At 36.9% G+C, this 144,179-nt stretch overlaps 4 protein-coding genes and 1 long non-coding RNA gene across 6 annotated transcripts in view; 2 read left to right on the top strand and 3 right to left on the bottom strand.

Moving 5' to 3' along the window:
* Positions 1-5,099, top strand: part of LOC129283051 (excitatory amino acid transporter 2-like) — a 23,360-nt gene extending 18,261 nt beyond the window's left edge. Inside the window, exons 6-10 of the mRNA XM_064114705.1 lie at positions 14-244; positions 909-1,103; positions 2,250-2,384; positions 4,078-4,177; positions 4,868-5,099. Of these exons, the coding sequence (XP_063970775.1) occupies positions 14-244; positions 909-1,103; positions 2,250-2,384; positions 4,078-4,177; positions 4,868-4,999 (793 nt within the window). The 3' untranslated portion in view covers positions 5,000-5,099. The remainder of the gene's footprint in view (positions 1-13; positions 245-908; positions 1,104-2,249; positions 2,385-4,077; positions 4,178-4,867) is intronic.
* Positions 5,100-12,551: 7,452 nt separating this feature from the next.
* LOC129282822 (protein-glutamine gamma-glutamyltransferase K-like) lies at positions 12,552-31,291 on the bottom strand. The gene is made up of 14 exons (XM_064114778.1): positions 31,108-31,291; positions 30,226-30,385; positions 29,665-29,809; positions 28,636-28,833; positions 27,520-27,742; positions 26,163-26,305; positions 24,463-24,692; positions 23,800-23,932; positions 23,534-23,606; positions 21,392-21,582; positions 20,586-20,810; positions 20,149-20,303; positions 18,325-18,518; positions 12,552-16,852 (listed from the first exon to the last, which is right to left on the bottom strand). The coding sequence occupies exons 2-14, from the start codon at positions 30,376-30,378 to the stop codon at positions 16,717-16,719; spliced, it is 2,199 nt and encodes a 732-aa protein (XP_063970848.1). The 5' UTR covers positions 30,379-30,385; positions 31,108-31,291; the 3' UTR covers positions 12,552-16,716.
* A 29,798-nt stretch (positions 31,292-61,089) lies between these two features.
* Positions 61,090-89,108, top strand: LOC129282446 (protein-glutamine gamma-glutamyltransferase K-like). 2 transcript variants are annotated; one of them, XM_064114680.1, is made up of 14 exons: positions 61,090-61,409; positions 70,505-70,672; positions 72,166-72,310; positions 72,651-72,851; positions 74,132-74,360; positions 76,806-76,936; positions 77,307-77,533; positions 78,307-78,439; positions 78,974-79,046; positions 80,109-80,320; positions 81,418-81,642; positions 83,007-83,161; positions 83,578-83,771; positions 84,411-89,108. In XM_064114680.1, exons 2-14 carry the CDS (start codon positions 70,511-70,513, stop codon positions 84,547-84,549), a joined length of 2,226 nt encoding a protein of 741 aa, XP_063970750.1. In that variant the 5' UTR covers positions 61,090-61,409; positions 70,505-70,510; the 3' UTR covers positions 84,550-89,108. The 2 variants fall into 2 exon arrangements, with proteins under 2 accessions (XP_063970750.1, XP_063970751.1); XM_064114681.1 differs by lacking the exon at positions 61,090-61,409 and adding an exon at positions 69,777-69,865.
* A 6,849-nt stretch (positions 89,109-95,957) lies between these two features.
* Positions 95,958-105,667, bottom strand: LOC129282823 (potassium voltage-gated channel subfamily KQT member 2-like). Its single transcript, XM_054918684.2, has 7 exons — positions 105,577-105,667; positions 104,510-104,909; positions 103,337-103,481; positions 102,014-102,089; positions 100,889-101,024; positions 100,204-100,256; positions 95,958-99,752 (listed from the first exon to the last, which is right to left on the bottom strand). The coding sequence occupies exons 2-7, from the start codon at positions 104,784-104,786 to the stop codon at positions 99,564-99,566; spliced, it is 876 nt and encodes a 291-aa protein (XP_054774659.2). The 5' UTR covers positions 104,787-104,909; positions 105,577-105,667; the 3' UTR covers positions 95,958-99,563.
* A 13,152-nt stretch (positions 105,668-118,819) lies between these two features.
* Positions 118,820-124,114, bottom strand: LOC135157896 (uncharacterized). Its single transcript, XR_010296806.1, has 3 exons — positions 124,021-124,114; positions 121,939-122,079; positions 118,820-118,925 (listed from the first exon to the last, which is right to left on the bottom strand). It is a non-coding gene; the product is annotated as an uncharacterized LOC135157896 (long non-coding RNA).
* Between the last annotated feature and the right edge of the window lie 20,065 nt (positions 124,115-144,179).

The raw sequence follows: 144,179 nt of genomic DNA, 5'->3' as shown, positions 1-144,179 counted from the left end.
ACTCCCCTACCAGGTACTCACCGATTGGTATCATGAGCCTGATCTGTGCCAAGATCCTGGACATGGACAACCCTGCCGTGGTCTTCTCCAACCTTGGTCTGTACATGGTGACGGTCCTGCTCGGGCTGGTGGTCCATCTGGCATGCCTCATGACCATCTACTTCACCATCACCCGCAAAAACCCCTTCACCTTCTTCAGGGGTCTCTTACAGGCCTGGCTGACGGCCCTCGCGACTTCCTCAAGGTGAGAAATGCCAGTTGCCTGGTAGAGTGAAATCAATCACTCTTTTTAAGTATTAATTCCCTTTGTGATATTGTCAGTTAGCCATTCTTTCTCTCTCTCTCTCTGGCTCTTCCCTTTCTCTTTCTGAACCAATGAGTGGTATTAAAATAGCGCCACCGTGTGTTGGCGTCTTTGGCGACTGCGTATGTGGCACGGATGACCTGGGCTTTAGGCTGTTGGCCTGATCAATAAATGCTGACTTGAATTATCAGCCGAAATAAACCTGGCTGTCGTGTACTGCTTTCGTCACATCTTTGCTGTCTTTTGAGATGGCAAGAGCGACCATTCTGTATAATGAGGTAGCATGTTTCCCCCAAGTTTGCAGCTCTGCGACTCCCGACTCCTACAGTTGTACCAGTCATATTCAGACATCTTGAATAGAGGTGTCCAAAACAATAATTCTGTGAAATAATATCCTGTGCCTTGCCCGATTTTGCAGCACTGTGACTTCTCTGGTCACACCCTGTTGCCATGGGGAGAGATGTCCAGAACAACCATTCATATGTAAGATAATATAAGATATTAGATTTCTTTAAAACTTTATCGACCCCCGATTAGGAGTGTAAGAGTCTCAACAAAAACATATTTGCAATAATGTATTTGTGCTTTCCCTCAATTTTGACAGCTCTGCGACTCTCCCGGTCACATTCCGTTGCCTCGAGGAGAATCTTGGAATCGACAAGAGGGTTACCCGATTCGTCTTGCCTATCGGAGCAACGGTGAACATGGACGGCACCGCCCTCTACGAAGCAGTAGCAACCATCTTTATCGGTCAGCTCAATGGCTACACTTTGACCATCGGCAAAATCATAACAATTAGGTAAGGTCACCCCGAAAGGCGGGAGGCACCTTGTCCAAAGTCCTAGCCGCGTCTTTTTCCGCAAGAATCCAGCGGGAAGGATTTTCATTCCTCATGCTCGGATTTCTTCATGAAAGGACGAACGGAGAATGCATGAAAGCTGTGATGAAATGATGCATAGTGCTTTTAAAGTGGGGATTCTGCTAAACGATGCGGCAAAGACTTTTGACTAGTTTCGTGAAGTGAATGCCGTTGGGTACTGAAGCCCATTTCATGAAAATATATATAATTATATACAAAAAATGCAAAATATCTCAAACAAATTTGACATCAGCCAACTTGAAGGTAATTCCAAAAGTTCAAACATGAAGTGATGCACCCTGGAAAATTTTCTCTCCATGTCAAGGGAGTGGTGTTAGTGGAGAGGTGTTAGTGATTTTGATAGCTTTATTATTATTATTATTATTTGTTTGGCATCACCTGTGTTAAGTCACCTTTAAGTTAAGTCTCCAGTTCCATCATGAAATCCTTTGTTGAAATACTTATTACGATTGTTGCATGTTACTTTTGTATATATTGTTTGATTGATAATTAAAGGGAATGGATGAATTGAATTTGAACTTGAAATAGACGAAAATGCGTTTTGTTTTTAGAGAGCGCAATGAGTAAAATGATGTGCTGTAACCCAGTGCTGTTGCAGAGTGACATTGAGGTAATTAGAGTGATGAGTTTAAAGTTTTAATACATGTAAGTTCTTATCTTAAGATTAGATATGAAAGTGCATCTACAGATTAAATGAGTTGAGTATTTGAAATATTTCTAAGGAAGCAACAGAACTTGGATCCCGTTTTATAATATCATTGACAATATGCAACATTTATGCAGTGCTCAATACAATGTTTCTAAGAACTGCATACTATTACCCCGGCTTTAGCATGGCTACCCTCATCGGACGCTCGAGCATTCAAGGAATTTATTCCTACCGGGTACCCATTTACTACACCTGGGTGGTGAGTGGCAAATGTAGATGAATGCCTTGCCAAAGTGCTGCGATGTGATTCGATCCCCGGACCTTGTGGTTCAAACTATGGAGACTTCTCCCCTGAGCTACGACACCTCTACATTCACATCATATCATGAATATTCTTTTTTCTTTTCTTTTTTCAGCTTAACAGCAACCTTAGCGAGTGTTGGAGCTGCTAGCGTACCTAGCGCAGGTCTGATTACCATGCTTCTGGTGCTCACTGCGGCAGGATTCCCTGTGGAAGATGTCAGTTTGCTCTTCACCGTAGATTGGTTCTTGTAAGTCTTTAATCTTTTCATTTTAGGATCCGTGTCATTTGCTCCGGCGAAAATTGCTGACCTCTGAATTGCACACACTAGTCAAATGACCAACTTCAACCCTGAGTTTAACACTATACCCTACCCTAAACCTGACATAAAACCCTATTGCAACCCAACTCTAACCCTATATTTCAGACCCTGTTCCCATTACACTTTCTAACTAGTTTACTGAAAACCAGTTCAAGAAACCCATTTGATCAGCCGAAAGTGGTTTTCAAAATCACTTCACGTTAAGCGATCTTGTTGCTAATGGAACGCTCTCATTGGGGTGACACGTTTCGCGGAAATTCGAAACCGCATCGTAGGCATTCTACACAAAGTGTGTAGAGTAGTGCGCTTCCCGAAGAACGGTTATGTCCTCACTTATCCTAAAACCAGTTTAACGAGGCAAAGCTATCTTGAAAACTACATCGCGAGGTGGTTTTATGAACCGGTTTTGGAAGATCATTTAGACCGTTCTCAATACACGTTTAACTAGTTTCCACTAAACTATTTTTAGGAAGGTAGTGACAGGGTTCCCACAGTCATGAAAAATCCTGGAAAATCCTATAAAAATTTGTGGTCATGGATAGTCAGGGAATTTGGAAAATTTCTGAAATGTCATGGAATTCCATTTACCTTTTGGCTATGGCAGTTTTCCAGTTTGTCGTGTCTCGCAACTCTCATACTCTGTGATCATGCTCTGCTATTATAATTGGTGTTCATGATTTCCATTTTTCCCAGTTTTGTGACATCCCAAATTCTACATAACTCCCGGGACGTCACAGGAAGTCATGAAAAGCAGCAATTTAGTCAAATTTCTGTGGGAACCCTGAGTGAGAACGGTGTCTATGACAAAATCAAGCCCAGGAGAAAATGTCGTGTCACCTCATATTAAAACCTTTAGTCATCCCCCCTCCCCCAAATTGTGCGTGTCACTATTCAAATTCATTACTACATTATATCCACACTGCACCAGATGTTTTTAGGTGACAATTGCTGTATTCAGCCAACTTTGAACCCATAAGAATTTTTGAAGTAGTGGTCATCTTTAATTGCAACCGAAGAAGGAACATCATCATCATCTTCGGATAATGATAAATACCTGTGCCCTAAAACTGTTGCGGTGTGGAGGATATCATAAACTAATTTGATGTTTACTGAAGAATTTTACCAATTTTACATCAAATTAATTTGATCAGTGCCCCATCTTACAAAGAGTTACGATTAATACAATCGACCACAACTGTATGGAAATCCATCAATGTTGTAATTTTTTCTACAGGAAATTTGCGCAATGTCCTTTGTAAACAAAGCGAAACACACCAAATTTGCAAGAAAATGATGAATGTATGAATATACATCATTTTGAACAAACGTGTAGTTCAGATGTTGACTTTGCTGGCTTTCCATAGTTATGGTTGATCGGATCAATCCTAACTCTTTGTAAAACGGGACCCCGGTTTGTATAGAAAATGAGAGTAACAGAAATGACATTTGCATGAGGCGAAATGTCATGTCTTTAACGCTCCCAAGTGCATTTCCTCTCAAAAACTTGGGAAAAAAAGAATGAATTTATAAATGAAAAGAAAAATGGAAGAGAAAAAGCTCTGTGATATTAAAAATGTAAGAAAGAAGTACTTCAGTAAATATTTTTGTTTACTTTTGACAGGGATCGTTGTCGTACATCTATCAACGTGGTGGGCGACTCGTACGGAGCGGCCATCGTGCATCATCTTTCTAAGAAAGAATTAGATGCATTAGATCGAGAGGTAATTATATTTCATTTCAAGGGGACTAAGTCATAGTAAAAACATAACCAATATAGCCATTTCATAATTACAGTTTCCGCAAGAGCAGATGAAGGTCATTGCCGTTAATTGGTATATAGTGCGTTTTTATACGCCTGTCCTAGGACGGGACGGACATGGATTATGGTATCACGCTCGGTGTCTGTCTGTCCGTCCGTTAACTTTTCCTTGTAAACGCGGTAACTTCAGTTTGACTTAACCTAGGCTCATATAATTTGGTGTGTATGATACTAGCATGGATCCTAGGAAGCCTATTGATTTTGAGGTCAAAGGTCAAGGTCACAGTGACATATTTTCATCTTACCCTTCTGCAGTCCTTGTAAACGCTATAACTTCAGTTTAACTTAAGCTAGGCTCATATAATTTGGTAAATTTAAATAAATTTTCTCAAGATTTAATACACAAAACATTCCAACTTTGAATGGCATAACTTGAGGTATGCATTGAAATCCAAAAATCTTCTTGGTTATTTTTTTTTTGGTGAACTCTATATTAAAGTAACTATTATATGAAAATATTATTTGACTAATCTGAAAAAAGGTATACTGAGAATCTCATTTGTCTGAGTTACCTTGTCTTTTTTTTCTGGGACGCCTTGCAGAGGTCTCCACATTTGATACACAAACCTTTCCATCTCTAAATTGTTTACAGGAAGCCGAGTTAGAGCTGGAAGCTGGAAAGGAATCGGAATACACTGCCAACGGCAAGCCCGAGATGAGAGACGGCAACGTCGTCGCCGACGTCGAGAAGAAAGACGGCGACAACTGGGAGTCTGGGTTTTAGACTATACCCCCACAGGCCATTCATACCACTCTCGGTATAACGGCCGTTTTTTGTGTACATTTGTATTTTTCTGTTTTCATTTTTTTATATATATTATATATATCTATAGATATATATGTATATATATATATTTTGGCAAGTCTTTGAAGAATAAGGCACGATATTGTTTGTGGTAATGAGGTTGTTTTTGAACGCATCTGTTGCAAAAGCCGCCAGGTGTGAAGAGGAAGTGGCTATGATATTTAGGGTTGAAATGGTGATCATGTGACTATTGCTGAATTGCATTGTGGGTTAAGTGCGTAGGATGATGCTTAAATGCCAGGTTGGGATATGGGTAGTGAAGCATAAGTTGAAATTAAAGGAAGAGAAGATAAAGGAAGAGTGAAACGAGGATGGGGAGGAGAAAGGAAGATAAAGGAAAGGAGGGGAAGAGTGATCTAGATGAGAGGGAGAGAGTGAGAGAGAGGAATAGGGGAGGGAGGGGGAGAGTGGGAGATAGAGGGAAAAGGAAGAGGACAAGAGAGCGGGAAAGAGGCAGAGAGAGCGGAAAGGAGGCATGTGTGATTAAAGAGAGCAAGAGTGAGGCAAGAGTTTGAGGGAAAACTAATTTTTAAAAAGATGGAAAACATCCAGAAAGCTTATTTGACACCTTTTGTAAAAATATTTTCTCAAAAGCAATGCAAATGTCAGACCTAGGAAGGTTATTTTTCTATTTCAAACTTGCGAATAGCGTGATTTTTCTCTGAATGTTGATAACAGAATCAGACGTTTACATCAAGAGCCTCTGATACCAGGTAAAAAGTATTTGGTGTGGGATTTTCCGAAAATAAGCATTATAAGCCACATTGACAGAAAACATCAAAGTCGGTCAGTTTTTGGACACACATTATATTACTGTCCATTTTCCACTATGGAGTGGAAGTGGTCAAACTGATGATATTTTAATACATGTAGGTCTATTTTATAGGCCCCAAGAAAAGAAGAAAAGCTTTGGAAAGAGGTTTAATTTTTTTCTCAAGTTAAAGGAATCAATTGCTTTAAGGCCACCGCACACCTTACGACCCGGCTGGTCTGCGACTGAGTGAGAGGAGACGAATCGCAAGGTAGTTATAGGCCTCGAAACCGCACACCTTGTGATCCGACCACCCTGCTGTCTGCGACTCACGCATGTACACATCTGTATCCAATGTTACTCGATCTGCTGTCTGATTGGCTGGAAGTTGGAGTGAGCTTGCGATCCAGTTATAAGGATTCTACTGTACATGCCAAATCCATACGGTTGTCCTTGCGATTTGTCTCTGACCGGTCTGCGACTCCCAGGCTGACCAGAGCTGTGACGTCACATATCCCTTCACCCAGTCGCAGACCAGCTGTAGACTATTAGTCATAAGGTGTGCGCTGGCCTTCATTCATACCATTGCTCTGACTGACAAGTCTATGGATCTTTTGCTTGAAAAGCTGTCATCAGGTATCTTGACTCTATGAATGTCGAGATTGTTTCTTCGGGTGTCGTAAGTCTACTTACGTTGTATAATCGACTGAAGATCTTTCTCTGACACAAACATCAGTATTTTAGGAATGACCAATGCACAAATTGATCTGTACATTTCTATACCAGTGATTATATCCCCATGTATTAATTATTCCTAAAGAATAACAAGTACGTTTATTTTTCAAAGGAGTACATGTTGTCAATTCATTTGTAAATATTAGTGCCATCTGTAAGGTACTATATAGATGATCTCTCCGGGTTGAAACAATGCTTGTAGGTCATTTTTATGTGGAGCAGCAAACTGTTACGGATTTGACGCACAAGAGAGTATCTTGCATGCTGCAATCAAAATCTGTTTGGAAATTCTTTGTGCTTTATGCATTATGGCCCATACAGTATAAAATTGGTGGATATTTTTTACTAACAACCTCTATTGGGTGATATATAAAAAAAGTGGTAGATAGATTTGTAAAACACCTTCCCTCGTTAAGATAATCCTTTGCGAGACTCGTTAGGAAGTTAGAAAATATATTTAAATGCTAGCAGAAGAGAAACTTTTTTTTTAATGGGGGGGGGGTAATATTGCATGCTATTTTGAATAAGAATGTGTTAATTAATTTTGGCAGTTGATATCAGTTGAGGGACCACTGAACTATTTTATGGGGAAGAATCAGAATGCCAAGGTATTTTAATTAGTTTACAACTCAAAGTAAAAAGGGGAACTTGGATACGATACTAACTCTCCATTTTCTTTCAGATCCATCTCTCATAATATTACTCAAATTAATGTAAATAGTGATGATTGTAATAAGCATTATATCGTATCAGTTTTTCAACTCTGTTGTTACACGTACTTTGCAAAGTTTACATTTTGTCGTATCTTCTATAAATTAACTTTGTGTACATTGGATATCAGTATGAAATGTGATGGTTTTGTACATCTCGTGTTTTAGCCAATGATTAGTACAGGGTTTATTTTACGGACACCAGGGCTGTAAAAAAATTGTCCTTTTTCAAAAGACATGTATTAAAATGATTGTAATACATGCAGTGTATGACCTGTGTTCAATAAAAAAAAATAGATAGATCCATGTCCGTTAGTTGAGCAATACCTCCCATGTGTATCTGTCTTTAGTCTTAGAAATCACCTTTCTACCTCCAAAAAGGGAGGAGAAAAAAACAAAAAGTATGATTTTTTTGTAATTTTGTAAGAGTCAAGACTTTTTTTAGCATATTGTCGGTATAAGATTGCCCGAGTCATGTACCATTTATCGGTTCTTTTGTGAGATTGTTCTAATATTTTATGGACTCTGATTTCCCCCTTTAAAGGCAGAGAGGATTCCAATATTTTTTCATCTTTTTCTGTCTCTACCGTGGTTTGTTTTTCTGTCTCTACCGTGGTTTATTTAAAGAAAAATCAGTGAATCTGGGTCCCGTTGCATAAAAGTTACCGTTACGGTAACTTTGGCATCCAATGGTAACTTGCATGGAATGCTTGATTGTGATTGGCTGTTGATCATCATTACCATGGTAGTTTCCATTGGATGGCATAGTTACCATAGTAGTATTACTTTTATGCGATGGGGACCTGGATTTCATTTCATCAACATACACATGTAGACTGATATGTATCAACTTTCGGTCTCGAAAAGAATAAAATCGTGGTGGTGGGCGTGGATAGTCGTTCATTCAAAATGACACCTGTGTGTGAACTAATATCAATACTGTCAAATCATATAATGCTGTCATGATATGATTGTGTTCAGCACAAAACATGCATGGTGAAAAATTCATTGCTTAACCTGTTGACTGCCATTCACTCTGATTACCATTAGTTCTGTTCACGGATTGCTCAGTTAATGTAGGTAACATGTTTATTATAAAACTGTTATCCACTTCTATATACATGTAGCACCTACATAAGGAATTATGCTGCCATGGTTTGTCAAGATTTTGCCATTTCCAAAACAACCAAGCATAGAACACTGTCGCAATGGTTTCTATAAAATCTCATGCATGAGCTTGATTGGCCGTAATAATGAATTAGACAATAGAGTTTTCAAATTTACTTCATCAATTTCAGCTGTGAAGAGAATGCAATTAATGGAAACTTGTTGCTTCTTAGAATGCATTCATATTCGTAGAATGAATGCATTCATATTCGTAGAATGAATGCATTCATATTCGTAGAATGAATGCATTCATATACATAGAATGAATGCATTCATATTCGTAGAATGAATGCATTCATATTCGTAGAATGAATGCATTCATATTCGTAGAATGAATGCATTCATATTCATAGAATGAATGCGTTCATATTCGTAGAATGAATGCATTCTCCATATAAAGCCGTCAGAGAACAGGTCAGTTGCTCAGAAAATGTGATCATCATTCAAATATGCATTCAAGTCACTCGAAAGAATTCTTTTGATTTATTTCCAGACGAAATCCGCTGTACTTCATCACAAATTTCTTCCAAACTATATCCTTTCTATCAAAACAAGTTAGTATTAAAGTTAATCTTTGTATTTCAGCTAGTCTTTTCTCTGTTTTGAATAAACTTTCCAGAAGAGTATTTATCACTTTGCGTGATAAGATAGAGTGATTGTATAATCTGTACAGAATATAACCAGAATTTAAATGTTTGTATCCCTTCCATCTTAACGTGATATGTGTACAATGATATATTTGGTATACCGATTTGTATTTTTGCACTTGTAACTTTTGTGATACATTAACAAGATATATTATCAAAATCTAATGTGAAAAAGTGGAACAGCTTGGATGAATGTGTTGTTTTTGTGAAGATGTTTACAGTTATAAAGGTTCTTGTGTTTGGAAAAAACAATGGAAAGAGGACTATTCTGTGTTTGTCTACTATAGTGGGCTGTACATATTGTTAAAAGTTTAAATTTTTTGAATTCAGCATAATTTTTATGAATTTTGGCAAAAGTTGCAGTTTACTTTTTTCAGTGGATAATGCGAGATTTTCATCTCACCAAAAGATGATTTTACAAGTTTATAGATAGATAAGGGAAAATCATGAAATTTCATTAAACCAATTTTGAGGCTTTACTGTAGGCAGTGTCCTTTCAACGATGGATTTTCCAAAAAATATTGGAAAGATGGAATGATTGGTAAAAGTTTTAGTTTTTGAGACCAAAATAAGGGATCTCACAAGAAATCATCATGTTATTTTCATAATTATTTTCATATTAAGCGCATCGGCGCTTCTATTGTAAATGTCTTTATTCTGTGATGGTGATGATGACTTTGAAGTATTAGCAAGAGAAAAACCTGTATATTCTATGTATAAATATATTTACTCTTTAGAATACATATATAGGAACAATCTATTTACTCATATTTTTGTAAATATAAGTATGTATTGTGACTCATTGTGTTATTTTATACCACTGTTTCGTTTAATGGATAAGATAGTTTTGTGCTATTTTTATCCGAAATGAGAAAAAGAAATCCATCCAGTATATATGAAGTAGAACGTTGTTTACAATGTGTATTACGAGTCGTATTGATGAGGTTTTAGTAATTTTGGAAATAATTGTGAAAGCTGATCGTAATGTAAGTGTTAAAAGCGTACTTGACTTTAATATCTTTATTATTAGACCCCGTTTATTCTGTGTTGAACTCTTTTGAATGAGGAAGGGGAAAACTTACTCTTTCCATTAGTGTTTTGATAACAAAATTCAGGGTTACGGTTATGGACTCTCAGAAATGTTTTAAACCAACATGTAGGTTCGTTAAAATATTAACTTACCAACTATTGGTTGAAACAAATTGCATGCCAAATGAATTGTGATTAATTTTTAGCCAACAGTAAGTTAAATTTTGGGTTAGTTATTTAAAGAAAAATGATGTTGTTCCATTTTGGTCCAAGTTTGGATTTGCAGCTTTTGAAGACTGGTTGCTTTGATTTTTGACGAAGCTTTAAGGCCCGACTGCCCTCTCCCAACTAATAATCATCTTTTTTTAATAGATGAAGGCTGAATCATGTATTTCAAGGATCATTTATAGGCTGAAAAATTGATTTCCAGGATTGTTCCTCATATCTGTACTTAAAAAAGGGCTGAACTTGAGAATCTACACAATTATGGTTATATTTTTAAAGTGTAGGTTGAAAATATACTATATTGTAAGCCCTATATTCTTAATATTTAGTTGATTTTATTTGTATTATACTTTTCGCATTCATAATCTAATCGTGCATTGACCGGAATTTTATAGTACTTTTTTTTCTCCTGTTTTCAATGCATTAACAATTTATTTCCTAAAACGTATCTCAGAATATTTGAGAAGAAAATGAAATGAAGGCATTTGAAAATGAAAATGTCCCCCAAAATTGGATTTTAAAATGGCCTGGATTGGTTATTCCTCGTTTTCCTTCGTTAAAAATGAAAATAGAGAGAAAACTCAATTTAATGTATGTGGTATGATAGCATTCGTTGGATATTAATAATTGTACTGTATAATGTAATGGTCAATATTGTATTGGACAATTTTTTAATAGAAAAGTTATCATTTTGTACATCCCTTCATTATCCCATCAAAGAAAAGGGGGATTGACTCCCTTGATCAATGTGAACTGTATCCATACCCGTTCACACCCGAAAAGAAATCCAGTGCAACACCCACTTGTGTGTGGTACCCTCCGAATACGCGAGTACACGGTAAGCCAGCGCGCGAGTTGGTCGCCGAGCACGCGAGTAAATGGCCCGGACCGGGTAAGCATCAGTTCGTGCCAGACCGCCTCTTAAGCTAGGTTTTCTCGATTCGTTTTGGAGCGGGTTTAGTACGGCTACGGGTACAGCTCACTGAAAGGTAATCCCTCGTAGTGTGAAATGGACCTTGGTACTATATCGTTCCTTGTAATTCCAATTGGATATTCATATTCGACTGCATATTATACATAGACATACAGTGAAGGTATGGTGTAATTTGGTGGTTTGGTCTGTTTTCTCACTCACAAATAAATTGGGCATGTATTATGTATTTTCATTATAGCAATAAAGATAAAATGAGTTCCTATACACAATATCCTGTGTGAATACTAAACTATGTAAAGTGCATTTTTTTATGTTCTCCCATCATAAGCCCATGCACCCGTCTGTCTTTTGTCTTCTTCTCGGTCCCGTCTTACAAAGGGTTACGATTGATCCAAAATCAATCTCAAGTATATGGAAATCAATCAATGTTATAATTTTTTCTATAGGAAATTTGCTCAATGTCCTTTGAAAAGAAGAGAAGCATACTGAATTGTCGAGAAAACAGTGAAAGTATGAATATTCATCATTTCTAGAAAATATTTTAGAACATGTATTTTGGATGTTGACGTTGCTGGCATTCAACAGTTGCGATTGATCGGATCGGCCTTTGATGATGATCTTTTCCTTTCCCTTTCTGTCATTCTCTCTTTATCTCTGTCACCCCCCTCTCTTCTCTCACCCCTCCCCCTTGCTCTCTCATCCCCCTCTGTTCTCTCACACCTCCCCTCTGTTCTCTCATACCTCCCCCCTGTTCTCTCATACCTCCCCCCCCCCCCTCTCTTGAGTATCTGACAATGGGAGGATGGGGAGAAAAAGGAATGGGAAGGAGTGAGAGAAGGAGGGGAATAAATAGATGGTGGGGGAGGTGGAGATTGGGTGATAGGGAGGGGAAAGAGATGGTGAGGGTGGGGTAGAAAGAGATGGAGGAGATATGAGAGTGGGGAAGGAGTGAGGGTGTAAGAGAGAGATGAAATTTGGGGAGGGGCGAGGGAGAAAGAGTGGGGGAGATTGGGAGAGATGAAGATGGGGGGAGCGATCAAGGTGGGTCAGGGAGGGAGAGAGAGGGTGGGATAAGGGTAGGGGGAGAGAGGGTGGGATAAGGGTAGGGGGAGAGAGGGTGGGATAAGGGTAGGGGGAGAGAGGGTGGGATAAGGGTAGGGGGAGAGAGGGTGGGATAAGGGTAGGGGGAGAGAGGGTGGGATAAGGGTAGGGGGAGAGGGTGGGGTAGGGGGAGGGAGAGGGGTGATGAAACACAATTATACAACTCTAGATGTTTCCTAATCTATAACCCATCGTATGGGAAATCATTTATTTGAGTTCATGTTGTATTCTACATTGAACAAAAAACAAAATGAAATTAGTACATGTACATTTCCTATCCAAAGCTTACACAAAAGAACTTTTAATTTGAGTACCTCACGATACCCTGTACAAAAACAGAAACTTTGTTTCCAAAAAAAGTACTGTAAATTCAAGTAGACACTTAGTTAAAGCACAAAGATATCAAAATGCCCAGAAATAGTGGAATTAATTGGTAAATATTAGTACCAAGAGATACACTGAGTTAAAGCTGTATCTTAGGGGCAACCTGTGTATATTTGCAAGTTAATCTTCATAGATGTTGATACTGATAAATGTGGCAAGTAAAAGTGATTTGTGAGATTGTTGCGGGAATAAGCATCTTGAGAAGAAAAAATCCAATATGTGTATACAAAATTGTGTACTGTTCTTCAGCCATGGCATGTATCTCAATTTCTCATATTACTCAATTTACATTTTCATTTTCACCCAATGGATAGACAAATGACAATTGTCTAGTACAAGAAACCCGAAACTGATAAAATTGTGGTATTCATATCAAAATTGAGCTAATTTGTAACAAATTTTCGGCATTACTCCTATGTGTTTAAGATCGCATGCTCGATCTGTAATGAAAATCATAAGTCAGAAGAAAAAAAATTAAGCCAACAAGCAATTCATTTTTGTTCTGTCAAAGGCACACTGAATTGCACCAACATATCAAAAATATTGATGCAAAAATGAAATGAAACAATTAACACTGCCATGATTCCATATAAGCACATACATTTACAAACAAGGACACATGTACATGTATCTTTGGTAGCGATCTGTGCGTAGTAGAATGTGAGCCATTGACTACTAAAGGCAAATGAGAAATCAAATTAAAAATGATTTCATAAATGTGCAATATGTACACTGTTTCAACCAGAGAACGATAGATTTGGTCCACTGATTCTATTGTTCTCTAGCTGAAACAGGTAACAGTGAGTCAAAGAATTGTGACTGGTAGTGTACATGTACGCCCCAGTAGAACTTGCACCCCTTCATGAATAGGACTTTAACAAGGTCTCTATGGTATAAATGACAAGTAAGAACTGTATCAAATCAAATTCCCATAGAGTGCATTTTTTTAGATTTCAAGTATCAAACATAAAACATAGACTTGGAAACTGAAGCTTTAATACTAAAAGGTGGGAAATGTCTTTTTTCTCCTCAATAATAAAAATAACTAGTCTAATGAAAAAGAAACATTAAACAGGTCAATTTTTAAACCTACACTTTAATAATTAATGGACAGCCTCACGAATAAACACATTGAAAAATATTCACAATAAAATCTCGGCCAGGGTTGCTTTCATAAAGTGGTAGAATCTAAACACTAGTTTATACAAGGAAATGTTAAAATGAATTGTCTCAAAAGCTAGTGCTGCATCAGTTTGTCAAACACGCTTCTTTATTTTCTTTTTGTGAAACGGGCTCCTTGAATTTTGGACTGAGCTGCATCTTTTAACAAAAAACCCTATTTAACGCCTTTTCCTCACTGACCAACTTCCCCCATTTCAGATGATGCTGAGAAAGTTCAAAGGTCACTAGGTAGTACCATTTGAAAGGTCATGCACGGTATCAGATTCCTGCTGAAATACGCAGCACAGACTGTTGTAATCATAAGTTGCCTGAATAGTCGGGTGAATTCTTCAAGAAAATGAAAATTGCCTTTGCTTCTCAAAGCACTGTTGCTGTATCGTGAATGAATGAACTCATTTCATTCCATAGAAATTGAAAGAAGAATTATTTCAGAAACAGAAAAGGCACTCTGTACCTATATGTACTAGCACCTTTCAATATGTAGTGTATCCTATCAAAATTATTGAATAGAAACACCAAAGGCCACTAAAGACTATTTGTTTCCGTAAAAAAAACGTTACTCGTTCAAAAATACTACACAAAATAGAGGAATATGTAAACCCTACGACCCATTGAGTAGTCTCCATGTAGATTTCACACACTAACTCAAAGTACTGTACATTATAATATACACAGACATTACCACTAACCTCAACACCCTAAAACTATCCCAAATGCTAGAAAACAAATAGGTCATCTAAGGCACGATGAAATCTAATCTAAAAACAATTCATAAATCAAGTTCATGTCACAATGACATCGGATTTACTACATCCAGACTACATTGAATTTGAGATTACTAAAAAAACATGAATAGACAAGTATCGGCTTATGAAGATTTCACGGCAAACAAATATGACAAAAATAGGCTTATCATCAATAATCGTAAAGCAAGTTAATGTTACGATGACATTGAATTTACTACATCCAGACTACACTGAATTTGAGTTTACGCAGAAAAAAACATGAATAGACAAGTATCAGCTTAAGAAGAGTTCAAGGCAAACAAATATGATAACAAAAATAGGCTTATCATCAATGATCATCAATATTCATAACTCAAAATCAGCAGAAAAAATGAATTTCTAATCACAAAAGGATATTCTCCATCTGATCTTCTTGATTCAATTAAATGACTTGTTTTTTATTTTTGTTTGATTTAAACGCAACAGTTGAATACAAAATAACGGAGCACCTTCCTTCTGTATTAAAGTATCAATAATTGATATAATTCAATATGATAATTTAATAAAAAGAATGAAAATCTTTTAATACCTATCAAAGAGAAATTTCCTTCTGTATTTTCTTGATTCAATTTGATGTAATTATTTCTTGATTGAATGATTTTAGTTTCATGATCATAATCTTGAAAGGTAGAGAACACATTTCAGTAATATTCAAGGCAATGCAAAACATATATACATATATATATATATTCTAGGGGCAAAATATCACAAGTTTCCCTTCTAAACCCTGAAAAAGTCTTTGTGACCATAAATTTTCATGAAGTACAAAAGATAAGTATTAAATACTTGGCCTATTTCAATATTTAATGACAAAGTATAGAATTTCTGAAATTCCATGCACTTTAAAAGTGACTTTAAATAAGGACCTAGTGGTTAACCATTTTCTCTCTCTTAGGAAAATAAAAAAATATCAGAAAAATCTGTTTCAAGCTGGCAAAATAAAGCATTTAACATTAAGCACAAAAGTTTCACTTTTTATACTGATTACTTGGACATGATTCTATAATCTCGATACTGAAAAATAAATCTAACTAGTACTAAACACATACATGTATAATAAAAAGTACCTGTACTCAAAACCAACTTGGTTAGTCAAAAATCAATAAGTACATTTCATGAACATACAATACGATATCTGGTACGTAATCCTACGACTAGGATCAATACAAACTACACAGAAAAAAATCCAAACTAATCTATTAATCACTCTCAAGAAAGTACAAGCAAATGAAATGACTGAAAGTACATACAAACTGACAAAAAAAAATGTGAGTGAGAGTAATCTTTGGACTAATCATTCTACTTTGACAAAGTACTGTCACCACAGAATGAACAGAATGGGATTAGCGAGCAAGAATAATCATTTTTGAAAAGCTCTTTTGACAAGCTGCTTTTTGTTCTCTTAAAAGAAAGCCAATTTACCATGAACCTAGTCCTCAAGTCATGTTCAAGGTCCTTTCCAACATCCAACCCATTGGATCCAAGGTTTGTTTCATGCAGCTTTCCATAACATAACTTTACCACAACAGGAGTATGGAGAGCCAAATGTAAACCCCAAATAACTGCTGAAGCCTAAACAACTTGCGACCTTGTTTGTACGGACTTAAAATGAATTGTGAAGGAAATGTGGTGGTGTTTTTTTTAAACCTGAATATTTTGAGAGGATGCTTGTACTGTAAGGAAGAAACCAGAGGACCAAAGGTTTAACATCCTCTCCAAGGGACCTGGTAATGAGGGTAATTGCCTTCCTAAAGGGCACTAGCGCACCAAGTTGGAATCAAACCTGGGTCAACAGTATCAGAAATCCCTGCTCGACCAAACTTTGCATTTAAAAAACGTATTTAATTAAAAAAAAGTGACCCTACATTGCAAGTTGAGCTAATGTGGTTTGACGATATTGAGAACTGCGATCGAGTGGCTTGCCATAAAACTTGTTGTTCCTATAGTCGTTCATAACCTTACGTTCTTACATAAGAGTGTTGGAACCTAGACCTCCATGAAGATGTCGCCAATGACGTTCCCCATCTGCTTTGAGTCAAAGTCGACGACGAGGTGCTTCTTTCCCTTCTTCTGGTGCGGGAAGCTCATCCCGAATTTGTAGACCCCTTTTGGAGGGACATCACTGGAGGAGAGAGGAGAAGAGGAGAGAAAGGATAGTAGCATTTATTTAACAGATGACTAGACATTAATAGTAAATAATGAGGCTTTAATAGGAGGAAATTATAAACAAATTTTCCGCATTCTTCCTGTGTGTTTAAGATCGCATGCTCGATCTGTAATGAAAATCATAAGTCAGAAAAAATTGGAACCAGTGGGATTCGAACCTGCCATCTACTGCTTTCCGGGCAGCGACTTAATCGTCAGGCTATTCTGGTTCACTGCTAAGTCACGATGAACTGGAATTCAAATACCCTCAATCCTCTTCTTTCTGACTCATTAATGTGCAATTAATATGCAAAAAAATAAATAGAAAAAAAAAGATGACTAGACATATCGCTGAAGGTCATTAATCACCCCTGCCCACAGGAAGGTGCAACGTTTCTCTAAGAAATACCCAACAGTTATTTGGAACAAACTGTCATTAGAGCTAATTAAGTCCACCTAAACAATTAAAATTGGTTACAATTTCATTCAAATTCAGGGTATCAGTGATAATTCACACACCCACTTCTATTCATTCATTGCTGTTGCTTTTAAAAAGAAATTCATTGAATGCTCAACTGCCATATCAAGGTAGCTGTGCTAGAGCCAGTAAAATAATAACATAATCATGTTATACAGGGCCCGCTGTGAGAAGAGTTTTCAGAACTGAAGTGGCTACCCTGGGTAAACTATGATGTTATTATGAAACATCATTATTAATTACACGTTTCTTGTCAGATTTTTTTAATTTTGCAAAGCCATATCAGGGCCCTGTCTTACAAAGAGTGTCATAATTTCTGCTACAGGAAATTTGCACAATCTCCTTTGTAAACAAATAGAAGCACACTGCATGAAAAAAATAATAAATAACTGTATGAATTTATAGCATACAGTGTATCTAGAAAATACTTTGAGCAAACATCCACTTTTAGATGTTGATGTTGCTGGCTTTTTATAGTTGTGATAGATCGATCAGTCGCAACTCTTTGTCAGACGTGCCCCAGGCTTTTCCCAAAAGGTTCTCATGCTTCATTTAAAATCTATTCTAAAATGACCCATTCTTAATGCATTACTGCTTACATTTCGACATTTGTATATACACATACATTGTTTGTAATGACGAATATCTATTTGGTAAATGAAATAAACAATCAATCAATCTATTTTAAGCTTCCGAGAAAGGGTCACTAGTTGTTTGTAAAGTCGCTTGTAACTTACGAACGGCTTTATGAAGCACCCACCCGGTAACATAGGGAGTGATCTTTGCATTTCTTACCATTGATCATTATATAGAATCAAGCGTACAGGTCATCTTTACAATCAATTGCTAAGCTTTTTGCATCATGGACTCTTATAAAATATTCATTCAGAACAAGATATGCTTTTGTCAAAGTAAAGTATTAAATGAATTTATAGAGAAAAAAATTAATTAAAAAAATCAATCAATCTTACTTTTGTCCGAGTGTCATGGACCGGCCAATCAGCGGGCACTCGATGCGGATGGTACAATTGGTGAGTGTGATGGGAAGGGGATTGACAAACTCGGCCTCGATCTTCACCTCGTACCCATCCACCTTGGCTTCCGTCTTCATCTCCGGTGGCGTGAGGGATACCGTGTCCTGGCATACGATGAGTTGGGATGTTTCCTGGTCGAAGACGAATGAATGAAGAAAAAAAAATGAGCAAACACGGTTTGAAATGGGTATCTTATCTTTATTTCACTTGGGGTGAGGGTCTGGACTCCCAGCCTCGACGAACTTTGTGACTACGCAGACCCACAATTTTTTTTACCGCGTCGCTCACTGACTTTTTACTGTCAAGTCTGCATATCGTGCTCCACCCGGGTACACAATTGTGAAATCATGCAACATTTCGTAAATGCATGTCAGTCCCAAAATTGTTAAAAAACATGACACTTTGTGTACAAAGTTAATGCAAATTGTGTTTTCAACAAAAATCATTAATGTGTGATCATTTTTAATTTTGAATTAATTTGCTCTAATCAACTATCATGTGGCCCCAAAACTGCTAATTTTTATTCTCAGACTCTTTGTAGTATCCCGATCAAATGTACTTCAAATAAATTTATGAATGTTGGCTAAATACACAATTTGCATTGGATTTGTACATGAATTCATGTTTTGAGCAGTTTTTGGTCTGGCATGCACTTACATATTATGTTTTTTGTAACCGCGTAACCGGGCATCACAAATTTGGTCTCAAAAGTTGTGCGAGATATGAAAGGAAAAAAGTCAGCGAGCAGCGTGGTTGAAAAATTTCGCGCGGCAGACTTATCATTAAAAAATGTAGGGGGGAGGGCCGAATCTGCCCCCCCCCTGGCCTTTTAGGGTTAAGTATGACTTAAATGACTTAAGATTCATCTGATTCGTGTGTAGACTGGAAAAAACGTTCTTGTTTCTACAATCATGAAAGTACACCTGTTGTTTGGTAAGATTTCACCTCGCACGTAAATGCCTAGTTGTATACGGTATGAAAAGGCATGATCGCATTGGTCAGATCATGCCAAGAGGGCGCGCACTACTGCGTATTGATCAATAAGATTGCGCATTACACATCATGTACGCATTGACTTTCAGTCATACTTAAAGGACAAGTCCACCCCAACAAAAAGTTGATTGAATAAAAAGAGAAAAATCCAACAAGCATAACACTGAAAATTTCATCAAAATCGGATGTAAAATAAGAAAGTTATGACATTTTCAAGTTTCGCTTAATCTCACAAAACAGTTATGTGCACATCCTGGTGGTTATGCAAATGAGGAGACTGATGACGTCATCCACTCACTATTTCTTTTGTATTTTATTATATGAAATCGGGAATATTCTATTTTTCTCCTCATTGTCAAGTGAAACAACGATTAATTCCTCCCTGAACATGTGGAATGAGCATTGTTTAACATTATATGATTAAGTCAAGTTGGTCCTTTATTGTCAAATCTATAAAAAATGAAATATTGTATAATTCAAACAATAAAAAAACAAAAGAAATAGTGAGTGAGGGACATCATCGACTGTCTCATTTGAGTTGTGCATATCACTGTTTTGTGAAAAAAAAGCAAAACTTTAAAATGTCATAACTTTCTTATTTTATATCCGATTTTGATGAAATTTTCAGCGTTTTGCTAGTTTGATTTTTCTCTATTCATTAAAATCAACATTTTTCTGGGATGGACTTGACCTTAAAAAATCTTAGGCAGACGAGGATTAGACCATGTGGGATAAGACCAAGCGGCAATATGGTTCATATCGTCTCACCTGGACTTCTCCGAAGACACAGAACTTGATGCAAGGCTGGTCAACCAGGTAGCGGCAGTAGAGGTCTGGACCAAGCACATCAAGGGTTTGGACCGACTTGCCAGACGGAACGGTCACCTCTTTCTTCATGCTCTTCATGTTGGCTTTGCCCAAACCTTCAAAAACAAAAAAATACACAAAAAAATGCAGAAGTTTATTCATAACAGGCAGAATATTATTGTGTCAAAGATACTCTCATACGTTGTCTTTCACTTGACTTCACAACTTCAAATTTTGACAATATGAAGAAGAATCACTCTTTCAAGATAAGCTGATTTTCTAATTTTCCCTTTCTGGAGACTAAATTACTATATAGCTATTCTACAGAGAACCTTCCCTGGTGACTCGTAGAGTTGGGATGGCGGGTCACATATTGTATAACTTCCTGAAGAACTTACCTGTATAGAAACACATGTAGGCAACAACATCGAAGGAGACGGTGCGAGACACTGAGCTTTTATTGTTGACCGCCACCTTGAGTTCGATGTCGCTTCCAGTGGGTGTGTCTTCGGCCAGCAAGACCTCAACCTCGATGTCGTCCTCCTTCCTGTCGGGCCTATAGGTATTAGGTCTGGTGCCAAAAGAAACAGCTCGTTCCACGGCACTCCTCTCCTCCTCACTCCCTGGTAAAAGATAAACATAGGATTAATGTATTCAAGGTTTATTTATTTCATGGTCTAGTGATTAAAACTCTCGTCTTTCAATCTGAGGGATGTGGGGTCCATTCCAAGCCATTGTGTGTTTTCCTTCAGCAAACAAAATTTACCCACATTTTGCTGCACGCAACCCGGGTTAGGTGAATGGGTATCCGATAGGAAGAAATTTCTCGAATGTTCGAGTGCCCGATCAAGGTTGCCGTGCTTATAAAGCCGGGGTGATAATAACATTATCATGTTAAGGAGGGCCTGCTATATATATAGGAGAAAAGTTTTCAGAACTGAAATAGCTACCCTGGATCAAATATGACATTATTATCATTGTAAGTATTATCTTCATCATCATCATCATCATCATCATCACCATCATCATCATCATCATCATCACCATCACCATCATCACCATCATCACCATCATCATCACCATCACCATCATCATCACCATCACCATCATCACCATCATCACCATCATCACCATCATCACCATCACCATCATCACCATCATCATCACCATCATCATCATCACCATCATCACCATCATCATTTACCTGCTGCAAATTTGTATTGGGCGGTAACATCCTCCCTGATGTTGCCTATTTCTCTGCCGGGCTTCCTGGTACTGATCCTCACGCCGACAGCGTTGGTATCACACCAAAGCCTTTTAAGCTCCGGGGGGCCCATGTCTTTCTTAGTCGCCAGCCAGTAGATTCGGTCAGCATTGACCTCAGCAAAAGCAAACCTGTCGAGTGACAATGAAAACTACAGTATAGGTATTGAAATCCATGCAGGTTGATTTTTTTGCATTCAACCGGGCAGCAGAGCAATATCACATAATTGTGACCTGTCCACCCCCAAAACCAACAATAAGTCGTCCAAAATGAATATCAAGTTTTTTTATTGAGCTTGAAAATTCATTTCCTAAGCTTTACAATGATATATGATACGTTAAATTTGACCAATAATAACCATTGCAAGTACTTGATAAAAGGCCTTTCTCAAGGGCATAAGTGCCGTGCCGGGAATCGAATCCCCGATCCTCAGATTACCACTCGGCCACTATCTTTTACTTTGCATCAAATAAATGAAAATACTATATGCATGTGTTAAAAAATAAGTGATGTCATCATGCACGGAAATTGATGCACAGTATTCACGATGTACTCTGTACAAATTCAAATCTCTTGGAATCGATACTTTGGAGACTTCTCTTAAGACATCTTATTTGCTGATTTCCGCTTACCCATTCATGATTAGGCCCATCTATTACTCTGGTACAAAATGTGGTAAATTTAATTTGCCATATTCTATTATCTGTGAATATTGGCTATCTACTTGTAAATGTGGATTTTTCTTCCTATTCTTTGATGCATATTGCATATAAAATGCTAATTGATTTAGTTATATGAATGAATTTTTGAAATGGCAAATGAATAATAAATAAATGAATAAATAAGTAAATGAATAAATAAATAATCAAATAATAAATAAATAATTAGATAGATATAGATACATAAACAAATGAATGAATAAATAAATAATCAAATAAATAGATATAAATAAATGAATGAATGAATAATTGATAAAAAAATTATCAAATAAACAATTAAATAGGCAGCTATAAATGAATGAATGAATGAATGGATGAATGAATAAATTAACAAGTGGAATGCCTCTGGCCGTCTCACCTGCATCACGCGATTCAATATAGCAGCAGTGCTGATTTTGAAAACTACTATAACTCGCACAAGATGTTCAGTGATACTTGGTTACTCTTATTTCCACGTTTTATGAACTAGACCAATACACTTATAGAGATATGATGGCAATTCAACGAATACCCCCAACGTGGCCAAAGTTCTTTGACCTTACATGACCTTTGACCTTGATCATGTGACCTGAAACTCGCACAGGATGTTCAGTGATACTTGATTACTATTATGTCCAAGTTTTATGAACTAGACCAACACACTTTCAAATTTATGGCTGTAATTCAACAAATACCCCAATTTGGCCAAAGTTCATTGACCCTAAATGACCTTTGACCTTGATCATGTGACCTGAAACTTGCACAGGATGTTCAGTAATACTTGATTACTATTATGTCCAAGTTTCATGAATCGGATCCATAAACTTTCAAAGTTATGATGGTAATTCAACAGATACCCCCAATTCGGCCAAAGTTCATTGACCCTAAATGACCTTTGACCTTGGTCATGTGACGTGAAACTCATGCAGGATGTTCAGTGATACTTGATTAACCTTATGTATAAGTTTCATGAGCTAGGTCCATATATTTTCTAAGTTATGATGACATTTCAAAAACTTAACCTTAGGTTAAGATTTTGATGTTGATTCCCCCAACATGGTCTAAGTTCATTGACCCTAAATGACCTTTGACCTTGGTCATGTGACATGAAACTCAGGCAGGATGTTCAGTAATACTTGATTAACCTTATGGCCAAGTTTCATGAACTAGGTCCATATACTTTCTAAGTTATGCTGTCATTTCAAAAACTTAACCTCAGGTTAAGATTTGGTGTTGACGCCGCCGCCGCCGTCGCCGTCGGAAAAGCGGCGCCTATAGTCTCACTCTGCTATGCAGGTGAGACAAAAAAACATAAACAAATGAATAAGTGAATGAATAAATAAATAAACAAATGAATAAATAGATAAATAAGAAAAATACTTACTTGGTATCATAGTTCATGTATGTCAAGCCTTGCCTGATTGCAGCGATAGGAGCGGGACCCATTTGGAAAAAGCCTGAATGAAGTACAATGTAAAACAATGATTTTCAAACATACTGATGTGAACATTACTTTTTGAGGCAATTAAAAATCTAAGTTCTTTTACAATATCTCATGTATGCATCTGTAAATTTTAAGAAAGAAAGTAGGATTTCAAAAAGTAATCTCATCGAGGTAAATTGCGGGTCAAAAATAAAGTGGAAACTTACCTTTGCTACTCTCCTGTGGGGTGGCGTCGATGGCTTGCCAGCCTCCCATCAGTGGGGGGAGGTCTGGGCGGGTGAAAAATGCCTCGTTCCACACGTGGAAATTCCAAACTGAATCGTCGGACATATAATCGAGCTGTATACAAAAGGAAAAGGCAGAGTGCATTTTACAGAGAGTTCTCAAAAGAGATCAGTGTTTTTAAGTGAAAAATTAACAGTAAAATGCCACCTGTGCCCGTCTTACAAAGATTTACGATTGATATGATTAGTCTCAAATATAGCAATCCATAAGTGGCATAATTTTTCTTACAGGATACATGTATTTGCATATTGTCTCCTTTGAAACAAAGAGGGGCACATTGAATTATTACGACAATGACACATACATGATTACAAAGATGACATCTGTAAAAAAATCATGGTGAAATTGGGTGGTTGTTAATGCAACAATCGTTTTCACAGATAAATTTGCATATTTTATTCACAATAATAAAAAAAAAATATTGAATGATATTTTAAAACTGGCTTGTAATTTTGGCACGTTCGTGAGAATGGCAGCCAAGATTAGAATGGGGGATATCGTAGCATGTCCCCCTACCCCAGATCATCAATACATCTCACATACCCAGTTCCTTTCAGGATTAAGTACATGTAGCACTAACATACCGTTTCTTTGGTCTCAGAGTCTAAAATCACATCGATCGTCATGCTGGCGTCAGTATCGTGAGCCGAGGAAAAGTTGGTCACACTTCGGCAGGGTATGCCGAGACAGCGCATGGCGGTGCACAACACACCGCTGAATACCCAGCACTGGCCGTATTTCACGGGTTCACAATTCGATTTGGCGTACGCCTCGTAGATAGCTGTACTGCCTGTCCACGAGGATGGACTTTTTCCTGTAAGATTTACGTAGAATGAAAGTCAACACAAGAATAAGATCACAAGAAAACATGTTAAATGGGATATTAAATGATTGCTGGGGAAAATTTGATAGTGTAGATACAATTTTTGGCTTGCACCAGTTAAATAGGATCGAATATGCCATCTTATCTATTGGGTTCCATTTTTGTATCTTCAGTATTCCTAGCATTGTGCATAACAATAAAATGACTTTACGTCATGGATCTTTCATATTTACTGCAAAATTTGAATGCTCAAAACTCGCTTAATGGCTGTCTAAATAAAGGGTTAGTAATGTGAGTCAATGAAGAATACAATACTGCAAAAGCGTAGTAGTCACTGAATGCATTTTTTTATTTAAACCATTAGAATTAAAATATGGCATATTTCTGGCCATTGGGATTTGAATTTAACCCTAACTAGGCCGGGCTTTTTTGGCTGTTCTGTGGCCGGGGGGGGGGGGGGGGGGGGGAATCTCGGCCGCCGATCACGCGAGCGCCGCAAAAATTTGCACGCTGGTAGTGTGCAATGTAATCTACAAGGCTGTATTGTAAAATTTTCCAAAATAATGAGATTTTATTTTATATGAATTAATTATGCTAATTTATGCATAAATCATACTGTTTGCTCTAATTCACTAAATAAAGCTCCTAGAATGCTAATTTTTGGTAAAAATATTCTTTGTAGCATTCTTAACAATCGCAATTGAAAAAAACATTGGTTTGGAAATCAATTTCTTATGTATTTTATTGTTTTTATGAATTTCTTATGTATTTCTTTGTTTTTCAACCTTTTGTTTTTCTTTGTTTTTTTCACCAGATTTATTGCACAACCTCTTTGAAGCATAATTGTGCTAAAATCAATTGATTTCAGCTGTTTAAAGTAGAAATAATCATATCTTTATGAATAACATGAGAAAACTCAATTTGCATTGACTTTGTACACAAAATCACGTTTTGGAACAATTTTCGGTCTGACATGCACTTACGAAATGTTGCGTACTTTCGGAACCGCGTACCCGGGCGTCGTAAATTTGGTCTCAAAAGATGCGCGAGACTTAAAAGTATAAACTCTGCGAGTGGCGCGGTCAAAAGATTTCGTGCGGCGGAATGATCGCAGAAAATGTAGAGGGGGGGGGATTGATTCAACCCCTCCCCCGGCCTGTTTAGGGTTAAACCTCATAGGCCCTCTCTTGGTGATGTTCTTTTGTTTCTTTGACAAAGTTGTTTGAAATCTACTGACAAAGATAGTACGTATCCTGAGATTTGTCGGCCAGCGCTGAATAATCGCATGCATGCATTCACTTTAGTACTACATGTAGCACACGCAACAGATGTCAACTTTTTCCAATGAGGCCTTGCAAATTTCGGCCTGTCCACTGCAACCGATAGATGGTGCACCGTATTGTGAATCAACCGAATTGAGGGGATTGACCAAAACTAAGATATGTTTTAACATTCTCTTACCATCGTCATAGTCTCCACTCCAGTTTCCCACGAGCAGCCCCACCTTGGATGCCTTCTCTTCAGTAGGAAAGTAATTAATCAGATGAGTGAACGTTCTAGAAACTACGACGGGGTCAGCACGAGACTTTGCTTTTTCCACCCATCTAAGATTACGAAAATACAGATTTTATCAAAAGGAGAATAAGTTGTGAAAAAAAATTGAAGAAAAATAGACATGAAGATAAAGCTTGGAAGCTTCTTTTTGGTAGGTAAGTAATTGATAAGATGAGTGAACGTTCTAGAAACGACTATAAGGTCAGCACGAGACTTTGTCTTTTCCACCCAACTAAGATTGAAAGATACAGTTTTTATCAAAAGGAGAATTAGTTGTGAAAAGAAAAATGAAGAAAACAAATAGTCATAAAGACAGAGCTTAAACACTTCTTTTTGGTAGGTAGCTAATAAGATGTTAAAATGATATAAAAACAACTATAGGGTCAGTACAAGACTTTTCCTTTTCCATCCATCAAAGATTTTCATCAAAAGGAGATAAAGTTGTGAACAAATTTGAAGGAAAAAAAATAACCATAAGGTAAAGTGTGTTGGCTCAGTTGGTAGAGCATCTGACTCATTACCAGGAGGTCGGGAGTTCAAGCCACGGCCACGTCCCGACCAAAAAGATGTCAATAGATGATAAGATGGGAGTTGCTACTATCCTGTTTGGCGTTCCAACGATTTAAAGGATAGAGCAACATTGATTTGGAGCTGCACAGTGGCTGCCGGGCCCACGATCAATTGGCCAAAATGAATTTTTGGAGTATTTCTACTTCAGATTTGCATTTTGAAAATAAAAAATATGGATTTCATTAAAGATGCAGCAAGAATAATTACATGAGGAAGTCTTTAAAATCAATTGTTACCATATCGTGGAAGACATACTTTGGGGTTCCATCTTTTAGTTGTGACTGATCTAATCAACCTCAACAATATCCATCATCATCATAATTTTTCCAACAATAAATTTGAGCAAATGTCATTTGTAAATAAAGAGGAAGCACATTGAATTGTTGAGAAAAATGATGAATACGCATGTATGAGTACATTTTTCTATAACACATTTGGAACATACACGCATAGTAGATGTCGGCATTGCTGGCTTTCCATAGTTTGATCGTATCAATCACAACTCTTTGTAAGAAGGGGCCCTGGTTTGCTTACATAAACCCAATTCCATGGGCATTAAGTGTTGACATTAAAAAAAACAAAGAACATTAAAATTAGACAGGTTGGCAGGTATGGCTCGTACATTAAGAATTGTGGCACTGCTGGCTTACCATAGTTGAGATTGATTGGATCAAGCAGAAATATTCGTACTTACCTTTCAAGCAGGTCAAACACGACGTCCGTGGTAATATCCTCAAACTGGCCAAAGACCCACGATCGGGCGTACTGACGTCGAGTGGTTCCCGTAAAGACGCATCCCGTATCGTTGAGCACGTATTCGTCCTTCTGGGCGTCACCTTCCATGAAGACCGTGTCTTCACGACACCAGGCATTGAAGAGCACAAAGATGGGGTCCTTCTGCTTGAAGTACCTGGGTTCTAGGTCAAAACAAGACAAATTTGAGAATTCATCGTGATGTGTAATTCTCTAGGAGCTAAATAAGTTGAGGCAAGGCCATGCATGTAACAATCCAACAAGGATTTTTCATTGCTAATCCAACCATGGGTAAATGGGTAACCAGTAGGAAGGGATTCCTTGAACGCTCGGGTACCTTGTCAGGGTAGCTGTACCATAGCCAGGGTAATCATATGCATCGCTCATTGTTTGTAAATCTTCATATATGCATTAATTTTTTTTAACCAGTTTGCAGGGTCCCCCCAAAAAACTGTGCTTAGTCCACTGACGGGGTTACCCTGGGTAAAAAAAACAAATAAAAAAAAACAAGTAAATAAAAATAAATAAACGGCCTGGGTCGATGGGGGAGGGGTTGAATCAAATCCCCCCAACATTTTCTGCAACCATTCCAACACACAATTTTTTTTTACTTTGCCGCTTCCAGACTTTTTACTTTCAAGTATGGCGCATCTTATGAGACCGAATTTACAACACACAGAAATTGTACAATTACACTCCTACTTTTCAGGAGGCATGATTGCTCAGTCGGTAGAGCGGGGGATTCGTATTCCGGTGACACGGGTTCGATTCCCACTTGGTGCGCTAGTGCCCTTTGGTAAGGCATTAATCCTCAGTACCAACTCCTTCGGAGAGGACCTTAAGCCGTCGGTCCTCTGGTTGCTTGCTTACAAGCATTCATGCTTTCTTAGTAATCAAGTAAAAAATCACCACCACCATCACCAAATGTACTTGGCCTAAACAAAAACAAAATTTAAAAAAAGAATAAAATTCTGTACGTATCACTAGGTAGAAATCACTATGGTCAGTCGGGTTACAGCGCAAACATTTTTATAGCCTCATCCCTACACTGTCATACCTGCGTTTTCTGTATCCAATATAACGACGGCGACATTGTAGCGACTGACGATGGCATTAGGAGGGCAGCTAACCACGAGCTGGTACTCGGGACCTTTAGTACCGACGACACGGATTCCCCATTCGCCGAGGGTCTCTTCGCTCCGACTGAAGGGCATACGGATCACCGTGCCATTGTGGGCAGACGAAACTTTGGCACCTGTCAATTTCAAAGATGAAATTGAAATAAGGTTGTGAGAAAGAATTGCAGGGGAAAGTTGTCTATCAAAAGGGGACAAGGAAATGTTCATGAGTGTATCCATAACTATAAAGAATTCTGCTGTTGATTTTTAGAAGGAATGACAACAAAAACTATTCAACTTGCGGAAGGTTGCATGCATTCATCACCATCCCCGCAACAACCAATACCACCACCATTACTACCAGCCCTACTGATCTTAGTAATACTACCACCACCACTAGTGCCACTAGTTCTAATTTTACTGCTACTACTACTGCTGCTGCAGCTGCTACTACTACTATTACCACTACTACTACTGCTACTACTACTACCACCACCACCACAACTACCACCACTACCACCACCACAACTACGAAAACTACCACCCTGCTACTACTACTGCTGCTACTTCTACTACTACAACCATTACCAACTCTACTACTACTACTACTACTACCACCACCACCACCACTACTACTACCACCACCACCACCACCACCACCACCACAACTACCACCCTACATGTACTACTACTACCACCAAAACTACCACCCTGCTACTACTACTGCTGCTACTTCTACTACTACTACTACAACCATTACCAACTCTACTACTTCTACTTCTACTACTACTACTACTACTACTACCATTACTACAACTACTACTACTACTACTACCATTACTACTACTACTACTACTACTACTACTACTACTACTACCATTACTACTACTACTACTACTACTACTACTAACAACAACAGCAACAACAAGACTGCATCAACATTCTAAGCAGGGTTTGCTCATACTTACCACGAACAGTCAACTCCAGCCCAAACACCTCCGTCTTTGGTTCCCTGTTGAAAGTGACGGTGAGATCAAAACGCTGCCCTCGCCTGACGAACAGGTTATTTATCTCGTAATCAGAGGTGTGATGGAGTGAACGGTTTCTTTCCAACTATGTCAGGAGAGAGAGGGAGGGGGAGGGAATGAAAAATAACAATGTTCTGTTTCTTTGAAATAATGATTGAATATCCATAATTGCTTTGTGCATGGCTGTTTCTCATCAAAACAGAGTATAGAGTATGTCTGACAGCTAGCCTCTCTTCATTTTACAAAATTACCACCCCCGCCCTCACCTAGTCTGCTGACACAGACCTTTCATTTTTGCATTTTGCATAGTTTGCAATTTGCATACAGAGTCTGAAGTAGTGAGACTAGACTATGTACTCTGGCTGCATCTATTTAACACAGATAGAGAGTGTGGAGTCTAGTCTTTACTCCAGACATGGTATAATTGGTCAAGATGTCAAATTTGAGTCTGTGCTTGCAGACTAACCCTCACCTGGAATATAAAAATTAGTTTAAATTTACCTGGAAGTCCAATTCCTTAAGGCTCAGCTGATCAGGTCTGGAAGGTGCTTCGGGTTTATCCCGTCCATCACCGAGATACGCCCTCTCTGCCTCGGTTACGTTGACGAAGCGACCCGAATTTCGGCCAGCATGGGTAGCAGCTGCTGTTTCCATTGGGGTACTATGGGATGAGCAAAAAGAAATGACTTGGTAAAAATCCTGTCGTTTTTAACTTATCACGTGCAAGAAATTGTAACAGGTTTATTGTTTTCTTTACCGCAATATGTTTTTTTAAGTCTTCATCTCCAGAAGACCATACTGATAGTCCAAAAATATCCAAAGACAGGAAAGACATCTAATATTAAAGCAAAAATATGAGAACTTTAATGAAACAACCACCGGGTATTACAGCATATATATACAGTTTCCCATGAAAACCTTTGATTTTAATTAGCTCCGGAAGCCTATCAGCATGAAAAAAATTTATACCAGGAAGTTAATTACAGGAACTCGCAATTGAAAAGAGAACTTCCGGGTTCCGTTTCATAAAGACAAGTTATAAAAATGAAAAATTTAAATCCATATTCTATTATCCACAATTGAAATCTGAAATTAAAAATATTCTGAAAAAAGATCGAGGTACTACTGTATCTCTTAAATGTTGAATGCCAAACAGGGTAGCAGGCTAGCAGTAACTCCCATCTTTTAATGTCGTTGGTCTGACACGGCCGAGGTTTGAACTCCCGACCTCCCGGTTGTGCGACGGACACTCTACCAACAGAGCCAACACATCAATAATTATAATACAAATGCACAATTTCTATCACAACTTCACTTGTTCACTCTAAAGCAAATCAAATCAAATAATTTCATTAGATTAAAACCGTAAATTTGTTGTCATACCGAGTTCTATGAAAAGGAGGCCCGAGGTTTCGAAATCTTGGCACGATGGCCTTTTAACACGAATTCTGCTTATGACAGTTGTTGAGAAAAAGTGAAGAAAACATTCCGCCACCCCAGCAAGCCATGATTGATGACACAAACAAACGGGGGCATGACAAGCACATGATCACATGCACGTGACATTTCGCTCACGGTGATGAAAACAAAGAAAGGATAGATGCTGTCTCATATAGGACAATTTTAAACAGTTCCTGCCCAAGTTTTGCAAGGGCATTTTCACAAGTGAATCCTGAATCATCATTGTAATGATGATTGCTATTGTAATCGTGACTGTGATTAGCGTTCATGATTCTAATCATGTTCTATTTGGTTTCACACGTGCTACATATTTGTCATAACTCATTAGCCTTATTTTTCACTGGAATCATTCAAACTACTATTTTTTTTAGTGTGTGAAAGGGTGGTTAGTGATGCCTGGGGTGTTGTTGTTTTTTTCTCTACCTCAGAGAGATTATGTGAACCTATAGATTGAGAAAACATGTATAGACTAGAAATATGCACACAGGTGTATGTAAGTTCCGTTTCAAGGTTCATTGATTTTGAAAAGAATTTTTGGTAGGAGCAGCCTGTATGATCTTGGTACAAAAGAGACTTTGCCCTTGCATTCACATTGCTTCTTTAAACACGTAGACTCTTATAAAAAAATACTATTATATTGCTTTTTTGAGGTACATTGATCACAAAATGTGAAAGCAAAGTCACCCATGATTTCACATGAATGACCATTAGAATCCCAACACCATTCTTCAGTACAATACATAATAGTGAATTCATGATCATTCAACAATAAAAAGTCCTTGAACAAAAATAGAAATGAATTTCACAAAAGTACAGGTCTTTCCAATTTCTTTCATATTTTTTCTGTTCTGTTTTACCACAGGGACAGCATCATTAAGGGGGCAGGGGGTACTTGGGCTCCCCCCCCCATGATTTTCAAGTGAGTGGATAAAATAATGTAAAACATGCCCCTGGCTAATATTGTACATTGGGTCCTACATACCGTCGCTGAATCCACGAAGTGGCACAACGTCCCAAAATCACGTGAAAAGTCAATTTTTAGTATCTTTCAATTTTAGTATTCTCTAGTCATTGTCTATTATTTCACCGAAATTTAGAACCCAATTCTTTCTAATCAATGAGATAATTAAAGTGAAAAAGCGACAAGCCTTAAAATCCTTCGTAAAAAAATCCACGAAGTGGCACACAGGTGCGCGCCGTTTCTACGCACAAAACGACACTTGTGTTTAAGGCGGGACGTCAATATCCGGGAGGGGTGTGCAAACGCGTTTGCACGCCCTCATTACTTTTCATGCACGGGCTTGCACGCCACGAAGTTAATGAGGTTGAATTTGCATATCAATAGAGCACCCTTGCGATCATCGCGGAGTGACATAACGAGCCCGTGCAGTCGCGTTCTGGCACTTCTATTGTTCCCGGGCATTGGGCTGGCAAGCCTAGAGGAATTTATTGGCGCGTGTAGAGAAGTTCCTTACCTCAATTGTTTGCCGTGAAATGTTGTGAGGGTGCAACTACTAGTATAATGAATGACGATGTGTGCCGTAACTAACTGGTTGGAAGGCGTGACAAGTATTCAAAGGGACAAGAACCTGGACGCAAAAATTTTGCTCCGGCGAATCGCTTATTCATGCTTACACCTTCATCACATTTGCTATACGGCGGCCGTACGGCGAGTCAATAACAGCCGTTTTAACATTTTATGTACGAGCTACATAATGTGGTTTGTATAAAAATGAATAAAACGGCTGCATTCGACTCGCCGTACGGCCGCCCTAGAGCAAATGTGACCAAGGTATTAGTACCTGATGATGTGAGCTTCCAAAAATATGTATATAATTCCCGTAAATTCCTGACAAAGATGGAAAGGGAAATGAATTTTGTTTTGGCTACCAGCGGAAGTAAAATGCGATCCGTCAAAGCGTTCGATCAACCGCGGCGACTGCGCACAACGTCTACAGGCGCTGGACCCACTGAATCAGCTTGCAGAGCTCTGTTCGCTCCTGAAGATGTGACTACAACCGTGCCTATAATAATTCCAAAAGCGCTGACAAATACGGCCGCATTGTCACTGGTACGTGATTCCTCCGAATTAGTCCTCAGAAAAGTTTAGTCACGACTCAGTATCGTTCTTGCAGTATACCCGCACGCTTAAAATCAGTTTAATAGATACCATGTGCGCGCAAGCATACACAATACAAGGTACTTGAGGCGGAGCTTTGCCGCTATGAAACAAAATTCTCTTTACGCTACGTATAGCTCTAGCTTTTGCAGTAGCGTACGCATAATTTTTGAAAGGTAGAGTTCGAGTTCAATTAAAATTTGACAGAGGTTTTCACTCCCCCCCCCATTAGGTCTTTTCATAACAAAAAAATTACAAGCAAATTTTTTTTTATCTAAGTGGAGGGGGGGGGGTGAACTCCTGCAACATTCCCTGACCTTACCCCAGTCATTTTTGCTCTATGACGGCCGTGCGGCGAGTCAAAAACAACCGTTTTAACATTTTTTTTGTAATAGCTACAAACACGTGGTCTGAATAAAAATTGATAAAACAGGTGTTTCCGACTCACCGTACGGCCGCCGTAGAGCAAATATGACCGAGGCATTAGGAACGCAAAATCATGAGGATGGAAACTTGGATAAAGCAATGTTCATTATTCAATATTTGTTATGACTTCTCTTAATATCATGAAATGGCTGAGCAAATTACTTGTATATTTCTTAAAATAACTCAAAATGATGAAGAAACGAGTATTGATTTGAAATTATGAAATGATAAAGATTGACTTGCATTTTTACATTACAAATTTTTATTTTGCTTCTCAAATGGGGGGCATGGACCGACTGTGTCCCCCCCCCCCCCCTGCGTCCTCCAATGCTCATCATGGGTACTAGCATTCGTATTTATGCATCCATTCCCATTTCCCAGTCATGTTCAGTTCTTAATCTCCTTTGTTATTAGTTCTTTGAGTAGTTCGTAGTGGTCAAGAATTTGTTTAAATTATTCTCAAGACCCCAATGCACTTGAGTTACTTCGTTTTAGGAAAGATAACTCTTAAAGTCCCTTTGAAGTGAATGCCCCGGAGCGACTTGAATGGGTTCGATTAACTACACCGTCTCGCACGTGTTGCGAACAAAGAAGGTGTGAAAATTACAATTAACAACTAACAATAGGAAGAATCGTTTCAACTGAAGTTACGCAACGATCTCTGATAATCTCTAATTGTGCTTTCTTGACCCCAATGAATCCTCCCAAACCACATTGTCCAATGACGGAACTACTACAAGTAGTCAGCGTTTGTGAAAACGGAATGATGATCGAGGATGATATAATGGTGATGGTAATAATGATGTTGGTGATAATGAAGAAGGATAAGGAGGATGAGGATGAAAGCGGTGGTATGATGATGATGACGATAATAATTTTTTTTTGTTTTTTAATCTATAAACATAATGATGTGTGAATAAAAAAAGACATTATGATCGTGATGATGACATCGAAAAGAAAGGTAATGATGGCTGATTATGATAATGGTGATGATTATGATTGTAATCCCAACGAAATGGCAACGATGATGGCAATGACAAGAATGGTGATAATAATAATTATAATGTTGTTATAATGGTGATGGTAATAATGATCGTAATTGATCACGAGAATATTTATTACGACAAGATTGATGATTATGGTAGCAATATAGTGATGATCAGAGGATAATATTTTGCTGTGGGGGACAATAATGATGCACCCTATGAACAAAGGATATATCCTCTGCTCCGCCGCTCGCGGTGATGATTTATTAATGTTTTATGATGAATTTATTAATGTTTTATGATGATGACGGGGATAATGACAGTGATGAAGGTGCTGAGATTAATTATGATAATAATCCTAGTTTTGATGATTACAATGATTATGATTATGGCGATTGTGATGGCATGACAGTGGGGGAAGGGGCATGCTTGTCGAGATTGAATTTTATTTGAAAATTAAAGGTAGGTCCTAGACTGAACAGTTTCATGAGTGTTTCTCACCAAGGCGAACTTCTACTTGAAGCTAATTACGGAGCTGCAACTCTCTTTAGTTGGTTCGAGATTCGACCCATGAACCTCATATACAGAGAACGAATGATCAATAACCAGGTAACATAATGGTATACGATGTCAATTATGGACGAATTTTTCTCCTTATGTCTATTTATCGTATGGTTGACATCACAATGAGGCAAAATTTGATTGCATGGTGACTTCTTAAAAAAAATCCTAAGTTTGGGATTTTTAAGGGGAAGGTAACACTTATGCTGGATTTTCCCCAACAAATATGATTTTTTAATCTTGTAAGAATGATGGTTGAGTGAACAGGAATTGTAAATTTAGTGTAGCCTATTCATCTTGTAGACCTAAGCAGTGTGTTTTGTGAGTCGGAGTAATGTGATGGTACCTGTTACAAGCGAGAGGGCGAGATATGGTAAGACTTGGTTGAAATGGCATTCATCATCTTTTTGTCATTTTACAAATAAAATTCGTATGTATCTCCACCCCCCCCCCCTCAATTTCCCAGACCCCTCTCACTTCCTGGATGGAAGCCTATTCAAAACTTATTTGCCACTGAAGTGACCAGTGGCTGATAGTCATTTTTTTTTTCTTTTTATTGAATGATTACCAAGAAATTGACTTGATTATAATTTATGAAATACTTTATTGAAAAACTGAATGTTTGATTGATTACATTGCCCATTGAAATAGTTGATTTATTGATAAATTGTTGATTGATAGGAAAAGTTGATGCCCCAATTATCATTATAATTAAATTAACATTCTGCTCTGGACTTCACGCGTACATGACAATAAAAATCAGTCACTCAACAGAAGGGGAGGGCGATCGAGAGACAGGGAGGGGGGCTAAAATGTTCTGTTGACCCTTTTTCCATCAACCTACTTCTCCCACTTACGTCAAATCTCACCCCCTATTTTCCTGACTCCAATGAACACATTGCTGAGAGCCACATGATAATGTTGAAATGTTGCCCAAGATGTGTAATTTTGTGTAATTTATGTGTAATTTTAGTTTAATTTAATAATTCATGAAACTTGCTTAAAACATTCATAACTGGTTGATCAATAATTTATCACAACGCCCTTAACATTGCAAGTTCCAAAGCCAAATGATTTGCCCCTCAAAAACTGACAAAAAATGGAAGGCTAATTCCAGCCCAGCATAATTATCATACCGTTTGTTTCAGTAGGCAGTGTTCGCTCAATCGTGATAGTATTTCAACTTTTTGGTGTCATATGAAAGTTGATTTTAATGGCTTCCATAACATGTAAGTCTTTCCCCCCAAAGTGATATATTTTTTATTTGGCAGCCATTTCAAAAGTGTATAGTTTTTTTGTGGGGGCGCACTGTGGTAGTAGAAGGGAATAGTTATAATGCCCGTAAAAGAAAAAATTTATAAAATAACCAGAGAACCAAATAAACGAAAAATCCATACTCCACAACCCGAGCCTCAAAATAGAGGCTCTTCAAAAGTCCGGCAAATGCAGAACTTGCTCTTGTACAAGTGACTCGACCCTGGCCTGGTACTTCTCCAATACCCAGTAGAGTCGAAACGACGCGTCGCGACGGTTGGCCGTGGATCTACCGGTAGTCAACGGTGGTCAAAGCTTGTGCAGTCGGAGGCAGCCGGACTTGGTGCAAAACAATCCCACTCACAATTTTACGATTGGAAGCCAGCATTAAGAGAAATGTAACAAAGTCGGGTACAAATACATATTTCTAATACCGGTAGATATAAAACTTTAATGCATGACTGATTACGACCCTTTATGTGATAATCGCTTCTCTTCAAGTCGGATCTGACTTTTAGATAATAGGTAATCTACACATTTTCGTTTCACGAGTCTTATTATGGTATCGGCAAAGTGAAAATAAAAGATCAATACAGTCGAGCCATAAGAGAAAAATTACGAGGAAATTAATTGCGTGCAAGTCAAATATCTTAGAGTTCAGAAAATTTTGAATACAATTAGAGCCAGGAAAGGGGGGGGGGGGACTTACGAAATAAGGTATACGGGGATGTGCCGCTGAAATGGGTCGCTCTTTTGGAAGAAATCTCCGGGATGTCCACGTTTAATGTGGTGCATATACTTTCACAGTATTGACATTTCAGAAACTTTTTAACATTTGCTAAGATTTGATGTACACGAGATGACACTCAAAACTTCTTTTCTAAAATCTTGTACCATTATTTGAGAACTCGGTGTAAATACCAATAAATCATGTAATGGACCTCAGCACTCTTCATGTAGTCAGCATGTTCGATTGATACACGTTTGTAAAAAGTAAAACACACACATTAATTATATAATTGATTTATTTGTTTTCTCATGTCTTAAAGATAAAATAGACCTATGTTTTTATCATAAAGACCAGCCGCCATTAACAAATTTAATAAATATCATCCTGTGTCTTTTCTTTGATCATGTAATGTTTAGAAACATAGCTGCTGCATAATTAGTGTGATTCATTTTTGTTTTGTCCAAATTATCTCATCGGCGATTCCGTTAAAAATGCCCTATAATGGGACCTAGAGTTACATGTATAATTGTATTTTACGTGCATTAAAGACACCGACAAGCTATGAATCGGCTTGGAGAAGACATGCATGCAACTATAATAGAGTCTATAACCATGGACCTACTAGTACACAGTAGTAACATACAGACAATGAGGCATTCAGCATGTTCAGGGTTTCAAATTCAAACCGCTATACGCAATCATCTATAGCATAACTTCAATTGAAACGGATTTTTCCTATTGTTAGCTGCTTTGTGATTTTCACACCTTCATTAATTGTTCTCAAAACGTGCTAGACGGCGTAATTGACCCAATTCAGGTTCAAGGGGTCGTTATAGCTATATAGGATCGTTGACTTCAACCAAGGACCTATAGATGTACAGTGCAGGCACATTATGGCCCACTCTAGACCGTTGCATGAAATCACCCGAAATATCTTAAATATTCATGAATGCATAATGAGGGCGCGAAATCTGATGATATTATGGCCTAAAATGTGGACATTTCAAGCACCTTTGTAACTATAAATATGATGCATCAAGTTAATATATTTAACCATTAATGCGAACGCAAACCGTGAGCCAATTTTTTTGATAAACTGTCATGAAAAGGGGATTTCAAGTAGTTTGTTGTATAATCAATATTGAGACATACATAACTCGCCAATCAAAATGCAAGCGTGCAGCGCTAGCTGAGGCGCGATAGCTCAGTCGGTAGAGCGGGGGTTTCGGATTCCGGTGAACCGGGTTCGATTCCCAAGTGGTGCGCTAGTGCCCTTAATTGGTAATGCATTTATCCTCATTACCAGGTCCCTCGGAGAGGACCTTAAGCCGTTCGTCCCCTGGTTGCTTGCTCACAGGCATTCGTGCTTTCTTAGCAGTCAGGTAAAACAACCTCGGTATAACCTTGATACGATTTGACAATCAGACCCAAAAAGGGATATTTTGAAAATTTATGGAATGCACGAGAATAATAGGTACCAATCAAAATTCGCGAGTGCGCAGCACAAACAGAAAATATTAATATTCAGACCATAAAACTGACATGTTCACAGAGCACTTTTCAAAAATCAATTTGTAAATCACACAAAATAATGAAGTTGAATTTCCGAGGTGAAATGTGTTTTGTAAATTAACTTTCAAACTTGATATCTAAACTCATTGAACAAGATATGAAAATCAACAGGCAATGCGAGGGCGAAGCGCGAGCGAAAATTGTATAGAGTGACCTGAAAGATTTTTTTCCCCAAGTCTTTCCCTCATCTTATTCACTCGTCTTCCTCTTCTTTTTTCTCCTCTCTTTTCCCTCCTCTTTTCCCTTTTTTCTATCTTTTTTTGCTCGTCCAAGGGGGGGGGGGGGAGTCCCTCGCGCCCCGAACCGCCTATGCTTTACGGAAAACAAGGTATCATAACGAAATGCATATAGAATATATTTTAACCTGTTGACACCTTCAAACAATTTTAAAAGATGTCCTGATAGATCGCAAATATGAAAGGCTACCAACTGACTTCTATTTTGTCTTATTTACGTTTCCAACTTGTCGAGAAAATGCATCTTTAATATTTCTTAACGGAGAACAATTAAGGGATCATAACGAAAGGCATATCAAATCTATTTTGTCTTGTTGACCCCTAAAAACAATTTTTAAAACATGTCCTGATAGATCGCACACCCATCTGAGATGTTTGTGACTACTATTTTGTTTTATCTACGTTTCCAACATCGTCGAGAAAATACGTATTTAATATTTCTTTACGGAGAACAGGGGATCATAACGGAAGGTATATCAAATCTATTTTAACTTGTTGACCCCTAAAAACAGCTTTAAAACATGTTGTGATAGATCGCACACCCATCTGAGATGTTTGTGACTTCTATTCTGTTTTATTCACGTTTCTAACATCGTCGAGAAAAGACGTATTTAATATTTCTTAACAGAGAACAAGGGATCATAACGAAAGGTATATCATATCTATTTTAACTTGTTGACACCTAAAAACAATTTTAAAACATGTCTTGATAGATCGCACACCCATCTGAGATGTTTGTGACTTCTATTTTGTTTTATCTACGTTTCCAACATCGTCGAGAAAATGCATCTTTAATATTTCTTAACGGAGAACAAGGGATCATAACGAAAGGTATATCAAATCTATTTTAACTTGTTGACCCCTCGAAAATTGTTCAATCATGCCCTGATAGATCGCACACCCATCTGAGATGTTTGTGACTTATTTTTTTTTATTTACGTTTCCAACATCGTCGAGAAAAGACGTATTTAATATTTCTTAACGGAGAACAAGGGATCATAACGAAAGGTATATCAAATCTATTTTAACTTGTTGACACCTAAAAAAAACAATTTTAAAACATGTCCTGATAGATCACACACCCATCTGAGATGTTTGTGACTTCTATTTTGTTTTATCTACGTTTCCAACATCGTCGAGAAAATACGCATTTAATATCTCTTAACGGAGAACAAGGGATCACAACGAAAGGTATATCAAATATGATTTAACTTGTTGACACCTAAAAACAATTTTAAAACATGTCCTGATAGATCGCACACCCATCTGACATGTTTGTGACTTCTATTTTGTTTTATCTACGTTTCCAACATCGTCGAGAAAAGACGTATTTAATATTTCTTAACGGAGAACAAGGGATCACAACGAAAGGTATATCAAATATTATTTAACTTGTTGACACCTAAAAACAATTTTAAAACATGTCCTGATAGATCGCACACCCATCTGAGATGTTTGTGACTTCTATTCTGTTTTATTTACGTTTCCAACATCGTCGAGAAAAGACGTATTTAATATTTTTAACGGACAACAAGGGATCAAAACGAAAGGTATATCAAATATATTTTAACTTGTTGACCCCTCAAAAAATATGTATCACCAATAAATATGAGATGCTACCAACTTCTATTTTGTTTTATCGACGTTTCCAACTTTGTCGAGAAAATGCATCTTTAATATTTCTTAACGGATAACAGGGGATCATAACGAAAGGTATATCAAATCTATTTTAACTTGTTGACACCTAAAAACAATTTTAAAACATGTCCTGATAGATCGCACACCAATTTGAGATGTTTGTGACTTCTATTCTGTTTTATTTACGTTTCCAACATCGTCGAGAAAATGCGTCTTTAATATTTCTTTACGGAGAACAGGGGATCATAACGGAAGGTATATCAAATCTATTTTAACTTGTTGACCCCTAAAAACAGCTTTAAAACATGTTGTGATAGATCGCACACCCATCTGAGATGTTTGTGACTTCTATTCTGTTTTATTTACGTTTCCAACATCGTCGATGAAAGACGTATTTAATATTTCTTAACGGAGAACAAGGGATCACAACGAAAGGTATATCAAATATATTTTAACTTGTTGACACTTAAAATCAATTATAAAGCATGTCCTGATAGATTGCAAACTATTCTGAGATGTTTGTGACTTCTTTTCTGTTTTACTTTCCTTTCGTCAATTATATTTCGTCATGGAGAACGGGAGTTCATAACGAAAGGTATACAAAGTATATTTTCACTCGTTCGCCCCTCAAAACAATTTAAAAGCATGTCCTAATCCGCCACCGTTTTGCTTGCGCGACTCTCGTAAACACGGATTTTTTTTTTTTAATTGGTACTTTGTACAGGAAGCTAGCCCCAGGCAACCCCTATTCCCCCCTCTCGTAGATCCGCCCGCACCTCACGCGCTGCATTCGCTGCAAAGCTTCGCTGCAAATGTTGATCCGACGTGCACGCCTAACACTGACCTCATTTTATGTGAAGTGTACGCTGGCGCGCTGTGTGTGTGTGTGTGTATGTGAACCTGCACTATTCAGTGTATTCTCGTGCGACGCTCCGGCGGATTAGCCAATAGCGATCGAGATAATAATTGCCCCGTTCCCCAGCGTGTACGGATTATGCAAATTAGCTTTAATGTAGAATATAACGGTACTTCGTACTAATCTCTTGGAACTCCTTTGCACACTCTCATTATGGAACAATGGCTATGCACGCGTTGGAACACATTTGGGGTTTTGACGCCTCGCCTAAATCACTGCTACGTCAAGATTTCATGTTCATTCGATACATTTTTAACATGGAATGCAGCAGTAGATACCTGGCTCTTGGTATGTGCATTCTTCATTCTGTTAAACTTCGCAATCCTATAGCAACAGGCAGTTGAAAATGTGAAAATCTTTATTCGCGTTTATCTCGAATAGTGATTACGCGCATCAACTATCGCATGTGCCACTTCGTGGATTCTTTGACGTCGCTGAATGCACGAAGTGGCGCAACGTCCCAAAATCACGTGAAAAGTAAATTTTGAGTATCTTTCTGTTTTAGTATTCAATTTCAAGTATTTTTCAGCTTTAGTATGCCTTGGCTATGGTCTATTATTTCACCGAAATTTTAGAACCAAATTCTCTGTAATTAATGAGATAATTCAAGTGAAAAAAACTACACTAGCCTCAAAATCCGTTGTAAAATAATCCACAAAATGGCATGCACGTGCGCGCCGTTTCTACGCACGCTGAAGTTATATTTTCCACAAAACGACACTTGTAATGTCAAGATTTGATGTTCATTCGATAAAATTTTTACATGGGAAGCAGGTGTAAATACCTGGCTAGTGGTATGTGCATTCTTTATACTGTTAAACTTCACAATCCTATAGCAACTGGCAATTGAAAATGTAAAAATCTTCAATCGCGTTTATCTCGAAAAGTGATTTCGCGCATCAACGGGAGCGTGTGCCACTTCGTGGAATCGGCGACGATACACTGTACATTAACCCCAGGAAATTAGTGGGGCTATGGCATCCCCTTATCCCAACCTATTTCTCCGGGCTAAGAAAAATTGCTGTAGTGTCAAAAGCATATTCTTGTATTGTCATTCAAGTGGGTCTATATTACAAGACTACACAGTTCAGAATGTTGCATTAGGCTGGTCAGATGTGAATAGTTGAAGGCTCGAGGCGGCACTATTACGGCTGCCGGTTCGAGGCGGCACTATTACGGCTGCCGGTTCGTTTGTGCTTTTGATAATAAAGCATGCTCCTGGTCATGCCTGTGTAAACTAATACATACCGTGTTTACACTTAATCGGCATTTGGTTCTGAACCAAATGCCGATGCAGAATCGGCATTTGGATTGCGTTTACACGTTGTTACAGCTCGCGGTTCAGAACCGCGAGCCGATGCAAAAACCTGAAATGATACGCATACCAACAATATACGTCATAATAAAGACAACGCTGGATCAGTGCGCTTACAGTTACGTCACAATGGTAAAGTAATTGAAATGCACACAAATTGCCGGTGCAGAATCGGCTTTCTGTTTACACGTAGTAAAAAAGCCGATTCTGCATCGGCTCGCGGTTCAGAACCTACTACTTTGGTGGTGCAAATTGCCAGTTCTGAACCGCGAGCCGATTCAAGTTGCTCGCGTTTACACGCTATGAAAAAGCCGATTCAAATGCCGATTAAGTGTAAACACGGTAACAGTGTGACTCTACCCATCTCTTCTTCCCTTCCCATCCCCCCCCCTTCGGTAAATTGCCAATTCATCTACTGCCAACTCGTCCACTCACCACATGGTCTACATTCATTTTAATAGTCAAATGTCCATCAACATTTTGTCTCACAACCATTTGTTCCATTAACCATTTGGTCCAATCACTTCATCTCATCACCATTTCGTCTCATAAACCAGTTGGTCTATATCCATTTCATTTTCATTCATTTTGCACAAGTCCAATTAGACCAAATGGTATATGGACAACATGTAAATGGCCATTGGACCAACTGGTTATTAGACGAAATGTTGATGGACGGAATGGCATTAGACTAAATGAAAGTAGACCATGTGGATAGTGGACGAACTGGTGGTAGACCAAATGATGGTAGATGAGTTGGTAATAAGACAAATTGGCATTACACCATGTGGATATTGGACAAACTGATGGTAGACCAAATGATAGTAGATGAGTTGGTAATTAGACGAATTGGCCTTAGACCAATTGGAAGCAAACTAATACAGTGACTCTCCCATCTCCTCTTCCCATGCCCCTCCCTCTTCTGTCTCTCCCTCCCAGGTCTACTCTCCTCTCACTGATGTTTAAAACTCTCCTTTTGAAAATCAGTGAACCTCAAAACCAAAAGGTGCATGCAAACTGGTATCCCATGGAGCTTTGTACAAAAAACCTTTTGTATCCGAACGAAGAATAAAACAAGGAATACAAATTTTGTATGAAATGTCTACTTTCAAGGTCTTGCCATTGTCAATTGAGCATGATTTCAGTATTACATGTAGGTACCGAGTGGGAAAGAGTAGAGGGGGGGGGGGGCTTCAAGTATGCCTTTATAACATTGTACTGCCATAGCCCATAGCAATGCAGTCTGGCTAATTGCATAACAGAATGAAGGTGCTATTGTTCTTTAATATGAAATTTGAATTTCTTCTGCCAAGGTCTTGCCATTGTCAAATGAGCACAAATTCGGTATAACATATAAAGTGGAAAAGAATAGAGTAGGGGGGGGGGCCTTCAAGTATGCCTTTTAAAAGAACAATGTACTGACATAGCAACGCACATGGCTGATTGCATAACCGAAAGGTGCTAGTTTGTTGTTCTTTGGAAGCCCCCCCCCCCCTCCCAGTTATGGCAGTCCTTAAAGTTGCAGACCTCTAAAGTCTGAAGCCTTGATGACATTGGTCCCTGACAAATTCTTTGAATATAGATGAATTTAGCAGACAAGTGAAATCTCTACCATTGAAACCTACAGGGCATTTCACTGGTAGTCTGGATTAACCATGATTGAAATAAAAACAAGGGTCCAAAGTTGTAAATCCATTCCTACATGTACCTCTGCTCAAGTCCGAGGTCTCGTAATTGCCAAGTGATCACATACCACATGCTCCGAACAATGGGTTATTTACTAATTTCAGGGTATTCCCAGGTGTCTATTTCTTTGTGGGTGTACAGTAGTATTAAGTGGCGGGAACTTAGGCCCCCCCCCTCCCCTGTTTCATAAAGAGTTACAAAGTTCTGTTGTAACTTTGCCATTATGGCAACTACCATGGTAACCTTGATTTGATTATGATTGGCTGCTAAGCCCTATTGCCAGGGTAGTTGCCATAATGGCAAAGTTACAACACTTGCAACTCTTTATGAAACGGGGGCCCCCAGGTCTGAAGAATAACTATAGGCCTGTACATGAGAGAAGTGAATAATCTATTTGTTACATGTCACGGCTGCCAACTGTCACTAATTGACAGTGAGACTAGCATTTTTTTGCCCTTTCTCACTTTAATTTTTTTTTTCATTTGCATGCAATTCTATCGATTTCACTAATTTTGACCACTTAATAGACCAGTTCGGAGTTAGTTCATGGACAATTTTGGTCAAATGACCTTTCATTTCTTTCATTATGATAGGCAGATTTCAAAGCAAGATATTATGTATTAAAGCATGCCTTACATAGCAGGATGAAGAAATTGAATAGACCAGGTGACTAGAATAGCACATCAATTAACACTTTATGAAGGTATTTGTTGCATTCCTACTTTGAATGCATATCATAGCATGTTGCACAATGTACTTGGCAAGCAGTGAAATACCAGTCGTTGTGGACGCATTGTTGTTTTTTGTGGATGTAAATGAAAAACACAATTCAAAAGAGTATATGAATAATCAAGACATCAAAGTTGGTGCTTATCTCATTAGATTTTAAACCACCATGTCATTTTAGTACAAATGACCTTCCTCTGATCATGCTTAGAATCTTTTAATCATGCGCAGAAAGGAACTACGAACTGGCTTATTTCGTTTGCCGAGATGGGAGCCTCACTCTTAACTAGTTATCCAATGCTGGCAGCCCTAACATGTTCAGCTTGGAGAGTAATTATTACATGTACATATTAGACAACAGCGAATGGGACTTTACATGTAGTTATAATAATATAAAGCAGTAAAACATTACTTCCCAAACTGTACTTCAAGCAAAAAGTCTTAAGTAATTTTTAACTAAACAGTATATGCATAAAAATACTGAATTTCAATGGGGCATTTTTGACAGTATGGGTACCCCAAAAATCGACTTGTCTTAAGCTCCTGGTGTTTTCAGTTTCAAAACAATTGTATTTCAATAATCAAGTCCGATTTGTAAAACATTGCCTAAACGTGCGCAGTTTTTAAATCAGTTATTTAGTTATTCTGGCCCTAAAATGCCACAGTTTATTGTCAACTTTGAGTATTACATGTACTTTAAAACATGTACATTTGTACGTCAATTTATAATTTTTTTTTCTCTAAAGTTCCCTACTAAACAGTACCCAATCGCATTTTATATTTCTTTGAATTATGATGTGCAGAAGACATTTAATGCTGATTGATGTCATCCTTTAATATCTGTTTTATAAGGTCGCAGCGTGAGTACAAGCAAGAACAAAGCCTCTTATACTGAACCAGGGACGTCCCGACTACTATAAAAAAATATTTCAAATTCAATGGACTTCAAAACTGAAAGTACATCACATAGTATGATTCTATATCTACACAATGCTGTACTGTTTCCGTACAACAGGAAAACCCCAGATATTGTGCATGATATGAAGCTGGAGGAGGAACCAATTTTTAATTTTCCAGCTCTGTTCAAGGTCTTGATGAAAACATTTTCTGAACACTACAGCCAAGGTCAAAAGTTTAGGCATACAACTGGTAGCTAAAACAGTCACCCCCCCCCCCCCCCCCCCCCGAATCAAAGGGGAAGTTCACCCTGAAGAACAGCTTGTTGTAAAATACCGGAAAACATAATAAAGAAATATGGTGAAGATTGGAGGGAAATCCATCAAAGAAAAAAGAAAAGGTGATTTTCAGATATTTTCGAAAATTTCACCTGTCACACAGCTCATTTGTGATGTCATACAAGCACTAAAAATATTTTGAAATGCATAAATTTCAGTAATGGTTGATGACTATTTTTTTTTCTTTCAGGAGCGGGTGTGAAGAGTTTTTCTTTTTCATCTTTCTTGAGAAAACAATATTTCATTGAATATGACACAATACAATGGGGAAACTGCTCACACATGACTCTTTCCATCTTCTTTCATCAATCCTTCACCAATATTTCTTGATTAATCTGCTATTTTTACAATCACTTTTTGTCAGGGTATTATTAGCTTTCCCTTTTAAGTTCAAATACAACTGATAGCAAAAACAGGTTTCACCCACTTAAAACTATTTTATGAGCATTTTTTGATAGGTTTTTTTTTCACACACAGAGTACAGATGAAATCGGGTAATGTTGACTCTTATACTCCTTTCATAAACCCAATAAAACCTATCCTCCAATTAGCCGCCTAAGAGTAATGCGGATAATTCAATAAAAATTGCGTTCACAAACTCCGAAAATTATCTGCATTATTTTTACGAGCGCCCGTCCTGAAAAAGGCGGATAATCGTCATGACAACTGGACACGCCCCCTCCTATGCGGTTGTGTTGGAAAAGGGTGACCTTGTGACCGCACCATGGCAATTATCCGCATTATTTGGAAATACGTTCATAAACTCAAAATCTTGTCCCGATGCTGCTATTATGCGAATAGCAGCATCAGAATAATGCGGATAACTCTTGTCCTCCTCTGATTTTACGACCAAATTATGCTGCTATTAGCCGCATAATTGGGTTTTATTGGGTTTATGAAAGGGGTACATAATGGAAGAGCCATGTATTCTGTCAGTAGCAAATTTGTTTTTCTTCTTTCGACAAAGTTAACCCATCCCTTTAACCAATGTTATGAGAATACAGACAATCACGTTTAGAGAAAAGAAATGGGAGATGTATGGCAGACATATCATACAGCCAAAGCTTTAATAATCAGTTCGACATAGCCTTACAGGGGGCATGTAATTAGTACATATTGGCTTCCATACAGCCAAGCCACATGTAGTTAGTACCATTTAAAGCTAAAAGAATGTTGATGCAGAAAGTGATGATTTAGAGAAGTCCTGAAGTCAGAGAAAATCAAAATTTAACTTTGTCACCATATCATGGTTCTAGATTGTGTCCACTATACAATAAAGGGCCGCCTGCACCAGCCCAAGTTTTCAAATTAGCGCGCTATTTCTGAACAATCTCAAGATTATTTGTGATGTGTTTGTAGGATTAATCTCGAGATTGCAATCCCAAGTCAACTTGGGATTATTTGCAAAATAGCGCACTGTTTTACAAATTATCCCGCTAATTCGCAGGTGCAGACGCAATTGGGATTATTTATGTTCATGGCGTCAGACCATAATGCATCGATGCTTTGCTGGAGCAGGAATCGCTCTTCTTGCGATGGTGGAGACAGGATTTCTTGAATCTCAAGATTAATCGCGAAGAGGGCCGATCGGGCTAAAATCTCAAGATTGAGCAAACTCGGGCTGGTGCAGCACCGCCTATTGTGTTCTGTCACCAAACTCATCAAATCTCAGCTGAATAATGAGCAAGCCGAAGATCGCCGACATAGACAGCGTATTACTGTTGCATGGAAGAGACCCAGCATCTGGCTTGAATGCCGTGTTAATTTTGCTATTTAATCTCTCAGTAATCACACATTTTCTTCCAATTTCATTTAGCACATCATACATGAATGTAAAACACAAGGGTGGTGGTTCAACATTGAAGTCTCTTTAATAATAATAATAATAACGGTATATTTACCCAGGGTAGCCACTTCAGTTCCGAAACTGTTCTCCCAGCAGGCCCTGCTATTATTATTACCCCGGCTAAGCTAGGCTACCTATTCAGGTGCACACAGCTTTTTGAGGAATTACTTCCTGCCAGTACCCATTTTCACCTGGGTTTTGAGTGCAGTGGATGAATTCCTTGCTGAAGGAAATTACGCCATGGCTGGGATTTGAACCCATGACCCTCTGTTTCAAAGTCCGGAGACTAATCCACTGGGCCACGACGCTCCACATATATGTTTACATATGCATATCTCATTTAGAGAGTGTTACAGTACCACAACTGGCATTACAGTATCTTAAACGCACCAGATGAAAACATCCTAGTACGGTATATCAATTACCATCTATCATTTACCTATCTACATGTATCTATCAAGGCCTGTTGAGGCTAACAGTAGTTGGCAATTATATCAATGTATGGTCATACCCACTGGCATATTAAAGGGAGTTCTCTGCACTATCATACTACAAATCTCGGACTTTTATTTTTCAAGGTTGTGCCTTGAATAAAAAAACAAAACTTTGAAAAATCGTTCAATGCGAGACTCAAAAACTATGTCAATGATAATGATCTTGACTGCAGTAAACTCGCACAATAGCGCATTGTTTTGAGATCGCGCCACGCCAGTTGAAATGATCAAAGCATTGGAAATTATGCTATAATAGGCCTATTCTGTTACCATGAATATCCATGAAGCGTAGTCTGACTAAATAAACCCTATCGGGTACTGAGTCTGCCAAATCGACACCAATTTAACATTAAAGGGGAATCCAGCCTTGGCCATAAAATGTTGTGTTGGGAAGGAGAAAAATAAATTAAACAGAATGGTGAAAGTTTGAAAGAAATCGGGCAAGCAATAAGAAAGTTATAGCTGCTTTAAAATTGAGATCACTATACTATGTAGATTTCAAATTGGCAACTGGGTAAGTAAATTATGACAAGGGGCAAGGACAACTTTCCCATAGGCCATGTACTTTATTATCAGGGATTTGTGGTTTTCTCCTAAGTACCCATTCCCCTGGGGCAGTAATCTAAATATAACCCAGGTAGTATAATGTTTTATGTCCTCATGAAAGAAAAATATAATTTGAAATAAAACTTTTGGGGAAAATGACATTTTAGCCATAATATGTATTGGAGTACATGAAAGAATAGTCCTTGCCTTACATCACTATGACATCCCATATGTGGCAAATTTGAAGTCTCCATGGGTATAGTGATTACCAATATTTACAACTTTTGAAAATTCATAACTTTCTTGTTGTTTGTCCAATATTGTTCAAACTTCTTCCTATCAACTTGTCTGATTTTTCTTTTCCTTATAAAAACAAGTTTTTATTTGGGTTGGATTCCCCTTTAATGCATTGTGGCCTTTATTAGTCTCTATAGACTTTGAAACAGAGGGTCATGGGATCGGAAGCCCAGCCATGTCATTGTTAATACCTTGGTCACATTTGTTCTACGGCGGCCATACGGCGAGTCGAAAACAGCCCTTTTTTGACATTTTTTTGTAATAGCTAGCCTACATGGTTTGAATAAAAATGAATAAAACGGGTGTTTTCGACTCGCCGTACGGCCGCCATAGAGCAAATGTAACCGAGGTACAACTTATTTCCTTCAGCAAGAAATCGATCCACATTGTGCTCTGCAACTCAGCAGCCTGAGAGTTCAATTTCAACTTTCATGGGCTTTTATAGGAGCATACACAGTCATTTTGGATCCTTGATTAACAGTGTGCGATTAGGTGGTGTCGGGTACGAATAATCTCAAGCCGAAACAAGTGCATTGTCATTTGAATTGTATATATTTGTCTATTAATATACACGTATGTACAGTATATGGAAATTTGTTTCATATTGGCTTCACAAATCACGTCACACAGAAACAGAAAGATAACTTGCTAATGAAGATTACGATAAATTATATCAGTCTTGACATCTACAGCCTATACTTCAACTTTATATCAATGGCAACTTGACTGGCCTGATTAAATCAAATATCAGTCTCCAGTATGTTCACAAAAATGAAAATCCATATTTTATTATTCGAAATAGACATGAAATGAAATACTCAGAAAACTTGCTTTGCCCAATTGATCATGGGCCTGGCAGCCGCTGAACAGCACCAGATCGACGAGGCTCTATCCCTTTAATCGTTGAACGCCAAACAGGGTAGCAGCAACTGCCATCTTTTGGTCTGATGCGGCCGGGGTTTGAACCCCCGACCTCCCGGTTGTGAGATGGACGCTCTACCAACTGAGCCAACACACAATCAAAATAATGGATCAATTAACTGGATTCCTGTAATATTTGGTACAAATACATGAGCAAAAGACAAGTTTTTTGAAAATTTAAAAAGGGAAATCCAAAATGGATTCGGAAACATACTAGAGTCAAAACCTTGAATATCTCATTAAATAATTAATCAGATTTTTATACAGCCTTCAATTTTTTTGTTTGGTTCTGGTGCGCCAGACCAGAAATGCCAGGATAATTTCAAAAGTTGATCTGATGGTCTAGTGATCAAAAAGCATTCTCCTGGCCAGCTGCCAGACATTTCCTTCAGAAATTTTAATAGAGCACACAATGGCATTGCTGGTGGAACTGGAATTAATTAACCCATAGATTTACAGTCTCCTTTTATATAGGAGATACTTTGGCATTTTCCCATTATCCTAACATGTTAACAAATTACAAATGGAATATGGTTTCGTAAGAGAAGTACCATAAAAATGATACCATTCCCAGTACAGCATCTGGTATCCTCTGATAAAAAGTTCTTTAACTCAAGCTACATGTAGTCCTTACACTATAAATTGTCGAGGTGAAAGCAACAAAATTATTGTTTAAAAATTCACATTGGTAAATTTTTCAGTAAATTTATTGTTCAATCACTAAGTCTGACCAAAAAAACTTACTATTTTTTTATCTTTTTATTTATTATCACTTATTTATCATTTATTCATCAATTTTTTTCATCTTATTTTATTTTGTTTTTTTATTTATTTTCATTTTATTATTATTTATTACTATTATTATTTTTTTTTTGGGGGGGCTACTTTTCAAAACTAACTGCATAAATCTGCATCGTTGGATAATACGCTTTATGTTATGAATGGGGATTTCTACTAGGGCTCCTTTTTGGTAGTTTTCAGGTCTACTTTGATCATTTGGGGCTAAATTGCCTCCTTTTTTTTTTTTTTTTTGCAGGAGTTTCTGCATTTATTGTAAAGTCAATAATAAAATTTATAATACATAAACATAATCGTTGAAAATACATTGTAAAGTGACAAATTTATAGCAGTGTTATAACAAACTTTAGACATTAATACAATTTAAAGATAAGACAAAGTAGTGAAAAACAAATGCAGTGGCAAACTATATAAGCAAAATAAATGCTTGAGTAATAGCAGCCAAAGGGGGATCAGGGGCTACATGGAAACCAAATATTCTATAGGTCTAGGTCTGGAAGAAAATCTTACGTCACAAATCATCAGAAAAGGAGAAAGAAGAAAACGAGAAAGAAGAAATGAAGTGTGCGTGTGTGTGCAAGTGGGTGAATGTGCAGGTGTGATATTTAAGAATACTTCGATAAAAGATATTTCTTTAATGAAGCTTTAAAAGAAAAGATAGATGCAGTGAGTTTAATATCATTGGGCAAATCATTCCAGATGTCTGGGCCATGATGTCTGATCGTTTTGTGTGCTAATATTGTTATCGGGTTTGTGAGGTGGATGTTGGATGAGTGGCGTGTAGGATATGAATGAATGTTGCAAACTCACATTGTCCTGAATATTAGCAATTAAAATGGAATGTTGTTGGAAAGAGAAAAATGTACTCTTAAAAAAATGATACCATTCCCAGTACAGTACATGTATCTGGTGTTGGTCTTGAATAAAAACCGTTTAACTTGAGCTATAAATCATTGCTCATTCTTAATTGGCAATACGATGAAAACAAGAAAATCATGGTTTAAAAATGCAAATTGGCAACTTTTCAGTAAATTCTATAATGCTATTGAATTTTGATTGCTGTTTATGTCTTACTACATTTACAAAGTATGAATATAAATAGCAAATAAACAATTATTGTCAATTATTGGATTATTAAACATTAGTGTTTGCCCTTTTGAATGCTGAACAAAATTATGGATGAAACTTGAATTTTTTGTAGTTGGAGACTTAATAAAGTAGACTATGGTTGTCTACTTTTTAGACAGAAGATGGAAAAATATGCGAAATAAAATTAAATATAAAGTAAGGAAGGTATCAGAAGGAAGAGTGAAATAGAGTGACTGAAGATTTATCTTTTAAAAAAACAATTGTATATTTTCAATAGAAAGTCAGACAGCTATCAGAAGAGGAAAAGAGAGATGGAAGATGCAACTTAAGTCTGCAAGTCAAGTTTGAGGGGTGATTTTTTTTTTTTTTACTGAAACTACAAAGGTGAAACTGGTATGATTAGAATGCTTCATTATACCTCTTTACAACGATGTGCCATCTACTGTGATGATGTAATCATGGAATGTGCAGTTACCCTGAATATAGGGCAAAGTCAGAAGGGAAATCTTGCAAAATGCATTGTTTTCAAACCCATTTCTTATAGAATTTTGCCCATGATGCAGGCGACAGTGAATGTTGTGCAAAAATGTCTGTGGTGAATGGTGCTTCCTTTTTAAAGAATGAGATGTGTTCACCAACAATGAATTAACATTCCCATCTTTTTTTAATTCAACATCTTCAAACTATTTGAAATGCCACAGCTCAACATTATCTCAAACACATTCATACACAATTCTTATTTTGTAATTTGGCTCTAAGATAAGTTTTGAAATTAGAAATGAATTTCCATTATGATAAACTTCAATCAATCGAATGCCTTCACAATTAAGATTATAATAATGGCAATCTCATTCTTGTACTTTATGTACTTAATAATTATCTAAATCTTAAACAGCTCAATTCACAAACTGATCGATGCATTATTTAGTAGCTAATCGCAGTTATTGACAAATTTGCAATAGTTTCTCAACTTCTAATTCAAATCATTCCTACATGTAGTTAATATTATTTCATTATGGTCGCTATTTCACATTTTGTTCTATACATTCAATTAACTACTTTTCAAAATCAATGTTTATATTATATTTATCAATTAACCTCCAGTTTAATTCAGTTTCCATTCAATTTCTACTAGTTCACAATTATCCAATTGCAATTATTGATGCATCAACGATTATAGTTACTTTTGCAATTATTAATGAATTTGAATTTGCATTTTAATCATACTATTAGGTATTTCTATTCAACAATACTTGCACTTATTAATTATTATTCATTTCAATGATATGTATTCCATTTTTAATGTATTGATTTATTCTAATGTATATGTAAATGCATCACAATTCGGCTTTGCCGCCATGATGTATGAGTTTTATCAAATAAACCATTTATCTATCTATCTATTCACGCATAGACTCAGTGCATCTACATCATTCAGATTCAGTCCATCGTTTCTTCTCATGAAAAGGGGATCAAAAGGCTGTAGATTCTAGATTCTACTGGAAAATTAAGATTTTCCTTGTTGACCTGGAAAACTATTCACTTTACTGCTCAAATTCAGCCCCGGCCCCCCACTCCGGGGTCGGAAGGACTGCATGCGTGTTCCCAAAATGTCCGGTAAAGGGGTACTTTTTCGCAGACAAGTCCGGCCCGCGAATTGTAAAAAAGGGGGTGTTTTCGTATTTTCACCCGGAGATTTCTTTAAAAAGGGGGTGTTTTTTTACCTCTCTCTTTGGACTCCTGAGAAATTTTAAAAGGGGGTTATAATATATCTTGAATAACATAGAAAAATTGATCAAATTCCTGCTAGTTTTGAAGGCTCATTCAGGATTATTTCATTTTGAAAAAGTAAAGTACGGACCTTTTGTTGGAATGAGAGCTCACCTGAGATAGGGGGTACATTGAGCAGTGTTCTGGATTTAGGGGGGTCTCCAAGGCAGAAAAAGCCCTCGAAAGGGGGAAGGAGGGTTCAGAAATTTTGGCAGACCTTCGATAGGGGGTGCTTTCAAAGGGAGGGAACGAGCATACATGTAGGCCGGGAATTCAGCTCTAGAAAATTATGAAAATCTTTGAGCACTGAATTTATACTTGCACTGGGCCACTCACACGTATTGCGAGTTAGTATACTATAAGTACCGTATGGGTACTAGTATTCAACCCGGCATAATTCAAAGATTTTGACATATTCCCCAAAATATTTAGAAACAGGGAATTTATCTTAATTTCATACCTTTGTTATTTCCAGGGTAATCTGTTGTCGATATTTTCTTTGTCAATCTGTCGACTGTATGCGCGGAGGATCGAATTATGCGGCGATGGCCTTTTGCACTGAATGGTACTAGTATTCAACCTAGTGAGGATTGATAGCAAATCTCAAAAGGGTTTAGATTGCTAAATTAGATCTAGATCTATGTAAGTCTCTGGCTTTGATTAATTCCCTGTTTGGCCTCATCTCAAATGGTCTAGTCCATAGTCGGATGGGACAAGGGCAGATTGAGAGACAGGGCCATCTTTCATCGCTAGGTTGAATACTAGTACCGACGGGTTGAATACTAGTACCAAAATCCGTCGCTGTATAATTCAATCGCCCGCGCACAGTCAACTGGTTAAAGAAAAAAATAACGGAAAAAGAATAACCAGCATTTGCTCTTGGAAATAAGACGGGTCTGAAATTCAGGTAAATTCTATATTTCTATATATTTGAGGAAACTCTCCAAACGGGTTGAATACTAGTGCCCTTACGGTATACTAACCTCGCACCATAAACCGCGTTTGGCAGTGGATTTCTAACTACTGGGTCGCGCATGCTGCGATCCCATTTCTGGTGTCCACAACACACGACTTCTATGACTTGATTTTTCTGTGCGTGGCGGCATGTAATGAACCCTTGAGTGGCACTGGGCAAATGAAAATTGATACAATGATTGCTCTTTTTGTAAAAAAATGTGATAAATAATCTGTTTTTTCCAAAATGAACGTGGTTAAAGTGGATTTTCTAGGGAAATCTATCAATGTTTACCACATTCAAAACACAGGGGCCGATTGCACGAAAGGGTCTTTCCAAGGACCGTCTTTCGTGTCGCCCATCTTTTATGATACGCCATGTGAAACGCATTTCAAATAAATTATCTGCAAATATATTTTATTTGTCCGTTAAAATAAACAAAATATTTGTTTATAAAATGATATGATATCTCATGAAATTGTATAAAATTTGATTTAAAAGCAAGCTTACGAATTTTATTTGTTTATCATAAATTTCAGAAACACCCCGCTTATAGCGCATCATAAAAGATGGGCGACACGAAAGACGGTCCTTGGAAAGACCCTTTCGTGCAATCGGCCCCAGGTCTACATGTAGTATATAGCCCGTGTCTAGGCTCTTTGATGAAAAGACAAAGACAAATATGATGAAAATATCATCACAATGACAGTCCTCTACATTAGGCTTAGACAGCTGGCAGTCGTCTGTTTCGAGGAGTTTTTCAACATTTTTTAATTTTTTTAATTTCTCCTCATACACAGACGGCTCGCTAGCGTGTCGCCACCATTAGGGGAGGTACAATGCAAATTCCCCCCGACGGGGCTCATCGATTTTTGTCTTTATTTCATAAATATATATGAAAATAAATGGACAAATATGCGAATTAATATTCCCTCTTGGCATTAATTGCCAAAAACAAGGGAAAAAATAAAGTTAAAAGGAAAAAAAACAGCGACTTACCTCGGCTGTCGTGTAGCTCCTAGTTCACTCGTTCATCCGAAGTCGATATAACACACAAACATATGCCGTTGGAAGAACTTCCGGGTCAACTGCGTATCAAAACCATTGGCCAATCAGATCATCTCTTTTACGTCGGGTTTATGAATACTGAAATTCTAGATGTTTTTTTTCCCTTTTCCTTTATCTCTTTCTCTTTCGTTTTCTCTCTTTTTTGTTTTACTGTTCTTTTTTTATTTTTTATTTCCCCTTTTTTCTTTTGTTTCTTTAACTGCTCCTTTCTTTTCCCCTTCTGTAATTATAATGTGTGACGTAAAGGTCATGGGGCGGAGTCTGACTTTCGTCGTTACCAAGATGGCTGCCCACTAGTCCGAGTCGCAAGTGTCAACTTTCAGAGTTAATCCCCTGATTGCCAGTTTTAAAGCGGGAATTTAGGGTAAGAAACTGTCGTTACTTATACATTTTCAGCTATAGCTGCATATGTATGAACTTTTGGTGGAAAATATCGCGGTATCGAGGAGAAAAACAAGAAATTAGCGGTGGCCATTGAGCCCCTGTACAGACGACGGTTTAACTTCGGTCTATGTATTTGGTGAGTGGAGCCAACGTAGTTCAGCGGAACAACCAACATAACAGAGACCGAAGCTTTTGGTCTACATTAGGCTATATTGTAAGATAAACCCAGATTCCAATATTAAAAACAATGACATTCAATTCTAAAAAAGCCTGGATTTCAAGTGACACCATAGGCATACTAGCAGAAAGCGATTTTCGAGTTTGCCCCCTTTTTTAATCCCGTTTCATCGCAATCATTGGCTTTGGTTTGCGTAACATTATTTGCGCGAACAGCGCCACCATGCAACAAACGCTTTTTGGCTTTGCCATTATTTCAGGCATTGAAGTTTTGGCTTGCTAAAAAATGCGACAACTTTTTTACATGATTTAATTTTATTTTGTCTTTGATTCAAACTTGTTTTGATGTCATTTGTCTTGTCATTGATTGGTAAATCATACATTTGAAGTTGAAAATGAAATATTGCTAACGTTAGTTAGAATTATTAGATCTCTAATACAGTAACGCAATGTGCCATAGGCATAGAGATAGCTCTGAGAATTTAAAATTCGCGCCGCATATTCATGGCGCAGCGGGCTTGAGTTCGGAACGGTCAAAAATTGGGGCGCGAAAGCGTACACATGCCTGGTAGTGGTAGTGGTACACGCCACGCCTCACCAAATTCCCCCTGCTCCGACCCCCAACCAGGCGGGCTCGGGCACAGGGCGGCGGCAGCTTAGCCTGGCTAGGGCCTAGGAGTGTCGGAAAAAAAGTCAAACTACTGACTGACACTACAATCGTCAAAGGTTATACAAAGAGTTCAGCCTTCTACCAACTGACTAAAAACAACAAAGCTCACCTCATTATTCGTCAATTAGTTACCGGAGTAGACTTTTAACGTTAGATATTAACCTATTTCCTTTTCAGCTCTTGTGACTCCGTCTCTGACTAAATCCGCATACGACCAAAGTACGGTATTGCTGAAAAATCAAAATTCAAAAAGGAAAACTTTTTTTTTTCAAATAGAACAAAATAAAATATAAGTGTTGACTTTATTCAAAATGAAGGGTCAGAGAAGGATATTTTCCTGGGTAGAATTGGAGGACTTCACATCACTTGGTTTTCTTCAATACATCATTTAGGTTACGATTGCACCTAACAAAGATTATTTTTTGAAGGATCGTGCAATATTATTAGTATTCAGTTGGCGTGGGGTGTTTTTTTTTCTTACAAAGCCAAAGAGGGATGTGATAAGCTTCCGACAAAAATATAAGCTTAGACTCTACTTAAAAATTCAGGGAGTATTTCATGAAATCAATGAGAGCCACGATGGGCAGTCGATCAGGACAAGCGAAAGTAAAACAATAGGGCCAAACATGTCATGTATAACGGTGACGGGAATCCCGAAGGCTCCGTCGGTTTATGGCTATATATGAAATAGCCTAAATGCTTTGGCAGCACCAGGGGGAGGGGTGCAAAGGAGGCATTTCCCCCCAGTCAGAATTGCTGCCCCTCGATAATAATAATTAAAAAAACTGACAAAATGTATAGTATTGATTATTGAAGCGGCCATGTGCATCCTACTCAAGCTGTAAAAAATTCGAAAATTTTGCCATCAAGTCATGGTTAGCTCCTACAGGCCGGACTATGGCATTAATAGAAAATTTTCAGGTCATCGTATAAACTTCAAAATTTCGCATTCACACTTAGCTCTCTTGCCTGTTTTGTGAAACAGGCAAATAATTTGTGTCCGCCCCCCATGCAATCCTCAAAGGATTATGACATCATTTGACATCTGGACTAATTACAGATAGGCCCCATGTCCTACTTTGGGGAAAATCACAGTTTACATCAAGGTATAAAGAATTCCTACTTATTATCCAAACTTGAAAACATTCCACATAAATGTGGTATCAAATTATTTTGGAGAGGATACCTTTTCCGTCATATGTTATGATTATGTGTTCATGACATACTTTTTTCCCTTAAATTGAGGATTACTGAGGTGTCAAGTTTTCTTGTTTTTTTTACACGGTATGAAGCTGTGAATATTGACCGGCCGAATATTAGATAGATCTAAAACCTCGTGGATTTAACTAAAATAAATAAAGGCTAAAAGATTTAAATTTTAAATCGTTTGAGATTTCAATTTAAATCTTTTGAGATTTAAAAGTTAATCATAAGATTAAAGGGCAAGTCCACCCCAACAAAAGTTATTTGAATAAAAGGAGACAAAATAATATTAAAGTATAAAACTAAAAATTTCATAAAAATCTGATGTAATTTAAAGAAAGTTGTGATATTTCGATTTTTTTGGCAGAATTTCATAAAATAGTATTTACACATCTTTTTGAGGGGACCGATGACATCACCTACTCACTATAGCTAGTGTATTTTAGTAATTGAAATATGGAATATTCAAATTTTCACCTCATTGACATGTAAAAAAAGTTATATTCCTCACTCAACATAGGAAGTACCAACATTTTTTTGTTCCAATCAAAAGGGTTTTTATTATTCGAAAATCTGAAAAAATTTATGAAATATTGTATAATTCAAACAATGAAAAAACAAAAGTGATATGAGTGAGTGACATCATCGACCCTCTAATTTACATTATTACTGAGTTGTGCAAATAACTGCTCTGTGAAATAAGTGAAACTAAAAAAATGTCATAGTTTTCTCATAAACAGCTGATGTTAATGAAAGGTTCAGTGTTTAGAGACAGAAAACAATAAAATTTATGAAAAATGGACCTAACTCCTGACAAATGAGTTCTTCAGAAGAGTTTTGTTGCAAAAGGGGTTGGTTAGGTCCACTCCAAGAAAATATTTTTTTAAATTCTCCCATATTGCAATATTCTTATGCGAAACTGAATTTTCATGATACCCTTCCTTGAGAACATAAAATTGGGTATAAAAGAAATCTACCTGTCTTCATATTTTTTATATTCTTTTCCAAAAAAATTATGTGTGGACCTAACCCCTTTTGCAACTAAACTGAAATGGACCTAACCCCTTTTGAAAAGAAAGTGATTTTTTTTTGCCATTTTAGTTTACTTTTTAATAGGAATTTCAACTTTTCTTTGGTATCATCTTATAGAGCTACTAAAAATCTATACATTGAGACATAAAAATCAAATTTGATGAAAAATGGACCTAACTCCTTTTGCAAGTGAGCTCTTCAAATGCGTAGCATGTCCAATTTTAAGTGGGAATATTAAAAAAAGTTATCTCGCGCTAAGCGCTCGCATAAAATGTTTAGATGGATATGCATCCAGTATACCAAAAACGCTTATAGACCTTCCAAATTTTAGGTCACAGTATAAAAAAATTAGCACGCGTTTCGCGCTCGCATCAATAAATATTGTTCAGATATACATATATGTTCACGGTTACAAAAAGTGATTAGAATGTCCGATCGGGAAACATATATCTGAAAATACCCCCCCCCCCCATTGCCGAAAGCTGGATCCGCCCCTCATGGTAAAGAAGTTACAGCTCCCGGGCCGCTCACATAAATTTAGTAGGGCCTACTCTGACAAGAAATTAAACTAAATTAAAACCCCAAAGTGCTTGAAATTCTAGGAGCCTATGCCTTCTGGTCGCATTTATTCTTTTCAACAAGTGGTATTACAAAATATTCATGGATATATATTTTTCATGAATACATTAAAAAAATGTGATCTTCGATTGCTTTTTTAACGTGATTATGAACTAAGATAATTCAACATGCATTTTAGGCACCTATGTTTGCCTGGCGGGGGCGCCATTTTTCGAAAAGTTCGCAGAGCTGAGGCGCCAAAATTAGGTCGGGCCCCTCGGAGTGCAAAATCATGGAAACGCGCCTGTTTTCCGTCTGCTCCTCTCGGCTCCTCCACCGCTTTTTCCTCTTTATTCTCTTGTTTTATTACTTTATACTATGTGCCGATCAACGCGCAGGATGAAAAAGAAACTTAAATTGTTTGAAAGTCAACTTATATGAATAGATCAGCTCAGAGGGTCAAAATCTGGTTGATATTAAACAAAAAGAACTTTTGCAAGTACCAAATTGGGGGTATAAACTTGTGGTAGAATTTTGCCCACGAAATTATTACCCATTACATATTCATTAATTAATTCACAGTTTAAAAATTAATATTTATGGATCAGATTGACTCAGATAAACAAATGCCTACAACTTTCGTCTGATGAGGACGTGGCCGTGCTGGAATGAAAGTAATTGACAGTTAGCCTCTGCAGAGAAAGTAATTGATATTCAATGCAAGGGTGGCTCCAATAGTGCAATCATGCAGCTCCATGTTACGGCTGTTGGCAAACGTGGACTAATTCGATGACCCCATAGGCTGCCTCGATCTGCCGTACTGGTGGAATCGTCTGCCACTCGCGCGCCCCATTCATCTCGTGTCCTTGGCCGGCCTTGCATTGCAGATCGTCCCCAGAGTCTTCGAGGAGTGAATTCCGGCTGTACCTCGAGGTATTCTCTTGAAATCTGCAAGCCTTGTAACGGATTCGTAGGGAGCTCTCCTCTTGTTGTGGAGAATCCCCCTTGTTATTAATGTGAGTATGATTTTCATCAATTTTGGAAGGGAAAGATGATTTGCTTCCGAATTTTAGCGTACAGCTGCGCTACAAAAACACCGGTGTTGATTGAACACCAGCCTGGTATTTATCTATAGCATATATGTCGATCCACACCAGAGAAGTGTTAAACAACACCAGTTTGTTTTTTGGGGGCTTGGTCTAACACCAGATAGGCGTTATATACAACACCAATTACTAGTAATGGTTTGATTCCAAACTGGTACTGGTGTTGTTTCAATACTTCTCTGGCATGACTGGTGTCGGGCTGGTGTTAAATCAACACCGGTAGTTTTCAGTGTGTTTTCATTGTGTGTGTGTGTATGTCTTTTGTGCTAGGATTGCGTGTCAATGGTGTAGGCCTATTATAAAAAAAACTGTTCCTACTGAATCCTAGGGCAATTTCAAATTGGATTTGGACATAGTGGAATAGTATTGTCATATGTCATCTGTATCATACCTATAAATGGTTATGCATGAAATTAATTTATTTTCAGATAATCTTAATTGTGTAAATAAAAATATGATAATAATGATAATAATAAAATACATATGAGTTATAATACCCCGGTATAATACTATCTGAGACAATGTAGTAGGTACTATAGTTATTCACAGGTAGGGCCTATATTGGATTAGATTGATATATTTTTGGAGGAGTTTTTTAAAAAACATCTTCAGATTTTTTTTGTATTGGATATACCCGGATTTGATAGATTTACAAGGTCTTGTACCAGTAACATGAAATAACACACACTCCCATCCATTGGCGGCAGAAGCCAAAAATTTTAGGGGGGGACCACAAAAATTTTCTGACAAGCAAAAAAAAAAAAAAGAGAAAAAAAGGTAATCAACAAAATATTTAGGGGGGGTTCGTCCCCCCCACCTAAAATTTAGGGGGGGGGGACACGTCCCCCCGCTTCCGCTGCCTATGCTCCCATCATCCCATGCACTGCTCACACACACACAATTCATTCACTGAATATGTTAGAAGTAATGTTCACTGCACTGTTGTTTATAGGCCTGTTCTGTTTATATCCTGTTTGTGGGAAGTCAAGTACCACACGAGTGGCCTTGAAACTGCACTTAAATTACATGCCGGATTATATATCAATATCATGTTTTATCTGTAGTTCATCATGAAAAATCTAGCTACCTTTCCTATTCATTGATTCCAAATGACCTTGTTGTCCAAACAAATTGAGAAAACAGAGTAAACATGTATGATCCCTGTACTGTGCTTGTCTGATTATATGGTTAGATTTAGATTTAGATTGATTTATTTCCGTTCAACAAAATTTCCAAAATATAATCAAAGTAACAATACATGGTTTATATGTTCAAGGTGTATTCTGCTACTCTTTATTGCTTTCATATAATCACGACATATTCCGGTAAAAACTCTCTTCAAGTTCACTTAAGTTCTTTCATGATAAATAATCTTGTATTAATTATTTATGTGGGGAATGGCATTTTGGGAAAATTTAATATCATTTTTGAATAATGTGATATGATATAGGCCCTATACTATTACTTGAACAAAAGGATTGAATAAAAATTATGTACAGGAAAGAACACACCATCACACAGTGTGTTCACAGTGTGGAACACAGGCTAGAATCACTTTCACACTGCTACATTCTGATCATTTTATCAATGTGAATCACATGGTCATGTGTTCAGAGTGTGGAATTATCTTCACATTTGTAAATTTGACCAACTGGTGTGAATCACAAAATGCTATGTACAATCAACTTCTTTTCAACATTTTATCACAGTGAATTACGATGTCACACAGTTTTATATGTGAACACAGTGAACAAACACATATTGCTTAGGTCTTCACAGTGTGAAATTATCTTCACACTGGCCCGTTTTTTAACATTTAAACGGTGTGGTTCATATTCTCACATTTTCCACTATATGAACACACTGTGAACAATCATACTGTTGATTTGTTCACAGTGTGGAATTATCTTCACATTGGTCCATTTGAACAGTGTGGTTCATATTCCCATATTTTTCACTATATGAAAACACTGTGAACAATCATACTGTCTATGTCATAGTGTGGAATTATCTTCACACTGGTCAATTTTAACAGTGTGGTTCATATTCTCACATTTTCCACTATATGAAAACACTGTGAACAATCATACTGTCTTTGTCATAGTGTGGAATTATCTTCACACTGGTCCATTTGAACAGTGTGGTTCATATTCTCATATTTTCCACTATATGAACACACTGTGAACAATCATACTGTTGATTTGTTCACAGTGTGGAATTATCTTCACACTGGTCCATTTGAACAGTGTGGTTCATATTCCCATATTTTCCACTATATGAAAACACTGTGAACAATTATACTGTCTATGTCATAGTGTGGAATTATCTTCACACTGGTCCATTTGAACAGTGTGGTTCATATTCCCATATTTTCCACTATATGAACACACTGTGAACAATCATACTGTTGATTTGTTCACAGTGTGGAATTATCTTCACACTGGTCCATTTGAACAGTGTGGTTCATATTCTCACATTTTCCACTGTATGAACACACTGTGAACAATCATACTGTTGATGTGTTCACTGTGGAATTATCTTCACACTGGTCCATTTGAACAGTGTGGTTCATATTCCCATATTTTCCACTATATGAACACACTGTGAACAATCATACTGTTGATTTGTTCACAGTGTGGAATTATCTTCACACTGGTCCATTTGAACAGTGTGGTTCATATGCCCATATTTTCCACTATATGAAAACACTGTGAACAATTATACTGTCTATGTCATAGTGTGGAATTATCTTCACACTGGTCCATTTGAACAGTGTGGTTCATATTCCCATATTTTCCACTATATGAAAACACTGTGAACAATCATACGGTCTATGTCATAGTGTGGAATTATCTTCACACTGGTCCATTTGAACAGTGTGGTTTATATTCTCACATTTTCCACTATATGAAAACACTGTGAACAATCATACTGTCTATGTCATAGTGTGGAATTATCTTCACACTGGTCCATTTGAACAGTGTGGTTCATATTCCCATATTTTCCACTGTATGAACACACTGTGAACAATCATACTGTTGATGTGTTCACTGTGGAATTATCTTCACACTGGTCCATTTGAACAGTGTGGTTCATATTCCCATATTTTCCACTATATGAAAACACTGAACAATCATACTGTCTATGTCATAGTGTGGAATTATCTTCACACTGGTCCATTTGAACAGTGTGGTTTATATTCTCACATTTTCCACTATATGAAAACACTGTGAACAATCATACTGTCTATGTCATAGTGTGGAATTATCTTCACACTGGTCCATTTGAACAGTGTGGTTCATATTCCCATATTTTCCACTGTATGAACACACTGTGAACAATCATACTGTTGATTTGTTCACAGTGTGGAATTATCTTCACACTGGTCCATTTGAACAGTGTGGTTCATATGCCCATATTTTCCACTATATGAAAACACTGAACAATTATACTGTCTATGTCATAGTGTGGAATTATCTTCACACTGGTCCATTTGAACAGTGTGGTTCATATTCCCATATTTTCCACTATATGAAAACACTGTGAACAATCATACGGTCTATGTCATAGTGTGGAATTATCTTCACACTGGTCCATTTGAACAGTGTGGTTTATATTCTCACATTTTCCACTATATGAAAACACTGTGAACAATCATACTGTCTATGTCATAGTGTGGAATTATCTTCACACTGGTCCATTTGAACAGTGTGGTTCATATTCCCATATTTTCCACTGTATGAACACACTGTGAACAATCATACTGTTGATGTGTTCACTGTGGAATTATCTTCACACTGGTCCATTTGAACAGTGTGGTTCATATTCCCATATTTTCCACTATATGAAAACACTGAACAATCATACTGTCTATGTCATAGTGTGGAATTATCTTCACACTGGTCCATTTTAACAGTGTGGTTCATATTTCCATATTTTCCACTGTATGAACACACTGTGAACAATCATACTGTTGATGTGTTCACTGTGGAATTATCTTCACACTGGTCCATTTGAACACTGTGGTTCATATTCTCACATTTTCACTATATGACCACACTGTGAACAATCATACTGTTGATATGTTCACAGTGTGGAATTATCTTCACACTGGTAAATTTGACCAGTGTGATCATGGAATCATGAAATGCTATGTACACCCAACTGCTGACTCGTCCACAGTGTTTACCTATCTTCTTTCCAACATTTTATGAAAGTGAATCACAATGTCGCATAGTTTAATATGTGAACACACTATGAACAATCACATTGTGGAGATGTCCAGTGTGAAATTATATATTTACACTAGAACATTTTGGAAATAAGTGCGTAGTGTGAATAACACTTTCTCATAGTCCACATTTGATATGTCAATTTATCTTCACACTGTTCAATTTGATCATTATTTGAATCACATCTCTACATATAGCTCACTTTATGTGAACACACTCAAGAGTGATATCCAATTATCCACAGTGTGGAATTACTTTCACACTGTTAAATTTGAACATTTTTTCGATGTGGATCACATTTGCATGTGTCCATTATGTGAATACACTCCAATGTAAACACTCACACTTTTGAGGTGTCCACAGTGTGAATTTATCTCCACACCGTTAAATTATATTCTTCAATCATATTTTTCTTAAATTCGAGCAGTGTGAACCACATCTTCAAATCGTCTACCATATGACCACAGCTTCACACTGCAACATTTCAACAGTGTGATTCACATTGTCACAGCCCACACTGTGAACACCCTGTGAACTCACTTTGAGACACTGTGATCTTTCCAGCAGGAATATCTCACAAAGGTCCGAGTGAATTTCACATTGTGAACATATAGGCTTACATATATAGGCCTAAAAATTCACACACAGTCCTTGTGGTATTATAGTGCATATTTCATGTTGCAGTGGCATACTGATGGGGGGGGGGCTTGGGATGCTTGTCTTCCCAATTTTTTCACAACCAAGAAAAAAAAGAGAAAAGGAAAGAAATTGAAAAAGAAAATAGTAAAATGTGATAACTTTTCATAATATCACGTCATAATCTATCATAAAATTGGATTTTTGTAATAAGAATTTCACAATTTTTGGTCGCTCACAACTTTTTATAAATTTTGCCCGATATGCCATTTCTGGACCCCTCAAAATTTTTGGCTTATTACGCTACTATGATGTTGTGTATTGTTGACTTACCGTACTATGCCCTAACTACTGATTATTATAGCTGCATGCAGTCAGTGACAACTAGGGGAGGATCCAGGATTTTCCAAAAAGGGTGGGGCAAATTTTCCCTAGGAAAATTTGTCAAGCAAAAAAAAAAAAATTAAGGACATTTTGTCCACAAAAAAATTGACAAGTTTGACAAGCAAAAAAAAGGTCTTCACTTTTAAAGGGGGGGGGGGCACACTTGTGTTTTAATGGCATTTTTATATTACAAATTTTAATTGTGCATCTCAAAAGGGAGACACGGGCCGGCTGTGCCCCCCTGGATTTGCCAGTACTGGAGACAACCCTGGATAGTTATATACCTCCCCTGGAACTCCAGGATTGGCAGTAAAATACGGACTTGACAATGCTGTAATCATGTACATGTACATACACGTTAATGAGATCCAGCTGTTTCAATTTGTAACAGCTGCAGTAGAACACAACAAATATGAATTATGTAAACATTAATTTTCTGCAATTTGCTTTTTGAGGGTATTGGTAAACATGCACAGTACATGTACCAAGCATAAGGTGATGCTAATACTTTATACACTCTCACACACAACCTGAGTGTATTGGTCAAACGGGATCTTTTTACAACTGAGTAGTTAACTATATTTATATTATGAAATGGTTTTAAAAAGATGATGAGCAATTGGCATGGTTATCTGGATCAGGGATGTCCTGGTTTATGGGTAAAACCAGGGGGGCAATTGCCCCCCATCCCTTTTTTTCCAAATGGAAAATGCCCTTTTTCACAAAATGACATACCCTTTTTGTCTCGCCCGAACAGAAATAGGTTCTCGGTAAAATGAAAAAAATATCCCAGAAATGGGTCATTACAAACGTACGCACTCACACATCAACCACTCAAGATGTAGCTTTTTTTGGCATAATAATAATAATATGATGATGCTGCTGCTGATGATGATAATAATGATAATAATAAAAAATGAAAATAATAGTATTTGTATAGGCTAGAGATATCCTACGTGTTAAGTGATCAGGACGGTCGTACATTACTCCAGCTAAGGTAGTCTACCGATTCCATTGCTCACTGTACCTCACCGGGGTTATGTTGCAGCAGATCATTGTGAATCAATTTTTTGCTGAAGGAAATTATGCAACGGCTAGGATTCAAACCCATGCCCTGTTTCAAATCCTTGGCTAATCCACTGGCCCACAACTCTCCGCACATATGGGAAATATGATTGTTTTTTGTTTGGGACTATAAATTGCTGCTTAATTAAAGGTATTGTTTAACTTTGTGAGCAGCCGATTAAAAAAATTTTCAAACCAGGATGAAACATGTGTACAAGTGCATGTATTAGAACTAATAAACCCTGAAAACAACTATTATTGAGAATGAAAAGCTAAAACTACAAGGCAAACCCCGATTTTGTAAAAAGGCGTCTTATAGACGCCTAAATAGTACACATAAGTGTATGGGATGAAATTAAGATGGTGTTCTCGGTCACTTTATATTTCAATTTTTGAAGCACTAAATAATTATTTTCGAACACAATTTTTTCTGGGCTTCATTTTTGTAACATATCACAGACACAGGTGACAAGTGTGACCTTCTAGCTCAGATTTTTTAAAAGTCAAACCAATGTTAACCAATCACTTTAATATTCAGGTGTTTTTATCTTTCACATTGAACACATGCAGTTAAAAAGTGGTCAATTTCAAAGTTTTGGGGGTAATGTATGAAATCTCTGGTTGTTTTATTAATTAATTAATATTTATTTAGTTATTTAGTCATTCATTTATTCATTAATTAATTATATTTATTTACTTATTCATTTATTGATTTTTTTATTTTATTATTATTTATTTTATTTATTTATTTTTTTTTTTGTGGGGGCTCATTACGCCACTACCTGCATCATTTTAATGGGTTTTCACTGTTTTGATTCAGTTATACATGTATGTTATTTACTTCAGACATGTATTTTTTTCTCTAATGTATTTTGAAGTTATGTTACTGTACATTAAGTTGTTTTCTCATCTTATTTTGTTGTATATTTATTTTTGTTTTTTGAAAATCTGTAATTCAGTCTTTGAGCGGCAATTGATATTTTATCAAATAGATCATTTCTAATTCTATTCTATTCTATTCCCATTCCCATTCCTCTTCCTATTTTTTTCTTTTCTCTTCTCTTCTCTTCTCTTCTCTTCTCTTCTCTTCTCTTCTCTTCTCTTCTCTTCTCTTCTCTTCTCTTCTCTTCTCTTCTCTTCTCTTCTCTTCTCTTCTCTTCTCTTCTCTTCTCTTCTCTTCTCTTCTCTTCTCTTCTCTTCTCTTCTCTTCTCTTCTCTTCTCTTCTCTTCTCTTCTCTTCTCTTCTCTTCTCTTCTATAATACTTATTTGAGGGTGGACTTCCTCTTTAAGGCAGCAAGGGTATGTTAATCAAAATACCTGCACGACTGATCTGACCAACCCCCGAGTCATACATCTACCCTTTGATGCGTTCAAATTCAGCTGCACTTTGCAGATGGGGGGGGGGGGCGAAGCAGCAAGCCTTCTCCCTGTGCGTGGCAAAATTAAAGGGGAGCCCAAAAATAACAAGAAAAAGGAAAAAGGGGAAGGAGAGCTAGGACAAACTATTTAAAAAAGAAGGAAAAACATATTGTGAAAGAATTTATAATGTGGGCATTAGAGGGGATTGATTGGAAAACAATAAAAAGACATTTCAGGTCAGGCTTTTCCAGGAGCTGCCAAGCGGTTTCAAAAGTGTGCATGTGGGTGGGTGGGTGGTGGGCTCTTGCCGGTTCTTTCACGATTGGGGCCGGAAAAGGAAAAGGAAAAGGGGAAGGAGAGCAAGGACAACCTATTTAAAAAAGAAGGAAAAACATATTGAGAAATAATTTATAAGGGCAGTATAGGGAAGTAATTGGAGAACAATAAAAATAAATTTCAGGTCAGGTTTATCCAGGGGCCGCGAGTGGGGTTTCGAAAGTGCGTGGGTGTGTGGGGAAGAAGAGCTGGTTCTGTGTAATTACATGTACTTCTCTCTAACAGTTAGGCCTATAATGACAACAAACTCAAGATTGCGCATGGGCGCCTCAGAAGGTTTATCAATATTCGAGAGTCCAGAGTGAAACTAACAGAACAGCATAGACATTGAATTTTGGTTTACATGTATATAGGTAAGTAATTGACTATGAGTATGAAATATATCATGCTCTGCTTGATATAGTATACAGGCCTATAAACCTATAACTGTTAGTCAAGCTACGATTGGTTGGAGAGTGCTTTAGGCTAGGTCATTTGTAGTTGTGTATGATGTATTGGGTATGATGTGATTGATACTGAATTAAATTATAGTAATGTTTGAGTGCACAGGGCACGAGGGACACGAATGAAGACAAGTTGTATGTATTGAGCTAGTGGTGTGGTTGATCATGCGTTACGATACACATTTCAATGGGAGACTTATAGAGAAGAAAAAATGCAAATTTGTGTTATTTTGATTTTCATAGGTGATAATAATGCAGGTTGTTTGTAAAAGCGGATTTGGCTGATGTGTATGTGTAAGATGACAGTTTGATAATTGTGATAGTTGAGTAGACAGGAATAACAGGTTTTTCTGGGGATTTATGAACAATTCTCGACATTTTACTATCAACCCCGGACTGGTGTACCGGTGAGTGTAGCCAACAAAGGATCAGCGGAACAACCCTTAATATTGTACAGAGGCTGAAGCTTTCGATCTAATAGTTGAAGTGATATGGAATCTACATGTATGTAAAAAGGCCTATATCAAACTTTTTCTCCCTACTACACAGTGCACTATGGAAATGAGTGAAGCTTCTATAAGACTCTCTCCACCACCGGCCGCAGGGCGCTCTGTCAACGTAGCCGAGGCAGAGAGGGCGTATCTCGGTGAAGGATGGGATCGAGCGGAAGCCCCCTCCAAACCTGATGAACTTGGCGTGAAGAGTTTTGACTTTGAGGTAAATTAGTAATTGGTAGGGAATCAATCCTTAGATAAATATTAGATAAATGGCTAGTGTAGCTATAGGGTCATCTTAGAGGAGAGGATTACCTGTGTGTACATCAAATCATTTTCTGCTTATCCCATAATTATAATTTCTTTTGGCTTCAAAAGGTGCAGTTAACGTCTCTTTGGTTGAAAGGTTTTATAGTTCTATATAGATCTATATTAAACTTTTTATATCTACATTGAAGATTAAGCTAAGCACTGAATTTTTTTATGTAGACAAGTGTGTGTAAGATTCAAGTCTCCTGAACTCTCCCTGTTCATATTGTTCAAAGATGGTACCTCTATAGGGGGGACCTATACCTTGATATAATTTTGCTTCTACGTACAGTGTAGCAAGTTCATGTAATAATAATAGACATTCTGGTGTAGCTAAAAATATAAGAAAAATATGGTAGAAAAATATTTGACAGAATAGTGATGTTCAACAGAAATCAGACAATGGATTCCTGCCGGAAAAAACACATTGTCAACACAGTGTGCTAATATAATCAACACATATAGTAATAATAATAATAATAGCTGGATTTATAAAGCGTTTTTTGCCAGAGGATACAAAGCGCTGCTATTATTACCCTGGCTTTAGCTCGAGCTACCATCACCGGCGCTCAGTGCATGCAAGGAATTACTCCTGCCGGGTAGCCATTCACCTCACCTGGGTCGAGTGCAGCACAGTGTGGATAAATTTCTTGCTGAAGGAAAAAACGCCATGGCTAGGATTCGAACCCATGACCCTCTGTTTCAAAGGCGAGAGTCAGAACCACTAGACCACGATGCACCCGCACATGCAGTCATTACAGTGTGTTGATTTTGTCAGCACAACACAGTGTGTTACTATATGGTCAACACACAGGAGACACATTGTGATAATATAGTCAGCACAGAGTCAAGACAGTGTGTTGATATAGTCAACACCTAGTTATCACAGTGTGTCGATTTTGTCAATATATAGTCATTAGAGTGTGTTAACATGGTCAGCACATACTAGTACTCAACACAGTGTGATAGTATGGTCCACACAGTGATATGGTCAACACATAGTAAACACAGTGTGATAATATAGGCAACACATCGTCAATAGAGTGTGTTAATTATATAGGCGCCTCATAGTAAACGCAGTGCGTTAATATTGCCAACACATAGTAGAAACATTGTTTTAAATGAAGAAACAAAGTGTGCTAATATGGTCAAAATAAAGCCAACACAGTGTGTTAATAAGGGCATCAAATAGTAAACACAGACAACTGTTTTATTCCCTCGGAAACCAGTGTTCTGATTTTACTACATAGATTATTATTTTGTTGTGATATTGCACTCAGGTGGTGTTGATTACCATATTCTGTTTTTTTTCTCCAAAATTCAATCATTTATGTATTTATAACAGCAAAAATCAATTGATAATAATAGTAAAATGAAATAATTTTTGCCCCTTTTTTCAAAACACAGTTGGCGACAAACCGTAAACATCACAACACCGCAGACTATGAGATCAGGAACCTATTCGTCAGGCGAGGGCAGCCCTTTGAGCTTACCGTTACTTTCAATAAGGCCCCAAGAGAGGAGCTATTGATGCTTCAGTTGGCTGTTGTTGGTTAGTATAGAGTACCGAAATGTGACTTCATCAATTTTTTTTAATTTTTACCATTTTGATACCATATTTCAGTTTCAGTTCTGAAATGTTTGTTAAAAATGTTTTCTAGATATGATGAGTATAGGTATTCATATATCTCTCATTTTCTTGAAAATTCAGTGAGCTTTCCTTTGTTTATAGTGGATATTGTACAAATATCCTGCCGAAAATAATTATGAGAGTGATGGATTTCCATACAGTTGAGATTGATGTGTCAATCATAACTCTTTGTAAGACGGGATTTTGACTCCCCACTACCACCGCAATATGTAATATTCTCCTTTATTTCCACAATTGTCAGGTTCCAAAGTTTATTCTGAAAATCGTGGAACGGTGATTCGCTTGCCCTTCAGTCGGTCAGAGTCAGAGACCCGAGGCGATTGGGGAGTCTATGTTCGAGGCGTGGATGGAGCCAAGTACTCCCTCCTGGTCAGCAGTCCACCGGATGCCATCGTAGGTCGCTACCTCGCCTCTGTCATCATAAAGGATAAAGTGGATGCAGGTATGCATATTTATCCCAAGGAGGGGGAGTGGGAATTTCATTGAATAGATGACTGCTGCTGCAAAAATGAGGTGTTTTGTAAGGGTAGGAAGGAACATAGGGAACATGGAGTGTAAAAATGCCCATCCAAATTAAAACCCCTTAAATCACAATTATATAAAACATGAAAAGGGTATGTAATTTGCACCCACTGTATAAGACTTGTGAATGGAAACCACCACAATAAAAAGCCAGATTTGTACCAATTAGAAATGACGTACCTAACTCCATAATAAATTCATGATAAGAAAGTTATTTTCTTTGGGATAAAATTGCTCAAAAAATTGGAGCCCGCTATCACTGTCAAGTAAAATGAGAATATCCTAATATTCAATTTTGGTTTCAATTATCCCAACAATCAATGAAATTCCTGTTTAGGGTATGCAAATTAGGGACATTTGCACAAAATCTGTGTTTAGGGTAGTTGCCTGCCCTTGAATGTTTGTTAAGGGTGCTATATCAGGATGATTCTCACAAGGTGCTGTCCACTCTTTGAAGGAAGTAACCCCTTGGGTTTTTTAATAAATAAATGCTATTTATGAGTTTGAAGAGAGATATCGAAAAAGAAAACTGTCATAGGAACAAAGCACTATGGTAGCTTTCTCAATAGCATTGTAATCATGCAGTAGTTCACACTTCTTATTACAGCAATAAGAACATTGGAGGGCAGGGGTACTGCTTCGGGATTAGGTTTCTTAGTCAGAATGATGAATGATACTGAAATATAGATGGTGATGGTGATGGTGGTTATAGTGATGAAAGTGGTGATAATGATGACGATGGTGATGATGATGAAATTGATGATGATAATGGTGCAATGTGATTAAACCTATGATACTAATGATGATAATATGCTGATGGTGATCGTGTTAGTGTTGATGATGATGATGCTGCTGATGGTGATGCCTATGGTGATGGTGATGGTGCCTATTATATGATGATGCCTTTGACGATAATGATGTCTGTGACGATGATGATGCCTGTGACGATGATGATGATGATGGTGATGATGATGATGACACCTATGACGATGATGATGATGCATGTGACGACGATGATGATGATGGTGCCTGTGATGATGATGCCTGTGACAACGATGATGATGCCTGTGACGATGATGATTATGCCTGTAAGACGATGATGGTGATGATGATGGTGATGATGCTGCTGCTGATGATGACAATGACAACGATCAAGATGTTACCCTCAAATAATATTTCATGATTTTGCATTCCTGGTAGAACCCAGATACTTCAAACAGACTGACCCGATCTACGTGCTCTTTAATGCATGGTGCCGTGAGGATGGCGTCCACATGGACGGAGACACTGAAAAATGGGAGTATGTTCTCAACGACTACGGCTTTATCTTCTTTGGACAGGATCAGCCTGGAAACCAGTTTGCTCGACCGTGGGTCTTTGGCCAATTCGGAGACGTAACCACCAAAGTGGTGTTTGATCTACTAGAAACGTAAGATGCATTAGCGTACCTACCTGACGAGTCACAACACATGCAAGGGACGTATCCCTGCCCCCCCCCTGACGAGTCAAACTGATCCCTGACGATCCACAAGTGGCCCACTCCTTTGAACTTGAAGACGTTTTTTTTTTTTTTGCTTGTCAATTTTTTTTCTGTTGCGAAATGTCCTTTACTTGAGGGTTAATACCTTTTATTTTTTGGCTTGCCACATTTTTTGGCGGACGAATTTGCCCCCCCCCTTTGAAAAATCCTAGGTACGCCACTGGTAAGATGCCATCTTTATGCAACTCACAATTTTTTATTGAAAATTTTGGTGAAAATGTGTATGTGTTCCTGGATATGGTAAGGGGGGGGGGGGGTCTTCCATCGAAGAGCGGGCAGCTGCATCCATGAGAATTGCTCCTGAAAGAGCACCCTAAGCATAGGAGTCGAGGGCATGCACGCCACATTCTAATACAGATTTTTGGATATATATCCATAACCAGGATATTTCCATTTTCATACAAGCACTATTCACTGTATATTATTTATTGGGGATTTGGGTTCATGCAGGTTTGGAAAATTGGACTAATTTTCTTATGCTTTTTGCTGTTGTTGCGTACTGGATTTTCTGTTCATGGGTCTTGTTGCGGTACATGTAGTTCCTGCATTAGGTGCAAATCATTACCTAGAGTGCATACACAGACCAAGATTGAAACTTTGATCAGCAAGAATATCTCGAGACAAGACCAGCACAACTTGTTGCTTCAGAGACCAGGGGACCATCTTACAAAGAGTTGCAATTGATCCAATCAATCGCAACTATGGAAAGCCAGCAAAGTCAACATATGAAATGCATATTTGTTCAAAAAAAATTCTAGCCATGAATGTATATCCATAAATTCATTGATTTCTTGATAATTTGGTGTGTTCTCTTTTATTTACAAAGGACATTTTGCACATTTCCTGTAGAAAAAATTATGACACTGATGGATTTCCATAGAGTTACGATTGATTGGATCAATTGTAACTCTTTGTAAGACGGGGCCCATGTGGGTGTTTCATGAAAGTTGTCAGCACTGACTAAATTGTCAGTGCTGACAATTTCAGTGAAATCTTGGTTTTGATTGGCTGAGAGGCACTGGCCTCTGACTGTTACTATATGGAAACTGTCAGAGAAAGACAACTTTTCAGTGCTGACAACTTTCATGAAACGGTCCCCTGGGCTCAAGTGTCTATATGTCTTTATTGCTTTAATGAAATGAATTCAAGTTGTATCTGATGTTGCATTTTTTCTTTACTGAATCATAGAAGTGATTCTGACTAAATCGTTGAAACCATCAGGGCCTATGTAGATTACTTGTGATGAGCCACGTCAAAGTCAACAATAAAGTCACCAAGGTTCTCAAATAGCTCAATCAATAATATATATTATGTGTATGTTTTTTAAACATATTTTTTGTAATAAAGTTGTTGTTTTTATTCAAATTCTTCATAAGTTTGTTGATTTCGTTTATTTTGAAATGTGTGTTTCTTGCAATCTAATAAATTAATTGCAGGATGGTCTTTTTTCGGTAATGAATGTTAATCAGCTAGGAGTAGCCTAGATAGGTCTATTTGGCTTTTGCTTTTCCCCCACATCGCATTCATTACCCTATGTATTTAGTTATTTTTGTTATTTTTGTTAATTTGTCATTTTACAATATTCATTACTCCTTTACTATGGAATCATTTTGATTGATCTCGATAGATTGTATCTTGTATGTTTTTTAGAGATGTGAAATAAATGAATTTGAATTTGAATATTTTTCAAAAAGTAAAAATTGAATTTGTAAAGTTAATAAAAGACAAGATTTTTTCCTATTCCATTTTTCCGGGACTTACTGCTCAGAAGGTTTACAGAGATTGCACAGTGTGCACATCTCATGCTTGAGTGAGCCGCAATCTTCAAACCTTCTTTTGTCTTTAATTTTTAAGCTCTCACTGAATTTCTGCATTCGAACCAGTATTTGAGTGGGTTATTGTTGATCAATTTCATAAAATTTTATATCACTTCGGGGCGGAGGGTCCATGAGACCAAGGGTCTGCAAGGCCGAGTATTTTTTTATACGATTCAAGGAAAATGGTTCTTGTGGACCCTAGGCCTTATGGACCCATGGCCTTGTGTACCCTCGGCTTTGTGGGAAGACCCCATCACTTCAAAGCTTGTCATGTGTTTTTTCAAACCCAACAAATTTTTCAAAAATTCATTTAAGGCAATTAACTTACATGTATTGTTGATTTATGGGTGGTAGCTTTGCTGTTATACCATTGTAGCAGGGCAGCCAGTCACAATCAAATTTTTTTAATGGTAGTTTTAAAAAAGATACAGTAATTAAATTATTCTTAAGTCTTTATGAAACTGGCCATATAACTGGATATGTAATTCCACAATTACTGCCTTTTCTTATCCATTAGATGGGTCCGAGAGAAATCTCGTAATGACCCAGTCATCGTTTCCAGAATGTTCACCCATTTTGTGAATTCATCTTCTGGGAGGGACAAGCAAGGATTGCTCGTCGGAAACTGGAGCGGAGATTATGAAGGAGGTAGGCTCTTAAACCCAGCGATTATTGAATTGTATAATTCCCATAGGCTTTGTACAAGTGTTTACCAGGTTCCAGTAGGCTATGGGTTAACCTGTTGGCCACTGAATTATGCCATTCCCATAGGCTCTGTATAGGGACCATCTGGTTCCAGTAGGTGATGGGTTAAAGATGTCCCCAGCATGAAAATGCTCATAAAGAATCAAGAGGCAACATGGTTTTGGAAAAGTTTTTGAAAGAGTTGACAGAGATTTTCATACAATTTTATACAATTTTCTGCAATTTTATACAATTCTGTACACTTTTAATGCAATTTCTGTACAATATTCTGAAGAACAAAAGCAAATCTCTTAAACATGATGTTACTTCCCAGGTGAAAAACCAACAACTTGGACAGGCAGTACCAAAATCTTTGAGACGTACGCCAAGTCAGGCAAGGCCGTCAAGTACGGCCAGTGTTGGGTGTTCAGCGGTGTGCTGTGCACCGTCATGCGTTGCCTTGGTATTCCCTGCCGAAGTGTGACCAACTTTTCCTCGGCTCACGACACCGATGCAAGCATGACTGTAGATACAGTGTTGGACGCTGAAACGGAAGAAGAGGTATACCGTCTCATTAGTGCTGGACGATATTGCGAATTCGATATTACAGTTGTGCTCCAAAATTAGTGAACCCCACCTCAAAATGCACTCCTTCGTGCCGAGTGTTGAATGTAACAAGACTGCAATGTTTGGTGAGCCCAGAGAAGTAATATCTTATCACCTGACTTAACAATTTAATATCTAAAACATGGCTGAACTTGAACATATTACTATTAGATATGTTAAATTTCCTGGTGGAGTTCACTAACATTTTAGCACCACTGTATATGATCTTGCTGATATTGAAAAATATTGAGTATTTGATGATGGTTTTATGATTATGTTGATATATTGCAGTAAAACGATTGGGCCAAAATAATTATTGTCAATTATGATAAGTTTAATAGACACTATAAATTGAACATAATTAAGTGCTACTCTGTATTGCTTTAGACCAATTCCAAACTTTGTATGTTGGTACCCAAGTGTCCGCTTTTCATCAACAAGCACCGATGAAATCCTTGCTCTTATCCTACTGATTTGCAGCTCATAATGAACGTAATGTATGTAATGAATTTCAGACTCGACGGTATATTGTATTATCGGTGATATTTTGTCTTTAATTTTGGCATAATTTTTAAAAAATAATATCATATTTTCCCTTTTCATTTTTTTTCCTTTTTTTTTATGATGAAAATTTGTTGGGCCTCTCCAAGCTCCCCATGTGAATTTCAGTGGTATGACAAATAGGCCTACTTATAAAACAATTACATGATTTCTTCTTTTGTATGCAGATTGATTATCTCAGTCAAGATTCTGTGTGGAACTTTCACGTTTGGAACGAGGCTTATTTCAGCCGGCCTGATCTTCCCTCCATGATGGGCGGGTGGCAGGTCATCGATGCTACACCTCAAGAAACTAGCGAAGGTAAGACTCCTCAAGAATCCAGCAAAGGTAAGACTCCTCAAGAAACTAGCGAAGGAAGACTCCTCAAGAAACTAGCAAAGTATTAAAGACTCCTTGAGAAACTAGCAAAGGTAAGAGGTAAGACTCCTCAGGAAACTAGCGACAGTAAGACTCCTCAAGAAACTAGGGAAGATAAGACTCCACAAGAAACTAGGAAAGGTAAGAATCCTTAAGAAGCTCGCGAAAGAAAGACTCCTCAAGAACCAAGCGAAGGTAAGACACCTCAAGAAACTAGCGACGGTACGACTCCTCAAGAAACTAGCAAAGTACGTAAGACACCTCAAGAAACTAGCGAAGGTAATTAGACTCCTAAAAAATCTAGCAAAGGTAAGACTCCTCAAGAAACTAATAAAGTTCAAGTTAGACACAAAGTTATCAAATTGATATTAATCATAGGAATATTAGGACCTAAGTTTCGATTCGACCTCTGCAAAATTGAATCATGCGATGTTGAGTTGTCTTAGGTTAACCATACACCTGTATTTTTCCATGCAGGTCTTTTTCAGATGGGGCCTTCGCCAAAAGCTGCCATCAAGCAAGGCTTAACCTACCTGAAATATGACACCAAGTGAGTTTTTTTTCTTTCTCTTTATCTAGACATTTGTAAGATTAATGAAGATATGGTAGTACTGGTCAATCTGCTGAAGTCATGACGCGGGATAACCAATCGTTTCATCTTGGGTGAAATTCGACTTAAAATATGATTCATGTTTTGGAAATTATTATTAGAAAAAGAATCTGCTTTAACAGAGGCGATTATATGACCAACATGACGACAATGATGATGATGATGGTGATAATGATAATGAGGAAGATGATGATGGGGGTTATGGTGGTAGTTTTAACGGTGGTGGTGAGGATGATGGTGATGAGGGGAGATGATGGTGGTGATGGTTGTGGTGATTATGGCGGTTATGATAGTGCTGATGATGATGATGGTGATGATGATGATGGTAATGATGATGGTGATGATAATGATGATGGTGACAATGACGATTATGATGATGGGTGATGATGATGATGGTGATGATGAGGATGGTGATGATGATGTTGGTGATGGTGATGATGGTGATGATGATGAAGATGATGATGATTATGATTATTGTGATGATGGTGATGGTGATGATGATGATGATGATGGTGATTGTAATAAATCACTGATTATAGGCCCTGCTAGCCCTACACTATGAGAGCCCTGCATATTGCTGAGGTATGAAACATGTCCACGCTAAAGAAAAAATATTATCCTTGTTTCTCCTCTCCCATTGGTATTCACAATCAGGAACAAATCCATCCAGACCCTGTTAACAAATAATCCTTGATTAAGGATTTTATCATTATAACCATTATCATCTTGATTAAAAAGAATGAAAGAAAGTCGTCAATGGAAGGAGGGGGCATTTAAAATCATAATTAACCTCATATGACTTTCAAATAAATTCAAATTTTACAACAGTTTGTATTGTCATTTATATATTCATAATGATCCAGTACTTGTTGTGACTGTATTCATATGTACATGTATACTTTGAAATAGAAAAGATGAATAAAGCAAGAAGTACCAAATTGAAAATAAAAACAGTAAGACATTTCTATGGTACTGTATATGTATTCTTTTTGCTACATGTAGGTTTGCTTTTGCAGAGGTCAATGGCGATCGCATTACCTGGTTGGCAACCAAAAGAGGATTTGGACTTCCACCAGAAATGACTATATTATCTGAGAAGAAGAACGTCGTTGGGAAGTTCATCAGTACAAAGAAACTCCCATTGTTACCAGGCGGCTACGTGGGTCGATGGCGGTGCAGGGAGGATATCACTCTCGAGTACAAATTTGAAGAAGGTACCTAGATTATATTTCATGTCTCAGAATTGAATACCAGAAATATTCCATGGGTATTGAGGTAATAATGCACGAGTGGAAGATGAGTGCAATATCGGGCCTAAGAAGTGGAACATGAAGAAAAAAGAACACAATCAGATTGTCATTTTTATATTTTTTGTACACAGTTTTGGAAGAAAATTGGAGGGTTAAAGCCCCCCCCCCCCCCGGTTCCGCGGCTGCATTATTAGACTGCAACATGGCATGATATTGCTCAACAAGTTTTGTGCAGAAGCTTAAAGGGGAATGAAACCTTTGGAACAAGTTGGCTTGTGTCGAAACAGACAAATCAAAGAATAAGAACAAAGAAAGTTTGAGAAAAATCGGACAAATAATGAGAAAGTTATGAGCATTTGAATATTGCAATCACCAATGCTATGGAGATCCTCCCATTGGCAATGCGACAAGGATGTGTGATGTCACATGTGAACAACTTTCCCTTTGATGGACTATAAAATACCCCCAAATGTCTCTTTTTGCTTTTTCTTATGGTGATACAAACTCTTTATCCATGATCTATTCTTTTAAAATCTGTATTACATGCCCTCCTATAGAAAGAAGACATGATCTACTGATAGATGTGATAAAAGAGGCAGTTTAAGTGAAATATATATTTAAGTAATGGGGAGTTGTTCACATGTGACATCACATATATTTGTCGCATTGCCAATGTGAGGATCTCCATAGCATTAGTAATTGCAGTATTCAAATGCTCATAACTTTCTCATTATTTGTCCGATTTTTCTCAAACTTTTGTTGATCTGTTTCTTTTATTTTTCTTTTTTCACACAAGCTATCTTGTTCCAAAGGTTTCATTCTTCTTTAAGGGAAATTAGTCAGATTTTGGTGCATCATGCAATGTGCTCTGACATTGCAAACGGAAATAATGTAGACCCACAACCCATGTTTTTAGTCCACCAATAAAAAGAGAAATATATAAAGCTATGTAATGACATGTGTGATAGCTATATGCTTGATTTTTTAAATCCAAATGTGACTAGCAATGAACTGCATGTTTCTTGCGACTGTTATTATTCCGTTTCTTTTTTCTATACTAGGGAGTGAAGAGGAACGCAATGCCGTGGAACGAGCCGTTTCATATGGCACAAGGCCAAACACTTACCGACCCGACAAAAAGCCAGACGACGTTGAGATCGAGATCATGCTAGAGGAGGAGAGGCCCGTTGGAAGCGATATTGAAGTCAAGGTGGCGATCGACAATAAGAGCTCGGGTTCTCGAACTGTTGCTGTGAGCATGATTGCCTATATGAGCTTCTATACAGGTACATACATATTACATGGAGGATTCTACAAATACAGTGTATTAATTTTCATTTATCTGACAGTTACCATGGTAACAGTGCTTCTCAACCAATCAAAATCAAGGAAAGTTCTTAGATCCGACAACCTTTCAGACAACAATGTTGATGAAATGCTCAGCTGATGGAAATTAATGCCTTCATCCCCTTTGTGTCGCTGCATCTTCCATATAACAATAAACTGTAAATCACAATATTTTTCATGAAGGTGCATGTGCTCGATGGCAAGATTATGCAAGAACATGAAGGATCTTGAAAAGGTTGTTTTATGGCCCAAAATCATCTTTCTGACAGATTCTATGCAATAATTTTGCTTAATCTCTTCTGAGTTGCTAAATCTTGTGCAAGCCTGTAGCCAACTAGGGGTTCAATGGAACCCCCTAAAATTTCCAAATGCTTGAAAAAATGGGGGAGGAAAAGGAGAAGAGAAGGATTTGAACCCCCTAATTGAAAACCCTGGATACGCTCCTGTTCTGTAGTGTTTTTTTTTTCTAGGGGGGGGGGTCGAGGGTGGGGATGGGGGAAGATGCCCTCAAAGTACAGATAACACTATAATATACATTTATAACATTTATATAGTGCTTTAACAAATGTTTCTAAGCACTGCATAGTATTACCCCGGCTTTAGCACGGCTATCCTGATTGGATGCTAAAGCATTTGAGGAATTCCTTCCTACCGGGTATCCATTTACTACACCTTGGTCCCGGGGGGGGGGGGGGGGCAGTCAAATATATTGCTGTACACACGCATGACCAAAAAAATGCGTTTAAAGGGGTGTTTTTTTTAGTTTTGGACGCGGTCCGCACGTGGACTCGTTAAGGGTATCTAAAACACAGATTTTCAAGAAAAAGGGTGGTTTTGAAAGACTGGTCAATGGTCAAGCGCGGGGTGAAACATTTTTCCCCAAAGCAATTTTTTTTTTGAAGACTAGCCAACGTGTTTAGGGTATGTTTTTTTTCCCAAGCTTTTTCCCCCGAGGTCATATTTTGGCGACATCTTGTTTATAGGGGCCAAAATATGTAAATAAAGCCTGCGAAAAACTTGTTTAGGGGGTTATATTTTGCACACAGAGTAAAACTTGTTAAGGGGCTGTTTGGAAATTTCTTGGTCATGCGTGTGTACAACAATATATTTGACTGGCCCCCCCCCTCGGGACCTTGGTGAAGAGTGGCAAATGTAGATAAATGCCTTGCCAAAGGACGTGGTGAGATTTGGAACCATTTGGACCATGTGTGTGTGTGTGTATTTTGTACAATAAAATATGGATTATTTTAATGATTATTTTTATTGTTATCATTCTTATGATTAATTCTGTGTTTTTGTAAAGGTGTGCTGAAAGGCAAGATCAAGAACACAAAGAAGGAACTTACCGTTGCGTCTGGCAAGTCCACCCATGTCCTTGATGTTATCACAGTGGGGCAGTATGCAGAGTTTCTGGTTGATCTGGCTTGCATGAAGTTCTCTGTCTTCGGGAAAGTCAAGGTAAGGCATCCAGAACAAGGCATCATATGCCTGCGCACAGTTAACATACTTGCTAGCATTAAAACCAGCATTATCGCTCGATGGATTAGTCTTTTAAAGGAAACCTTGATTACTTTTAATCATAATTCTTCTTAAATGTAGAGAGACATATTGTTATTGGTTTCTTTGTTTAGAGTAACTGTAGTTCCCATTGTGGAATATAAAGCGCATAATCACCTCTTGATTTCAGGTGACGAGGCAAATGAGTACTTCCTCGGTATTGTAGCTACTGCTACATCCTGCTTGCCTCGAAAGTGATAGTTTGCCCATCCCCTGCACCAATGGCGATTTTTTTTTGCTTAATACACGATGCCAGCACATATACCCCTCCATAGATTTATTTAAAATCAAGGTTTTTTGCCACGTTTGTTTATTAGGAAACCGGCCAACAGGTTGTGAGCCAGGACTCCGTCTACCTCACCACCCCCGATCTGAAGACCGAGTACAAGATCGTAGGTTACGACGTCGAAGTCGAGACAGAGTTTGTGAACCCTCTGCCGTTTGAACTCACCAGGTGTACTATCAACTATGAGGGCGCCAAACTTGTGCGCTCGACGACGGCATTCGTCAAGTAAGTGTATTTCTATTGTGGAAGCCTTAGGTTCAGTGGTTCTTTCTCTGCATGGCCTTCATCAGGTTGTGGGGTCAAATGCCTTTAAAGGCATCAATTTCCTTCACCATTATGAGTGCACTGGCTCACTTGCAAACCTTTCTTTTGATTGCAATCACTGTTGGAATAAGGAACTGCACTATACATCTGTTTTACATGATCTCTTCCATCCTTTCTCTTCACTTTTTCAGTTTCAGTTTTATCTCCACCCGTTTTTATTATTATAATAACTAAACATCATTATTTTATTTCTTTCTGGATCCTCGTCAATAAAATGGTTATATACAATATTTATAAAGTGCTTAATACTCATTGTTTATAAGTACTAGATACATAGATAAATTTAAGTTGGAGAATTGAATAATACCTGGTTTCAATTAAGAGATGGGGGCAATGCACAAAAACCCATAAACACTAAACTACACAGAGCAAATACTCCAAGATTATGATATGTGAAGTAGAAAACAAACCACCATAGGCACATGAAAGATTGCATGGAATATAATCTAATAAATGAAACGGAATAATCTAACTAAATATAACAGAAATGGCTATATTTTGTTACTGATTATGTTCTTGTGTTGTCTCTCATTTCTTTAGTGATGTTCCTGCAAAAGGTATCTTTAAACACAAGATGAGGTTTTCTCCACAAGAGAAGGGAAAGAAGAAACTTGTCATCGACTTTGACTCCAAGCAGATTGGCAACATCACAGACATCGTCGAAATAGAGATCCCTTAGAGTTCGTGAATCACCTCTTGTATTAAATTGGCAACATACATGTATCACAGACATCGTGGAAATAAAGATCCCATAGAGTTCGTAAATCACCTCTTGTATTAAATTGGCAACATCACATACATCGTGGAAATAAAGATCCCATAGAGTTCGTAAATCACCTCTTGTATTAAATTGGCAACATCACAGACATCGTCGAAATAGAGATCCCATAGAGTTCGTAAATCACCTCTTGTATTAAAATGGCAACATCACAGACATCGTTGAAATAAAGATCCCATAGAGTTCGTAAATCACCTCCTGTATTAAATTGGCAAAATCACAGACATCGTTGAATTAACATCAAGGCTGTAAGGATTGATAAATATGCACTATTGTGAATTTTGTGGAACTGTTTACTTTATTTCCGTTACAAATAAGAAAACGAATTATTGAAAAAGGCTGATTATTGAAACTAGTTGCTCTTCCAAAGTGATCTGTTGTCTATGAAATGCTGAAAAGGCAAAGTATATACAAGTAGACCTATCCTATTGCTTTTTTGGGTCACAAGGGCTGTTTTTTTCTTCCAGTACTCTACGAACTAATAGTAGTGTGTGAATTTGTATTTTATTATAAATTTTATTAATTTCCCACTGGGCATTTTACCCGATATTACCCGGGTTGTAACAGGTAATAACGTAGTTATTACCACGGTAACACCAGTGGGTAGTAACGGGGAAATAGTAGACCAATCTTTCCCCGTTATTACCCGGATCCGATATTACTCCATTTACCCAATATTACCCAGTATGATGTAACCGATATTTCCAGCATTTTAATGATATCACCACCTCATATTACTCTGTTTACCCAATATTACCCAATTAATGTCGGCTCATTAAAAAAACAATTAGTGTCATTAGGGTCATTAGGGTCATTGAAGCACATTTTTACAACTCTATACTCTAAGCCATATCATCTTATCCTATCCTAAAATCCTACATCCTAATCCTAATCCTATCCTACACCTATCCACCAAACCCTGTCATTTACTTCTATATATTGAGCGACTTTACAACACTTGACAAATTATGGTTAACAATTATTCAACCCTAAAACATTTTTCTAAAATTAATGTCATGATTATGACTAATATGATATATAAACTACACATTTTTCTGAAAATTTTCTGGGTGGAATAATTGCATAAACATAAACACATTAATTATTACAGCTATATTAGCTAAAATTTTTGCCATTTATTGTAGTAATGAATATTCATGAGTAACTAATATTCCCAGCATTTTCCTGATATTACCATCTGCTATTACTCCATTTACCCAATATTAATGGGTTCCGCATGGGTTGGAGGTCTCGTTTCCATCTGAGTCCTATCTGGGCACCATGTGGGTTCAAGTATATGTTTTCATCTGGGTTCCATGTGGGCCCATATGGGACCCAGATATCCCAGATAAGAACCGTATGTGATCCAGATACTTTGCTGTCTGGGAATGGAAGCGTTTCAACATTACCCATTACCCCTTATCAACCTGTTTGTAACTGGGTAAAATGTTGGTTTCATCAGGGTGATAACAGTATTTTTTTGGACTTTGAAAATTTCGCTGGGATTGCTGTAAGATTGCTCTTATTACTAAAGTTTGCAATGTTATAACCAATCAAAGTCATTCAACATTACCCTTATTACCCCTCATCACCCTGTTGTAACTAGGTAAATGTAGGTTTCATCAGGGTGATAACAGTAACAGGTATCAACAGGAATTATAATTTCGGAAATAACATGGTAATAACGGTAATATTTGGTGTTACTCAAATTTCCGGGTGATATTACCGGTAATAACCGGTAAAATTGGTAATCGGTAACAAATTGCCCAGTGGGTTGGCAATGTGGCAAATAAGTTTGATGATCAGACAGCATTAAGTTGGCGATATGATACGGAAAGTGCCTTGTTTACTTAATACTGCAAGTTTAAGGTGATGTATTACAATTAAATATTATTTATCTGCGTGATATATACATATACATTGCGGACATGAAATCATTGCATCTCTTCATATGTATTATCTTATCATAATGTTATGTTAAGTTGAAGCAATACTAATTTGTGTCTATCTTTAAGATGTAAATTTGATCATGTTGAAGCAATTTGCCATTTTCTATGTTTAAGCCAGCTTTTGAAAATATTCACCATACGGGAGGTTTCACCATGTTGTGAATTTTCAGATATTCTTTTAAAATATATCTCATTTTGCAGATTCCCTACGCACAAATTGCATTTATAGATTCATATTCATGAAATATAGATATTATATGTACTTGATATTCATTATGAAGTCTTATGAAAGATTACATTTTTTACATCAACTCATAAGCAGTGATGAAATAACTGCATTGATTTTATTTGATGTCATTTGATAGTGTAGAATTTATGTTGGAATATTTTCATTGCATATTTATCGAAACAAATCAGATTTAAAGCCTATTTATTTTATGATCAAGATTTAAAACCTATTTATACTGTTATCGTTTTATCTCTTTGAAAGACTGGGAAATACATGTAAGATCATTTGTTTTTCATGAAAATGATGAGATTAGAAATGTATCATTTGGTGCCTTTTATAAAACTAATTTCTGGAATTCTTCATACTATCAAACTACATCAAGTGTTCAGGTGGCCAAACTGAAATGAACATCATAAGCCGGTGCTAATTTTCATGACATTTTTAAATGGCATCTTAAATGTTGATGAAAGATTTGAATATCCAGAACCCAGATGCATATTATTTATCATACATATCGATATACCATTTTTTGTACTAATTAAGTGCCACATTTTGATATCTTGCAATATCGTGCACAATTTAAGTACGCGTGTTCAAAATATGAATTATACAAACTGTCTTAGTGGCCATGCACCTGTCTAAAGTGAACGAAACCTGTCTTTGATTTTCGCCAATATTGTCCTTCATTTGAAAGGAATATGTGTTATAAAACTCGTCTTTAGGCCAAGGGGGGGGGGCATTTCCATTGACGAGTGGATACCAGGCGCGAACATCGGTTTCGAAAAGCACCATAAACAAGTATTTTCCATATTCTGAAACCCTACCCTTAACAAGTACAATGTATTTGAAACAAAACGGTACCCTTGACAAGTATTCCCTGAAGTGACCCCCTAAACAAGTACAGCCACATATTAATTTTTATGTCACGGACATGATCGCGGACGTTGGCTTTACCTTTACTTACATTGGGTTTAGTACCGCCCACACCTCGCTCAAATTGGACTCTAAACACATAATGCTGGGGCAAAAATTACATCCTATATATCATGACGAAAACCTTTCATTTGAAAACACTATACCCCAGATTCCCTCAATCAATTCTCTTCTCCAAGTACGACAAACCATAACTGCCCCAAGCAAGCAATTTAAGTATTAAAACACCTGTTTCTGGTCCGAAGATAACACAACAGCCCGAGCAAAGCATGCCGTCATTTTAATTCACTTACTTTCCTTATTTCGAGGTCGATTTTCTTCGTTCGAACTTGAAAATGGACTAACATTGGATTTCTGAATACAATATGCATTTGAAAACGTGATTAAATATCGAATACAGTTATTTCATTCCGAAGGTCCTACTACAGGCAGAGAAGTCTTACGTAATAGCACAGCTGTTGTTTATCATTTCGTCCTTGGCTCAACGCTCATAATCTGGCCTGTGGAGGTAAAATTGAGACAGCGGGGATTACCTGGCCTAGCGGGATTGATCAGGCGGGTGTTTCATAAAGCTGTTCGTAAATAAAAAGCGACTGGTGATCCTGTCTTGCGGTAAATGGTACACACCATTGGCGAAGATCTAGCGCGCGAGAAAGGATCACCAGTCGTTCTTAAAGTCGCTCTTAACTTACGAGCAGCTTTATGAAACGGCCCCCTGGGCTTGGAAATGATTTTGGGATTTACAAACGCAAAATGGGGTATAGAACCGCAGTTTGCAATCTGAACTGCGGTCTTTCTCCAAACGGGGGTTTGACGTAATGTTAAAAGCATTTTAGTCTTTTGTATATCCTCACAAATTTAACTGTAAACACGTAGCTTTCCTAGCAAATTATATTTTAGACACCCTTATTATGTTACGCACATAACCTGCATATTGAAAAACAGATCCTTTTTACGTGTTTCTTTGGTTGCACCTGGTATCCACTCGTCAATGGAAGCGCCACCCCCCCCCCCCCCCGGATTTGTCTGCAGCTGTCACTTCTTTTAATTCCCTCAGGTGGCCTTATAAATAGACAGATATGAATGTACATGTATGTGTTTATAAAGTGAACAGTACTTTTGGAAACATTTTCCCCTTCCTTTGTCAGGTGTGGAGACTTGCTCAATTAACACATTGCCTTTTGGAACTGGCTTGCCCCTGAATGAAGAATTAGGGAAATACAGAAGTCAGTAGAGTATTTGATATCTATTATAAGAAACTGATTTAGGTTATTCCTGTCATTTCTGTTTTTTTATTTAAAGATTTTGTGCTACTGATCCAAATGATAAATACATTTGCTGGAGAATTACACCTCGTTTGATCGCTGATTTTTCCGTGGTGTGACGTATTTGTTGATGTCAGTCCCATAGGAACCCAGCAAGGCAGTTTTCCGCTGCATCGATGCCAAGCTGGTACATGTACATGCATAATCCAATTATATATATACATGTAGGAGATGTCCAAGGTAATCAGTCATAGTGGCTGCCCTTAGACAACAGAAATTACCCTTGGGTCTTTTTGGTTAAAGTGGAGATAATTAATGGCCGAGTGAGAATTTGAACTCCCAACCTCACATTGAGTCCATTGCTCTGACCACTAAGCCACACGACCCTCCACTAAACCAAACGACCCTCGACTAGACCAAAACACCCCTAATTGTCCCCCTTCCAGGAATGTCCTGCATTCACTCTCCTTTACTCATTCACTCTCCCCCTCTCTCTGTTACTCTCTTTCTCTCACCTTGATCTCTCCCTCTCTAATCTCCCTCTCGAATCATGGAATTTATTTAAAATCACAATTGTACCAAAATATTTATTTTTGTTGATAGTTGTTATTTTGCTTTTCTTTAAAAATCAATCAACCTATTAATCAACCTGTCAAGCAATGAATGAATGAATCAATCAACCTATCAATTAATCAATCAACCTGTCAAGCAATGAACCCGGGGGGGCCACTTACATTGACGAGTGGATACCATGCGCGACCAAAAAAACACGTAAAAAGGATGTCCTTTTCACGATAGGGCACGTTACGTACGTAACGTGATAAGGGTGTCAAAAACACAAAAATAATGAAAAAAGGGTGTCTATTTCGCTAGGAAAATTACGTGTTTAGGGTCGAATTTGCGGGAATGATAAAACCAAAAAAAAAAAAGTTTTATAAAGGATGTCCATTTTGCCCCAACACTTCGTGTTTAGAGTCCGATTTGCGCGAGGTGTAGAAGGTGGGGTCGTACTAAACCAAATAAGGTAAAGCCGACGACCGAAGGACCCGTAACAATAAAACATTCCTGTACTTGTTTAGGGGTTGATTTCAGGGAATATTTGCCAAGAGTATCGTTTTGTTTCCAATACTTGTTAAGGGTAGGGTTTCACACGCCAATACTTGTTAAGGGGTGCATTTTCAGAATATGGAAATTACGTGTTTAGGGTGCTTTTCGAGACCCCATGGTCGCGCATGGTATCCACTCGTGAATGGAAGTGGCCCCCCCGGGGCAATGAATCAATCAAACAATCAATTAATCAAGCAATGAATGAATGAATCAATCAATCAACCTATCAATGAATCAATCAACCTGTCAAGCAACGAATGAATCAATCAATCAAGCAATTAATAAATGAATGAATGAATCAATCAATTTATCAATCGATCGATCAGTCAATCAATCAACCAATCAATAAATCGATCAGTCACTTGATCAATCAATCAGTCAGTCAGTCAGTCAATCAATCAATCAATCAAACTGTCAATTAATCAACCTGTAACTCAACTCATGAATGAATGAATCAATCAATATAGACTTTCAAAATACTTAATAGCACCCATGATCACAAGTATCTCATATTTGTTGAGAAAGATTCATTTATTGTGTCAGAATGTATCGTATATAATATCATATCACAATCATAATATTGATACCCAGTACCATATTCTTCTAAATTTTCTTAAATATAAAATCACTATGATTTCTATGTAAAACGTTTTATACAATACCATGAGTATAAAATCAAATAAATACTTGAAGAGAAGTTGTTCTACCTCTTTCTCACATATTTATTAAAAATACCAACGCCTGTTAATAATGGCGCCTCAAAGTTCAGCAACATTTCTGTGTATGAACTACATGTATATAAATGAATGAGGCGTTAGTATAAAATATATTACTGGCACACATAATTGAGGGCATTAGTAAAAATTATATATTTAAGGTATTTTTTTACCATTTCAAAAGTAACAAATGTGGGTAATCATAATAATGCCTGAGCAAAATCCTGTGCATTTTATGTTTTATATGATAGTGATCCTTGTTATTTGATGGTAAACCACGTATCCTTGTCTTAACCAGTTTGAGACTAGTCATGAGAAAACTTGCCATTATTTAAATAAATGACCGGTCACGATAAATGACCAATTTCAGCCAATTACCTGATTACAATAAATCTACAGTACATGTATATCACAATTGTATAATTTAATGACGTTGCAGAGGCAAACGATTGTAACTTTCACAAAGAATACAGACAAATAAAGTCTTTCAATTGGTTTAAAAACAAATGAACATAAGGTTGTGCAAAATAATCAAAAGTTTTGCGGAAAAAAATGCAGACATCTTTCAACATGGCTCATGACATATTAATGAAACTGTCATAATATCGCAGAACACTAGTAATATAACCACAAGCAGTAGATGGCAGGTTCGAATCCCACAGGTTCCAATTTTTTCTGACTTATGATTTTCATTAAAGATCGAGCATGCGATCTTAAACACATAGGAGTAATGCCAAACTGAAAATTTGTTTACAAATTATGATTTCCTCCTATTAAAGCCTCTTTATTCACAATTTCATTATTATAATGTAACAAGTTTTACCACACAACTTTGGATCTGTTCTGACACTTGAAGGCCCGGTTTTCTCATAAGAGGTATCAATTGTACCATGGTACGGGACCATGATTTATGCAGATTTCATGTGTTAGAAATATAACTAGAAAAAAAGTAAAGAATGAATCACACTTTCTTTTAGCGCCCTTTGTTAAAAGCGCACATTTAATGTGATCCCTCCATATAAATACCGTTTTCAGTAACTCGTGATTTTTTGGTCTGCACCAGGCTCGCACTAAAATTGTCCGCACGACAAGCTTTCAGTAAATAGCAGAGCGGTGTTACTTTTACGATCACCCATTCAAATACTTGGGCAAATAATGGAGGTGCTGTCTGGTGCTGCGAATAGCAACGTAAAAATAGAACTGGTCTGGCCCGAACTATTCTAGCATGTGGCATTTATTGACTCAAAAGTTTGCGACTAAGCCCGGAGTTGCTCTGGACAAGCGAGTTACTGAAAGCGGTATTAGTGTATGTGATGAAATAGCGTAATAATGTACAAAAGTGTGCATAGTCAATGGTTTTGTACAATGTTACCATTGAAACCTCTTTCTAGAATACCGGGCCAAAGTGTTTGTATGTGCAGCATGTCTGAATTTAATTTTTAAAAATTTTGCTGAGCTCTTGACATACAGTATCACATCTGATTGAAGTAGGCTATAGAATTCACATCTAGAAGGTACTACAACCACTTTTGATGGAAATTTAGTTATTGATTTTAAGAATATTTTTCAGCAAGGGAATTATCTTTAATGCCCCGTTTTTGGTCTAAAATCATCATAGATGACCCATAGGGTGATCGTATCCTAGCTGCTAATTATACAATGAACTAATACCCCTTTCATAAACCCATCTTCCAAAGAGTAATGCGGATAATTCAATAAAAATTGCATTCACAAACTCCGAAAATAATACGCACTATTTTTACGAGCGCCCGTCCTGAAAAAGGCGGATAATCGTCATGACAACTGCACACGCCCCCTTGGATGCGGTTGTGTTGGAAAAGGACGACCTTGTGACCGCACCATGGCAATTATCCGCATTATTTGGAAATGCGTTCATAAAGTCAAAATCTGGTCCCGATGCCGCTATTATGCGGATAATTGCAGCATAAAAATAATGCGGATAACTCTGGTCCTCCTCCGATTTTACGACCAAATTATGCTGCTATTAGCCGCATAATTGGGTTTATGAAAGGGGTATAAGAGTGGCATACGATGATGGCAAAATTTCGAAGTGTCGTACTTTTCATTACATGTATATGTATGATTTTTATGAAAATTGCAGTATTATTCATTTGAATTTTTCCATTTATTCAATTAAACTGTTTGCTGGGGTGAACTTGACCGACCAAAAAGTGCAAAAATGAGAGAGAGCACTTTGCAAATTTCACATTTCCATACAGACCTATACAATTTATGGAGGAAAAAAATATAATCTTCTATAACAGAAAGGTGGTAGTACTTACACTGCATGAAGGACCTCATACAAAAATACATGCAGTATTCTGTTTAATTAAATTTCCCCAAAACTTGAACAAAATCAAGTTCAGCCATTTTCTTACAAATATTCAAATAAATATTTGAACATAAATTTGTTCCACACCTCTCTGCAATGAAATACAAGCAGGTTAAATCTAGTTAAAAATGCAAACATCTTTGGTGTACCATTATCTAAATCAAATTCAATCAAATTATTGTTGAAATGATTACATTATTGCCTTTTTTTATGATGCAATTGTTTCAAATTGCTGCATAAGTCCCGAAGAGGAATGTACATGATAAAAAAAGAAAAAAGTATCTTTCATCATAAACCAGCATATAACTTTTCTACTAAAAGCTAGCCCAGAGAAGCTATGAATAACATGGAAGGGGTGTCTCACAAAAAATTAAATGTGACTAAAAGTTATAGTCTTAAACTTCTAAAGATGCATCGCTGAGTTGGACAAAGATGCAAGCTACCTGGGGTCCGTTGCAGAAAGAGTTGCGTTTAAACGCAAGTCAAAATATCAATCGCAAGTCCCAAATGCGCGCTGTTGATTGGTTGAAAATCAAGTTACGCATGATTTTTAAAGTTGCGATTGATTGCAACTCTTTCTACAACGGGCCCCTGGGGCCCGTTGCAGAAAGAGTTGCAAGGTATTAATCAATGCAATTGCATGCTACAATGTACATGTAGCTATCAAAGGTACATTAGCACTTAGAGCATATGACTTTAAGTCTCAGTTATAACTTCTTGTGACCCCCCCACCGAATCTCATTACTGAAAGTCCATGAGGTCCCAGTTGCATAAAAGTTACTATTAAGGTAACTTTGCCATTCAATGGTAACTACCATGGTAACGCTGGTCAACAGCCAATCAAAATAAAAAATGGTAACTTTTATGGAACAGCTAGCTAGGATCCCATCTTCTAAAACAAGAATCACTGTCAAAATGCAACCACGCATACAATTTTATTTTGGGAGTGTAAGCATACGGTTCTCCATCTCTTTCTAATAAGCCCACTCACAATACTGCAGGGGGGGTGGTTTCACAAAGTTAAGTGTGACTTCAAGTCATGCTTAAACGGCAACACACATGTGTTATCTAACGTGTATTCAGATTGATTAATCTCATAGTAGTGCGCATCCAGTGCGCATGGTCTGACCAACACGGATATGCGTTATATACCGTACGCAACTGACATTTAAGTGTATGTGACTCTATAATCTTAGTTTGACTGAGGAAGCAAAGATCAACCTTGAAGTGTGTGCAATGAACAAAACATAGAACATAACTTCAAATTATAATCCTTATTCTCACAATAATGATGCAAAATTTGATTCCACTGAGCACTCAAACAGCATGATTTTTATCCTAGTGTTGCAGCTTTATATAAAATTGATACTGATGTAATCTGGAACAATCAAACAATAAAAAAAAAATTATTTTTCATGTACAAATATCTTACCAATAAATGCATTTTCACTGCCCCTCCTCTCCATCATTCCTACTCATATAAATACATACAAATACCTTTTTTTAGCTTCCAAGCTTATAGTATTGCATTATGATAATCAAAACAATAAAAAAAGCCAAAATTGAAGATTATTCCCAAAAGGTAAAAGTAAGGTGATTTCTTCAAAAAACACAAAAACTAAACTTGAACAAAAAAATCAGGAAAAATTAGAAATGGGCAGGAACTCCCAATTTTTCTTACTACTAAATTAATGCAACGCTTTGCTGGTGTTTGCAATGTTGCATGAAGTGCAAATAAAATTTCAAAAATAATATTCACTTTTGCAGCGCTTGATATATATATCAGGGCCCCGTTTTACAAAGAGTTGCGATCGATCTGATCAATTGTAACTATAAAAATCCATCAGTGTCAATTTTTTTTCTACGAAATATCTGCACAATGTCCTTTGTGTGCAAAGAGAAGCGCAGTGAATTTTCAAGAAAACAATGAATGCATGAATATACATCATAGTTAGAAAATATTTTTGAGCAAACATGCATTGCTGGCCGTCCATAGTTGCGATTGATCGGATCAATCGTAACTCTTTTTAAGACGGGGCCCAGAATGACGTCTCTTAGCGCTTTACAAATATACTTTTACCCTGGCTGGGCATCGGATCCTGGCTTGCCTACATACAATATATGTACTTTATTCACTCCCTGGGGACCAATCCAACAAGTTTTCTAACTCATTGTTGCGATTGATCGGATCAATCGTAACTCTTTGTAAGACGGGGCCCAGAATGACGTCTCTTAGCGCTTTACAAATATACTTTTACCCTGGCTGGGTATCGGATCCTGGCTTGCCTACATACAATATATGTCTTTCTTCACTCCCTGGGGACCATTCTAACAAGTTTCAAAACTTGGTGCTAAACAATGCTGGGCATGAGAAAAACCTTTATTCCACACTCACGAAAACTTACCCACTTTTTGGTAAGCTTTCGCTTGCTAGGCTGTGCTAGCTTCGTCGGACCTTCGTCGTAGCTGACGCTGTTGCAGCACAACGGAGTATGGGATCGTACGTCGAGGATAGTGCATATTGACCATCGTGCTGCATCGGCAACAGTGACAGCTACGACGAAGGTCTGACGAAGCTTGCAGCCTAGCAAATAAAGCTTAATAACCAAAAAGCGGGTCGAAATTTTTGTGACTGTGAAATAAAGAACGCTTGTCTATTGGACCTCTAGGAAGAACAGAGCCATTTCATCAATGGCTCTGAATAGAGTGATCCATCCGGATCTTTTTAAGTGTTTACATATTTAATTTTAACATTTTGTATAATGTACTTCGTTGTGATTTTTATACGCGAAATAAAACCAAACCAAACCAATCAAAAGAACCCTTACAGTAAACAATGCTAGGTAAAGCAGGTATGTACATGTACTTTTTATCATATTCATTTTTTCTCTCTCTCAGAAGACATCGTTTGTTGCAGGTATAATCACAAAATGTTTTTGTTCAATTTTGAAAAATTGGAAGCAAGATTTTTTTCTGTTTTATTCCTAATAAACCCTTGAATATGAAAATTTGAGTCAACATGGTTAAGATATCTTATGCAAAAATGTGGTTTGTATCATATCTCATCAAATCCTATCAACAAGCACCCTAGTATATTTTTATTCAAGCGAGGCCATACCAAATGAAATTAAGACTTTAGTTGGAACCTTGGTCAAAATATTGAAGAAAAAAAAATTATTGTATATAATTAAATGTCAGGATGAAGAAAACCTAAACTCGGGGGAAAACATTACCAAATGTCACTTACGCCATAGAAATGTGATTAAATGTGATCAAAATATTGAAAAAAAAAATTATTGCAAGTAATTAAATGTCAGGATGAAGAAAACCTAAACTCGGGGGAAAACATTACCAAATGTCACTTACGCCATAGAAATGTGATTAAATGTGATCAAATATTGAAAAAAAAAAATTATTGCAAGTAATTAAATGTCAGGATGAAGAAAACCTAAACTCGGGGGAAAACATTACCAAACGTCACTTACGCCATACAAATGTGATTAAAATCATTCTTGGATTACTTAACAAACACAGTGAAAGTATCAAATGTAAAGTACATATTTATGTTTTGCAACCCCCCCATAAACCCACACATCTTATGTAGTACAACTATTTGTTTAAGTATAGTGTATTTGATATAAATTGATATATAGATTGAATATAAATGGTAGGCTGACTCGACATTATTAAAAGAAATATGTACCCTTTTATGAACTTGCTGGACAACTGGCCTGCGTGTACAAAAGCTTTGATGGATTCATTGTTAATCAAGTACACCAAGTAAGTTTGATCACAATTTCATCCATAAATTTATTTTTTTCGAGAATGATGAAAAATAAAGCTGATTGTTATGGTATAGTTATGGCACAGTTTGAAAACATGATCAAACACTTAGTTTGAATTTGATGAAGAACTATGTATCATTCTAAATTGCATATGTTCCTTGACAGCTATCTTGCTGAATTCTACAGTTAATGATTTTCACTGACAAGTGTTATAAGCTACTGAAATCCTTGCATCTGATTGGCTCAGGGCAAATTTGTGAGTTAATATCCTTGACAAGGTGTTTCATGAAACCCTGCCCTGATCACTCTGCCCACTATGTAACATCCCACCGCTGCCACCAAAAGAGGACAAGGAGCCAAAGGCGGTAGTTTCCGCATTAACTTGCATCACATATGTCAGCTCATGTTGCAACAATTCTTACCACAAAAGAACCCTACACTATGGCCCGTATTCTGAAGTCAGGTTTAACTTAGACCACGGTCTAACTCTGTGGTAAAATTATGGGGAGCCAAAAGTTCAAAAATTCTGTTTATATTGTATATTTCTCATGTTTACTATTTTGTTTCCTTTTGCTATCATAATGAAGAAAAGTACTTCAGTTATCATTCCCAGACAATTATGAACAATTTGGGTGTCATAGGAGTTAATAATATATATTGAACGTGTACTGTAAGGGTTTGTGCTCCAATTGGCTCTCCATAGTTAAACCACAACTTTAAACCAGGGTTTAATTTAAACCTGAGTTCAGAATACAGGCCTATGTGTTCAGAGACATCGAGATAGGAGCCAATGCAGCAGGAACACATGTATAGTCTTCAAGTGGCTATGGGCTTTGGCAGCTACATCCTTCAAAATCCTTGCATCTGATTGGCTCAGAGCAAATGCTTCATGAAACCCTCCCCTAATCGCACTGCCCACTATGTAATCATCCCACCGCTGCCACCAAAAAAGGATGAGGAGCCAGAGGCGGTAGTTTCTACATTAACCTGCATCATATATGTCAGATCACACTGCAACAACTCTTACCACAAAAGAACCCTACACTATGTGTTAAGAGACATCCAGACAAGAGCGATTGCTGCAGGAATCTAGTCATCAAGTGGCTATGGGCTTTGGCAGCTACATCCTTAAGAAATCCTGGCCTTTTTCTGTGCCTGCACTTAAAGCTATTAAGGTTTCATGACAAAGTCTACACCGCATCTTTCAGTAGGAATTCTGTCCAGCCTCTCTCTCTTTCTCTCTGCAGATTCCCTGCATTCTCCATTTCTTTTTTTATGCTGAAATGGGAGGACTAGTGACGAAAAATGCTGAGTGGGATTCTTGCAGACTTGTCAAGGTGCCTTACATGGAATGTATGACTTAGTGATGGTGAATAAGATGGGGCTTTATTTACACATACAGGTACATTCAATGCAATGCATATCACTCTATAAAGGCCATGAAGATCTTTTATTTGCATGTGAGACTCTGTAATAATGCATACATGAAGCTTACTATCTACCGATCATTTATTTGGTTGCTGTCACACAACAAACTTCTCTGAAGACATCGTATAAACCTCTAGTGGTGTACTGATTATGGTTCTTTGTACTCCAAAAGCTTTCTGTCTTGGCTCAAGGATGGGAACTAGCAGCAATTCACAAGGTCATCCTGCAGCCAACAGCAAGTGACTGTTGAGCAGTCACAATTCTTTTGGAATGTGAAGTGCTTCTGAAGGTGCATGGATTAAGAACTTTGCATGTTTCCATCTATCTAGACATTGGTGTTAATCCTAGATTGCCCTTGATAGTCAACATGATTTTTCAGAGACGATAGCATCAGCAAAGAATTATGATCTTTACCAGATACTACTACAGCAATATCTGTAAAGCCCACTCCACTGTTCAACAGGAACACCCATGCCTTCCTTGAGGAGAGCATCAGAAGATTGGATGCGACCAATCTTCACCAGACAGATATGGATAGAACATATCCCAACTGCAAAAAGCGAGATACTGGGTAACTGTGACCTTCAAGCCATTTTCTCCAAAGACAGTATCAGCAAGAGATGCTGGGGACCCAAGCGATCTTCACCAGACAGCTATGGTAGTACACCCATCTGCAAAACTCTGGCTTGTGTCTAGCTGCAACCTTTACACCATTTTCCTCAAAAAGACAGTATCTGCAAGAGATGAGCCCATTTTAACTGATCTTCACTCGAACCACCATCTAACAGGAAACTTCAAGCCACTTTCCTCAAAGACAGTATCTGGAAAATGGGACCAAACTGATCTTCACTAAACAGCTTTGAGTGGTATAAACCTAATCTTCTCTCTAGCTGTTACCGTCGAGCTTTTTTCCTTGAAGACAGCAACTGCAAAAGCTGGAGTCACAGCGATCTTCACTGATCTGACATTTTTGACAAGTACATCCCATCCTGTTCAACCTGAGCTTCTGTCTAGCAGTAACCTTCAAGCCATTTTCCTTGAAGACAGCATCTGCGAGTAATGAGGCACTCCATTCAAACATCTACGTATGGAATGGCCAAACTGCAAAACCTGAGAAACTGCCTATCCGGGACGTTGGAGACATCTCCCTTTACGTATCAGTGCTACCGCTCGCTGCCCGTCTAGAACTATCCTCCTCATCTTCGTCCTCTGAGGAAGATGATGACGTTGTTGTCTTACTGGAAGGCTTTGGTCTCCTCACGGGTTGGGGTGTGGTCCGGTCAACCAGGATATTCAAGAGTTGCATACACTTGTCCAGCTTCCGATCCATCAATTGAATCTGAGTGACAAATTAATTAATAAAATAGACCATACAACCAATCAGTTTTGACTTTAATCATACAAAAATAGCTCATAATCCAATTGAAACCAATAAATATCATGAGCTGTGTTATTATTGATATGTAAAGAAATCTGTAGAAATCTAAAAATATAAACTGCTAGAGAGATATATTGCAACATCCATTAATACCTTTAGAATTCAAGTCCCAGTAACATAAAATAAACAGTCGACCATAACTAATTGGAACTAAGCTTATGGAAAACTAAGTACCTGTATAAAAAGATGAAATTGCCTCTAAGAATTGATGGTATCATTTAATTTTATATGGCTCTTAAATGTAAAAAAAAAATTTCAGTAAACCTCAAGCATTGTGTTTAAAAGTGAAATAAACACATAACACTGGATATAACTGCAATGTGAGGCAATGCACAACAAAATAAAAACTCACATTTTGTTCCACTACAGCAACTCTTGCAACAACTGTTTGCCGCTTTCTGTCTCCTAAAGAATAAAATCAACAAACTAATATTAGTCGTGGCTTTAAAAATGCAAAAATAAAAACAAACCAGATAATCATCTGCAGTATGAAAATAGATCATTATCAGAAAACTCCTGTATTTTTAAAATTATCTAGAGCACTTTCTGTTTTTTTAAATAATTTACGAAGGCAAGATAATTTAATTAAAATATATAATTTAAAGGTTAGTATTTACATTGTTCATTGTTTTATATAGAGGTCCAGAGGCACATTTAGAAAACATTACTGTAATTTCTCTCTATCCTAAATGCTGGTAATCACAAAGAGAATATTGTTAGAAACAGGTAAAAAAAACATACTGAAAAAATGATATCATTCTCGGTACATTATGTTGGGTTATTGCTGAATAAAAGCCATTCTACTAAAGCTAATCATTACAGACTCAAAATTGGCAACAGTCGCCCTTTCAATATGCACATTGGCAATTTTCTGTTAAATTCATCATAAGTTTTGACTTTAAATTGTCATTTAAAAAATTTGGCAAATGAATAGAAAATTAATGACTGTTGCCAATTTGAAGATAAAAGAATAAAGATCAATCTCATCGGTATGTAAGATGTGTGCATCTACATGTATGATGATATCATTTTCTTACCAAAAAGCATTGATCCTGGTTTTCCTAACGTAGTATCGATTCTTCTCTGTAATTCTTTGATTCGGACCATCATGTTTAGGTGGCCCTGTGAGTACTGCTCTATGACATCTCTGACATCGTATGGTTTTCTAGCTTGCTGTCAATGAAGAATGATAAAAAAGACCCGATTAGAGATCTCAATGATGAAGGGTAAAAGATTGAGATTTTAAAGGACAAGTCCACCCCAACAAAAATCAACAAACATTTGATTTGAATAAATAGAGAAAAATCCAACAAGCATAATGCTAAAAATTTCATCAAAATCAGATGTAAAATAAGAAAGTTATGACATTTTTAAGTTTCACTTAATTTCTCAAAACAGTTATATTCACATCTTGGTCGATATGCAAATAAGGGGACTGATGACATCATTCACTCACTATTTCTTTTGTATTTTATTATACGAAACATGAAATATTCTAATTTTCTTCCCATTGTCCTTTGAAACAAAGTTTTATTTCTCCCTGAACATGTGATTACCATTGTTTAACATTTTTTGGTTCAGTCAAGTTTGTCCTTATTGTCAAATCTGTAAAAATTGAAATCTTGTACAATTCAAACAATAAAACACAAAAGAAATAGTGAGTGAGGGACATCATCGATTCTCTCATTTGCATGTGACTAAATTGTGCACTTAACTATTTTGTGAAAAATAAGCGAATCTTTAAAATGCCATAACTTTCTTATTTTACATCTGATTTTGATGAAATTTTCAGTGTTGTGCTTGTTGGATTTTTCTGTTTTTATTCAATTAACTTTTTTCTGGGGGTGGACTTTTCCTTTAACTGGCTTTGCTCAAGTTGTCACCTTGTCGTACCTTGTTTGTGTCTATACTATTTATAAGGTTATTCATAAATAGAGGCTGCACTCTACAAACCCTGCTTTCTTAGCAGTCCCCCCCCCCCCATTTCCAACCTGTTTGTATGATAATCTTGACTACACATTGTTTGTAGAAATTTGCTTATGTATTATTGTTTATATAAAAATGAATGAAACCAGACATTACATTCTACGGTAATTGTTTGAAATGGAAATAAACAAAATCTGAAATGGATCCTCAAAATTAAGATGAATTATTTCACGTACCTGGAATTTTCTCCTTGCGACAAAATACCTAATTTTTCTTATTGCACGAATTGCATTTTTATGGGCATCTGTGAGTCTGGAAAGTGGAAAAGAATCAAAATAGAACAACAACTGATATTATTTACCAAAACTGAAATAAACATTTGTCACTAAAAAAATCCCACTATAAGTCAGCAGATACATGTATACATGTAAGCATTCAAAATTTGCCTTAATTAATCAACCATTAATCAACTTTAATAGACAGGTGTAATTCATTGAATACAAAGAATTTCAGAGTACTAGAAATGTAAATGTTTCATTCAAATATAAGGCAAAGCTCAGTAGCATTTTGTAGTATTATTTGTTAGGTTGTACATGAGACAATTTACCTCATTTATGCTTTTAAACCCACATTGAAATCCTCAAGTCAATTACTCCTGGCAAGATATATAGCATGCAAGTTGGTCAATTGTCTGGCTAAAAGACAAGAAGTACATGTACTTGTGTATTGGCTGGAGCCCAATTTATTCATGATACGCCTTCATGGCCTGCTATTCAAATATGAAGTCCAGAGCATGCTCAATAACTGAAGGTCACATTTCATGCTCAATCAAGAGTTCCCTCGCTTGGGCTGATATAGATAGGGTTTCTAAAAACTTCAACTACTAATCTTGAGGAAGGAAAAATTATGCTAGAATCCCGAGATTTGAGCAAACTTAGTCTGATAGGGAACTTAAGCTAATCAGTGCACACTTTAAGTTGGCAGCACAATGAAATAAACAAAAATACTGTTAAAACGTGCAAATTGGCAATTCGTTGTCAATATTTTGCTTGTATTACCTATTTTGACTAATGTTATATCTGTTTCTAATTTTGTCAAAGTATGAAAATGAATAAAAAATTTACCATTGTTGCTAATTATAATAAAAGGAGCATAAGGCAAATGGAGAATTTGAACAAATCCTCATATATCATTCATTGGCAACACAATAAAACAATAACATCCCTGTTTAAAAATGCAAATTGCCAATTTTATATTAAAAATTTACATGTATTATCCATTTTGACTAATATCATATCCATCAAATAATATCCATATTCAATTTTGCCAAAGAATGAAAATGAATAGAAAATTCACGATTGTTATGGCTACAAGATGGAAACGAAAGAATCACAGTTCGAAAGTGAAAATTGGCAACACTTAAAAATACTTTACTTGTATCATCTATTTTGCCTCATGTTATTTATCCATATTTATGTGAAGTATGTAAATGAATAGAACATTAACAATCATTGCCAATTTGAGGATCAATAATAGATTTAACCTTGATCTTGACTTACGTGGTTATTGTTTCAGGCACATAGGGAAGGCTATAGTTATCACTCTCGTCGTGGGCATCAAGGCAAATAATATCTCCCATTCTCATTGTTTTCTGCGAGCTGTCCGAGACCGACAACTCGACCGCTCTTTTCCTATTGGGGTTTCCTAGGAATAAGAAATATAATCATTAAGGAGAAAGAATTCCAAGTTAAAGAAATTGGTATTATTGCTTGAGTTATTTATATGTTGATTTATTGTTCCCTAAATTTCAATCACCAACATTTGCAAACACGTTTGTATTCAATAGAGTATGTGATGAATGTCCTTTGGCAAGGCACTTCACCACATTTGCCACTCTCCACCCAGGTGTTAAATGGGTAACTGGTAGGATGTGGACATCGGTGTGATTAAATTGGCATGTGTGCAATGATTAAAAAAATGGTTGCCTGGCCAGGATGCTCCCCAGGGAGTGGAGACAGTGCACTTAATGTGTGGAACAATGATGGATCCCACGACAGGGGTAATAATCATTACAATGTAAAGTGCTTAAAAACATAAAGTATGAAGCGCTATAATGTAAAAATAATTGTATTATCATTATTATTATTATTATTGTTGTTATTGTTATTATTGTCATTATTATTATCATTATTATCATTATTATCATTATTGTTCTCATTATTATTATTATTAATATTAATATTATTATCATTATTATTATTATTATCATTATTATTCTTATTATTATCATCATCATTATTATTATTATTATGAATGAGATCAACCCGTCACTCATTGAAGAAAGTCTTCAGACTTTGAACCAAAAGGTCCAGGGTTCAAATCCCACTGCTGCACTCACGTCCTTTGGCAAGGTATTTATCTACATTTGCAACTCACCATCCAGGTGAAGTAAATGGGTACTCAAAAGGAAGGAACTCATGGTAGTCTTTTTTTGCTGGGGTATTAGTATGCAGCAAAGTAAAAACATTGTATCAAGGGACGCATCAATGTTGAATATCATTATCATTTATAAATTTTGTTAAACTCATTTTAAGATGTCAGAAAATTTGGCTATGTAGAAATTTCTATACGGGGCCCCTAACCAACTCAGACTTTTGATGGGCTGTAGATCAACTTGAAATCTCTTCATTCATGGGGGACTCAAAGACCCAAAATTGGGATTTTACAAGTACCTGCAGTCGGTTCTTCCATGTAGCAAACCATGTCGCCGCCGGCACCCGCTGCCGCCACTGCAACCGATCCAGCCAAGTTACAGGCAACCCCACCGGCGATTAACGGCGATATCTTATCCGCCGGCGGAGAGGAGGCATTGGAATTTGAATTCTGGTTCGGAGCCGACGTCGGCTGCTCGCACAGTTCGAGGAGCGTAGTTGGCAGGAGCGCCTCCTTGAGGCTTAGCTTGGAGCTTTTCCGCCGCTTCAACGCGAGGTGAGGTTTGACGGAGTTCATGACCCCTGATATTTGGTTAGGCACGGATTGTTGCAAGCTGGGTGTTGGGGGCGCTAAGTGGATTTTCCATGTGGCTTCTGATTTGAAGCCATCCTGATTTGATGCATATAGCCTCCAGGCACACTGTAATGCACACATAAAAATCAAATAAATAATGATTAAATTAATCAAAGCATTTATTCCTTCTTATGTTGTTGGGATAAACCCTTGCATTTCTGACTTCAGGGAACTACATGTATCAAAAGAGCAATTAAGTTTTACTTCTGAAAATTACATGAAAATCACTTAGATTGAAAAGAATTGAAAAATAAATCAAAAAGTGAATTGAAAGTAGATTAATATTAATTGAAAATGAACGTAAATGAATGAAAAATCAAATGAAAATGAATGTAAGTGAATGAAAAATCAAATGAAAATGAATGTAAGTGAATGAAAAAATCAGATGAAAATGAATGTAAATATATGAAAAATCTAATGAAAATGAATGTAAATGAATGAAAAATAAAATGAAAATGAATGTAAGGAAATGAAAAATCAAATGAAAATAAATGAAAAATCAAATGAAAAATGAATGTAAATGAATGAAAAATTGATTAAAAATTAATGGAAATGTAATAGAAAAATGAAATTAAATGTAAAACTTAAATGAGAATTAACTGATTAATTTGTTGAAAATAAACGCAAAATGAAAGAAAATTGAAATGAAAAGGAATGAAAATGAATGGAAATGGCAAAATGAAAGTAATTGGAAATTGAATGAAAATAAAAAATAATGATAAGTGAATTTCACCTGTATAAGGGTGGCAGCAGCAGGAATCTGACGACTGAAATGTTTTTGCCTCTGCTTGTGTTGTACCTTTAAAGCAAACCCAGAACCTAAAATACCCTGTATTTTAAAGAAATCCAATGAAATAAAAAGAATAAGATGAATGTCAAACTGGCATTGTGTTTATATTGCGGCGGTCATCCGAACCGTCGTATCACACATACGACGGTGAAAACCCATTTCAGAGAAAATCGACTTCAAAGTTTACTATAATTTTCACACTTAGTTCTCCAGCCTTACATCATATTCATTGCTAGAAAAGTACATGGTTGGAAAGACCAAGACAATTGCTTGACAATGGTATCCTTATTTTTACACAAAACGAAGGATCATAGAAAATATCGCAAAAGAGCTCCGTGCTTGTAATTTCGGTTTGAGCGGTTTAGATTTCCCCTGTACAAAAAGGCCATCGGGAATACAACAATCCTGACCGCGATTTCAATGCGCGTGGTCAGTCAAAATGTCTTATCGCTTTTTACGTGCAAAGTCAATGCAGTGCAGATGGCCGATACAACAGTTTGATTGACCGCGCGCATTGAAATCACGGTCAGTGAAAACGTTGTATCGCTCTGCTACAGTAAACGTTTCCAATGGGATTTGCGCATTTTATTAAAAATTTGTATGGCATCGCCGTAAAAATCCCCTCATATCTCAGAAACTAAAATAAATTGCTGCCTAGAAATTCAGTTATGAATAGAATAGGACTTTACATTCATTTTCTGCAAAAATCTCAAAATCAATTTTTGACCAAAAATGACTGATACGACAGTTCGGATGAACGCCGACGATATCTTCAAAATCCTCATACTATTGTTAGTATTTGTTGTGTAATACACAATATATATATATTTTTTTTTAGAAATCTCTTCTTCACTCCAAAATGTTTTGTTGCCTAGTGAGAATAAAAAACAATCTTTTGGTGTATAATCTCTGTTAATCCCTCCCCTTTCAACTATCATTCCATCTGTTTCATTTATATCTCATCCATCCTTCTCTCTGTGTATACCTCAAATTCCCTCTCTTTTCCATATTTCATCCTCCACATCCAATCCCTATTTATTGCCTCCCATCTCTTACCCCTCTCCCCCCTCTCTCTCTGTTATATTCTCCATTCCCCCACTGCCCCATCCATCTCTCTCTCTCTCGTTCTTTCATTTTCTTTCTGTTTATTTCTGCACTGCGCTCCTTCGCTCTCCTTTCAGAGAAATATGGAATCTCTAAATATCATTCTCGATAAATCATTAAAATGCAATCACGGCATGAAAATAATAACCTACATACGCAATATAACATAAAATATCAAATTAGTTACGATTTCAAGCTGTGCAATTACATGTAGCAGACGCAAAACTATTGTTGAATTTTAGTACCATTACGTACACTGTCACTCAATGCAATATCACATTCAAATATGACGTGAACAAAATGACTGTTGCACTTGATAACATATTAAAAGGTAATAGAATGGAAATCACACGTCTAATATAGGCACCTTCAGACCGACCAAAAATGTGGGAATACCGGGTATTCTGTGATGAGGAAATTTACTCTGATCTACCCTGATAAAAAAATACCAGGCATTTTTTTAAAATGAAAAATCCATATTTCATTGTTCAAGATAGAAAACCTCCAAAAATCAATTTTGCCAAATTGATTGTGGTCCAGGCAGCCAATGAGCAGTGCCAGATTGACGTTGCTCTATCCCTTAAATCGTTGAACGTCAATCAGGGAAGCAGCAAATTCCATCTGGCTGGGACTTGAAATCCTGACCTCCCGGCTATGAGCAAGACTGACACCGGTATTACCAGACTGAAAGCTAGTGCATACCTTGGAAGTAGGCATAAAGTTATACAAAACTACAACTTATTAGTTGTAATATTCCTGAAAGACATTATACGTCATAGAGTAGGGACATGTGCCTGTCAAAATTGTGAGAATCTTTGTTTCCAAAGTTACAGGTAATGTATGTACATGTATATAGCATTTATGAGGCGCCGATTTTATCAAGTTGCCTATCCCCGGCTGTAGCTCAAGCTGCTGAAGGCGCTTGGTGCATTCAAGGAATTAATCCTGCCAGGTACCCATTCACCTCACCTGGGTTGAGTGCAGCACAATGTGGATGCATTTCTTGCTGAAGGAAAACACGCCATGGCTAGGATTTGAACCCATGACCCTCTGTTTGAAAGGCAAGAGTCAGAACCACTAGACCTCGACGCGCCCACTTTCTCACAGTTATTCTTGCAGTTTGAAAGCAATTAAGTGATGAAAACTATCCCATCCTAGCGCATATGCTGGGTGCAGACGAGGGTGCTTGAATCGCTGGCTTGGTCAGCTAGCGCGTTTGAATAATGCGCCTCGTCAACTTCTGAGGACTTGCCCCAAAAGGGTCTGTTGTTTGGGTAAGTATGAATGCCAAGAATAGTTATTAGGTATTTCAAGTTCTCATAAATTTATTTATAAGTATTTTGGAGATCGAGTCGGCATGAAAGCACCTTATTTGACTACAACATAATCAGTAATCCCTAAAATTGGAATACGCGATACAACATGTCGACTATCTTAAAATTAGATTTTTAGGGGAAACCCCTCCGGGTTTTGGAGTGAAATCGAAGCATGAAGATTAATACTTTCAATGCCTCAAGCAATTCAGCTGTAAAATGAATGTTGGAGAACTTTTCTAAAAAAAAAAAACATCAGAGACTTGTAGCAATTTAATTTTCTTACAATGACCAAATAGTTGATTTGTATGATTGATTACACATATTTTTTTCAACTCATTGAACATTTGATTTGCATACATGTAATTGATCGCACATGAAAATACAATCAACTCATTGAAAAAAAAAATCAGGCTCTTCACTTCTTCCTAATAACCTTCATGTTTCAAGGCCAAGATATTTTTTAAGTGTACATTATTGTTGTTAATATCAAAAGTGATAGGTATACAAGAGTAAATCAGAAGTCATAGAGTTAAAGTCAAATGTGAAATGCTTGTACCGGTAAAACAGAACTCACTGGCCCGTATTCTGAAGTCAGGTTTAATTTAGACCATGGTCTAACTCTGTGCTAAATTTATGGGAGGCCAACAATTCAAAATTTCTGTTTCTATTGTATATTTCTTATGTTTAATATTTAGCTTTCATAATAAAGAAAATTACTTCAAAATACTTAATTCATCCTTCCCAGACAATTATGAACAATTTGGGTGTCATATCAGTTGGATAAATTGGATGTGTACTGTTAAGGATTTGTGCCCCAATTGGCTCTCCATAGTTAAACCACGACTTTAAACCAGGGTTTAATTTAAACCCGAGATCAGAATACTGGCCATATAGTTAATGTCAAATGCAAAATGCCTGCAAGAGTAAAAACAGAAGAAAAAGTTTATGTCAATGTGAAAGGCTTGCAGAAGTTAAACGGGAGACTTAGAGTTAATGTCAAATGTGAAAGAATTGCACAAGGCCTGTAGTAAACATATAATTAATTTGAATGCAAAATGTTTCCAAGAGTAAATAACAATGAATCATTCTTTTATAGCGCATATACATGTATCACACAAAATAAAATTCAAGGACCTATGTGCTCGGAGTTAGGAAAAAAAGTAAAATATAAGAATATAAAGGAAAAGAATCTTTGAACACACAATATACAACAAAACCAAAATGCACTATTTAAAGGAATAAAAGAGATCTGTCTTCAATAGACCCTTAAAATTCTCTGTCGTAACAGCACATCAAAGATAGGTAGTAGTAGACACAGAGTAAATGTCACGTGGTAAAGACAGTCATCACTGCGGAGGGCCTACTTGAGTATTGCCTTGATCAGTGTGGCTTACAAGCCAGACAGTGGCTTATACTACTTGTGACATATCTTCTGAATGTCTCTCCTTCACCTTGACATATCTGTCTTACCATCCTACCCCCCCCCCCCGGACACCCCCGGTCTCTTAATCAGAAACATTGCCAGAGGCTGTGCTGCGGTCAAAACTACAGATTGGCGATATGATGAACGACTTGTCGTAATCTCTTAATGAAAACTGTCCGTTTCAGGCGAATCATCACCAAATGTGCACTTATGTTGTTTGCAGTGCTAGATGGATAATTCCGTCTTTGCATTTGTTTAACAAAAGAGAAAAAATAAATTCTGCCCTTAGAAAGATAATATCATTCATTTAATTGAATTTGTAAAACCTTTATTTATTTTTTATCTACATTTAACTTAGTATGCTAGTTTTCTGATAGAGAATATCCAATTCATCTGAAACAAGAACATTTTAGTGAAGACCTGAAACAAAACTATTATACCTGTAGCATTGTTACAGATCTGAAACGAGACTAATGAAGATCACAAACGAGACTAATGAAGATTTGAAGCAAGAATATTGAATAAAGATATGAAACAATACTATCAAATGAAGATCTGAAACAAAACTATCAAAGGACAATATGAAAGAAGACTATCTAATGAAGATATGAAATAAGACTATCTAATGAAGATCTGAAACATGACTATCTAGTGAAGATTTAAATCAAGACGAATAAAAATCTGAAACAAGACTATCTAATCTGAATCGAATGAAGATCTGGATCAAGGCTATCATAATAAAGATCTGAAACAAGACTATCTAATGAAGATATGAAAGACTATCTAATGAAGATACATTGTATAAAAGACTATCTACTGAAGATGTGAAACAAGATGAGACTATCGAATGAAGATCTGAAATAAGACTATCTAATGGAGATATGAAATAAGACTATCTAATGGAGATATGAATAAGACTATCTAATGAAGATATGAACAAGACTATCAAATGAAGATCTGAAACAAGACAATCATTTGAAGATCTGAAACAAGACTATCTAATGAAGATCTGAAATAAGACTATCTAATGGAGATATGAAACAAGACAGTCTAATGGAGATATGAATAAGACTATCTAATGAAGATATGAACAAGACTATCAAATGAAGATCTGAAACAAGACAATCATTTGAAGATCTGTAATAAGACTATCAAATGAAGATTCGAAATAAGACTATCTAATAGAAATATGAAACAAGATTATAATGATGAAGATCTGAAACAACAGGATCATTTGAAGATCTGAAATAAGACTATCTAATAGAGATATGTAAAAACAAGACTATCTGATGAAGATCTGAAACAAGACTATCTAATAGAGATATGAAACAAGACTATCTGATGAAGATCTGAAACAAGACTATCTAATAGAGATATGAAACAAGACCATTAAATGAAGATCTGAAACAAAACTATCTCATGAAGATCTGAAATACGACTATCTTATGAAAATCTGAAACAAGACTATCTAATGAAGATCTGAAACAAGACAATCATTTGAAGATCTGAAACAAGACTATCTAATGAAGATCTGAAATAAGACCATCAAGTGAAAATCTGAAACAAGACGATCATTTGAAGATCTGAAATAAGACTATCAAATGAAGATCTGAAATAAGACTATCAAATGAAGATCTGAAACAAAACGATCTAATTGAGATATGAAACAAGACTATCTGATGAAGATCTAAAATAAGACTATCTAATAGAAAAATGAAACAAGACTATCTAATGAAGATATGAAAAAGACTATCTAATGAAGATCTGAAACATGACTATCTAAAGAAGATCTGAAACATGACTATCTAATTAAGATCTGAAACAACACTATCTAATGAAGATCTGAAACATGACTATCTAATGAAGATCTGAAACAAGAAGTCCTATCTAATGAAGATCTGAAACAAGACTATCTATTGAAGATATGAAACAAGGTTATCTCATGAAGAAGTGAAAGATATCATAAAATAAAGTTCTCAAATGCTGAAGTTGTTCACCTGTATTTAGCTCAAAATTTTATGTTCACATTATTGATACCTCCCCCATCTATTATCAGAAAGAGAATGTATTTCCTTGGTTTTCAGTCAGGCTTGCTGTATCATTGTTCAAAAAGTTTAAGACAAACAAAAACAAATTTGAAGATTTCAGGGAATCCGATACCACGTTTGGCATTTTCATATTGTCTGACTGAAATAGCATTCTGAAACTACCCATAAAATCATAAAGAAATAAACACCCTTCTGCTTCTCAACATGCTTCCATAACCAAATGTAGTAGGAAAAAGTACAATAAAGACTGTCTGCTTCTGAAAATACTGAAAGTAGTCACACCACGGACTTTAAAAGATTAATAGATTTCTGCTTCTTGCTCCGAAGGCTGTATTTGCATAAGCACATGTGCAGCTTGAGAAGATAATGGCTCCAAGGCAGCGGCGCTAATGGCTGACTGAGCGACTGGCCTTGGCATGGTATGACATCATCTCTCGAGTGGTGAGGTATGACGTCAATCTTCGACTGACATCATACGATTGAAAACTCTCCTACAATTAATTATTGGGAGAGCTTCCGCGAACACATGGAATGGTACGACAAGGTGATTAAGGAATTTTCTCTCCCTGTGTCTTTCCTCCGTCCGGAGAATGAGGCAGCAAATTGGCAGACACTTAAAGGGAAAGAAGAACCCCAGATTGGAAGCATATTAACATGATATTGTTAATATATCTGGTATATATTTGTGGGGGTATACTTCTCAGATAATCTTATACCAGACAGATGAAATTCATTTGGTCTATGGATTTGGTCTAATTGCTGTGTGGTCTGCACTTAACATGTTCTTACACCACTTAGGCACTTACTCTCATTTTGCATTCGATCTGATGCCCACACTGCAAAAAACACCAGTGTTGACTTAACACCAGCCCGGTATCTATATCGGTCCACACCAGAGAAGCATTGAAACAACACCAGTTAATCAAACCGACACTGGTTTAACACTGATTGGTGTTGCTTAAATGCCAAATTGGTGTTAGCCTAACGCCAAACGGGTGTTGTTTCAACACCTCTCTGGTGTGGACCGATATAGATACCAGGCTGACGTTAAATTAACACCAGCATTTTTACAGCCCAAATGGTTTAATTTCTACTTTGTCCAGTATTATTTTTTGCACTTTATTGAACAAAAATCTGATCCATAAACAGTTCAGCTAATCATATAGGCTAAGTGGTATTATACCAAATGGATGTAAGACAGAAGGTACAACATATCTGTACATATAGGAATGATCATTTAGCTAAATGGAAATAAGACCAAATGGTTTGTAGATAAATGGTTGTAGACGGTGATGGTGGTAGGTTGACACCAAATGGAATTTTAATTCCAAGTACTTCTTCATTTTTTTTTTTTGGGGGGGGGTGGGAAAATAACATTCACAAAAGTTGAGGACAGTAAATAACTTTCCCTTATTCAATTCAATTATTTATTCATTTAATTCTCATTTATTATTGACAACAGAATCTATTCTATCAAATCAAACAGATGTACATAATAATCATTTGCTCTGCTATCTTCAAAGACATTGATTTGCTCAAATGTTTAAGGGTGTATGATTGTTTAATGAGACCTGTTAAATACAACTATGTATGTATTTCTATATTCACTGTATATAATTTTTATGTTATAATGGCTTTACATGCTTAATATGGTATTTTGATGTTTATTGACTTGAAGTTGTGAACAAAACAAATTTCCTGATATGGATCAATAAAGACAAGCTTTGAACTTTAAACTTTTATGTTCTTGTTAAAAAATGATTAGAACCCTGCACCTAAAGATTCACCTACATATTTTTAGGAATGGGCCTTCATTAATGTCAAAATTTCAAGACTTCATCATTATTTCCAAATATAGATATTACAGTAATTAAGGAAAATTTAGATTTAGTTAAATTGATTTAGTTAATATTGAGACTTAGTTAAATTTATTGTTTAGACTATGATAATGCCATTATTTTGGGCTAATCTCGATTAGCATCTTCCTATTATATTAGCTCCAATTACCAAATGTTTTGTTTACATGTGATGTTCTTTTCCATGTACTTGTACCTGACAGTAATATTTGGTAATAAATTCAATTCAATTCGAATCTTTTGGGTAAAAGGATAAGGGGGCAGGGTGGAGGGATGGTACAAGAACCTGCTTTCACTCATTCAAACAATTTCTGTTCCAAATTTGCAATCAATGGATTCATTGCAATATAACCAACGTGACCAATAATTAAATGCAAATTCCAGAGTTTGCACCCAGTTTAATGATTTATGATTGATTTTTGGACTTGAAATCGACTTACAATTGATTGTGAGTTTTCTGAAATGCTCCCCTTGATGCTTATACAGTATACATGTATATAAAAATAGTAATAGAGGAAACCATTTTCCTTGCCAATTTGAGGCAGGCAGGGATTTGGCATTGTCCATTTCATTAATTGTCATTAAGATGGGTGCTCGATACACTGTGGCCCCGTGGCATGGCCATTCTAGCGTGATTAGCCGACTGAATTGCTCAATCAATCACAGCTCGGCCTTCGTCGATCCCCCGATTCTGATCGCACTCATTTCCACGCTATTACAGACTATTACCATGAATGCTCAGCCTTTGAGCATCTAAATTGACTTTTTTTTTTTGGGGGGGGGGGATTACAATGTACATGCACATCTAATCAGGATGTAATAAGCAATATGAATCAATTTTGAATTTAGTTCTTCCAGTGGTTCTTTCCTCTACAAATGCAAAAGAGATAATCTACACTGCAAAAACTCAGGTGTTGATTTAACACCAGCCTGGAATCTATATATGTCCACACCAGAGAAGTATTGAAACAATACAAGTTTGGAATCAAACCAATGCTGTTTTAATAATAATTGGTGTTGTATAAACACCTATCTGGTGTTAGACCAAAACCAAACTGGTGTTGTTTAACACTTCTCTGGTGTGGACATATTTATATTCTGGACTGGTGTTAAATCAACACTGGTGTTTTTGCAGTGTAGTCCCTGATCTCACTCCTCCAGGAGTGATACTAGGGACCAATTTATTTAGAGTGAACTGTTCATCCTTATGGAGTGCATTACAGTATAACTCTTTCTGGATTGAAATGTACTTTAAACATATTTTCACTCCAAAGAGAAGTAAAATCCACTCTCAAAGATGCAAATCTCACTCCAAAAGGAGTGAGATCATCTTATTCAGAGAGGAATGCGACCAGAGGGCCCGTTTCCTAAAGAGTTGCAACTCTTGTAACTTTGCCCTCATGGCAACTTCACCTTGATTTTGATTGGCTGCTGAGCCCTGTTGCCATAATGGCAAAGTTACAACAGTTGCAACTCTTTAGGAAACAGGCCCCAGATTATCATCTCTAGCATTTAGAGAGTATTTTTATGCCTGTCTAAACTTTTTTGAAAATTTTAAACTGTTAAGACTTTTCTTGCAGTTTTCCACTAGGCGTTGCGGCTTTGTTTTCACCCACAAATTGTAGCCAAAAAGCTAAGTAAAGCTGTTATCCTTGTTGATTGTAGAATGACAAAATAAATCAGAGGACATTTTTTTACCCTCCCATAAAACAGAAAGGCCAAAATAAATTCAGGATAAGAAAGTAACATTTCCAGAATACATCAGGATAAGAAAGTAATATTTCCAGGGGCCTGTTACACAAAGCTTATCAATGATTGTAGAACAATCTTCTACGATTGATTTGCATTGACTACAATGTACAATCAATTGTGAAAATCAAGCGCACGATCAATTACTAACATTTGTGTTACGGGACCCAGAAAACAAATTCCACAATCATACCTCAACGAATCTGAGAAGGAACATTTTAGAATACCACCCGTGAATGTTTCAATTTGCAATATCAGAGACACTAAGAAATTCCCTGAAACATAGCAATCATCTTCATGTATAATTGTCTAATCATAATAATGGATGCACATTAATATGAGAACGTTTTTAGAATACCGCCCCAGAATATTACAATTTGCTACGTCAGAGACACTAAGAAGTTCCCTGAAACAGAGCAATCATCACCATGTATAATTGCCTCATGCAAAAGACCAACATTGATAGCCCCGTGCAACAATCCTGCTCATAAGCCGATCTTGCTAATTGGTCCCAAAGACGACTTTCGTGTAAATGCATCATGTAGACGCACATTGATATGAGAACGTGTTTAGAATACTGCCCCAGAATATTACAATTTGCTACATCAGAGACACTAAGAAGTTCCCTGAAACAGAGCAATCATCACCATGTATAATTGCCTCATGCAAAAGATCAACATTAATAGCCCGGTGCAACAACCCTTCTCATAAGCCGAGCTTGCTAATTGGTCCCAAAGACGACTTTCGTGTCAATGCATCATATAGACGCACATTGATATGATAAAGTTTTTAGAATACCACCCCGGAATATTACAATTTGCTACGTCAGAGACACTGAGAATTCACTGAAACAAAGCAATCATCACCATATATAATTGCCTCATGTAAAAGACCAACATTGATAGCCCGGTGCAACAACCCAGCTCATAAGCTGAGCTTGCTAATTGGTCCCAAAGACGACTTTCGTGTAAATGCATCATATAGACGCACATACATTGATATGATAACGTTTTTAGAATACCACCCCGGAATATTACAATTTGTTACGTCAGAGACACTAAGAAGTTCCCTGAAACACAGCAATCATCACCATGTATAATTGCCTCATGCAAAAGACCAACATTAATAGCCCCATGCAACAACCCTGCTCATAAGCTGAGCTTGCTAATTGGTCCCAAAGACGACTTTCGTGTCAAAGCATCATATAAACGCACATTGATATAACTTTTTTAGAATACCACCCCAGAATATTACAATTTGCAACGTCAGAGACACTAAGAAATTCCCTGAAACACAGCAATCATCACCATGTATAATTGCTTCATGCAAAAAGACCAACATTGATAGCCCCGTGCAACAACCCTACTCATAAGCCGAGCTTGTTTATTGGTCCCAAAGACGACTTTCGTGTAAATGCATCATATAGACGCACATTGATATGTTAACGTTTTTAGAATACCACTCCGGAATATTACAATTTGCTACGTCAGAGACACTAAGAAATTCCCTGAATCATAGCAATCATCACCATGTATAATTGCCTCATGTAAAAGACCAACATTAATAGCCCCATGCAGCAACCCTGCTCATAAGCCGAGCTTGCCAGTAATTGATCCCGGAGATGAGTTTCGGGTAAATGCATTAAGCTGTGTGCCGTGTAGATACATACTTCACGCCTCCCCTCGTTGGCCCAAGCAGCTTTGATTAGCCACGATCAGCATGGAATGACAACTCATTACATCATAATACAAAATCTCTTGTACGGTGTGCTTCCAGGAATTAATGTTCGTCATTTCAAATGCTGAACGTGCGTGCATGCATGTACGTGAAAAGGGTACATTTCTCATTGCACGGCAACAGCAAGCTACCAGATATAATAAAGGTACTAAAACGTGATGTGTTATTGTCACCTCCCAGTTTGTTGTTCAATTTATGTAATCTTTCACTTTTGTGTCTATCATTTACATGTATGAATGATAGAATCTAATACTTATAATTCATTATGTAATTGATTACAGCTAATTCTTACATATATTGATTTAATATAAATCACCTATGACTCATTCTTGTTTGAAGTGTTCTTTACAAGAAGATATTACAAAATAGATAAATCAAAATCTAGTTTTTTCTATTATTTTTCAATGTTTTTATTTTTATTAATTCTTTATTTTTTAGAAATTTGATTTTCAAAAATAATCTAGATCATGAAAACTAACCAATTAATTATGCTTATCAAAAGTGGAAATAAAGCATCTATGAATTTTTGTTGTAAATACAATTGAATTGATTGATTCAAAATCCCCTTCTCTTCCCCTCCCATGCCAACAAAATGAATTACAAAAATCATCAAAATTGCAATTATGCTGTTCCTTCAAAGTCTATGAGAGGTTTATTTATTTTATTTTCTGAGATATGAGAGGTTTTTCACGGCAATGCCAAACAAATTTTTAATAAAATGAGCAAATCCCATTAGAAACGTGTACTGTAACAAAGCGATACAACGTTTTGACTGACCGCGATTTCAATGCGCGGTCAGCCAAACCGTCGTATCGGCACAGGGCACTGCATTGACTTTGCGCGTGAAAAGCGATACAACGTTTTGACTAATCGCACGCATTGAAATAGCGGTCAGTCAAAACATAGTATCGCTATTTCCCTATGGCATTTTTTTACAGGGAAAATCTAAGTGAAATTACAAGCATGTAGCTCTTTTGCAATATTTTCTTGGATCCTTAGTTCTGTGTATAAAGATACCAATGTCAAGCAATTTTCTTGGTCTTTCCAACTATGTATTTTTCTAGCAATAAATATGTTGTAAGGCTGGGGAACTAGTGTGAAAATTGTTATATTAAACTTTGAAGTCGATTTTCTCTGAAATGGGTTTGCACCGTTGTACGTGTGATACGACGGTTTGGATGACCGTCGACGAATTCCTGAAGTTTGTTATGTGTTGAAATTCATTGTTCATACACAGTAAAAAAAAATAGCATGTTGTTCAAGCCCATCACTCTAAAAGAAGGTTGTTTAGACTTTGAAACAATTGTTTAAACTTTTTATTGTTTAACATTTTTGAACAACTTTTAATAACTGTTGTTAGATTTATAGGCATGAACAAAGTGCCTTCAACTTTAAACAGTGTTTTACAATGTATGGATAAAAAAACACCAGGGAAGAAAAAAAAAATGTGCCATTTTTCAAGTGACTGAAAAAAAATCACAATTTGTTTTTGATGCTGGAGATTCCACTTTAACACATGTGCTATGGAATGAAATTAAAACTTAAATAGTGTTTCCATGCAATTTATTGATTGAAGCACTAAATAATGATCTTCAGGTAAAAATTTTCAGGGCTTCATTCATGCAAAATATAGGACCTTGCAGCTCAGATTGTAAATTTCAAACCAATGTTAACAAATACTTTATTTTAATACTCTGTAACCAGGGGTGGATCCATGATTTTTCAAAGGGGGGGGCACATCTTCCAGAGGAAAAGTTTGACAAGCAAAAAAAATAGGTCTTCATTTTCAAAAGGGGGGCACACTTCTGTTTTAACCGAATTTTTACATTACAAATTTTAATTGTGCTTCTCAAGGGGGGGGGGGGCACGGGCCGGCTTTGCCCCCCCCCCTGGATCAGCCAGTGTCTGTTACTAGTGTATGATAGATAACATACTGTATTCTACTCACCGCTGGTAAAGCAAAGAAAGAAATCGCAAATATGGAGAAGCAGGACGCAATCATCTTGCCAAGCCAAGTATTGGGGACTTTGTCTCCGTAGCCGATGGTCGTCACGGTTACCTGTTTTGAAAACAAACAAATTTGAGGGATTCAGGGGCAATGTTTAGTACAACTGAAATGCCAGGGTGTATCAGTGTCATGATGGTTTAAGGACTAGCTGGAGTGTCTCTTGTCTGGAGGTTACAGAGAACATGACAATTGATGAGACATTAGGTGGTTTCAAACCGCCTCAATCACAAGAATCCCTGTTCAATTACGATAACTTTTTCAGGCTAAAAAATACCCATTAATTATTCTCACATACACACCGCCCTGAAACGTACCCTTCGGGATAAGTTCCTGAATTTATGAGCATGCGTAGTATGGTCTGATAGGCAAGCAAGGCGCAAGATTCTAAATCGCTAGCTCAGCAGCCACCCAGAGCGCCCGTACCCAACTACACACTGGGTTATAAGTTCCCGTAATTTGCTTTCACACTGCCAAAATACCTGCAACCTTGGAAAAAATCCTCGCAAAAGTTCTCGTAATTTTGACAAGGACTTAATATTCAGTGGGTATTTTCTTTCTGAGAGATTACGCATAATTTGCTTTCACACTGCCAAAACCCCAAACTACCTGGTATAATCTGATAGGGGTAAATTTCCTGATCAGAAAATAGCTGGAACTGACGGACCTCAAGGCGGTCTGAAACTACCTTATGTAAAAGCAGAGAAAGCGGACCTGTTAATCAGACTAAGAAAGCAAAAAAAGTCATTATGGGGTCTGTTTCATAAAGAGGTACAACTATTGTACCTTTGCCATTATTGTAATTACCATGGTAACCTTGATTGTGATTGGCTGCTGAGCCCTGTTGCCATGGTACATGTAGTTGCCATAGAAGCAAATTTACAACGGTTGTATAAATAAAGAAGACCCTGATGGGAGTTCTTCTGATGAGGCCATTCTGAAACATTTGTGTTACATCAATTTGGTGTTACATCAATTCTGTGTTGCATCAATTTGGTGTTGCATCAATTTGGTGTTGCATCAATTTGGTGTTACATCAATTTGGTGTAACATCAATTGGTGTTACATCAATTCTGTGTAACATCAATTTGGCATTACATCAATTCTGTGTAACATCAATTTGGTGTTGCATCAATTTGGTATTACATCAATTTGGTGTTGTATCAATTCTGTGTTACATCAATTTGGTGTTACATCAATTCTGTGTTACATCAATTCTCCATTGTAAGTTTGGCCATGGCTATGGCTACTACCATGGTAACAGGGCTCACAATCAAGGTTACCGTGGTAACACTTATGGCAACGTTGCAATAGTTGAACTCTTTATCAATTTGGAATTACATCAATTTTGTGTTACATCTCATTGGTGTTACATCAATTTTGTATAACAATTCATTCTAAACAATGTACATTTAAAGGGGAATCCAACCCAAATAAAAACTTGTTTTTATTAGAAAAAGAAAAATCAGACAAGTTGATAAGTGAAAGTTTGAACAATATTGGACAAACACCAAGAAAGTTATGAATTTTTAAAAGTTGTGAATATTGGTAATCACTATATTCATGGAGACTTCAAATTGGCAGCATATGGGATGTCATAGTGATGTAAGGCAAGGACTACTCTTCCATGTACTCCAATACATATTATGGCTAAAATGTCATTTTCCCAAAAGTTTAACTTCAAATTATATTTTTCTTTCATGAGGACATTAAACAATATACTACCTGGGTTATATTTAGATTACTGCCCCAGGGGAATGGGTACTTAGGAGAAAACCACAAATCCCTGATAATAAAGTACATGGCCTATGGAAAAGTTGTCCTTGCCCCTTGTCATAATTTACTTACCCAGTTGCCAATTTGAAATGTACATACTATTAGTGATCTCAATTTTAAAGCAGCTATAACTTTCTTATTGCTTGTCCGATTTCTTTCAAACTTTCACCATTCTGTTTAATTTATTTTTCTCCTTCCCAACAAAACATTTTATGGCCAAGGCTGGATTCCCATTTAAGTCCTGTTATGCCCAACGCAAGTTACAGACCAGTCATGTACCCTGTGTGTCATTTCAGAATACTTGAGTTTATCAATTTCATAATGGTAAAGAATTTGCTATAAACGATGCACATTTTAATCTCCGTATATTTCTGTTAACATACATTTTGCATTGAATAAACACTATTTGTTCACAGTGACTTGGGAACCACTTCTTAACAACCAGTAAATATGTTTCATTTGAATGGAATTAGCGTGATTCACATTTTTCCTTTAATATCAAAACCCATCTTGAAGTCGGAGCTGCCTTCACCTTTAAAGACGACACTGGGGTAAAATGAAAAAGCAGTTTAAACAACAAAAAGAGACATGTTTGATGTTAAAAGTCCCATGGCAACATGTCAGGGGTGATCCATCTCTTTCAAAAACTACGTTTGATCAGTTGCTTGTTGCTCTCGACATGTAAACAGAGAAACAAGAATTCTTATCATCTTGTGATTAGTCCCCGGGCGTGTACGAGTCGGTCGGCGGGTTGGCGGAAAGGACGGGGAAAGCGATCAATTCCAAATGGCAACAGAGGCCGGGGAATGCATCAGTGTGAATGTAGATGCATGCAATCATGATTAGGGTTGTAATACCGTTTTCATGAATCGACAATGGAGCCCTCGGCACATTTGTTGTCAAAAATATACAGTAAAATCATCAAGGAATAAATCAAGGGATGAAGGATTTTAGTGAATGTTTCTTGAAAATCATGCAATTGTTGTTATTCTATTATAATTCCATGTTTGAATTACAATGAATTAACTGAAAATCAAGGAAAATCCAATGAAACAAATTGTCTTTGTGAAAAGTCTGCCAAATAAACATGATTGCAGAGTCTTGCAAGGAAACTGAATGTTTTGAAATATCTCCACTATATGTACATTTGTTTTATAATATATTATGTAAATACCACCTAAAACAAAATGTGATGTTTGAAATTCCAACGTAGACAGAATTGGCATCTTTAAAAAGTGGAAAACGGAGGTCCCTGGCTAAATGATTAAAAAGAAATAAAATTAATTCTTACCACACCCCACCATAAAGCGTCTGCGTAGGTCTCAAACTGACAAATACCCTTAGCATCTATGTGATCCTTCTCCGCCAAGTAAACAAAGTATGAGGTAAATATAAGTCCAAGGAAGCCTATGTATAAAGTAGTTATCAGCTCCTGCAAGAAAAAAAGATCAGAAAAAGAAGAAACACATTAGGCAACAAGCGACTTGATTAGTAAAAGAAACTTAACAAAGAATACAAAAGAAATGCAAATTAGGCACCCTTTTCTTACACCAAGGCAGTCATAACCTTAAAGCCGACCGCATACCTAACAATGGGTCTGCGACCCGATTTTGGAATAAAACATGGTAGAATTTGATGCTAATATTGAAACATGGAATATCTTACTGACTTATAATGTTCTAAATCATTGCACGAATACCTACTGTATGATCAAATCTGTGACTATGCTATCATCCTTCTTAGAATGAAAGCAAATTTAATATCTAGTCGCAATGACGTCATAGCAGTCGTACGATTAGCTACGATTTGAAACTAATTTGGCCTTTCCTCCAAAATGAAGGCTTGCAATCTTTCAAAATGGTTATATTAGTATTCTTTCAATTAATTTTAACCTCAAATAATATATTTTCAGAAAATTAGCAAAATGCGATTTGTTCCAAAATCGGATCGCGAACAGTCGCAAGGTGTGCGGTGGCTTTAACACATCTTGAAGTGAGGTGAGGCAGAGGTGTTGTGGATCAGTGGATTAGTCTATGGATTATGAACCACAAGGTCCAGGGTTCAAATCCCACCACAGCACTCCTGCCCTTAAGCAAGGTGCTTATCTAAATTTGCCACTCTCCACCCAGGTGTGGTAAATGGGTACCCGGTAGGAAGGAATTCCTTGAATGCTCAAGCGTCCTATCAGGAGAGCCGTGCTAAAGCCGGGGTTAACAGTATCCAGTGCTTAGAAACATTTGTACTAAGCGCTATATAAATGTTGCATATTGTTATTATAATTGAACCATTTTTTGACGCAATTTGGTTATGATATTGACATTGCTCATCTATGCATGAACCTTTTATATCATATGAGTTATCAAAATAAAAAAAGAAGAAAATCTGAGTAAGTTTAATGATGTCAGAGATGGGTTTAAGTGGTGTGGTCTAGTGGTTAGAGCACTGGTCTCATGATCATAAGGGTGTGAGTTCAAATCCCTGCTCCCCCATGGTCTCCACTTTAATTTCTGAAGTCTAAGGCCCGTATTCTGAACTCGGGTTTAAATTAAACCCTGGTTTAAAGTTGCAGTTTAACTATGGAGAGCCAATTGGGGCACAAATTCCTAACAGCACACATCCAATCTATTAACTCATATGACACCAAAATTGTTCATAATTGTCTGGGAGTGATAAATTCAGTATTTTGATGTATTTCTCTTCATTATGAAAGCAAAATATTAAACATAAGAAATATACAATAGAAACAGAATTTTTGAATATTTGGCTCCCCATAATTTTAGCACAGAGCTAGACCATGGTCTAAGTTAAACCCGACTTCAGAATACGGGCCTATTAGGTCAGCCACTATGCCTGATTAACTTACACATAAAATGTTTCCTATGTAATTGGTTATACCAGCTTGGCATAACACCAGCAATAAGCTGTCCTGTTGAGTTCCTACAGGAGTAACCATAACAGATGACGAAAATGAAATACTACAAATCATTTCAGTGGAGCGTTGTGGCCCAGTGGATTAGTCTTCTGACTTTGAAACAGAGGGTGGTGGGTTCAAATCCCAGCCATGGCATAGTTTCCTTCAGCAAGAAATGTATCCACATTGTGCTGCACTCAACCCAGGTGAGGTGAATGGGTACCTGGCAGGAATTTATTCCTTGAAATGCACCGAGCGCTGGAAGGCAGCTCCAGCTAAAGCTGGGGTAATAATAATAACAATGCGCCTCGGAATAGATTATTTCTAGATAGATGGCGCAATATAAATGCCTATTATTTTTATTATTTAATAATTTAAGAAAAAAATAATTAGGAATCCCAGTTTCCTTAATTCTGGGACAGACCCTATATTCTACATGTATTACTATTAAAACGGACTCACCTGCCGATGAATGAATACTACTGATCCAAGGAGTCGCCAAGTACCTCCTTGCCTGTCTATGTGTAACATACGAAGAATTTGAAGAAAACGTACACCCCTGTATAAGATATAACAGTAAAGGCCAACATTTAGTCTTTGAAGCTTAATATTAGAATATTTTGGAGTAAATGTATGCTCTGATATTTTGGAATACCCAAAATGATGAGAAATCAACTCTGTTGCCAGTTACATTCACTTCACACAGATATGTGATCGATCATACCGAAATGAGAGACAAGTCGCAAATCAAAATTCCTTGGAATTCGACACACAAATAAAAAAGTCAAAATTGTGAAGATTTTTTTTTTTTTTTTTTCTGATTCTTCCATGTTTCATAATTACTCTGTGAAAAAGATGAGTGAAATTGATGACGGGAATATGATAAAAAAGCAGTTTTCCTGCGAGTGTTTTTTTTTGGTCAATTCGAAAATTTCTGATGCTTGGCACGTTCGACTTGATCGAATTTCGCTTCATACTAAGCTCCGCCCCTAGCAACGTATGCCATTGTTGATTGGCTATTCATTTAAAGTCGTGTACAGCTGGCAGCGGCCGCTCGCTCGATCGATCGATCGGTTCAATGATTCAGCTTCAAAAGAAAGATCAAAAGCATCGATTTCAATACGTATTCTGAAATTCAAAAGGGGGGCTTCTTGACAATAGTTAACAAACAGGATATAACTTCTAAAGGGTTATTTTTTGGTGATAATAGTACCAGGCGGGGGTATTAGCGATAGATTGATACCGGATTTAGAGTATTAACCTGGCTATAATCGCGAAATAAAAGTCATGCAGAGACGCAAAGTATTCAGAACACGGTTTGTTTGCGAGGATTAATTTCATTAAACATAACATGGACATGTTGAAGATTATCTCCATCATTTGCAAGTGATCGGGATGTTTTCAAAAGAGAACATTTTCAAAAGAAATGGTTTACAATCCTTAAAAATATTGTTTGTTCGTAAATGTGAGTTAATTGATCTGCAGTATCTTTAACAAAAGAAACAAAATTTATGTAGAAAGCTTGGTGGGCTTCATTATTTCCAATTATTTATAATCAAGACATTGTTGCCCTCAATTTTTATCATGTTTGAATGAACGATAGATAAAGCGAAAGAAATAACTGTACAAACAGAAAGTCTGAGACAGCTAACGTCGACCAATGAAAAATGGCCGAAACGACCATGGAGAAGGTTTAGTGCATTTTTTTGGATAAAGACATTGATTGAAAATATCAGTCATTTAAAATACACATATTGAAATAAACATTTCATAAAAGTCATTGTCATGTTGTTCCATTCGACTGTGTCCAGATCTATTCTCTCTTTCCCTCTCTCTTATTCTCTTACCTACTTCTTTCGTCTTTCTTGTGTTTTATTTCTTCCTTTCTTCCTCTCGCCCCCTTTTCGTTCGCTCTTCTTATCCAGGTCATTCGGTCTCCTCTCTCTAACCCCCTCCCCTATTCTATCTCATCCCCTTTCTCTTCTTTAATTCTTTCGTCCCTCTTAATCTGTTTTTCTTTCTTCCCTTTCGATCTTTTTTTTTTCTCTGCCGATTCTTCCCCCTCCTTTCCTTCTTCTCTCTTGCCTTTTTTTTCACCCTCCACTTTTTGTTTTCAATTTTTCCCCTTTTCTTCATGTTTTCGTTTCTATTTACATAATTCTGTTTTTCGTTCTTCTCACCCTTCGATCTTCTCTCTTTTTGCCGGTTTTCTTTCTTTTTTCCTTCTTTGTTTTCTCCCTCCCTCACCCACCGCCTTATTCCTCTTTTTTTCTTTCGTTCCTCTTTATATAATTATGTTTTCCTTCTTCCTCTCCCCTGCCCATTCCCACCATCTTATTCCTCTCCCCCCTCCATTTCTTTTTCTTCTCGCCCGTCGATCTGCTCTCAATATTTTTTAACCTCATTTCTTCCCCCTTTTTTCCTTCTTATTCCTCTCTCTTGCTCACCCCACCGTCTTATTCCTCATCCTTTTTCCTCTTATTTCTTTTGTTGTTCTGTATTATTCGTTCTTCTCCCCATTCGATCTTCTATTTTTTTTTCACAGCCGTTCTTTCTTCTTTCTCTTTCCTGCCCACGCCCACCGTATTTTTCCTCCATTCTTCGTCTTATTTTTTAAAATCCTCTTTATATGTTTGAGAGTGAACACATGCGAAAAAATATCGAACAGCTTTTATTGTTCTTTCTTTAATCATTCAATCTTACAAAGACATCATTGTTGCACAAGGCATTTGCAACAATCTTCTGATTCTTTATCTGTATTATTGCGTTAGAATATATATATATTTTTAAACAAGTGCACACCAAGCTACCAATAATGCCTATAGAATTTCCATTTATTTGAAAGCAGGATAAAATAGCATTGCACATTAAATGCCTTGCTCACAGGCATAGGTGCCGCGGCCGGGGATCGAACCCCAGACTTTTTATGTATAGCCAGGCGCCTTAGACCACTCGGCCACGGCACAACCAAAATATTGTTTGTGCTTGATATCGATCCGAAAATCAGCATTCGTGGAGGTGTCGTGGCCGAGTGGTCCAAGGTGCCTGACTATACATAGGAAGCTCGGGGTTTATCCTGCATTCAAATAAGTGGAATGTTGTATGCATTCTTGGTTACTAGGTGTGCACTTGTTAGTTTAAAAAAATCTTAACTCCCCTAATCTATCCTTTGTTGGAAATAATTGTGGCGGGATTTTACTCAGGGTACCTCCTCGCTCTTTTTGTTGTAGAGTTAAGACGTTTATGCCAGGTTTTTTTTTTCCGGAATCAGTTTTAGAATCACTATAACTTTTTTTTCATTAATATATCTTTGCTTTTTTTTCATACTAATTTTGAATCATTTCAATGCTGTAAATAATTATACCCCCCCCCCCAAAAAAAAGATCGATAATAGACGATATCGAGCAAATTATTCACGTTTTTTGTTCTCACTGCCTCAATCTAACATAAGCATTCATAAAACATGATCACACAAGCCTTTCGTATAAAGATAAGGTTCAAATTGAAATATTTTGAAGGCTTATCTTACCATTTTACAACGGATAGTTCTTTTTATTAGAACATGCGGTTAAAGTTTAGGTCATAATGACTCGCTTGATAGATTACATGTGAGAGTAAACGCGATCGACATTCAAACAACCGCATAGAGGCAATTTGCGGTATATGAAATTGTTATTATTATTTAATAAACAAGACGATGATACAATGAAAATCATTGGTATACTCCCTCCTCACTGGTTTTAGGTCCGACCTTTTCTCCCTGCCTTTTATTTCATTAAAAAGGGAGATCATGACAATTATTTCTTTCACGAATATAATTATAAAACCCCAGTATAACTATGGAGCTATTACACTGATCTGTATAGAAGATCAGTGGATTGACATATCGAACCAGAACATTAACTTTGTTTCGTCTTGCAGTCGCGCGTGACCTGCAAGTTCACTATTGTTCCAAATGCAGCCTCCTCATTGGTCAATCGTTTCGCCTTCTTTGGCAAGCGGTTGCTAGGACATTTCGGTTAGCTCGGTGGTGGCAAAATATATTTTTTCATGGAGCGGATTCAAAACGGAAGTCAAACTTCGAAGGCGTTTTTCTCTTGATATTTATTTTCAAAAGCCCAATTCTTCTTGCATTCTAAGGCTAATATCTCCACTATTATTTACTCTTAAGGGTCGAGTGATATATCAAATTAAAGGTAAAGAAACGGAGAACAATAATCACTACAAAACTTGGATTTGAAAAATTCCGAGTTGTCTCTTATTTCGGTATGACGAGTCACATATACTTGTACGGGTAAACTTTTGGCCTAAACATTCAAGATGTATTTTGGCATACATTAACGTAAGAGCATGTGAAGAGCAACACAGTGAATCTTTTTCATCACATTATTCTGAGTAACCTGAAAATAAGCTGAATACTCGCAATTATTTTTTTACATCTTTGCATAATAGAAGAGCTGCCCCTATCAATTAACTATCATTATCTATACATATAGGCGGTTCAACAAAAATGTGTATTTTGGTCTGAATGGTTATTACCTGTGCAATATTAGAGGGGATTGCACAATGTGCCAAAATCTAACATACATGTACATGTATTACCCATAGGCTTATGTACAAAACTTGCAGTGCAATATTTTACAATTATTGCATGGACTATTAATGATGAAATCAGATGGCGTCTCTTCATCGTATATCAGAAATATTTCACTGGTGAGGGCCAATATATTGCACTCATCTATGATTCGCACAATAATACCTCACTCATGGAATATTTGTAGTACCCCATTTAGAGCCTTCCAATGTAACACAAATATCAACTTCTGCATTCACTTCAAAAGCACTTCAGAAAGAAAAGTTAAGGATATTTAAAAAAGTAACTGCAGTGAAAGCTCATGGCCCTGGGAAGCGGGGGGTGCTGAAGCACCCCAAAGATTTTCCCAGGGGGTGCTGCGTCTATTATTATCCATAGTCAGCACCACCTGGAATTCTGGTAGGTGTGTCAATTTGGAGAAATGTATGGAAAATGACCAACATTTTGTGTTCAAACCTTTTTTCTTCTTCTTTTTTTTTGCCTGTCAAGTGTCATGGGACAAACATGATCTTCATTTTGTAATGCACGAAAACCCTTTATTTTTTTGCTTGTCAAATTTACTTCAGCACCCCCAGCCAAAAAAAATTGCTCCCTGGGCCCTGTGAGAGCTAGCAGAAACATAACTCATCTTTCCTCATGTCTTTTCCTACTTCTCAAGTCATAAAACCTGCCTCGTAATTCCCATTGATCAGTAATTATGCATATTTTTAATGGATTTCATGTCAGAATCTCATCAGCGACGGAACGAACCTATGAATTCGAAATGTCTGCATTAATTGTTCCTTTGCATCCACTCTATCCCAATGTTCCCTCTGAGCGCATGCTACGAACATCATCTAGGTTCCTGTCATGAATCTGGTTTAATTATTTATAAAGTAATCATCGTCTATGTGTGTTTACGGTACATTCCATTGGAGGTTTGTAAAAGTATGTCCGGCTCCATTCAGATGAGGAAAAAACGTGGTATAATACATTGTACAACGCCTACTTAGCTTGTACGCAAGCAAATGAGAGGCTGAACATGCAACATTCCGTACTGTCCAAATAAAGCCTAGTGTTGAATATACATGTAGCATCTTTCTTTCACCTCATGCGAAATCTCGCACCATCGCACTCATGCCTATTCGCTATATATGTATACCATAGTCTGAATGTGCATGGCTATGTTCTATAACACTTTGCTATAATTTCACAGACATTAATTGGCCTGAATTTTGATGTCAGGTTTAACTCAGACCACGGTCAAACTCTGTGCTAAAATTATGGGAAGCCAAAAATGTTCGAATTATGTTTACATTGCATGCTTCTCAAGTTTGCCGTGCTCTTTCCTAATGTTTTATTGGTGAAGACAACTATCTTATTCAGATCAAATGAACTGATACATGTACATTCAGCCTCTGCTATTAAATGGTAAATGGTGGTGATTTTTTACCTGACTGCTCAGAAAGCATGAATGCTTGTGAGCAAGCAACCAGAGGACCGACGGCTTAAGGTCCTCTCTGAGGGACCTGGTAATGAGGATTAATGCCTTACCAAAGGGCATTACCGAACCAAGTCGGAATCAAATCTGGGTCACCGGGATTCCAATCCCCCGCTCTACCGACTGAGCTATCGCGCCTCCTATCATTATAGATTTATGTCACAACTGGCTTTCCATGGTTAAACCACAACTTTAAACCTGAGTTTAAATCAAACCTAACTTCATAATACGTTCCATTTTATAGTTCAAACCATGTTCACATTCACTAGAACGACTGAAATGCTGTACAAGGGGTAAATCACCCTTCAAAATTCAAATCTTTTAGATCTATATTTAAAAAAACAATGTTTTAATCTAAATCTAACATTCAGCTGGTCACTATTTACAGCCCAGCGATCTGGATTTATTTTAAATCCCTGGAATTTAGAGTGTGCGCTCTTTTACATCTTTTCCATCCTTTGTTATTTTTAAAGTGCAAAATTTCATAGGTCTTTAAGATAACGCATCTTTAAAAATGCCAAAATATGTTTCAAGCGGTGTGATACTTGAGCACGAATTAAATTTATTGTCCACTCGAAATCTCTCATCAGAGTTAAATATAAATATACATATGTAAATTATACATAGATTTTTTAATATTGACATTGAAATTCTTCAGAATAATTGTTACTTTTAAAATAAATTATTAAGACTTGTGCATGTGAATGAACAGGATGCCTGACAAAGAAAGATTTCAGAAAGAAAATGATAATCAAAATTGTAAAATTATTTCATTTAAAGGTTGACATTATGTTAGTAATACTAAAATCATATTTTTACTTTGCGGCAAGCCCTGTCGTCGGAGTAAAGTCCAAATCGGCTTCAAGTCCCAGCTGATGATGACGTCATTACGATTTGGAATTGAATTTGTTTTTATTCATTCAGGGAGGCTCGACCTGGACTGAATTTCGATTTCGGTAGTACTACCAATATTCTGAACTCTGATCCGTAAGATTTTATTTTTTTACAATTGCTTGATTCTGATTGGCCATTGAGCCTTGTTACCATGGTAGTTACTACATCATTGGATGGCAAAGTTACCATAATAGTAACCTTTATGCAACAGGGTCCCAGTGTTGAATGGGTGTCACTTCAAATCAGGTTACAAAATGAGGGGGGGGAGGGGAGGTAATTTCAATTTAGATTTATTAAAGTTTATTTCAATTTGTAATTTTTCATGAACAAACATTTTGTCCATATCTACCAGATATCGGGAAAATTTTTGACTTTTTTCGTACATGTATGTACTCGTATACCACAAATTTATGAGAACCAGAAGATGGTTTAAACTTTCCATTGTGTAAAAGGTATACTTTTTACATCTATGTACCACTTCACACCAAGTTAATGATGATGAGAGGATGGTTTAAACTGTTGATAGTGTGAAGAGTCTACTTTGTACACCTGTATATCACTTGATACAATATTTATGAATATGAGAGGATGGTATAAGCTTCCGTAGTGTGAAAGGGTCAAATATACCACTTCAGAACAAATTTATGAACACGCAAGCACAGTGTGAACTTTTGAAAGTGTGAAGGGTCAATTTTTTAACACTTGTATACAGGTTCATATCAAATTCATGAATGCAAGAGGCAAGAAGAATGCTTAAAGTTTTCATAGTGTGAAAGGGTAGACCTACTTCTTTCACTTGTATGTACCATTTCAGGTGACACGACATTTGCTCCTGCGACAATTGCTCCGGCCCTTATATCTCAGAGGGCATAGGGTTAGGCTTAGGACTGCAATAGAGTTTTTTGGTTCAGAATAATGTAAAGATAAGGATTAGGGTTTATCTAGTTTTGGAGATTAGGTTTTTATCTTTGGCTTTAGTGTGCAGATTTTCCATCAGAGCAATCGTCGCTGGAGGAAATATCATGGAACCGCCATTTTGTACCAAGTATAATTTTTCCACAGTGTGAAAGATCAAATATCTGTATACCATGCACTTAATACAGGGGTGTGAGTGGTCACAAATAAAAAGATCTGAAAAAAGCTGAAGAGTGTTGAAAAAGTCTGAAATAGAAAGAGCTACCATACTTTTTGTACAGAGGAAGGCCAAAAATAAGCTGAAATTAAGCTGATAATAAAAAAATAAAAATCTGAACTCAGATAAAAATCTGAACTCTCACACCCCTGTTAATACAACATTTATGAATATGCAGGGACTTTCCTGAGTGTGAATGGATCTGGATATTATACTGCCTTTTCTGTAAGTCCCATCTAGGGACCAAACCACTAGGGAAATTAAAACGCATCTCACGGTCTGCCTTAAGACAGTGTGGATATCATTAATGGATAAAAGCATGTGGGGTGTTAGCTTTAGAGTCAGTTAAATCAACACACTACGGCCTGAACGGGTCTACGAAGTATGAAATAATTAGGACGGGGTCATTAAATGATAATGCACTCTCTGTAAGCTCCACTGTAATTATAGAGTATCATACGATAAACCAAAGTTCATAAATATTGATGTTCTACTTTCATCTAAAGTGCTAAATACATCAGGAAAACGTCTCTAAGCTCTTTACGGATAATATCATTACCCCATGTAGGGTCTGTGGTTTTCTGTTAAAAGAACGGTCTTTCCTGCTTCTGCAAACCTGTAATTCTATATGAAACATGATCTAAAATGGAAATTCTGTTTTGAAAAGGTGAATTTAATGAATTTTCACGTAAAAATAAAGAACCAAAGCAAATTTTGTTTGATCCGCCTATATATATGCGACCACTTATTCTTTCTCGGTTAGATTACTGCAATAGTTTATATACTGTTTTGTCAGCTAGGGATAGAAAAAGAAAACTTGATGTTATTCAGAATCGTGCCGCTCGATTAATTTTTGGCTTTGGATCCCGAACTCATTCTACACCCCTACTTAAGGAACTCCACTGGCTATCTCTATTCCAACGTATTCAGTTTAAAGTCTCTTTATATGTATACAAAACTCTAAATCAATTGGCACCTGAATATCTTAATAATACCATCAAATTATACACACCCTCTCGTAATCTTCGTTCAATCACTGACACATGCAGACTTTGCATTCCCTTGTCAAAACTCTCCTCTGCCAAAAAACGTTTTGCTGTAGCAGCTGCCAAGACTTGGAATGCTATCCCTCTTTCAATAAGAAATGCTTCCAGTGTTCTTGGCTTCAAATCTTCCCTTAAGACATACCCTTTTTTTCTCAATAATTAATTTCCCTTTTATCTTGAATATTGTGGTAATTATTCCAAATGTTAAATTATTATTCATACATTGTACGCGCTATGGTACTTTTTGTTTTTAGCGCCTCTAAATATCCACTATTATTATTATATCATTATTAAACAGAATATCACTGTCCCTACCCATTTGAAGGTTTGAAGCTCCCCAGGGAGTGGAAAAGGTACATACAAACAATGTGTGTGTATTGCCCAGAACCCAATTGCATTGGTTTGGTTAGGTTTGGTTTTATTTACCGTATAAAAATTACAACAAAATATATATTTAATCTTATATCTTGTACAATGTATTTCGTTGTAATTTTCAAACCAAACCCATGCAATTGGGTTCTGGCATATACAGACACATTGTATGTACTTTCTCCACTCCCTGGGGAGGTTCAAACCTTCAAATGCCCTTCCTTAGATTGGAAGAAGTAAAAGTTTCAACCAGGGTAGAAACGTTTAGCTTTAGGGGATAATTTGACCTCAATTTTGGGGGCAAGAGCTGAATTTTTAGGCTATTTGTTTCATTTCAAGGGCTACTTTTCATGCAATGAGCAATTCTGTAGGAAATGCAAAATGTCATTATTTTACAATATGTAGAATACCGAATTTCTAAATATTTTCTAGTATTGCTTGTGGCAGATCTTGGCATGGTTCTTAAAAAATAGCAGACTTCAAGAACACAATTTGGGGTAGGCCGTATTTTAGGGGAAATTTGGGCCGTCATGTGGCAGAATCGCGCGTCGCCCTAATGCATTTTCTAAGCTGATTTCAACAGAGCTTTACATACAAGTTAACAATCTAAACGTAGAGTGGATATAAAGTGGATAAGGTTTGCAAGAACCGATGTCACTTATATAGTGACACCAACCAAACCAACATCGATAAAAACTATTCCATTACACTGAAAAAAACTTTTTTAACAAGTTGTTTAAAAAGTTGAAACAATAACAAATAATTCAAACAACTTGTTGTTAGAGTGACATGCTTAAACAACGTGCTATTTTTGCAGTACTGTTTATTCCATTAGTTCCAATGACAGACCATTGACCAGGGGCCAGATGGATAATAAAAGTTACTATCGTAGTAACTTTGCCATCCAAATGGTAACTTCCCTGCAAGAAATCCTTAATTCTGAAGAGCTGGTTGAAGATTGTAACCATGGTCATCAAGGAAATAGGCTGGTTTGAGCATGAGGAGGTGCACATCTTGGGGAGGTGGAGCTAAAGTTTGGAAAAGCAGCTGTTGAAAGCAGAAGAAGGGGTACAAATTTCGTTTTGCTTGCCAGTGTCGGAACTCCGGCTCTGCCTCAGCGGGAGGGTGCACATGCGCCCAGTGCCTCTTATCGTATGCCTGTGGTCATTACTATTGGATGGCAAAGTTACTTTAAGGGATGGTCCGGGCTGAAAGTATTTATAGCTTAAAGGTAAATGCTAGTTTTGGTAACAATATCAAAATGAGTTAGTACAGAATCCAATGAAATGACCACAAAGTGTCTGTTTGTATAAATAAAACGTATGTGCCAAAGGATTCTGGAAGAAATTGTGTAATTTCTGAGAAATCAGCAAATAAACACAGGATTCGGGTAGAGCGTCGGGCCCAACATTCAAAGCAATAATTATACACTGTCCCACTTGCGCTTATCTGTGTTGGGGATCTTCAGTCTGAACATTTTTCAGCGTAGATTTCAAGATTTCACAAAGTTCAGTTTATGTAACTGTACCAGATCTAGATCCTCAATGATATACTGACAATTAAGCCTTGTTTTACAGACTTTCTCATGAAATCTGTGTTTACTGCAAATACTGGAATTTTTCTTTAATAAATAGAGTAGAATTCACTGAGCAAACTGCCAACAATTTTATCAAAATTGGATAATAAATAACAAAGTTATTGAATTTTAAAGTTTAGCAATATTTTGTGAAAACAGTCGTCATGAATATTCATTAGGTGGGCTGATGATGTCTCATCCCCACTTGTTCTTTTGTATTTTATTATATGAAATTAGGTTTATTCAATTTTTTTTCCTCCAAGAACTAGAAAAATTGGATTGACAACTGATTTTGTGCATTAGATATTTATTGCTGGAACTTATTTCATTGTAAAGGAGACATATTATTCACACAAGTATGAAATAATGAAAAAAATATGATCTTTTGTAATAACATAAGAAAACGGAAAGTGGGGATGTGACATCATCAGCCCACCTAATGAATATTCATGACAACTGTTTTCACAAAATATTGCTAAACTTTAAACTTCAATAACTTTATTATTTGTTATCCGATTTTGATGAAATTTTCGGCATTTTGCTCAGTGAATTCTACTCTATGTATTAAGATATAACTATTTTCAGCCTGGACCATCCCTTTAATAGAAACTTTCATGCAATGGGGCGCAGTATGAAGTAATCTTTTGTCTAAATTACTGCATCATAGAACTGCATTGGATGGATTGGCGGAATTGAAAATGAGAAATTAGATGGCCCCGTGTGAGGTTGATTTGATACGTTGTATGATTACAAATAACTATCGATGCAATCGATCGCAACAATCAGCTTGCAATCAATCACTGATCTTTTTTCTAATGAAACCCAGAGCATAGAATATGGAATAAAGAATGATCTTTTCTGTCACTGGAAATGTGCGTTTAATGTATGCATTCAAAGACTGCCTCTGCACAGCAATGAGACCATTCAACCAATGAATCATCTTAATTGGGTTGTTATAGGCTGCTATTTCAGACCATAAATCATTATGATAGATCAGAGCTGTCATAAGCTCAGGGCTAATGGGGATTCTACTGTATTCAGACATTCATGCATGTACAGTCTAAGGAAAGATAAACCAAAATTGAAATAATATTTTAAATTCATTTGCGGTACAAGGGGAAAAAAAGTGTAAGCACACTTTCTCCATCATACTGCAACATTTCTAATAAGATCATTAATATGCAAACATGATTGCTCAATAATAATAATAATAACAATAATAATGATAATAATAATAATAAAAATGATAATGATAACAATAACAATAATATCAATAGTAATAATAATACTATTAATAATGATAATAATAAAATAACAAAAATAACACATTGTGATAGAATGTCTCTATGATCTTTCAATGAACTTCTATATTACCCGGCTTTGGCCTAGTGGCATTTTATAGCGCACAAGCATTTCAACTAATCGATTTCAATGAATGCATATATAATGGTCACTAAAATCCAGTTACATTTTATTGTCAGAATGCTAACCAATGTTATTCACATTATTTGAATATTTACCACAACTTTATATTCACACTTTTACATGTGTAAACCCTACTTGAAAGGACAGGGTCACACAGTGTGTTCACAGTGTGTACTATGTGAAAATATTATTCACACTGTTAAAATGCCCTAATTCAACAGTGTGAAGATATTTTCACACTGTGGACACCTCGACAGTGTGACTGTTCACACGGTTGACTATGAGACTATGTGTTTCACACTGTTAAAATGTTCAAATTTTTAACAGTGTGAAGGTGATTTTACATTGTGTTCCACACTGTGAACACACTGTGGGACACTGTTCTTTCCAGTAGGGAAATTGAAGATAACTGTACACTCTGACCTTATAACCTTTAACCTATGACCTACCTGATTGCTGATGCAGCAAATACTTGTCCTTCGGATCCAAAGCACATTACGGCAGTAGAAGAAATTACTACAATAAGATCTACAAAGGGGAAAAAAGAAGAGTTTTAAAGAGTAATATTAATGTCTACAGTTGTACAGTGTACTTATAACAATATCTGATGCTAGTGTTAGCAAATTTAGCGGGTAAAGATAGACAGTACATAGAAATTAGACTTAATAATTACACTTAAATTTCAGTCAGCCCAAGGGAGTATTACACCAAGTGAGTGGCAATTGGATCAAACTGATAGCAGATAAACTGGGTTTAGCTCTGATGGTGGTAGGTGATCTGAGAATTTAGACCATCTGATATTAGACCAAGTGGGTTTAGCCATGATGACCAATGTATGATCTGAGAATAAGACCATCTCCTAGTAGACCAAGTGGGTTTAGCCATGATGGCTAATGTTAGATGATCTGAGAATAAGACCATCTGCTATTAGACCAAGTGGGTTTAGCCATAATGACCAATGTTAGATGATCTGAGAATAAGACCATCTGCTATTAGACCAAGTGGGTTTAGCCATAATGACCAATGTTAGATGATCTGAGAATAAGACCATCTGCTATTAGACCAAGTGGGTTTAGCCATAATGACCAATGTTAGATGATCTGAGAATAAGACCATCTGCTAGTTGACCAAGTGGGTTTAGCCATGATGACTAATGTTAGATGATCTGAGAATAAGACCATCTCCTAGTAGACCAAGTGGGTTTAGCCATGATGGCTAATGTTAGATGATCTGAGAATAAGACCATCTGCTATTAGACCAAGTGGGTTTAGCCAGAATGACCAATGTTAGATGATCTGAGAATAAGACCATCTGCTATTAGACCAAGTGGGTTTAGCCATAATGACCAATGTTAGATGATCTGAGAATAAGACCATCTGCTATTAGACCAAGTGGGTTTAGCCATAATGACCAATGTTAGATGATCTGAGAATAAGACCATCTGCTAGTTGACCAAGTGGGTTTAGCCATGATGACTAATGTTAGATGATCTGAGAATAAGACCATCTGCTATTAGACCAAGTGGGTTTAGCCATGATGACCAATGTTAGATGATCTGAGAATAAGACCATCTGCTATTAGACCAAGTGGGTTTAGCCATGATGACCAATGTTAGATGATCTGAGAATAAGACCATCTGCTATTAGACCAAGTGGGTTTAGCCATGATGACCAATGTAGATGATCTGAGAATAAGACCATCTGCTAGTTGACCAAGTGGGTTTAGCCATGATGACCAATGTTAGATGATCTGAGAATAAGACCATCTGCTATTAGACCAAGTGGGTTTAGCCATGATGACCAATGTTAGATGATCTGAGAATAAGACCATCTGCTATTAGACCAAGTGGGTTTAGCCTTGATGACCAATGTTAGATGATCTGAGAATAAGACCATCTCCTAGTAGACCAAGTGGGTTAAGACATGATGTCCAACGTTAGATGATCTGAGCATAAGACCATCTCCTAGTAGACCAAGTGGGTTTAGCCATGATGACCAATGTTAGATGATCTCAGAATAAGACCATCTGCGATTAGACCAAGTGGGTTTAGCCATAATGACCAATGTTAGATGATCTGAGAATAAGACCATCTCCTAGTAGACCAAGTGGGTTAAGACATGATGTCTCGATGATCTGAGAATTAGACCAACTGCTAGGATAGCAGACCAAGTGGATTGAGCCATGATGATCGATGTGAGATGATCTAAGAATTGGACCATCTGCTACTAGACCAAGTGGTGTGAGATGATCTGAGAATTACACCATCTGCTAGTAGATCAAGTGTGTATAGCGATGATATGGGAACTAGACTAACTGCTAAAACTGGTAGGCCAAGTGGGTTTGGCCATGATGACCAGTGTTAGCTAATCTGAGAATTAGACCATCTGCTGGTAGACCAAGTCAGTTTTAGCCACGAGGAGCAGTGTTAGCTAATCTGAGAAGTAGAGCATCTGCTCGGCTCGTAGACCAAGTAGGTCTAGCCATGATGACCAGTGTTAGATGATCTGATTATTAGACCAAATATTAGTAGAACGGATGGGTTTATGGTCTGAGCATATATTAGACCAAATGCTAGTAGACTATTAAGTGGGTTTGATCATGATGGTATTAGGTTACCTACAAATTAGACCATCTGCTAATAGACCAAATGGGTTCAGCTATGACAGTATTAGATTACCTGTGAATTAGACCAAACGCTGGTAGACCAAGCGGATACAAACTCGTGCATTTGGTTCCAGTCCTCGGGACTAGATCGTAATTATCATAGCTTGAGTATCCCCGGAACACGGCAACATGAATTATTGAAGACATTCTGAAGTTGATCATTAACCTACTTTCTACTCACACCACCATCTCTCAAAGGGACAGCCATTCCCGTTGATGCAATGGTGGAGTGAACAATGACGTATGGAGAGTTAGTGGGGAGGGGGGGGGGGGGGTGCAGGGGCAGCAGCCCCTTCCCCTGAAAATAAATGAATCTAGAGTAAAAAAAACAATAATAACCATACCATCCTCTATTGTTGGGGGTCCTGCACTGCAGACTCTCACTCCTCCCACCCGTGATAATTATCCTTTTGATAGGCTGTTTTATTTAATTATATTTAGTGTGATTTGAGCCTAGTATTTAAAAATCGTGCAAAGAAACTTTCAAAAGAAAAAAAAGAGAATAACATATAATTTTTACCTATGCTATAAGAGGTCAATTATTGATTTGAATTTGTATCGAATATGTTTTAGGGCTCAACATGAAAATTGTTAACCATAATTTTTCTGTATTTCGCATTTATGTTTATTTATGTATTTGATTTGTAACTTTGTGTCTCAAAATTGAGAATGATCCAATGGTGGATTTTGATAAATACATTTTGAAACTTGAAACTCTTTGGTGTTATAAGTACTGATGGGTGATGGTGAGACAGGAGGGGGGGGGGGGGGGGCTTGATGATAAGTGGGGCTGACTTGGCAAAGGTAGGGGGCACCCCTCACCCAGAAAGTACAATTTAGTGTTCAGTACAGCCATATTGATTGGAGCAAAGGACACCATAATAATAAAATTTAAAAAATGAGATAATTATAATAATCATAATTATAATCATAATGATGATAATTACATTTTATCTGCAATTTCAGGTGCTCAGCCAGCTTGTGTTTTATCTGCTATAATGCTAGGCTACAATTTTGTGCTCACATCTATTCTGAGAATTCAGGCCTAACCGACTCAATACTCAATTTTATCTTTAATGAGGCCTTTCTTCCATTTCAAGCACAACCTTTCTCAATCTCCGATTCCAGCATTTTCTCCCCAATCTTGAATTGCTCTTCAAATAGACCTGGAAGAGATGACAGCGGGCCCGCTTTGCCGGCCGGGGCATACACACGCGACACGGACAGATAATCAAGGCAATGCCTCGCTTAACTGACCAAGCAAAGAAAGTAATCAGCACACTTTACGATCAACCCATCAAATTTTTAATGCAGAAATTAGGAAATAAGTTTGAGAGAGTGGGACAGTAAGCTGTGGAGATCGACAGAGAAATGTAAAGACATTTTTAATTACATTAGATAAAGCGATATACGCACAAACAGTAAATTCGTCCACAGCAGTCGTCCACAGACAAAAGCTCGCCTGATATAAATTAAAGGTTGGTTGCGGCTTAAAATGTATTCAATAGTAAAATTGCTGTTTAAATCTTTTTATACAATGCCGTTTACTATATAAACTTTAAAAGTAGTTGTTTGACAGTTTAAACAAGCACTTCAAATCTTAAAATACAGAGTGTAATTGTTGTTACTTATTCTTCAATCAAAATGGATGGTTGTTGAAACTTTTATACAACTACTGTAACAGCGTTGTTTAAAATTTGAAACAGAGAAAAAAGGTGGGAGGGTGATTGTGTTTGTTTGAGAAAGATGGATGTCCAAATATTAATTTTCAGCACAAATTTGGAAATACAGTGAAGGTTCACAAAATAATAATAGAGAAAATTAATTTAGATTTGTATCTGGTTTTATTTTAGTATTGACATAATTTCCCAACCGAGGGTAGTTATTCTCCATAAATGGAAATTCTTCTTGCTTACATGCCGTGTAAATACATAATAAAAGACAACAAATTATATAAATTCATACACAATATATGAACAATGAAACCTACTTGACAAGCTTTCTGTCTTTTTTCTGCTTCTTCCTGAATTCCTTTAGTATGTTAATACTATTGTTCAAATATACCATGTTATTCTACTCATTGTCCTCCTACTGTGTGTTGGAAACATGTAATTTTGTATTGTTTTAATATGGCATTTGAAATGTATGAACTTGAACGTTAACAAAGTTTGAGAGACGAAAATAATTCAAATTAGGATACAAGTTTGTTCTTTATTGGGTGGGGGTGGTTTGAGAGACAAATTTGGGTTGAAAGAAAGAATTCGACTTTGAGAGAAATAGTAAAAAGAGAAGAGAGTGAAATAAAGAGGGGAAAGGTTTAGGTAGAAATGAAGATATGGGGAACCAAACATATTTTCACCCATCAAGCACGATCAACATGTATGATGAATGGTACCGTCAATAATCGCTTTATGATGCAAATGCTGTATTGCCCAAATGCAATTTTCAATTAAACATGTTTGCCTGCATTTCATGAAATATTCCCATCACATTAATTACACTGTACGATCATTCTGACGTTATGATGCAAATGCTGTATGGTCGGGATGAAGTTTTCAATTACGTCTTACACCTGCATTTCTTTATGAAACATTTCAATCATGTTTTATCGACACATTTGACAGATACAGTCGATATTCACTTTATTGATATGCAAATGCAGTATTCTACACAAGTTGCATGAGTTTTCAATAAGGCATGATGCCTTCATTTTTGTGTGTTTTGTTGTAACAAACAGCATGTCTTTTTATGTTATTCTATTTTGTATGTTAGACATGTTATTTTATATGCCAACGCCATTTTAATCTTATAATGTGATCCGTTATATCATGGATGTTTTTTATGCTTACTATGAATGAAAAGGGTAAAAAAAACATGAATTACAAAAAAAATAATGCCTGCATTAAAAAAACCCATCACTTTAAACATGATCATGACATGGCCCTGGGAAGCGGGGTGCTGAAGCACCCCAGAGGTTTTCCTGGGGGGTGCTGCGTGTATTATTCTCCATAGGCAGCACCCCCTGGAATTCTGGTAGGTGTGGCAAAATGTTGAAATGTAACCAAAATGACCTACATTTTGTAGTGAAACCTTTTTTTTTTTGCTTGTCAAATTTCAAAATAAAAAAAATCACTCTTAAGGCCCTGGATCACAATAACATAATCTATAATATTGTATTTGCCCAGGGTAGCCACTTCAGTTTAAGCTGCTCTACCAATTAACAGGCCATATAACATAAACCATTACCCTTTTACAATCAAAACACGATGCGCCTCGCAAGGAGGACACAGGACTCTTTATTCAAAGCTTTTTTTTATAGCTTGGGCAAGAATTGAACCCACGACCTATCATTCACGAGGCTGATGATGTACCACTGAACCACCATGCCAGGTATGTTTCACTGGTGATACTGTCAATATATATGCAAATTATGCTGTAGTCTACCCAAATGACGTTTTCAATAAAACCTTTTGTTCATATTTTTACTTAACATTCCCATAAAATGTTTGACAGATTTAACTAAATATTCATACTATGATGACTTGATTATGGAAGTGTTGAAGTCTACCCAATTGAAGGTTTTAATAAAACCTTCTTCCTTAATTCCATTAAAAAAAATTGACAGATCTTACTGTAAATGTTCACTCTATTACTTGATTATGGAAATGTTGAAGTCTTCCCAAATGAATTTTTCATTAACACCTTATTCCTTAATTTTTGCTTAACATTTCAATAAAACTGTTTGACACATTATACTGTAAATATTCACATTATTATTTGATTATGGAAATGTTGAAGCCTTGCCCAAATGAAGTTTGTAAGGTATTTCATAATTTTTGCAAAACATTTTCATAAAATTGTTTGATAGAATATACTGACAAGGTGGATGTGTGCGCTATACAAATATCCTTTATTATTATTATTAGTAGTAGTAGTAGTAGAAGCAGTAGTATAGTAGTATCATTGCTGTTGTTATTATTAATGTTATTACCATTATTATCATTAATATTATTATTGTTATTATTCTTACTGTAAATATTCATGCTATCAACTTTATCATGAAAATGATGTACGGCCCAAATGAGTTTATCAATAAACCCTTACACTCACATCTTTTAATGAACTATTCCCATCACATTCAGCACGATGAAGATTGGTTTGGTGGTGATTTTTTTTACCTGATTGCTAAGAAAGCATGAATGCTTGTAAGCAAGCAACCAGAGGACTGACGGCTTAAGGTCCCCTCCGAAGGACCTGGTACTGAGGATTAATGCCTTACCAAAGGGCACTAGCGCACCAAGTGGGAATCGAACCCGGGTCACCGGAATACGAGTCCCCCGCTCTACCGACTGTGCTATCGCGCCTCCATCAGATGTTTACCGCTATGATCGAGCCCCACCCAACCAAGCGAACATAAATTAATTTCGACCAATGTGTGATGCGCTAGACACGCTTGAACGGTAATTCATTACCTTGGCCAAATCGAACTGCTTTTCTCCCGGAATGAACTGCTAAGTGATATCTATTGAATTAATCCATTGTTAATCTAAGACTTATTGGAGACATAACTGCTTATAATTCAATGTTTGGCTACTAATATTATGTAAACCCCTATAAAGCTTGTACAAGATACACCTGACTCCAGTATTGGACCTACATGTACATGTATACCATTGTATAAGACCCTTCATAAGTTTCTATTACATACATTTCATTAGATTTGAGCCTTGAAATGACGTCAGTGAATGAACTTCAAAAAGATGTGTCCTAAATTGCATCATGAATCGACATAATTTTCCATTAAAGGAAGCCCTGAATAAACTTTTTCATTATATAACCACAGACTTATATAATAAGGTTGTAAAATGATATAGGTGCCCAGAATGATGCCCTAATAATTACTGTGTCGCTTCCTGAATTTGCGTGCATTTATATCAAATTTTTGCATGAAAAACACTGTGAAAATTTATCAGTTGTTAGTGACATTACTTTTACCTTTGCCTTGATCGCCATTCTTTATAATGCGCAATGCCTGCCCAGTTGTGTTGCAAAGGTAATCGGTTGGTTGCAATGAAATGTATAATGTCACTTCAAAAATTCTCCATAGAATCTATATTGTTCCATGCCCCCTGCTTTTTAAAATGAATATGCTGCACTGTAAAAACTGTGGTGTTAAAATTGACACCAGTGGGTGTTAATAGAGGACCACACCCTCTGGTGTTAAAATTACACCCTAGAGATTGAATATAACACCAAAGAGTGTACATGTAACAACCAAAGGTGTTGCAATAACACCTATAGGTGCTAAACTAACACTGTCAATTTAACACCGGTGTAAAATCACTGGTGTTGTCCTCTGTGTACACCGGTTAACACCGCAGTTTTTGCTGTGTGCGTTTACACTGCTTACAGGATATGCGCTTCCTTTGACAAGTGGATAC

This window comes from Lytechinus pictus, unplaced genomic scaffold, assembly GCF_037042905.1.
Source record: "Lytechinus pictus isolate F3 Inbred unplaced genomic scaffold, Lp3.0 scaffold_20, whole genome shotgun sequence".
Taxonomy (NCBI): Eukaryota; Metazoa; Echinodermata; class Echinoidea; order Temnopleuroida; family Toxopneustidae; genus Lytechinus; species Lytechinus pictus.
Note: the sequence above shows the minus strand (reverse complement) of the source record. Positions and strands in the feature narration are given on the sequence as shown.

What these genes read in the sequence shown, in the direction of transcription:
- LOC129282823 (XM_054918684.2), bottom strand. Translation starts at nt 104,786, where the DNA reads ATGAACTCCGTCAAACCTCACCTCGCGTTGAAGCGGCGGAAAAGCTCC. An exon ending in CATGGAAGAACCGACTGCAG is followed by an intron (nt 103,482 to 104,509) that starts GTACTTGTAAAA and finishes TCTTATTCCTAG; the next exon opens with GAAACCCCAATAGGAAAAGA. An exon ending in ACCAGGATCAATGCTTTTTG is followed by an intron (nt 100,257 to 100,888) that starts GTAAGAAAATGA and finishes TTTATTCTTTAG; the next exon opens with GAGACAGAAAGCGGCAAACA.
- LOC129282446 (XM_064114680.1), top strand. Translation starts at nt 70,511, where the DNA reads ATGGAAATGAGTGAAGCTTCTATAAGACTCTCTCCACCACCGGCCGCA. An exon ending in AAAGGATAAAGTGGATGCAG is followed by an intron (nt 72,852 to 74,131) that starts GTATGCATATTT and finishes CATTCCTGGTAG; the next exon opens with AACCCAGATACTTCAAACAG. An exon ending in GAGCGGAGATTATGAAGGAG is followed by an intron (nt 76,937 to 77,306) that starts GTAGGCTCTTAA and finishes GTTACTTCCCAG; the next exon opens with GTGAAAAACCAACAACTTGG.
- LOC129282822 (XM_064114778.1), bottom strand. Translation starts at nt 30,378, where the DNA reads ATGGAAACAGCAGCTGCTACCCATGCTGGCCGAAATTCGGGTCGCTTC. An exon ending in CTACATGTGTTTCTATACAG is followed by an intron (nt 20,304 to 20,585) that starts GTAAGTTCTTCA and finishes TTGTTTTTGAAG; the next exon opens with GTTTGGGCAAAGCCAACATG. An exon ending in TCCATGACACTCGGACAAAA is followed by an intron (nt 16,853 to 18,324) that starts GTAAGATTGATT and finishes TCTCTCCTCCAG; the next exon opens with TGATGTCCCTCCAAAAGGGG.